This window comes from Rhodamnia argentea, chromosome 6 (genome assembly GCF_020921035.1).
Source record: "Rhodamnia argentea isolate NSW1041297 chromosome 6, ASM2092103v1, whole genome shotgun sequence".
Taxonomy (NCBI): Eukaryota; Viridiplantae; Streptophyta; class Magnoliopsida; order Myrtales; family Myrtaceae; genus Rhodamnia; species Rhodamnia argentea.
In genome coordinates, this window is record NC_063155.1 from 11,296,137 (window position 1) to 11,440,315 (window position 144,179).

The 144,179-nt window shown below is 39.2% G+C and overlaps 7 protein-coding genes and 1 long non-coding RNA gene across 10 annotated transcripts; 4 read left to right on the top strand and 4 right to left on the bottom strand.

Annotated features, from left to right (window-relative positions):
- Window positions 1-5,954: 5,954 nt before the first annotated feature.
- LOC115757447 (probable transcription factor At1g61730) lies at window positions 5,955-6,827 on the top strand. The gene has a single exon (XM_030697658.1). It carries the CDS (start codon window positions 5,955-5,957, stop codon window positions 6,825-6,827), a length of 873 nt encoding a protein of 290 aa, XP_030553518.1.
- Window positions 6,828-14,573: 7,746 nt separating this feature from the next.
- Window positions 14,574-15,243, top strand: LOC115757448 (probable transcription factor At4g00390). The gene has a single exon (XM_030697659.2). It carries the CDS (start codon window positions 14,638-14,640, stop codon window positions 15,241-15,243), a length of 606 nt encoding a protein of 201 aa, XP_030553519.1. The 5' UTR covers window positions 14,574-14,637.
- A 12,855-nt stretch (window positions 15,244-28,098) lies between these two features.
- Window positions 28,099-39,627, top strand: LOC125315663. The gene is made up of 3 exons (XR_007198938.1): window positions 28,099-28,275; window positions 35,123-35,130; window positions 39,617-39,627. It is a non-coding gene; the product is annotated as an uncharacterized LOC125315663 (long non-coding RNA).
- LOC115757456 lies at window positions 36,288-37,360 on the bottom strand. The gene has a single exon (XM_048281394.1). It carries the CDS (start codon window positions 37,256-37,258, stop codon window positions 36,650-36,652), a length of 609 nt encoding a protein of 202 aa, XP_048137351.1. The 5' UTR covers window positions 37,259-37,360; the 3' UTR covers window positions 36,288-36,649.
- A 15,786-nt stretch (window positions 39,628-55,413) lies between the features above and the next one.
- LOC115757454 (cell division cycle 5-like protein) lies at window positions 55,414-63,593 on the top strand. The gene is made up of 4 exons (XM_030697671.2): window positions 55,414-55,850; window positions 56,240-57,952; window positions 61,387-61,668; window positions 62,360-63,593. Exons 1-4 carry the CDS (start codon window positions 55,674-55,676, stop codon window positions 63,092-63,094), a joined length of 2,907 nt encoding a protein of 968 aa, XP_030553531.2. The 5' UTR covers window positions 55,414-55,673; the 3' UTR covers window positions 63,095-63,593.
- Window positions 63,594-63,642: 49 nt separating this feature from the next.
- Window positions 63,643-65,964, bottom strand: LOC115757449 (CRIB domain-containing protein RIC7-like). The gene is made up of 4 exons (XM_030697660.2): window positions 65,687-65,964; window positions 65,507-65,613; window positions 65,316-65,418; window positions 63,643-64,289 (listed from the first exon to the last, which is right to left on the bottom strand). Exons 1-4 carry the CDS (start codon window positions 65,742-65,744, stop codon window positions 63,808-63,810), a joined length of 750 nt encoding a protein of 249 aa, XP_030553520.2. The 5' UTR covers window positions 65,745-65,964; the 3' UTR covers window positions 63,643-63,807.
- A 4,858-nt stretch (window positions 65,965-70,822) lies between these two features.
- Window positions 70,823-78,284, bottom strand: LOC115757458 (TBC1 domain family member 15). 3 transcript variants are annotated; one of them, XM_030697677.2, is made up of 12 exons: window positions 78,060-78,284; window positions 77,782-77,937; window positions 77,563-77,658; window positions 76,756-76,859; window positions 75,409-75,644; window positions 74,552-74,674; window positions 74,384-74,472; window positions 73,682-73,787; window positions 71,984-72,081; window positions 71,578-71,829; window positions 71,385-71,468; window positions 70,823-71,297 (listed from the first exon to the last, which is right to left on the bottom strand). In XM_030697677.2, the coding sequence occupies exons 2-12, from the start codon at window positions 77,893-77,895 to the stop codon at window positions 71,283-71,285; spliced, it is 1,317 nt and encodes a 438-aa protein (XP_030553537.1). In that variant the 5' UTR covers window positions 77,896-77,937; window positions 78,060-78,284; the 3' UTR covers window positions 70,823-71,282. The 3 variants fall into 3 exon arrangements, with proteins under 3 accessions (XP_030553537.1, XP_048137073.1, XP_048137072.1); XM_048281116.1 differs by lacking the exons at window positions 77,782-77,937; window positions 78,060-78,284 and adding an exon at window positions 77,071-77,260; XM_048281115.1 differs by lacking the exons at window positions 76,756-76,859; window positions 77,782-77,937; window positions 78,060-78,284.
- A 9,844-nt stretch (window positions 78,285-88,128) lies between these two features.
- LOC115757461 (protein CUP-SHAPED COTYLEDON 3) lies at window positions 88,129-91,591 on the bottom strand. The gene is made up of 3 exons (XM_030697687.2): window positions 91,318-91,591; window positions 89,720-89,985; window positions 88,129-88,891 (listed from the first exon to the last, which is right to left on the bottom strand). The coding sequence occupies exons 1-3, from the start codon at window positions 91,484-91,486 to the stop codon at window positions 88,400-88,402; spliced, it is 927 nt and encodes a 308-aa protein (XP_030553547.1). The 5' UTR covers window positions 91,487-91,591; the 3' UTR covers window positions 88,129-88,399.
- Window positions 91,592-144,179: the final 52,588 nt, after the last annotated feature.

Consider the following 144,179-nt stretch of genomic DNA (forward strand, 5'->3'; position numbering starts at 1 on the left):
ATGTACATATAGATAGCAACATTTGGAGTGATCCTTGGTAAATTCATTCTTATATGGATATTACATGTCATTGGATAGATGATGATTGGAACATTCAAAAACGAGTTATTGCATTTTGAGTTTTTGATGATAAGCATACGGAAAATAATATTTATAGAATAATTAGGCAAGTTTTAGAAGAATAATTTTTGCTTAATGATTTTTTTTTCATTTGATTTTGATAATGCCGCAACAAATACCACTTTAATTCTCGAGTTAGAAAAGATTTGTAAACCCGGCTTTGGTGGACAATTTTTTCACATTAAATATGTTTGTCATGTTTTAAATTTATGTGTACAAGATGGTTTAAAAACCCTTGATGTTTTTCTCTTGCCAATAAAAATAGTAATTCAATTTTTGTGGAAACATCCTCAAATTATGAAATAATATGGTAGATTTTGTGAAGCAAATAGAAAAAGACCAAAAAGATTTTCATGATATGTTCCAATTCGTTGGAATTCTATATACGAGTTGCTTAATCAATCTTTTGCACATAAAGATTTATTATGTACATTTATTTCGAATAATGTTTCTCAAATTAATTTATTCCCACAAGAGTGAGATATTTGTAAAAAAAAAATAGATTTTTTAAAAGTTTTTAATGATGTGACTTATACTTTATTAAGTGTTTATTATTCTGCTACACATTTATTTTTAATAGAGTGTATTAATATTGCTGGTGTTTTTGAAGAAAATGAAAAAGATGATCAATTAGGTCAAACTATTATAGCAATGCGACCAAAATGGTGGCATTATCATACCGAAATTCCTCTTGTTTATTTGGTTACTTCTGTTTTCGATCCACGTATCAAATTAGATGGTTTGAGTGATTATTTGACTACGTATTATGAATGTTTATATTTGATTGAAATGGTAAATGTTAGAGCTATACAATTAGTGGTTAAAAAAGCAATAGTAGAATTATATAATGAATTTAGTAGTAAATATAATCTAGGTGATAGTGGATATTCCCAATCTAGTGAGATACAAAGCAAGAACGTAGGTAAAATTAGTAGAGAGTACAAACTTCTGATGAATAGGCAAAAAGACAAAGGAAGCAACAGGAAATATTTCTGAAATAGAGATTTATTTAATTATTTGTTTTGAGTTTGGTAAATCCGAAGAAGGCGGCATAGATTTCCCAATTCTAAAGTGGTGGAAAAGGTATTCAACCCAATTCCCAATTATCGCTCTCATCGCAAGACAAGTTTTAGCAACCCATTGTTCAACGATTACGGTTGAGCAAGCATTTAGTGCTGGGGGCAATATTTTGGACGACCGACGTTCAAGATTAGCTCCGGATTCGGTGAAGGCTCAAGCTTGTGTTGATGATTGGATAAAGGCTCAATATCAACAACAAGAGATAGATCGCAACAATGAAGCAGAATTTTTCGATGATAGAGATACCACCACCAGGGGTACCGGTACCGGAACGGATAGAGACGATTGACGATGAAGTAAATATGGGATTATCAAAGGTAAAAGAACTACGTGAATTTTGATTCTTCTATCCTCAAGAAGATATACATGCGTTTAATGATAATTCATTATGTTCAAGCCCCTTCTCCCTCCCTTTTTTTCCATCCAAATTTGATTACAATTTGTATTTGCTAATTTATTATTTCATAATTCATTATTTAAAAATTAAATTTAAAAATCATAACCATAACCAGAATCGGCGGTTCTATTTTCGATTTGGAATCGGAACCGGACTTTGAACCAGCCCGGAACCACTGGATCAAAATCGGAACCGACCGGTTCCGGCCCATGGCCATCACTATCTCTACCTTTTTCGGTGAGCTCAACGAGGCCCAGCAACTGCTTTAACTGGTCACTGTCGCTCCATAGTCCATATTCTTTGGAACATGGGCTTGATCGACTCCTCTTGATGTTTTTGCAGTGACCGATTCTCAGCAACCTCCTCCTTCTTCCGCTGCTTCGAGTCTCCCACATTGAACTTATGCTTGGCCGACGATGACTTTCCTCCTTCAATTCGACCTTATGCTTAGAGGAGGAGGAAGCCTTCGTGGGCTTCAAAGCTATGGGACGCATCTCGGATGCCGACTCCGACGGAAGAGAAACGTTTCGGAGCTACGAATGCGAGAGATAAGAGACGGACTTAGGGTTTGAAAGAGGTGATACGAGAAGAGCAAAAGAATGAAGAGCAGTGTTTTGGCTCTTACACAGGGTTCTGTTGGTTATTTCTTAAGATTGATAGCGTGGTTTAGAGCTAATCTTCTGTTTTGGTCCCTTATGATGAAATTAGAAAATACCGTTTGTTAGAGTTAGACTTCTTTCAAGGATGAATGTTTGCAGTAATATTGAGGTCGCTTCATTTTCTGAGCTGCCAAATCACTAACCTATATGTCGTCATCGTCACTGGTGTTCCGATGGGGCCCAGAGACACGACCACCAACATCATCAGACCCCACTGACTCCTCACTTGTGATGATCTCACGTCCCGTCAAAATCTTTACAGCATTGTCCTCTCTTTCGCTCAGTGACGGTAGAGGTGGTGCGATGTTCTGTCATGAAACTTTTAAATTTAGTTAAAGACCAGACGGTGGGGAAAAATCGAGGCGGGCTTCCATGGATGGACACAACATAGCTTTACACTCCATTCTGCAGGATCAATTAAGCTGATTTCTTTCAGCTGCTCCGATATGAAAAAGCTGAGCCTAGCAAATAGGGGACAGCTTCATTTATAGGAACCGAAGCCAGAATCTTCTCTCTCTCTCACTGTACTCTGCAGAAATCATGAATGACAGTTCCCACTATCCCTCTAATCCCAGACCACCAAGTTTTAGGATAATAGACACACAAGAAATCCTAAAAATATTACGGCGACGTGAAATAGAGATTGAAGATCGAACCCACTTACGCCTACCCTTGATTTTATGTATATTAAAAAATTTAAGGCTATAATGAAATCTTCATAACGTTAGTAAAGTTGCTTGTTTAGTAATAATTACATTCATTAGAAAAAATAAGTGGTTGTTTTGGTGAAAAGTGTGTGGGTTTTTTTTTGTGCAAGAAAAGAAGAGAAGCTGAACTTAATTGATGTTATTGTTTCAAAGAGATAAATAATTCGTTCATAAGGTTATTTGCAACCTAAGCAAACAAAACATGTTGATTTGGCCCATATTACTCATCAAGAGATAGCATTTGTGTTAGTTAATTAGATAGTTTTTTTAACTTCTGAAAAAAATTTCTACTTTTAAAGTGAATTTTCACTTTTGAAATTATTTCTCATCTAATTTAAGAAGGTAAAAAAAAATTACTTCTTGATTCAAGAAGTATTTCTCGCCTCACCATCTTTTCATTGTGCCTTTACCTTCTTTTCGACCACGCCCTCCTCCGCCCTTGCCATCGCCTATCACAGCTTGCGACCACCACTTCCCACCGTCAATCACCAACCATCGCATGTTACCGTTCATCGCCAACCTCGACTAGTCACCGCCCGCGACCACCATTGACCATCACCCCGCCACCAACCATCGAGACCTCCACCAACCATCGTCCACCACCGCTACTCACTAACCACCCCCTGTTGCCAATCACCGCCCACCGCCTCCCACGACAACTACCTACCGCAGCCCTTGCCACCAACCGTCAACCACTACGCCGACCGCCTCCACAATCTATCGCTAACCTCCATCGGAGTAAAAAATAAATAATTTTTTATTTTTAAAAAGTAAATAACTTTTTAATGATAAAAATTATTTTCTCAAAAAAATTAAATATTTTTAAAATGAAGTAGAATTTTTCTGACCGCCAATAATAATTTTTTTTATAGAATATTTTATGTTGATAATGTTTTGAAATTATGAATTTTTAACTATTACCAAATGAATTTTTCTTATTAAATATCAATTTCAAAAACAGAAGCAGAAAAATCAATTTATACTTTTAAGTATAAATAAAGAAGTCAACCTCCGATCAAAATTCAATTTATGAAATAGAAATGCTGACATGCGTGCCGTTAGCTTTCCACTCTGCATCTACATCGTCACCATCATCACTTCTGTTCTCTATCACCGTCGAACTTATGCGAGTACAACGCTTAAGGACACGACCACCAACACCCCACCATCAATAGAATACCCACGCAATCTCGTTTCCCAAGTTCCCCGTAAAAAAAATTATGCCCACGTGGGATTCATCAACAATAATTATGAACGAAACGCTAATGGTGACAGAATTAAGAAAAAAGTAAAAGTAAAAGTTTGAGATTTTTTATGAGATAAAAAAAAATATATAATTGGGACAAATGCTAAAGTTAATTTTTTTGAATATCAAGATAGCGGAATTAGAATAGATGCTAAAGTTGAATTTTTTTGTATTAAACCGGTAGAATTGAAACAAAAATAAAAGTTTGGGGTTTTTTATAAGATAATTTTTTAAAAAAATATAGTTGGAACAAAGGCTAAAGTCAAAGTTTTTTTGGGTATTGGGCTGTTTCTCATTGATTTTAGTTTCGGTTCATTTCTTTTTGCTTAGGGCGTGCTTGATAACCATTCCGATTCTAGAATCAATTTTTGGCTAGAAATATATTTTTTATTTCTAGTTTTTAGACGAGATTTTGAGCAAAAAAATGCGTTTTATAATGGCATAAAATTTATGTTCCTAAAATAGAAATTCATTCAATAACAATTGAAAATTTCTACTTCATTTTTTCATTTTTTTAAAATTATTTTTTATTATTAATAAATATTATTTAATATTTAAAAGTAAAAAGTTATTATTTATTTTTTACTTTGGTGGTGGCGGACGGAAGTCGGCGACGACGTGCAACAAAGGTCGACAGGGGCCGGCGGCGGCGGGCCGTGAAGGTTGGCGGGGGGGGGAGATAGCCAGCAGCCAATGGCGATTGGGTGGGCGGCGGCCGTTGACGGTGGTCGCGATGGTGGTGGGTGATGGTTGTAGCGGTGACCGGCGATGGTTGCTGCAGCGATCAACCTTCCTTTGTTTTGGAACTAGAAATTTTATGTCATTTGAAACGTGTTTTTCTGCTAAAAAATTCATCTAAGGAATAAAAATACAAAAATATATTTCTTGTGAGATCCTCTTGGTTATCATTCGCACCTTATACTTTTATAGAAAATTATGTTGGAAAATTTACCAAAAAATTTCATAAACTATTGTAATTATACCAAAATTCAGTTATATATATATTTGGATAATTGAGTCCTTAACTTTTTACATTTGTGTCAATTCAGTCCATTTGACTAATTAATGTTACGTGAATAAATTTCACATTATTTTAATATTTCTAAAAAATTTTAGGTATTTTTTTTTTGCAATCTTTTTTTCCCGGCCGTCGATCACTTGGCAGCATAATTTCTCTAAAAGAAAATCTCTTTTTTTTTTTTTTTGCCAAATGGTCCCAACTTTTTTTCCGTCAAATAGTCACCTTATGCCGCTTATCAAGTATTTAAACATAGAAACTGTTGCAATTTTTTCAATACACTTTACGCTATATGACAAATTTTGTAAGTCAAATAAATATCCTAATCAAAGCTTAGCCTTCATATAAAACGGAGTCGTGTCTGTATTTTTTAAAATTCATGACCAATTGCTTATTTTACCTAAAAATCCGTATTATCTCAAACAAACATAAATGGAAATTGAAAAATCACTCCGCTCTAAGGAACGTAATCACTATAGCAACAGGAGATTTTAGTGCACGTACCTTAATATAAAATATTCAGCAATCTGAAATTCAAAATTCGTTTAAAACCAACCATTGAAAAAAAAAAAAAAGTACGTTTTTATATGTACCCAGGAAGTCGAAAAGGCCAAGGAGTGCTGGAGGCTCTACTGCCACTGCCATTCTGAAAAATTTCTCTCTGACCTAACCGCAGATAGAAGAAGAAGCCCCAAAGCAAACTGCTTCAGAACTCAAAAGTACTCTCATGGAGCCGAAACGGGAATGTCCAAGTCTCACTTCCTCTGACGGAGAGCCGCCCACCACTTCCTCTGGTGACGATACGAACACCGTCTCTTCTGGAGAGCACGAGTCCGAGTCCGGGTCGAACGACGAACCAGCAAAGCCCTTGCAAAGGAAGAAGTCCTCTTCGGACTCGGACTCAGACTCGGACTCGGGTGATGAATCCAACCCCAAGGATGGGATCTGCGCTGTCAAGTCCCTTGATTCGACCAAGGAGGGTACACAGTTGAAGAAGCCGAGGTTTCAGCGCCTTTGGAGCGACAAAGATGAGATCAAGCTCCTCCAAGCTATGATCAAATTCCGCAAGAAGATGAACCTAAGCCCCTCTACCAACTCCCGTGCCTTCAACGATTTCCTCAACGACAAACCAGTGAAGTTTGAATTCCCTGCCGGCAAGTCGCAGATCCGCAACAAGATTAGAAAAATGAAAGCAAAGTTCACAAACCGGTGTAAGACAGGGCGTGTTTGGAAGAAGCCCCATAATCAGAAGGTGGCTCAGCTTTCCTACGTCCTCTGGGGTGGTGGTGTGAAGAAGACTAAGGCTCCGGACAGTGCCGACGAGAATGTTGTTGATCTACTAGAGTCGCCGGAGAAGTTCGAGGACGACGAATGGGCCAGTATATCTTCTCAACTGCAGCTGGCCAGCACGGGGCTTGAACAGAAAGTTTTGAGGATTGGCGTGGGAATGATCGGCCCGTCAGAGATGGAGAAATTAAAAGAAAAGTGGCGTCGATTGCGCTTGTCCGAATTACAGATCGCCCACGACAGGGCGAAGCTCGTGAATGAACAGGCGAAACTGATCATGGATGGTTATCGTCGAGCGATGGAACAGGTGTAGGAAGTGATTGTGATCTTTAAATTTTACAATTAGACTTTTTTTTGAGGATATGTTTGCCTTGCTAGCTGTTCAGGTCAGGTGCGTTCCCTTTTGCTGCATTTTGCTGGCTCTTTTGCATGAATGTCAAAAGTAGGACTTGATGAAAATTTTGGATGCAGAGGGTGAATTTGTTCATCCTCAAGACTTATATATGTTATCCAAGAGTTCATCTAGATGTCCTATTTTTTTGTGATACTTACGTAGCTAAGCGAAAATATTTCGAAAATCTTAGTGCTTTATTACAATTTTATCGTAATTGGTGATGGAGTAGTGATGAAAGGGGCCCGATCTGATGTTGTGAGATTTAAGAAACATATTTTTGCGAAGGTTTAAAAAAAAAAAAGGAGAGAGAGAGATCCTAAAGTTAGTAAATAATAGTATAATCGCAGAGATACGTTCTCATTTGATACAAATCATAACTAGGTACTTCTTTTTACCTCAAGAATATCTTATCCTAAACAAATCATAGTCAGGATTTCGAGTGTTAATGGCCATAAAAGTGAATCATCTCTTGTTTTTCGTCATTGTGTTTATCCCTCGAAATTGATTATCTGAAGTTATTTCTTAGTTACACATTGCGCTCGTGCGGTAAAAGTACTAAATATTGTGAAGTGGGGATAAATGTATTCCAAATTCTTTTATTTAATATTGATAGTTCTTTTCTTCTTTTGGTCTTCAAGTGTGCCTGCCCTTTAATGCCAAAGAAATGGGAATAAAATCATTCATTCAGCCACCAAGTATGAATATGCATATTCCATGACGTGAGAACTCACAAGTATTTATAGTTCAGAGTAAAATTCAGATGCTCTTGGGGAAAGTAAATACCAATTATTAGTTTCTATTAGTGACCAATTCAATGCATTTCCACAGATATGAAATTTCTTTGGACTCTATTTTTGTCCATCATAACACTTTCGAGGCTCTGCTTAATACCCATTATTATACCTATAACTTACATTAAAAAAAAAGGAAAAATGTTTACTTATAAGTGCCACAAATCATGGAAACTTAGAAGCCAAAAAAGCTGAAGTTACTCCAAATGTACTCCAAAGGAATCCAACCTTTTCTTATAGATATAATTCATAAAAGACCAATTCATTTTCCAAATACTTTCGGCACCAAATGTAGGTAACATTCCCCAAGGAATAATATGAGTCTTAATGAATATTCAACGTGAATTGTGAACTTCGAAGAAAATTTGAGGGGCATCATTTGGTTTGAGGAAAAAGTCATGAAAAAGAAGGAAACGAAAGCCAAGAACAAAAGAGCCTTTCACATCTTTTTCAATGAAGATATGGCTGATTGAGCAAACTTTCTTCGTGTCCATCGGGAAGGAAAGAGGTGTGACGAGATGTTTTTCTTGCCAGGTGAGTTTGCAGCAGCTACGCTCAGCCCCTATATAAAATAGATCCCATTTCATGCATGTGTGATGGGAACGTGGAGATGACACATATTCTAAATATATATTTTTTTGACAAAAAATATCGCGTTTATCTTAAATTTTTTCTTTAAAAAAAAGCAACGAAAATTTTAAACAATGCCTCTGGTGTATGCCATAAATATTTTTTTGTGATATAAAAAAAATCTCAAATTATCACTGACATTTATCCCGTAAAAAAATTTTAAATTTATACCTGTGATTTATTTGTTGTCGGTCAAGATTTTATCAGATGATTTTTCAACCAATGAGTTATTTTCATGTCATTTAAGTTACGTGAGTGTCCCGTAGAAATCATTTTCATTTCGTCGTTCACGTAGGGAGATTGTTAATGATACTCATTGGCCAAGTCTTGACAGTGACGAAAAATATAATTTTAGAATTTTCGGTGACATAGAAACGAGCCTAAAAAAAAAATTAAAGGAAACGATGCGGAAAAGCAGCCTTTATAGAAGAATTTTTGTGTTCAAATGAGAGACCATGCACAAAGAGTTGACGACGGATGCTTTTAATATCAATTTACGATAAATACCAGTTGCTCATTTTATACACTACCCCGCTAAATGTCCTCCATTCTCGGATGTTGTCGACGTAAACCCGAGTTTGACTTTCTTAATATGCACTTTGTAGAAATCGATATTCAAGATGCCCTTATATGGCACGAGTCTTCTTAATATTCTAAACGTTGATATGAAAGTGAATTTTTGCAGGAAAAATAATATAAAAACAAATCATAACAACGCAGCTATTAACACCAATCAAATTTTTCGCTAGTCTACAGTATTTATTCAAAATGGATTCTCATCAGGCAAGTTTATCCTCGATTGAAATAAAGTATTAAACATAGAATTGGTATATGATTAAGTACCAGAAAATTTCAAGCGTGTAGAATTACATTAAACAGATTATTTATCGGGATCTCTACTTTTGTGCCATCCGGTCTGGTAATGGTGTTGGCAAAGTTAATTCGTATGGAATTCTTTCCATGGTAAAAATGGTCTCTTTATTAGTTTTTTTTTTTTGTCAAAATCTCTTTTCCAGTTTTAATTCCATATATTTGGATGTACTTTTTTTTTTTTAACGAATTCCTTTTCTCTTTTAATGGTTTGACGTGCATATCAATTTGCATATTTTAATTAAAGAAAGTTGAGAATGACTTTGGTAGGTACGTACGCATCGCTTAACCCGAGAAAACTGGAGTACCATGAGAAGAGCAAAGCCTCAGAGGAGTCTGGGTTGCGTGGCACAGTGATCAAGCTCGGCTCAGCGCAAAGATCTCTGCGTAATCCTTTAGCAATTATGAATATTTTGTTATGATTACTGAGCTATATAGTGTGACCATTACGTACAGCAATAAATATTTTTTTAAAATTCTTTTTTGTTCAATATTAGTATTTTCTTTGAGGTTCGTTTTGGAAATCGTAAATTATGTGTCTGAACCCACCCACGTGTCCCCATCACACATGAAAGAAATGTGATCCGTGTTGTAACCTCCTCACAGCTTCTCTCCCTGCAATCCTCGTTTGGCGAGAAACGTTTCTTCTTCAATTTATTTTCAGGGAATTCCTCCATTTCTTTCCAATTGTAGCCATAATGATCGACAATAAATTTGACATAACACATCGAACAGGTTCTACTGGAAAATTTTTCATGGCAATGTATTTTTAAGTTCAGTAAACAATTATTTCGAGGTTTTTTTTATTTTTCAAGACAAAAAAAAAGTTTGCAAGATCTTTCGTGGGGTTGTTGGATACGGCAAGGACAGTACACGTGAAAGATGAACTGAGGTCCGGGGAAAGAAAATGGAGATAATGCAAATTAATGGAGATGAATGCACTTGATTTTTTCTTTTGGTCTGATAATGAATGCACTGCTTGATTGACAGACTAATGATGACAATGCTATGGGGAAAAATGACTGATGGGGAAATAGCCATCACTTTCTTAGCGAAAAGCCTTCATTGTCAAGCTGAACAAAATACCAAAGTATGGGTTTTATTTTGGAAAAAAAATCACCAAAAATTTTAAATTATACAAATTATGACACATTTACCTCAAAAAAAAGTTATGACATTAAAACCTTAAATTTAAACTTGTATGACATATTTATCTTCGAAATTTTTTTCATGATATCAAAAACTCTAAAGTTATATTAATACGACACATTTACTCTAAATTAATTTTTTATGACAATAAAAAGTTTGAAATAAATGTGTCATGTTAATATAAACTTAGGATAAATGTGTCAGATGGGCACAAGTCATTTTCAGATTTTAGTTGAATACCAAAAAATATTATTATTTTCTTGAAAATGACTTCCTAGAAAATATTTTTCAGAAACACTTCATTTTTCGCTAAACAGACAAAATCTAAACGTTCTTTTCTTATATATGTGTGTTTGGGAAATTTCTTTCAAGTGTTTGCATGAAAATATTAAGAAAATGATGTTGAGGACATTATAGACTAAACTAGAGCGACAACATGTTCTTGCTTTTGCTACAGAAAAGAAAGAAACATATGTTTAACTTTCCAATGGGAATCGGCGATTTCCAGAGGCCGGTTAGCTTGGGAATTGGCGAGGTGAGTATAATTGGAATAAGGTTAGCATCACGTACATTTTATTCTTGTATTCATTGTGACAAAAAAAAAATTGTATTGATTTCGATAAAAAATAGTACAATTGGATTTATATCGGTTCCTCCTATTCTTATTTTTCTCTTTATTAGAAAGAACGTTCAACAACGTTTAATCATTTACTGTATCCCTGTATTCCTCCAAGAGCATCTGAATTGGATATTGATTATAAATTCTTCTTAGTTGTAAGCGCATGAAATATGAATTTATATCCTCTGGCCGAATGATATCTTACCACTACTTTTTGTGTTAAACGAAATGCACCCTTAACGACCCCAAAAGAAAAAGGAAAAACAAATTGCACCCGGTCGCTAAAACATATTTAAATGTATTTCTTCTGCATTATTTTTTTCATAGATGTTGGTTTTTAGAAGAATTTCATACTCCTAAATTTTCTCAATCGCGGTGTTCGTGTAACTTCATAGAGGTCATGGTCCCAATGACTGTTGAGTGGACTTATAACGATTTCTCATTTTCTTAGTATTTTCCTTATTAAGTTTGTTCAGCATTCAATATTGGGTCTTCCGAAGCTCAATAGAAAATCATGTTCTGATCACGTTAGCCTCCGTGATTTGATCACGTTATATTTACAAAGGAAATTTGTTTATGGACTCCCTAATATAAAAGGAAATCAAATTTTATTAGTTTTCAGAGAAGACGCGATAGCAATATCTTTATTTATTTATTTATTTTGCTGCAGCCAAATTTAAAGGAAGATAATCTGGTGAAAAAAAAAGAAAGAAATGGCAATAAAAAACATCATGTGCATCGGCGCGGCTGTGACTGTACAACCTAGAATTATGGTCAAATATTTTCTTAATACTTACGATAAACATAAATTGAAATGAGACCTGCACAATTCACAATGATCAATTGTGGTTACCTCAGCAGTGCTCTTTAAGAAATAAGGTTTTAAGGGAAAAAACACTCTCAATCACCTTGCCAGCTCGCTTCCTTATTGATCTGATATTTTAAAGTGTTAATATCATGAAAATTTTAAAATTAATATATTTATAATAAATTTATATTAAATTATTTTTTATCATAAAAAATTCAAAATTAATATAATTGTGATAAATTTATCTTAAATTATCTTTTTAATAAAAAAAACCTTAAAATGATACACACGTGCATAATTTATCATAAACTAATTTCTTTTACCACGAAAAATTTCAAACTGGTATATCTGTGATAAATTTACCCTATGTTAAATTAGTTTAATACCATGAAATTTTTCAAACCGATATACCCGTGAAAAACAGAGAATAAAAACTCTAAACCGTAACAGTTTAGCGTTATTTATGATAAAATTTTTTTTTGAATAAATTTATTACAGATATACTAATTTGAAATTTTTTGTAATATTAATTCTATTTTAAATTAAGATGTTAGAACTGAATTTATATAATTAAAACATTTTAATAAGAAAAATCCAAAATATTTCGAAATCTTGAAATAATAACGAATTAATTGATGGTCAGACGTTTTCATTAGTCTGTTTCCCGAGACGTCCTCCTTTGCAGCAATATTCAATATATTCTTGCGACAGAAAATTAAGGCAGCCAGGGAACCGAGTGGCGTGGAGGCATGCGAAGCAGCTACGTGGCATGTGGTTTGTCAGCGTTTCCCAACGGAGATACGAAAATCCCCGTCTCCGTCTCTTTTCTGCTCACTCCTTTCCTTCCTTGAGCTTCACGCCAGACGACTGTTCTGTGACGCTGACTCTCTCCCCTTTGATCTCTACACTCTGCGCTTTGACGGGATAGCTGATCAATAGATAGCTAATCAAAATCTATTTGCAGTGGTGTCTAGAACTAGAAGCGCCATCACAATCATCGAGCAGGTCCCATTTCATCCATGTGTGATGCGAAGGGAACGTGGAGCTACAGAGTCGTTTGCAGAAAAACCTTTCCTGCTTCTTCTGAACGGAATAACGCAAATAAAAATTTCACACTATTATGTCCAAGATAATACATCCTAAATATTTCTCTTGACAAAAACATTTCTTTCTTAAAGGAAAAAAAAGCCAACAAAAATTTCACACTACATCCACGATAACACATAAATTCTAATTGTGTTTTCCTGACATAAAAAATCACAAACTATACAACTTTTATCCTAACTTTAATCTCGGGAAAAAAAAAGGCTAACGAAAACTTCAAACTATACCGGTTGAGATGCATACCGTAAAAATAGGCTTACAAACAACTTCAGAAATAAAAATGTAGTGTTGCGTAATTAATTTTTGCACCAAAAGCACTTCAAGAACAGGAATTTATTTTTAGAAGTGTTATCATACGCGCCCTAAGAGACCATAATATGTAGCGGGGTCCGGCCTTATTATCTTCCATTTTTCAGATGTTCCTTGCGGGGTTGTGTAACCGGATTGAGTTGACCTTGAATTCGGATCGAACCATCGGAAAAATAAATTTGGAAATCGGTTCCCATTTAAACCAGTCCTAGAACCGGTTCTAAATCTTGAGAATCGATTGGCACGGGGCCGATTTTCAATTTCAAGTACCTAGGAACCGGACTGGTTTTGGAACCGATTTTTTTTTTTTTTTTGGTAAGGCTGGAACCGACTTTTAGTTATTGTTAAAAAAAAACCTAGTCTTGCTCGTCTCACTTTTTCTATTTTTGATGGATAATAAGTTTTATTATTTAGCTTTTACTTTAAATCGTTTAATTGTTTCTCATTTTATTTTGCTGAAAAAAAGAAAAAAGAAAAATAGGTTATCGAGTAGGTCCTGGAATCGGATTAAAAAAAAAAAGGTAGGTTCCAAAACAGATTTCGAGACAAACATGATAGATTTCACATTCTAAAAATTTAGAATTGGCTATAACAAAATCAGTTTTAGGATCTAAGTCCGGAACATACCCAACCGGTTCATGCTTACCCCTAATTACTCTCGTCTATCCTATTTTGACTTTCATAATATGCACTTTATAGAAATTGATATTCAAGCCAAATTATATTTGTCTTAATATTCTAAACGTTGGTCAGAAGGTGAATTTTCCCAAGAACAATAATGCACAAACAAATTATAACAATGCAGTTGTTAAACACCAATCAAGTTTTCCAAGTTTCCCGCTAGAGTGTAATTATTCAAAGCGGATTCCCGTCGGTGCAAGTTTATCCTCGATTGAAATAAAATATTAAACTTAGAGCCCGTACATATTTAGGTACACAGATATTTTATTTTGCCACATGGTCCCAACTTTTTTTTCGTCAAGTAGTGATTTTATGCCGCCTATCAAGTATTTAAACATAGCAACTGTTGCAATTTTTTCAATACACTTTACGCTATATGACAAATTTTGTAAGTAAAAAAAATCCTACTCAAGCCTTCGTATAAAAACGTCGTCGGGTCTGCATTTTTGTAGAATTCATTACCAAAAAAAAAAAAAGTAAAATGCAGAAAGTCGAAAAGACGGAGGACCGCTGGAGGCTCTATCGGCGTTCTATAAATTTCTCTCTGCCCAAACTGTATATAGAAGAAGAAGCCACGAAGCAACTGCTTCAGAACTCAAAAGCAAGCCAATCACCTCATCTCCCTCGTTCCCTCTCTCTCTCAACTCTCTCATGGCGCCGAAACGCAAATGTGCAACTCTCGCTTCGGCTGACGAAGAGTCCGAGCCCGGATCGGACGACAAACCAGCAATAGCTGCAACCAAGGAGGGCACACAGTTGAAGAAGCCGATGTTTCAGCGCATTTGGAGCGACAAGGATGAGATCAAGCTCCTCCAAGGTATGGTCGAATTCCTCGAGGAGAAGAAGCTAAGGCCCATGGCCAACGTCGGCGCATTCAAAGATTTCCTCCATAAGAAATCAGTAAGGTTTGGCTTCCTTGCCAACGAATCTCAAATCTACAACAAAATGAGGAAAATGAAAGTCAAGTTCACGAACGGGTGCGAGACGGGGCGCATTTGGAGGAAGCCCCACGATCAGAAGGTGGCTGAGCTTTCCCACGTCCTCTGGGGTGGTGACGGGAAGACGAGTAAGACTCCGGATGGTGCGGGCAAGGTTGCTGCTGATCTACCAGAGTCGCCGGTGGAGTTCGAGGATGGCGATTGGGCCAGTGTATCTTCTCAGTTGCAGCTGAGCAGCACGGGGCTTGAGCAGAAAGTTTTGAGGATTGGTATGGGGATGATCGGCTCGTCAGAGATAGAGGAACTAAAAGAGAAGTGGCGGCAATTGCGTATGTCCGAACTGCAGGTCGACAATGATAGAGCGATGCTCGTGAATCACCAGGCGACGCTGATTATGGATGGCTATCGTCGAGCGGACAGGAGGTGTAGAAAGTGATTGTGATCCTTAAGGTCTTTTTTTGTCTCGGATCTTTTTGCCTTGCAAGCCGGTGCATTGGCTTTTGCTAGAACTTTATGGGTGCTCTTATGTGAATGTTAAAAATTGGAGCTGGAACTCAAACTAAATGTACTGAAAATTTTGGATCCTCAGGACTCGTATAGGACATCGACGAAGGCTTTGACTTCTAAACTACGTTTGGTCATCATGAAAACATAGACGAAACTCCTTAGGAGTGACATGTCACCTCTCGTCTGGCTTGGTTCCTTTCGTGAAAACAACCAAACGTAGTTAAAAAGAGGTATAAATGTTAGGTGAAGGATATCTTCCTAATCTATAGAAATCATGACCAGGAGCTTCGTTTCACCTCAAGATTATCATGTCCTAATCAAATGAAAATTGAATTCGACCGAAAAAAAAAACCAAAGTTGTTTCTTTATTGTACATTGCGCTCGTAAGATAAAAGCATTAAATATTGTGAAGTGGGCCCATTATGACCCATAAATGTATTCCGAATTCTTTTATCTAACATTTATGTCTCTTTGTTTTCTTTGGGTCTTCAAGTGTGCCTATCCTTTAATGCCAAAGAAATGGGAAGAAAATCATTAAAGTTTCGAATATAGGCGAGGATCAAACTTATCAGAGATTCATCTTATCTTCTGCAGTAAATTTTTTTTTTTTTGTTTTTTGCAAAGGACAAATTGCATCTTGTGATAACGGCAGGTACACTATAAATGAAATGAGTTGCGAGAAGTGAGCCCTCGGCCATCACTGATAGGACAATACTTAGCTAATTGCTCACACTGAGGCCTAACATCAGCGCCACGTCGTTATTTTTTTCTAGACACGTTTTTTTTATAAAAAAAAGTTTACTATTTTTTTAATAATCATAATAAAATTTAAACTGATAAATCTATAATAAATTTATTTTAAATTTATTTTTTGATCATGAAAAATTACATACTGATACACTTGCGATGAGCAAGAGAAAGAAAATCATAGTGCTCTAAATAAATTTTGATTTAGTGAATACTTAATCAATTTCCGATAAAAAAAATTCTTAATCAATTACAATTTTTTGGAATAAGTGTTGTGAATCGGTAAACCATAGAAAAAAAAAAAAAAAGAGAGGTGATCTATGGTGGAGTTGAGTTGCTTTTCGGTCACGTAGCAATGATTAGGCTTCATGTCATGTCACTTCTCTTATTGCACGCGCAGGCTAAGAGAGAAATTCAAGAATTGGGAAGTGCTCCGTGATTGCGGCTTCTGTTTTTTTCCTTGTGCTCAGTCAGCCTGTCCCGAGACGTCCTAATTTGCAGCAATTTTTAATATTCTTGCGGCAGATAAACTATGGCAGCCGTGGGAGTTGAGTGACGTGGAGGCGTGCGAAGCTGCTACGTGGCATGCAATCTCTGCTCGCTCGCTCCTTGCGCTTCACGCCAAACGCCTGTTCTCTCCCTTCTTTGTCTCTCGATTCTGCGCACCTTGGGGTTCAGCCGGAGAGAAGAGAAGAGAGCCAAAGTAGAGCGACCATAATTAATATCACCGCAAACAAACTCTATTCTTGACTATAATTGTTTGGTCTCACATGTATGTATGTAATGGAATTGGAATTTAATTTATTATTTTGTTTGTAACGCAGTTGCATAAATTATGAGCTTATTATAGCACATTATGGCTGTGTGCAAATCTTAAAATCACATACCAAAAAAACTTTCGCATTATGTTCTAAACTCTAAATCATTTGTGGTTGACGTTACTTGTAATATCAGAAACGTCATTAATTGTCTAAACAGTATTAAGAAAGTACAGTCGACTAGAAATCTTGAGGTTCAAAATCGTATGGTCATTCAATGATACTAATGATTCATCTCATTTGTTAGCTTTGGCCGTAGTTGTATGGTCATTCAAGAAAAAGGCATTAGCTTTTTATTCATGACAAAAAGCAATATCGCACGATAATAGTCATAAAAATGATTATTATCGTTAGTAAAACAAATAAATTGAAACATATCAAAATCCAACGTTGTATTTTGTAATCTGTAGACAGATAAAAACAAAATTTCATTATATATAAATCCAAAAAAAAAAATTAAGTGAAGAGAATAAATTGTCTGAGGAATATATTTATGCAAGAGATTATTAATTGTTTTAACTATGAAGACTGATTTGTTTATTCTGCAAAATTTAAAACATTAACACAAAAAAAAATTAAAAATCCATCGTTACTTCATAAAAACCCGAGTGGAACAGAGTGTAGGCAACTGCTCTTTTTTTTTTTTTTTTGGTCGAAACCACTCTCTGCCTTTTTTTATTTTTTGTTTTGTTCAGAAAATTACTCTCTGTTCATGTCGTTGCATTGTAGGAAGTTTTGGTGACTTGAGAGCTTAGGCTTGCAAGCGATGATTCGATTTGAATTCGAGATAATTATTGTAAACCTTTGACCATCAATTAAATTTTTATTATATCTAGAATTTGGGAAAGGATAAATTTTTTTTTTTGTTGGAATTTTCGTTGTAAAAATATTTAAACTAATAACTTTAGGAAAAAACCGGTCTAAGGTTTAAAGAAGCTTTGTGTAGAACGAAAGTTATTGAGGGAAATAATTATGTACCTTGTGATCACCCACAAATGGTACTTTTTTCGGAATAGAGTCAACTTTATCTTTTGCAGCAAAATCCTCTATTGCTAACACGAAGCTTTAGGGCGTACATGGCAACACTTCTATTTTAGAAATCAACCTCTGGCTAGAAGTTGATTTTTCTACTTCTGTTCTAGAAGTTGATTTCTGATAAGAGAAATTCGTTTAGTAAAAATTGAAAATTTTTACTTATGAAACATTATTAGCACAAAATCTTCTATGAAAAATTATTGTTGGTGGCTAAAAAAATTTCTACTTCATTTTTAATCTTTTTAAATTTCTTTAGAAAACAAATTTTATTATTAAAAAATATGATTTACTATTTAAAAATAAAAAATACTTATTTTTTATTCCGGCGACTCAATAGCCGTTAGTTGAGGCCGGCGGTAGATTGTGGTGGTGGGGCGGCGCGGTGGTCAACGGTCGGCGGGTGACGCCGTGGTCGATAATTGTCGGCGGTTTGCATTCGAGGGCAGCGGTGGGTGGTCAGCGGAGCTCGGCGGTGGGCGGTGGACAGTGGTAGGCAATAGCGGTTGTTAGCGATCGCCGGTGGAGGTCGGTGGTGGGAGCCGATGGGCGGTGGGCGACGCTTGGCAGTTGTCTTGTTCTTTGGGTGTGTTACTCTTGCATTATTTTGGGCTTCCAAATGCAACTTCACTTGGATGAACTGCTCATGGCAAGATTTCTTGATCCGGGCCATCCTTAGGTTCGGTGGTCGATCTTTCTCTCAACGCGTCGCGCGTTTCTCACTTGGAGCACTTTGTCATAGTATTTGGACGGAAAGGAACCACATCGTAATTAAACACAAGGCCTTACATGTACCGGGGATCATTAAGCATCTTCTCAAGGTTGTGAGGGACAAAGGTCTCACTTTTGGTCGCATTGAAGACAACCCCCGTAATAGACGTATAAAATCTAATTGGGGTATCTCTCCAGCCATTTTTCAGGACCGGTTGGCAATGGACTAATCCAGATTATCCGCGCGTTTTCAGACTAGTATTGCTGTTGGTTTGGCTAGTCTTCCTTTGTTTTGGCTGCTGTTTTCTTCGGCCTTCATTTCTTGGCCCTTCTTCGGTCTAGTTGGTGTTTGTATGGGCTGATGTACACTTACTTTTGTTCATCTTGCATGGCCCTACACCTTTGCACCCGTGGACACATTGTGGTGTATCAACGGGTGCGAGATTTTTGTGTTTGGCCCTAATCCTTGTACATCGCACTTTTGAAAAGTTAATACATACCTTACTTCACCAAAAAAAAAAAAAAAAACTATACATAATAGGAGGATCTTTACCCCAAAAAAAAAAAAAAAGACTATTCATAATAGGAGAAAAATAATACATTAAAAAAGTAAATTTTCGTTATTCAGTTGTTTAACAGAAATACTTTGGGATACTTTCGAAAATATCCTTCCAATATGTTGAGTTCACATTAGTAATTTTTCTTCTGCAATAAGCTGTTATACTTTAGGTTATGCAAGTTTAGTCACATCTTAAAGAAGACTTTTACTAATCCCTTTGAAATGCTTTTTCTTTGTACTTTATTAAAACTTACACCATCAGTTCCTTTTTTCCATTTTCTGTGACTTCTCAAACAGTGGCTTGAAAAATTACTTTCTAGAGGCTACGTAGCATCCATTTATAGTGGAAGCCTCGAAACACTTTGGATCTAGAAGAGAAGAAGAATTGGACGTCCTCTCTGACTGCTCAGTTGTTGTTGACGCCCTGTTGAAGACTGATGAAGTGCCGTGGGAGATAAAACCAATCATTCTGGAGGCCCAAGCTTTACTAGCCAATTTCAAGAAAATATCTGTGGCCCACTGCGGTACAACTGAGAACCGAGTTGCTGATTATCTGGCGATGGCCCAACGAAATACTTTTGAGATTTGCTTTGTTTTGATGCATCTTTTCAGGCATGTCCTGTATAAACTCGTGATATTTACAATGAAGGAATAATTCGACAAAAAAAAGTGCGTTTTACTGTTATTTTTACAAATCTTGCATTATTCTTAACATTGACGTCTAAGAAATTATTTTTACTAATCCTTTTGGATGGTGATTTTAAAATGAATTTCGAATTTACATGTTGCTGAATTTTTTAAATTATGAAATTATTACCAAAACTATCATTTTGAATGTTTTTATTATGAAAAATCCCAAAAAAGTTTTCTTTTTTTAAATTCTAGAGTAAAATATCTAATTGACGGTCAGACGTTTTCATTAATTGCTGTGGAAATTGGAAGAGCTCTAGCTTTGACTTCCTACAACCAAAGGAATGACAAGAGACGCAGTTAATGAGAACTATTAGATATACAACGCAGAGAGGGAGATTTAGTTTTGGTTCCTCTGTTTCTTTTTTTTTTTGTTAGATCATTACAAATACGATCGATATGATTCCACAAATTTTCAACTGAACTTACTCTACTTCCGTAGAAATTAATAGCGGAAATACATATTTAAGGGCAGCTGAACTATACAAATTTTTTTACAGAAAAAATTTCAATTAAGAGCCCCGAAGTACCATCGTTTTCTCTAATAATGACATGAAGTGGTTGTTGTTTCAAATAAAGGCCTAAAGTGACCATGGTTGTTCCAAATAAGGACTTGACTTTGTTGTCTGCCGATCAAGGGAATTCTTGTCAAAATATAATTTTAACATAATTTTTAGTTAAATTAAATTAAAAAAATGAAAAGTTTTAAAAAACAAAAAATAGAAGAGTGGTTTGTTGTCCCGCTCGTGGTCATCATCACCCCCCATAGCTTTTTTTAAAAAAAATTGATTAAAAAATAGAAAAAAGAAAAATACAGAAAACCAGTAATAAAAAATAAATGATCAAAATGCCTGTAACCAACATGAGTCAAGCCTTTTTTTAAACCGATATGGCCATTTCATGCCTTTTTTTTGAGACAATGATGATACTTCATGCTCTTATCTGAAACAAGGTTCACTTCAGGTCATTATTAAAGAAAATCAGCACATCCGGAGCCTTATTTGATTTTTTTTTATTTTGTTCCCAAATGTTTTTATTGATTATCTCGTTTTAATACATAAAAAAAGAGAGAACGATAGAACAATTTTAGTAGAATCTGATACCTATATACATTTACAATGAGGGATTGGGTAAATTTTCGTTCTTTATTTTTGGCCATCAAATGTGTCATTAGTTTAATGTTGGAGAAATGGAATGTAATTGTAAATGCATATTCACCTTAGAAGCATTTATAATCCACAATAAGTTCAGATGTTTTGATCATTTATATTCCAGTATGTAAATATAAATGGAATGATCGGTCACTTTTTTAGCTCAAAATCTAGATCATCTTAAACACATTAAACAGAAATTGGGAATTGAAATGCTTTACGGACCATAAGCTGTCAATAAAAAATCATAATACAAACATCATAATTTAGAAAATTTAGCGATATGAAGTTCGAAATTTTTCTAAAATCAACATGCACGAAAAAAAGAAGAGGAAGCAAAAATACGTTCGAAAAAAACAAGAGAGAAATTTGAAAGAGCTCGGGTGCGGACAACTGGACTGGGATTCTTGGAAGAAATGCTCAGTCTTTCCTTGATGGATATAAACGTGATTGGATGTTCTCTCTCCAACAATATGAAAGCTAGACTCTCTCTCTCGCTCTCTCTGTCTCTCTCCCCTCAAGGCTCAATCTCTTTTTGGTCTTTTTTCTTTTTGTCCATGTCCACCTCACGATCTGTGTTTGTGCCTTTTCCACGTAAAGAAATGGCCAATCGAATACGCGTTGAGCAGTGTGCTTGTTTTAATTACCGAGCATTTTTTTGAAGGAACATTGCATACCAGTCTAATCTCAATCACCCACTCTTTTTACCTTTTCCTTTTAATTTAAATGTAATTTTTTTTTCGAATTTTAAAAGTATTTAAAACAAAAAAAGTATTTCACTCTGTCTTTTTTTTTTTTTTCATGGATGTTGGTTTTAGAAACATTTCAAACTCCGCATTGCCGAATTTTCAAAATCAAGTTATCTGTGCTGTGATCTTTCCATCAATTTGTTTAAAATAAAAATAAAATAGATTTGAGGAAAAAAATGACCCGCCATCTCTTAATTATATTCGGGTTTAAGTATTTTGGTTATATGCATTTCTAAGTGCTAATCTTATATGGATTTTAAGGCCTTATAATTTTGGTTCACTTTTCTTTCGTTAAATCATTGTCACGTATGGTGGATTTGATTATTCAACTTATCGATTTTGGCGAACATAATATCGTAGTAGACAGTAGAATTATTTATTCAAGAGCAATTGGGCTTTACGTTTTCTTTATTTTAATTTTTGGCCCCTCTCAATTTTCATTGATTAAGCGGCTAGGCGCACCCGAAAGAACACGACCTCTGGCATTTTTGGTGCTTCCAGAATCGGCCTTGGGACTGTCCACGAGATGATGAGACCCTATCTTCTAGTGGGATCCTGGGGAAGAGGAAGAGTCTTTGGGACAGCCGAGATTAAAGACAGGTCACCAAGGACGAACGAAGAGAGACGAATGTGGACAGTCGTTGTTGTGTTATAAATAGGGTGATCCCCTCGCTTGTAAATCACCTTTGAATCAGAATACAATTCGTCTTCTTTCCCCTCTCTCTCGTGTGATCCTAGGCGAGATGGCAAGCGGATCCGATAAGGTTGTCGATGCGGTGCCCGTCCTTGGTGACAAGTCCGACGATGAACGGATTGGAAGGGCCCCCGAGCGGACCACCACCAGGGCGAAGAGGGACCACGGGAATTCGCGGGATATGGCGCGCAAGATGGAGTTCCGCCTGGCCAGGATGGAGCTGGCTTGTGCGGACTCTCAAGACACGGTTCAGGAGCTTCAAGGGAAGCTCAAGGAGCTTGTGACCGAGAAGGAAGAGCTTCTTGCGAGGGTGCTTGAGCTTGAGACCTCTGTGGGTGAGCTTCAAGGGGAAGTGCGGTGCGCTCTCAACAACTCCGACGAGCTCTACCAGCAGAATGAAAACTTGGAGGCCTTGATTGGGGCCTTGTGTGCTGATACGATCGATCTAAATGCCAAGGTGGCCGGCTCGAGGATGCGCGGGTGGACGGGACCAAATGATTTCACGATGCCTACTTTGCGAACTGAAGATGTCTCATGAAATCTAAGAAAAATGAAAAAAAAATAATAATGCCGTGATTGCTTTTGGTTCTTGAAGAAAGATTTGCATGTGTTAACCCTCTCTCCTGTTAGGCCCTGCATGAAGTGCAATTATTACTTATAACTTATTGCTTTTAGAGTGCTTTAGTTGCAGAAAGTATGATCTTTTCGTGAAGGCTGAACTACTTTTGAAGTGGGGGTTGACTTTATCCAAGAAGCTCCCTCAACATGAATCTTCTTGTAGCTTACTCCTTTCTAGTACTTAGGATTTTTTAAATCACCCAGGGCTTGAAACTGAAATCAAAGAATTGAAATCAATTAACGAAAGATGACCTGGCTTATAAGTATGAATATGTAAAAAGGAGTAGGACAAAATGAATTACAAATGGTGCAATTCATGGATGAAGAAAGCCGCTTGCTTGTGTTTTCGAAATTTCAAACGATACTGAAAGTAGAAAAAAGGAGAAAAGAATCTCTTTTTTTGATTGTTTCCTTAGCGTGCTTCATTTTCCAATTGATCCTCTCATTGGGAATCGTCTATGGCGACTTTCCTTGATTTAGTTAGATTAGATTTCCAAATAAAAGAAACAAAATCGCCATGCAAAAATGGTCGAAAATAATACACGAGGACACAAGGTTGTAGTAAATAATGTTCATTTGTACCCAGTGGAAAAAAACTCGTTGGCCTTGATGTCACCGTCTGAGGCATATTTGACTTATTGACCCGACCTGTTTATGGGGTCATATAATTCAAATAACAAAAATTGGGCAAAAAAAAAAAAACTAACAAAAATTGTAATTTAGGGGGTTAAATTTTCAGTTTCTGGTGAATAATGCCCAATTTGTAGAAAGGTCGATTCTTAAAAATTATTGAGGGAACAACAATAACGAAAAAATAGGTTCTTACGAGGGTAATCAAAGTTTGAATACAACGTCAATCTTTGATAACAAACAGATGCAAGGTCAATCTGAAAATTCTATCGACAAAACAAAACAGAATATTCAGAGCAGCATTAAACTATGGTCCTTAAAATATAGTATTTTTCATTTTCTGTTTAATTTGATAATGGTCCTTTTCCCATTTGTCTGACGTTAAACTAAATGGCACACTTGATGACCAAAAAATTAAAAAAAAAATTCAGCAATCTCCTTTGCATTTAATATTCAAATATCATATCATTCTTCCATTCTCTTATCTTTTATATTAAAACAAAAATAATCAATAGAAAAATTGGCCAATAAAAAATAGAATATAATTCAGTTGCTCTTGAACATGTGTAATTCCGCTATCAACTTCTATTAAAGAGTATTTTAAGAAATGGAACGAAATGGATCTAATCTAAAATCAATTTAATCAAGAAGTAGCAAAACCAAAACTAAGGGTTCGCATGATAACACTTTTGAAGCAAGATTTCCGGAGTAGAAATTTGTTTGCCTACTTAACTTCATTTTTCTACTTATAAAGTAATTTTTTCTTCGGATGTGCTTCTTTTTTAGGGTTTTCTTTATTATTAGGATTAATATCACCAAAAACTCAAACTAGGAAAAATTTCAAAAAAGGGCCCCAAGTGCCCTCATTTTCTCAAATAAGGGCATGAAATGGATTTTGTTTCAAATAAGGGTCCGAAGTACTCTTATTATCTCAAAGAAGGGCCTGAAGTGCACATTATTTCAAATAAGGGCATAAAATGATTACATTAATCTAAAAAAAGGGCATGAGTTGCTTTAGTTAGGATAATTTTGGTAATTTACCGTTTTATTTTATTTTTTATTTTTCTGTTTTTAAGAAATTTTGAAAAAAAAATTGAACAAAAAAACAAAGAACACAAGCGGGAGGTCTATTAACCTCCCTAGCTTGTGGCCGCCGCCCCAACATTGGTGGGCTGGCGGTATGGTCGTCGGGTCGCCGGCGGCCCCGCCGACAACAAGCTAGGGCCGCGGCCATTGGCCGAGATTGGACCGGGGTGGGTCACGCCGTCTACCCTAGTCCGGTCCTGGGCGATGGTCACGACCCTTGGTTGGACCTAGGGAGGGTCGTCGATCCTAGTCTAGATCCGGGAGAGGGTTGCGGCCCTCACTTGTAGGTCGACAAGGTCGCCGACCCTCGTCGAGGCACCGACGATTTCGATGGCCACGAGCGAGAGGTCGATCCTCCCGCCTGTTTTTTTTTTTTAAAATTAGGTTAAATTTATATTTTTACAAAAATGCTATTGATCGGTCGGAAAATTTGGCCGGCCGGTGAGGTGAAGTCCTTATTTGAAAGAAATCATAGCCACTTCGGACTCTTTTGCGAGACAATAATGGCACTTCGTACTCTTTTTTGAAATAAAATCCATTTCGGACCCTTATTTGAGAAAATGAGGGCACTTGATGCCTTTTTTTGGAATTTTCTCTCCAAACCGTGCTCACTGTGACACATTTATCATGGATTTTTTTTGTGACGTGAAAAGTTCTAAACTACGCCTATTGTGATACATTTATCCCAAACTTTTTCTTGTAACACTAAAAACCTTAATCTTGTATCCGTGTGACACATTTACCCTCCATTATGTTTCCGTCAGAAATCACTATTAAAAGTCATGCGTGGCCACTGACTTGGATGATGGATTGAACATGACGTTGACGTAGCGCGAGCGTGGATTAACGAACGGAAAACGACGATATTTTTTATTTGACATGGCTGAAATATCGGAGAACGTCGTTCTTGGGGCTCCGTCTGTCTTTCTCTCTTGCTCCATTCGAAGCTCTCCGTGCTTGAATTCTCTCTACCGAAGCTACAGTCTTTCTTTCACTTGGTCCATGTTCAAAGCTTCATTCTCCATCTCGAGGGCTCTATTTGAAGCTCCATTTGTCCAAACGAGCAATGTTATCTCGATTTGAGATTTTAAGGTTAGTATTCCGCTCGATTCTCTCTCTCTCTCTCAAGGAAGCTCGATTTATTCGAAGCTCGTTTCTGGATGATTGGGTGAAGGCAATTTGGGGCTCTAGGGTTTCGTACGTTGGTGGTTTCTTCTTGGATTTTAAGATTCCCTATAAAATCTAGATGCGACAAAATAGAATGCCAATTTGAGGCTGAACGAATTGCATTAATCATTTAGCTTTACAATTCCTATGCCTAGTCGGGTAGATGGGGTAAGATGTCAGGTAGCATTACAGGTTCCACAAAATGATATTCTCTGCTCTTCTTCAGAAACCATAAGCCTTCTATAAAATGTCTACAACTTTTGTTGATGATGCACTGATCAAATGTATGCTCAACGAATGGTCATGAATTACTAAAAATAGACATGTGCCCATACAAGGATTGTTATGTTACCCTTTGCTGGTCTAAGGAGGTCGATTTGTGACTGAAGCGTGAGTGCTCTCTATCTCTCCCTCGATTGCTCCTCAAGAACTCCACAAGAACTCGATCTGTAGCTGAACTCCATTCATGACTGAATTGTCACTTTTCACTCGACTCAGAAGTTCGATTTGGTTGTTCAAAGTCATCAATTCTTGGAGCCTCGATTCACCAACTGTCTTTGCTTGAATTTAAACTGATAACAATCTTGTAGATGGCAAGAATTATTTTTTAGGGTCTTTTCTATTCATAATTTTCATGTGCTTCTTAACAGAAATGAAAAATATGTTGCTATTGAGTCTGCACTAGCAGGACATTGAGAGATTTTCATCCTAAATACTTGTTTAGATCTCATGAGAGTTGGCTCTGCGTGCGTGATTTGTCATGTAAATCAATTAGCTAGATTGAAGGAATGATTTCAGCAGTCATTCCATTTATCTTTTATTTTTGTTGGTAAAGTTATCAATGGATTCAATTGACGGTAAACAAGTGTTTGACGCTTTTGTGTTCCATATTGCAGTCCTCTTACAATTGTACACTGTGTGGGAGTGGTACTCTTTATTAGATTTTCTTACGGCTAGTTGCCCGCTGGAAGAAATGATTCAGTGGCAATATTTTGATTTTGCCCGGAATATTTGGATCTAATCACGTTTATATCGTACCTCTACTGCACTTCGGAAGCTATCACCCGGGTTGGCGATGGCCAGTAACCCCCGCGTATGAGAGATAAATTAATTTAAAAATGCCACATTAGCATTTTCCGTTATACAAGTTGATGGTGTTAACGGAAGAATTCGATTGCACAAATTTGATAAGTTTTAGAACTCGATTGCACCTTTTACAAGTTTTAGGTCTCAATTATACTTTCGCAACAAGTTTTATGACTTCTATCGCACATATCTCGAAACTCTTCACTTCTTCCTCTATAACCACACATGTAGCTTCTTGTTAGTAAACAAAAAGGAAAAATGAATACATTGACATTTAATACCTTATTCTTATGGATAGTCACGATTATATGTCCTCCGAATTGAAGCTCACGGATCACGTCAGCTTATATTTTTCATTTTGCAATTTTTTTCTTAATTATATAACTAGAGACAATGCATAAAGCTAGATTCTCGTGTAGGGAAAAAATAAATCATAGATGCTAAAGGAAATTGATGAAGCCGATAGTTTTCATGTAAAATGAGATCGTTTCTGTCTTATGTAATTGTTTCAAGGAAGTTGATAAAATGGGTGGATAAAGTAAGTAGCTACGAAAACAATCAATAAAATTGCCTCATTCTTTATGCTATTCTTAACTTTAGATTTAGAAGATCATATTATATTACTGAACCATATGTTACGGAAAAAAAAAAGCCCATGCAAAATGGCATGAACCTTTCAAAGTATGCAAGCCAATGTGATCCCTTTCCTCCCATTTTTTGGTATTTTGGCATCCTCTGTATTAGTTGAATTCTGCCGTTGAAATGACATTTCGCATAATTAGAAAAGACATTTTCAGATGCAAAAGGGTCATTGTAATCGGATTCTCATAAATAAGTGTAATTACCCCATTTATTAAGCATATTTTATAAATAAAAGAATATTTTGATTTTCAAAATATCAACTATCCATAATAGGAGAAAAATAATACATTAAAAAAGTAAACTTTCGTTATTCAGTTGTTTAACGAAAAGACTTTGGGAAACTTTTGAAGGGCATTAGTACATCCAACACATAATCTAAATGTGAAAATTTGTCCTCGAAAAAAGGAAATATGGAATGAATTGATCGTAAATTATGAGATTTTGCTATTTCTTTCCTTTCTAAGGAAGATACTAATCGTAGGGAAAATGGAATTTCCACAATAACTGTAAATCCCTCTGAGAAAATTTGAGAATACAAATTCTTGTTGTGCCCGAAAAATGGATTCTGTTGATACATTCGAGTAATTAAACGTTTCACAATTATTGAACTAGATTTATTGTAATAACCTGCATTTTCGAAAAAAATCGATTTATTTAATAAACCATGATCATGAGCAAGTGCATAAATATACTCTCGAAAAAGAAGTGGGTATAGGAAGTCATGTTGTCGAGATCTATCTAGTTCGAAATATCCTTGAAATTCCTTCCAATATGTTGAGTTCACGTTAGTAATTTTTCTTCTGCAATAAGCCGTTATACTTTAGAATATGCAAGGTTAGTCACATCTTAAAGAAGACTTTTACTAATACTTTTGAAATGCTTTTTCTTTATGCGTTTTCAAAATTTACACCATCAGTTCCGTTTCTCCCTTTTCTCTGACTTCTCAAGCATGGGATTGAAATATTACTTTTTAGCGGCTACATAGCATCCTTTTTCTTTTTCCTTTTGTGAAGAAAAAGCATCCATCAAAAGTGCATTTTATCGTTATCTTTACAAATCTTACATCGTTCTTAACATTGACGTCTAAGAAATTATTTTTACTAATCCTTTTGGATGTTGATTTGAAATGGAATTTCGAATTTACATGTTGCTGAATTTGTTAAATTATGGAATTAGTACTAAAACTTATCAATTTGAATGTTTTTATTATGAAAAATGCTAAAAAAGTTTTTTTTTTTTTTCAAATTCTAGAGTAAAATATGTAATTGACGATCAGACGTTTTCATTAATTGCTGTGGGAAATGGAAGAGCTCTAGCTTTGACTTCCAACAAGCAAAGGAATGACGAAAGACTCAGTGACTGAAAACTAAAAGATATACACCGCAGAGAGGGAGTTTTAGTTTTGGTTCGCTTTTTTTTTTTTGTGTGCGCGCGTGATCATTTCAATAAGATAGATATGATTCCGCAATTTTTCAAATGAACTTAGTCTACTTTCGTAGAAATCAATAGCGAAAATACATATTTAAGGGCAGCCAAACTATACATTTTTTTTTTAAGGAAAAATTCCAAAAAAGGCACGAAGTGCCATGGTTTTTTCTAATAAGGACATGAATTGGTTATTGTTTCAAATAAGTGGCTGAGGTGACCATGACCGTTTCAAATGAGGATCTGACCTTGTCGGTCTACCAATCAAGGGCATTTTCTTCAAAATATAAGTTTACCCTAATTTTTAGTTAAATTAAATTAAAAAATAAAAACAAAAAGTTAAAAAAAAAGGCAAAACAGATAGGAGGTTTGTCATCCCACATGTGGCCGTCATCTCATCGATTTTTTTTGTTAAATTTACGAAAAAAATAGAAAAAAGGAAAAAATAAAGAAAAATAATAATAAAATCAAATGACCAAAATGCCCCTAACCAATGTGAGTTAGGCATTTTTTTAGACTATATGGCCACTTTAGGCCCTTTTTTAAGACAATAATGACACTTTATGCTCTTATCTGAGGCAAGGTCCACTTCAGGCCATTATTAGAGAAAATGAGGGCACTTGGGGCTTTATTTGGGAGTTTTTTTTTTGTAATTTTGTTCCCAAATGTTTTTATTGATTATCTTGTTTTAATACACAACAAAATAGAGAATGATAGAACAATTTTAGTAGAATCTGATACTTGAATACATTTACAATGAGGGATTGGGTAAATTTTTGTTCTTTATTTTTGGCCATCAAATGTGTCATTAGTTTAATGTTAGAGAAATGGAAAAAAGACAATTAGGCCTGGAATGTAATTATAAATGTATATTCACATTAGAAGCATTTATGATCCATAGTAAGTTCAAATATTTTGATCATTTATAATCCAGCATGTAAATATCGGTGGGATGACCGGTCACTTTTTTACCTTAAAATCTAGATCGTCTTAAACAAATTAAAAGGAAATTGGAAAATTGATATGCTTTAAGGACCATAAGTTGTCAATAAAAAATCATAATACAAACACCATAATTAGAAAATTTAGCAATATGAAGTTCGAAATTTTTCTAAAATCAACATTCATGAAAAAAGAAGGAAAATACGTTCGAAAATAAAAGAGAGAAGTTGAAAAGAGCTCGGGTGCGGACAGTTGGACTGGGATTCAATGCTTCTTGCAAGAAATGCGCAGTCTTTGATGGATATGAACGTGGCTGGATGATCTCTCTCCAAACTAGATGAAAGCTAGATTTTTTGTTCGAAAATCACTCATATATCAAGCGGCTCTCTCTCTCTCTTTGGTCTTTTTTCTTTTTGTTTACATTTTCTCTGCACATATTATACAAAATTCAAATTCAGCTGATCTATGCTACCCAAAAAAAAAAAAAAAAAATCCGTTGATCTAATATTATCTGTTTTTGTTTTGTGTTGAAAATTTGATTTAAAGGGTATAATTAATTTTTTTTTTCCTGCCAGTTGTTTCATTTGAAAATAAAAGGGATTTTAACAATTGGTTTGTCCATTCAACTTGTCTTTTCACGGAAAAAGTTTTTCCGTAAAAAATCTGATCTATTTTAATGATTTTTCCGTTTTAATATAGGAGAGGTTTTTCGTGGGAAGTTGGAGAGGGAAGCATCGGATTGATGATGATTATTATTCTTAATGATTACACCCCTGCCTGATCAATGTATAATAATATATAAACCGTTCATTTAGCTACGAGCATAGGGACTTGCGAAATCAATGCTTTCAAGATATTTGAAGTACCGTGCTAGTTTACACAAATTAAACATGTGATGAGCAGGAGGACTATTATATTACATGCTTTCGAGAAACTTAGATTCGTTAGTTCTTGGGTAGGTTTAAGCAAAAGGATAATAATTAGTATTATAATAAGGAATCCATAATAAAAAGTCATTGCTGATGTTATATAATAGGAAATGTTAAAGGAAATAAAGGTTTTGTAAAGTTGGAGAATTGCATGACAACAATATTGTCCCCGTCTCGTCCCACCTTCTCTTGTCCAAAAGAAAATAATCACGGGCTTTTATTTTGGCCATATTTATCAATACAAACATTACTGTTCAAAATAAAGTCCATGTCCACCTCACGAGTCACGATACTAAATACTTTCTTCGTAAAAGGACAAAAAATAAAAGATCAGCTATTGACGTTAAGAAATGACCAATCGGATACGCGTTGAGCAGTGCCCTTATTTAATTACTGAGCATTTTTCGGAGGAACATTGAATACCAGTCTAATCTCCATCACCCACTCTTTTGACCTTTTCGTTTTAATTTGCACGTATTTTTTTTCGAATTTAAAAGTATTCAATAAAAAACGTATTTCACCCTGCTTTCCTTTTCTTTTTATTCATGGATGTTGGTTTTAGAAACATTTCAAACTCCGCATCGCCGAAATTTTCAAAATCAAGTTATTTGTGCTGTGACCTACCATCTCTTAATTATACTCTGGTGTAAGTATTTTGAATTATATACGCTTCTAAGGGCAAATCTTATATGGATTTTTAAGGCCTTATAATTTTGGTTCACTTTTCTTTCCTCAAATCATTGTCACGTATGATGGATTTGATTCTTCAACTTATCGATTTTGGCGAAACATAATATCGTAGTAGACAGCAGAATTATTTATTTAAGAGCAATTGAGCTCTACGTTTTCTTTATTTTAGTTTTTGGCCCCTCTCAACTTTCATTAATTCAAGGGGCTGGGCGCACATGAAAGGACACGACCTTTGGCATTTTTGTGCTTCCAGAATCGGCCTTGGGGCTGTCCACGTAACCCTGTCTAGTGGGCTCCTGGGGAAGAGGAAGAGTCTCACATGGAACAGACCATGAGTCACTATTGTTGTATTATAAATAGGGTGACCCCTCGCATGTAAAGCACCTTAAATCAGTATGCAACTCGTCTTCTCTCCACTCTCTTTTGTGTGATCCTAGACGAGATGGCAAGTGGATCCGATAAGGTTGTCGATGCGGTGCCTGTCCTTGGTGACAAGTCCGACGATGAACTGATTGGAAGGGCCACTGAGCGGACTACCACCAAGGCGAAGAGTGACCGCTGGAATTCGCGGGATGTGGCGCGCAAGATGGAGTTCCGCCTCACCAGAATGGAGTTGGCCTGTGCAGACTCTCAAGACACGGTTCAGGAGCTGCACGGGGACTTCAAGGAGCTCGGGTCCGAGAAGGAAGAGCTTCTTGCCAGGGTGCTTGAGCTTGAGACCTGTGTTGGTGAGCTCCAAGGAGAAGTGCGGTGCGCTCTCAACAACTCCAACAAGCTCTACCAGCAGAATGAATTCTTGGAGGCCATGGTTGGGGCCTTGTGTGCTCAGATGATCGATCTAAAGGCCAAGGTGGCCAAGCTCGAGGATGCTCGGGCGGACGGGACCAAATGATTTCACAATGCCAACTTTGCGAACTGAAGCTGCCTCATGAAATCTAAGTAAAAAACAAAAAAATAAAGGCCGTGATTGCTTTTGGTACTTGAAGAAGAGATTTGCATGCGTTAACCCTCTCTCCTGTTAGGCCCTGCATGAAGTGTAATTGCTGCTAGAAGCATCTACTGTTTAGGTTTGCATTACTTGGCAATTATTGCAGAAAGCATGATCTTTTCGTGAAGGCTGAATTACTTTTGAAGTGGGGGTTGATTTATCCAAGAAGCTCCTTCAACATGAATCTTCTTGTAGCTTACTCCTTTTCTAGTACTTAGGATTTTTGAAATCACCCAGGGCTTGAAACTGAAATCAAAGAAATGGAGTCAATTAACTAAAGATGACCTGGCTTATAAGTATGGATATGTAAAAAGGAATGGGACAAAATGAATTACAAATGGTGCAGTTCATGGATGAAGAAAGCCGCTCGCTCATGTTTTCGAAATTTGAAACTATAGGGAAAGTAGAAAAACGAAGAAAAGAATCTCTTTTTTTGATTGCTACCTTGGTGTGCTTCGCTTCCAATTGATCCTCCCAATGGGAATCAAATAAAAGAAAACAAAATTGCCATGCAAAAATGGTGGAAAATAATACATGAGGACACAAGGTTGTAATAAATAATGTTCAGTTGTACCCGGTGGAAAAGAAATTGTTGGCCTTGGCATCACGGTCCGAGGCATATTTGACTGCCCTAATACGAGGTGAATCTTTAATATCAAATAGATGCAAGGTCAATCTGAAAATTCTTTCGACAAAAAAAAAAATGAATATTTTGAGCAGCGTTAAATTATAGTCCTTAAAATATAGAATTTTTCATTTTCCGTTGGTCCTTTTCTCATTTGTTTGACGTTAAACTCAATGGCACACTTGATGACCAAAAAGTTTCAAAAAAAAAAAAAAAAAAAAAGAGAAAGGAAATTCACCCAATCCCCATTGTATTTAATATTCAAATATCATATCGTTCTTCCGTTCTCTTATCTATTATATTAAAAAAAAAACAGTAGAAAAATTGGCCAATTAAAAATAGAATATAATTCGGTTGCTCTTGAACATGTGTAATTCTGCTATTAACTTCTGTTAAAGAGTATTTTAAGAGATTGTGGAATGAAATTGACCCTATCTGAAATCAATTTAGTCAAGAAGTAGCAAAACCAAAACTACAGGCACGCATGATAACACTTTTGAAGCGGTACTTCTAAAGTAGAAATTCGTTTGCCTACTTAACTTTATTTTTCTACTTATGAAGTAATTTTTTGCTTCGGTTGTGCTTCTTTTTTAGGGTTTTTCTTTATTATTATTAAAGTGTCTAGTGTGACCACAATATCAAAGTGGGAAGATGAGATAATAAATCCTTACGCATTATTTTCTTTGCATTTATGTGCGTTTGGGTATTAGAAACGTTTAAGTTTTGGGCATCGAGTCTCCAAACAAAGCATACTTGCATCGAGTGACACGGAGGGCTCGACTACAGATTTTATCTAAATCGGCCCAATAGACGGCCTGATCTGCGAGATGGGCTAGAATTCACAACTCCAAGATTGTGAGAATTAGCTTCACTCCGATCGGATTGGACATAAGTCCAAAATTGCGAGATTTAGTATGAACTCCAAGATAGCATGAAGTGATCTTGACTCCAGGATGGTGGGAGTTGGTCTAGATTCCAATATTCCGGGTCCGGGGCTTGGTCCTAACTTCAAGGGTGTTTGAGTTGGATATAATTTGGACTAGGTGGATGATGTTTTCAAGTATTATGAAAGGTTTAGGTGAAATTTTGACACTGCATGTGTCGTGCGATTGTGTGCATGTGCCGTGCATATGCCATGCACTTTCCAAAAGGGTTGCTGGATAAAGTTTAAGGAGAGTTCTAATCTAAATTTCCACTTTGGACTTCGATTAGGATGAGAATTTCTAGACTTATTTTTTTTAAGTAAACTTAATGATCTAGACAGGATGTTTAACGTGCAACGACAAGTGCGTATGGTCTATCGTTGGTTCGTGCTAAAAATTTATGGAGAATATTTGGTTAAAAAGTATTTAAAAAGTAAGTCCTCAAAAGCAAAAATCAAACTGATTGCACTACTCCATCCGAATATAAGAGCCCAACGTGTAGTCACTCGAAATGGCGAGTTCATATTTATTTTTGGTTGGAATGTTGTGAAGTTTTACTCTCATCTATTCGAACTCATCTATTCGAACTACCCTCTTTTCATTTGTTGAATCTCTCTTGTATCAGAAACCTCATTCTTAGTGCCCCAACCTCCGCGGCTATGGATAGAGACAATTTCATGCCATCCAAATTGAAGATCATCCGTCACACTACCTAATATTTTTCAATTGGCAATTATTTTATTTTCTTGATTCATAACTAGAAGCGATGCAAGCGACATGCACAGTTGAAACGAGATTGTTATGTACGAAAAAATATTATTTGCAATTACTAAAGGAAATGGATGGAATATGTGCTTACTTAATATAAAATGAGATCAATTTTCTTCCTTAATCGTTTCGAGGAAGTGGCTGAAGTCGGATAAAGTTGTTACTTACAAAAAATCCCATTCCTAACAGCAATTGAATCTCCACCTTAACCAATGTTCTCAGCATGGTAATTCAGTCACAATCATCATCCGTTCCATGGTTCCAGCGACCAGAGAGAGAATGCAGCAGGAAAAGAAAATCAGCAATCTGTTTAATTAGGACGAACTCGAGGCACCATTCCGACTTGCTACCGCATTACAAAGTGAACCGGACACGCCTTCGGTTAACAACGGCTATGGTCGATATTGTCATTACTTTGTTTTGAGTGGCGGAACCTCTGGGCCAACGGCGATCTTTCGAGTTGGTGAGCGTTCACTCTTGTTCTTACAACCAGAGTGCATCATGGTTTCCCTCAATTAGGAACCACCACGACGCAATACAAGTTCTATAAGTTCTACTGTCCTAGAGTTCATTGGACCAGCACAGACACTCGCACTTTTGATTCAACACAGAAAGAGTCTAGAATAACAGGAACATCCCAAATAGGAACCCCTATACTTGCTTGGGCCGAGCTTTGCAGGCAAGGCATCTAACAGAAAAAAAAACCACGTTCGTTGCATGCATGCCTAATGCTCGAGCGGTTCTCATCTAGTCAAGGCATGTGCTCATCCATGGCCAATGAAGATAACTCCAAAAGTGCTAGACACAATCACAATGCAAAGGCGTGGAAACTCTGAAAATTCCAGCATTTCGCCAATCACCAAGAAAAGACTTTTCTTGCTTGTTTTCCTATGACGTCTAAAGACTGGAGGCTGAATATTGAAAGGACTAGATGCAAAGGTTTTTCTCGAAAGAGCAAAGAAGAGCCATGGCACTGTACAAACAAGCTAACCAAGCATGGTACTGCACAAAAAAAGAAGCTAATCTAGCAACAAAACACAACACAAACAAGAATATGACATCGATTAGTCAACCCCAAAGCCTGTTGTCTTCCAAAGCAGGGCTTGGCGCAATAAGTGCATACACCGGCTCCACACCATCATCAAACAATCAATGTTTCCTCCATGGATATTTATAAGACAAAAAAAAAAAAAAAACTTCTCTTGATGATCCATCAGTACAATTATGTTATTTCCACCAAATTCAATTCTAGCCATCATACTCAAGCTTCCAGAAACATAGAAGTAAGCTAGGAACAATCTTGTCAACGCAAGAAGACCAAACATACGTATCAACAATCTTGCCTATCCCACTACAATATGGATTTTCCCAAATCACGAAATGCAGCCAAGAGTATCCGCTCAAATCAACAACAGTCGGAAAAGAATTTAACGTAGACTCGAAGCAGAAAGAATCGACACTTCAATTGCTGTCTAATTGGATGTACGAGATATAAGTTTAATTGCTGTCTACTATGCGCACTATTTACACAGGAATGGTGAAGAGAACACTAGACACCCAGCTACCCCGACAAGTGCATTTAAAACAATCAACTAGTCTTCCACCAATTAGCATGAGGAACATTGAATTGCCGAGGTAGTGAATACTACAATTACTATTACCAATTTAGCACATGGCCGTCAATCTCACCGGAGCCTTCTTTCGCTGTGCCTGCACGTCTTCGATCATCGTGTCCGCCACGATTCTCGCTACCCTATTGAACGCGAAGTGAATGCACTTTGAGAGTGCGATCCAATAAATCACCTCATAGATGAAATCGAAAGCAAAACCTGAAACACAGCGCGGCCGCCGCGACGAGTCGTCCCAGCTTTGACTCCCGAACCCGTCGAAATTCCACCCCCGACCACCACCTCCTCCCCCGCCACCGTTGAAACCAAACCCGCCGCCGAACGGGGCGTCGCCGTAAAGCGCACCGTCATCTCCCTCTCCGGGGCCGCCGGAGGACTGCTGCCTCCTCTTCGCGCGGCGGCTTCTGCGGAGGAGGATCCTGTAAGGATCGGACTTCACGGGCGGCGGCGCGACGACGTCGACGGGGTTCAACAAGGCGGAGACGTGGAGAGGCGACGCGGAGGACCTCGGGGATGGACCCGCGCAAGAGGGGTCGGAGAGGGAGATGAAGCTGGCGGATCGGCGGAGGAGGAGGAACTTGGCGAACCCTAGGGATTCGGCGTTGGCCGTGAACGTGAAGGCGTCGGCGACGACGGAGACGTCCATGGTGGAGGCGAATTGGCGATCGGAGTGGCGAAGAATTCGAATTTAGAGTTGAATGCAAACGAACCGAATTTGGGAAATTTTCTGGCGAGTATCATAGAGAGCAGAGTGACGTGTCGGTTTTGCTAATCCTTCGTCAACCCGGGTTTCGGAATTTGTTGACCGACACGTAGGCTGACAATTAGGAGTCCGGATCCACAGTGGCGGCGTTGTTATTTGGAAGTTTTTAGTTGGATTTTCTTTTGCTAAAATTAGAAAGGACCGCAGCAATTACGTATTGATGGACACGTGGCACCAGCCCCCATACACGGGGCTGCCGGAGGACAGCAGCAGCCTCCGCTTCGCGCGGCGACTTCTGCAGAGGATGATCCTGTAAGGATCGGACTACACGGGCGGAGGCGTGACGACGTCTACAGGGTTCATCAAGGCGGAGATGTGGAGGGGTGACGCGGAGGACCACGAGGGCATACGTCAACATTATAATGCCCATGCACGTTAGGATTCATTAGAATTTACAAGACCGAATGAAGGACGGGGAGAAGTGTCAAAAAAGTCTTAAACCTATTGCATTAATACCAATTCAGTCAAAAATCTTTTTTTTTTGTGTCAATTCAGTCATAAACCTTTTGCATTTGTGCCAATTAAGTCTTAAACCTTTTATTAGTGCTAATTTATTCATAAACCTTCTATATTGTTACCAATTTAGTTCTAAATCTTTTATATTTATACCAATTAAGTTAATCCGGTCAATTTTGATCGAAAATCGGCGACGTGGACATCAATTATCCTACATGGCACGGCTAGTGCTAACTTGGATATTTTTTTTATATTATTTTAATATTTTAATTAATTTTTTAAGCATTTTTTTGGTTTTTTCAAAATTATTTTTTAAAAATTATTTAAAATATCAAAAAATTATTAAAAAAAATATCCACATTAACGCCAACCGTGCCACGTAGGATAATTGACATCCATGCTAGTAATTTCCAATTAAAATTGGCCAAATTGACTCAATTGGCATAAATGCAAAATTTTTAGGACTAAATTAATACTATTATAAAAGGTTTATGATTGAATTGACACTAATAAAAGGTTTAGGACTTAAATGGCACTAATAGAAAAGGTTTAGGATTGAATTGATACGAAAAAAAAGGCTTAGGACTGAATTAGCACTAATGCAATATGTTTAGGACTTTTTTGATACTTTTCCCATGAAGGACGTGATACCGGTACTTCTCTGCGGACCATTGAATATGCTAATGAACATTTGGACAATCAACGCGGTTGACATGGTTGAGGAGGGACATTATTGTACCTTTTAGCGGATGTCTAGTCCACTAAGAGAGAATATAGATTACGTGAATCCGAGAAATCTGACTAGATCCGAAGCAAGAGCATCATATTTTTCGATGTGCGTCTGGAATCTAAAAATGGATTGGAAACTTTTTTTCGCCATCTAGTAAGAAAAATGTTTTTCGTTGTTTGATTTTTTACGTCATCGTTCGGTCGGAAATTGCTGACGTGGCACAATCATTTTACATAGCACGGCCGGCTATCGTGAATTTTTTTTTTAACTTTTTTTTCAAGAAATTTGATTTTTTTATAATTTTTATATTTGAATTTTGTTTCTCTTCTTTTTTTTCCTTTCATTTCTTCCATTGCTAGTCGCCGGTGAGCTCGAGCCTCGCCTCGCCTATGGTCGATTGCAACGACAGGCAAAAAAGAAAAGAAAAATAAAAAATAATTAAAAAGAAAGGAAATGCGAAATTATGTAGGGAGGAAAAGAGGGGAAAACGATTTTCTCTTTTCAATGAATCGAACTCTTGAAAATCTATAAGACATTTTTTTGAAAACTATTTTTCAACTCTATTGTGGTCGTGAAAATACCTCGGGCTCATATAACTACAAGTGGCCATGGGCCGGTTTGGACCCGGAACCGTCAATCATAATCAAGAAGTTCATGCAGATGGGAGTATCTACCTATCAATCACAATCAATAAAAAAAAGTGCACAAATCAAGGAATTAATAACGTGCGGATAAAGTGCATCAATACAAAACATGGCATCCCTAGTATAGCCATAATGGCTTAAAGAAAGGATATTCAGAGTTCGGGAGGAGTTTAACAATGATTTGAAGGCGACTCGCCCATGAGGGACAAAATCGTCATTTTGGGAAAAAGAGGGATAATTTACCCATAAGGGGAAAAATCATTATTTTTTAAGGGATTAGAAACCCGGGAGCGTTGGAAATAGGATTGGCCAATTGAATGTGCCTATTTTTTTATTTTTCGACATTTTCAGAATTTAAATGAATTTTTTAAAATGATTTTGCCCATGAGGAGTGAAACCGTCATTTCGAAGAAAATCAAAGGCAAAAATGACGATTTAGCCCCTTATGGGTAAATTGTCCCTCTTTTTTCCAAGCTGACAATTTTGCCCCTAATGGGAAAATTGCCTTCAAATCATTCTCGAACTCCTTCCAAACTCTGAATATACTTTCTCTAAGCCATTAGAACTATACTAGAGAAGCCATGTTTTGTATTGATATGTTTTATCCGCACGTTATTGGTTCCTTGATTTTCACATTTTCTTTATTGATTGTGATTGATAGGTAGATACTCCCATCTGCATGAACTTCTAGATTTTAGGACTCTCATCACCTCCAAATCGTCTGCATGAAATTTCAAATTAGAAGGATCATTCAACTTAGGCACCGAAAGGGCGTCAATAACGATATTGGCGTAACTAAATCCCCGTTCCCAAATCTCTAGTTCCGTATGAGTCGCTTGACTTCTCCCCCTGCTTGATGAGATTTCCAATCTACCTTCCCCAAAGATTGGTGGCGACTTCGAAGCATATACACTACGCACATGTCACTTGATCACGTATGTTAAGGTCGAAATCGATTCCTAAATCCCTTTGTTGCGCAAGGTGAGGACTTGGGAGTGTCCAAGTCAATTTTTCTCAAGGATCGCAACAGATCCATATAAGAGAAAATCGATGATCACCCTTAAATTCATCCTCTCGGTCCCAAGAAGGGTCGCGACACCTAGTAAATAAAACATTTAAATATTACAAATCATAATTTAAATGTTGCATGACACTAATTTATCCAAAGTCACGCATTTTTAGTAAGTTTATCAATTTTGATCCAAAAAATCTTTATATATTAACCCGACGTATAACATTAATTCAACAGACGGGCGGTTACAACAGAAATGAAATACACACAGATGAATATGTAATGCATTCGCAGATATGCGGATATGCATTTATATCAACTTTAATAATTTTTCCATCACATTTCACAGTATTTTTTGCCAAGAACACAATGTGTTACGCCCCAACATGCGAGCTCGCGACATCCCTACCAATTCGCCACGGGTCATAGAGGATAGCGTCCCGGGTAGACTATCAACCTTCGTACTTACGGTGCACGCAGAAACGTAAATTCTCCCGGACAATTAACAACGGGGATAGTAAAGTAGGAAATCAACTCAATCATTCGGGCAAAAAATAATTTCATTTCATTAATCAAAGGCAAATGAATTTTAACTCTACTGAGCTACACACAGTCATACACAACCCCATACTTCGAGACGGCTCTCTAGGACCTCAAAAAGACACATGGTCCGGTAAGGTTAAACTCTCATCTACTTCCAAAATCCTATAATGACCCTCTCCTTAAACTCCCACGGGCTTCATCACTTGGGACCCGAAAAAGGGTTAACAACGACGGGGTGAGATATAAAATCTCTGTGAGTCAACGCCTAATCCCAGCAAGGGCGTTGATTCGCTTAGACGTTCTAATAAACAACCACAACATCTTATAGCAGATATCTCAACCACATGCAAGCTTACCCTTCAAAAGCCACACATAATGCAATGCATACGACTTAACGATCAAATCAACCAATCCAATTCGTTGACAAGGCATCGCATCACTTGCATGCACGGGACACTACACGAAAGTACATTTATTAATCGGTGACCCATGGACTGGCGTTGTGACATTCTGAATTCCGACCCCATTTCGAAGTTATGAATGAAATGAGTATCGATGTATTCCAGTAACCTCACTCAGAATTGATCACTCTTGAGATAACCGACCAAAGGGGAATGGCTAAATAGGATAGTGCGCAGACCATAAAGGACTCGACCGCGGATCGGTATCCCGACCATAAGGGTCGCCGAGGGTACATTCTGGGTCATTGCGGGCCGATCCAGGGTTGACGTCAGAACTATTTGCTAGCGTCGTGCAATTGGTTCGCGGGTGATACCGCTACGCCATAGCATGATTTGCGAATAACCCCGAACCGATTCTCGACAATCGCGTCCGTCAAGATCGACCGTTTCCCTCACGATTACATGACAACCAGGGTCGCAGTGGTCCGAATTCTTAAAACGTGGTAACTAAAATCACGGGTCGATACGCGTAGCTCCCGAAAGCCGCCCGTCCGTTCGAGGTGCATCGAAAATGCGATCGGCCGATTTTGAGCGCGAGCGGACTTCGAAATTGGCGGCCGGGTATTCGAGAATTCCAATACAAATAAACTTGGATGTCGCCTTGCAAATGTTATTACGGATATTTGGAAGCCATATAAGTTGGAAAAATGAGGATCGGATTTGCGGAACAAAAAAAAAAATCCATTCCGGTCCCGAATTCGTTCAACCCTTAAGCGACCGCGAAGGAATTTCGGTTAACCCTTGTACCGCACCCATCAGCTCCTAAATCCCCATGTGGATAATGGAGGGACATGACACTTGAAGGGATCAAGTCCCCATGCAAGTCAAACCCCAAAAACCCCACCACCTACTCTACTATTCATGTCCTACACCAACCCCACTATCTCCCACCCATCAAGTCACTCACTCAATCACTCAAACTCACCCTCTCCCTCTCTTACTCTTGGCCGATCACTCACCCTCTCTCTCACTCCCTCATTTCTTCATTTTGAGCTCAACTCTCTCCCAAGAACTCTCTCTTTTCCTCTCTTGGCCGAGCACCCCTTCGGCCTCCTCACACCGCCGGTCCAAGGAGGAGCTCCACCACGCCACCGCCACTTCATCTTCCTTTCTTGGCTGTGAGTTGTTGCCGCTGCCGTGCCATCCGTTTTTCTCTCTCTCGGTGCCGAACAAACCCTAGGGTTTCACCGCCGGTTTTGCTCATCCAACTTCAAGGTCGAATCTGATCGTGCGCGAAGGAAATGCTTTCGCCGGGTTTTTTTTCTTCATCAAAAAGCAAGGGTAAGTGTTTCCTAACCCTTCCTAGAGCCCTAGGTTACTAAGAGACACTTGGGTTTGGCTAGATGGTGTGCTAAATGCTTGGGATAGTGAGAAATGCTAGAGAGGACCAATCTGGAAATTTCTGTGAAATTGGTATCAATGCTGGTCCTGGGATGTTTATGTGGTCATATGGGTGGAAATGAGTGACTTGATGTGTGGATAGCACGTGGTTTAAGAGTGGACCATGGTTGGGGGCGATCGGGACCTAAAATAACTCAATTGGAGCAATTGTGCACTAAAATGGTTGGTGGGTGCTAAATGTTGTAATTCTAATGTGGGGCACTTGAAAGGTGTTTTAGAATGACTTTTACATGCCTTGGCATGTGTGAAGCCTCTTGGGATTAAGTGTGTGGCTTTGTAAGAGAAAACGTGGAATTCGCTCGATTGGGACCGTTGGTATCAAAAGTAGTAATTCTGAATTGGGGGTGCTTTAAATGCATTTTATGTGATATTGTGATGTCCGGGCTAGTGTGAGACCTCTTGTAATTGCATGATTGGCCTTGTGAGGCGATATGTGGCAATTGGCCCGATTCGACCTCGTGATGGTATTGACATGCTACATAGCCCAAGTAATTGTGGAATTGCAATATTGTGATATTAGGGCATGAGGCCCTTTGTGTATGACCTATACATGAGATTATAAAGTCGTGTTCAATTGAGGCGTCCGAGGCCGTATAGTATGCCGTGTTCGCCCAATTGTCCGAGACTTAATCCGGTCGTGTTCCTAAGTATCCGAGACCGTTGAATAAATGGGGCGTATTCCTAAGTGTCTGAGACCCTAGTGTGCACACAAAAATATTCGTATTTATACGTACAATGCCGTGTTCTTAAGAGTCCGAGGCTTGTACTTGATATATGAGATTATGATACTAAATTATGGAGGTGGTATGAGAGCCCTATGGTACGAGGATCGACTTGTGTGATTTGGCATGTTCTGGGTGGTCCTGTACATGATTGCTTTATTTGTGCACCTTGAATTGACCACTGTCTGTTTGTTTGGATTGGATTGTTTGCATGCCGTGTTTTGTCCGGAGGTACTAGGACCTTAGGATAGGTTAGGCTTCGCTTCGAGATGTCGATCTCACCCCTGCCGTGGGACCAACATTTTCGGACCCTCGACCACGATCGCCGCGATGCCGCTACTTTTTGGACTACCGACTCGGTTTGAGCCCGTGATCACCGAGTATAGAGTGGGACCGGATCGGACGTATTATCGGAGGGTTAGCACCTTGTGGATCGACGACGCGAGAGGATACTTGACCCCTTATTCCTTCCTCTCTTGGACTTATAAGGATGTGGACTATTTATCCGGACCTTTGAGGGAGGAGGTGATTCCCAAGTACGTCTTGGATGCCGCCGGACCTAGACTCCCGATAGCTTCACCTTTGAGACTCCCCGTCCTTGGACCTGTAGTTGGACCGATCCCCGAGCCGAGGTCTCCCATACCTGGACTCCCCGCTCTGGATGGAGGGATCTTGGAACCCGATGAGCCCGCTGATGGACCCCCGATCTTCCCGAACCTGTCCCGAACGTAGTTCACGTCGTGGATCCAGCACATGACCAGGAGATGGAGGAACCCGAAGAGGAGTCCGAACTAGAAGAAGAGCTGATACCCGAGGAGGCGTCTGATCTAGAGGAGGACCTGGAAGAGGTGCCGGAGGAGGAGCCATGGGAGGAGCCCGAGCGGGCGTTTAGTGGAGCCATCGTGACGAGTTTCTCCCGAGTACGCTCCCCGCCGAGTTTACTTCTGATGATGACGCCCGACCCTTAGGTGTGTAGAGGTCCTTATCCCTGCTTTTGGACCCTCGTGTGTCGACGAGTGGTTATGATTAGGGAGTTTCCTTTTGTGTCCCCGTGCCGTATCCTTGAGTCGTAGTCGTTTTATTTACGGTGGTCCGTATGAACCTTGAACTTACCTGGCTATGTTATATGTATTTTGATGTTATGTTCTAAGGTCATTCTATATTCATTGTCGGGTTTGTTTTCATTGCTTCCGCTTGCATATGCATCTCGCGTGTTTTACGTCCGATTGCGATCTTGGTGAGTTGCGAGATTTCTTTGACAACGAGGGATGTTGGCGCGCTCGGAGGACACGGGGCGTGACGGGCGTGGTCGGCACACACGACCGGTGTGGCCCCAACACTATGACCGGTCGGCGCAGACGACTTAACGATCAAACAACCAATCCAATTCATTGATAAGGCATCACATCACTTGCATGCACAAGACACCACACGAAGTCCATTTATTAATCGGCGATCCACGTGATCGGCGTAGTCGGCGCACACGACGGGTGTGGCCCCAACACTACAACCGGCGGGATCGGGCATCGTCTCTTACTTCCGGCGACGGCGATAGAAAGCTATGTATCCGGTGCGACCGGCACGGCATAGCAGACATGCATTCCAAAAAGGAGCATCGGTTTATCACAAGCTGGGACCGGCATCCGACAACTCGCGTGATTCGTACGGCTGGCACAGGCGAAATTGACATGCTTCTAACAAGTCGTGTGATTCCGCACGCCCGACACGATACGAACTTGTCGGATTCCCATACGACTAGCACGGTTTAATCTCATCATATGACCACTCATGCACATCCGACAACCAACCAATTTTTATCTTTTACTTTTAGCCGGATGCTCATGCAGGCGTGCTCAAAAACTCGGCCCACGGCCATTTTCATGCTAAAATATGCAATTTAATTCCGTACGTGGTTATATGAATGCACAATATTATCCACAATGCTTTATATCTAAAACAGGGTGCTTGACGCCCAAAACTGCTCATGCAACAAGCAACAGTCAACATCAAGCCCTTAGTCAAACATGCAATCACCGCGGATTAATTAAACATAATTAATAATCCCAACAATAATTATTAATCCAATTTCAGCCAATTAATAGTCGCACGCTCGACTCTGACCTATCGCTCGCTCGTAATCAAACACCGGCAATCACTGCCCAAACAATCGATCAAGTCTACTCATCAATTAGCCACAGATGATCTAACCGGTTTGACTACCTTAAATAATTGTGGTCATTTATCCGAAACTCAATTTCTATCTAACTCGACCACAATTAGTTTACCTAAACACCCTAAATTGCTAACTACACTAATTAACTATTACCGAGCGCAATTAGCGCCCTAATCAAGGTTTAGGGATTTAACTCACAATAAAGTTAGCTCGGGCACTAAACTTTCGAATTGAGCGGAACACCGTTCACGGGTCGGGATATTGTTCACTGTCGGTCTTGTTCATCGATATCATTCACCGGGGACTGTTCATGATCACTATTCATCGAACGAAAATTTTGACGGCATACTCTAGGGACAACGGCGGGGCTGCTATTTCGGTGGCCGGAAACCCACATCTAGTGGGTCTCGGGCGACGAACAAAGGAGGCCGAGCTGAGGGGGCTCGGGCTAGCGTCGGGCTGAGGCGAAAGGGAGGAGGTCGCGGGTCGCGGGGGTTGCGGGGTGGTCTCGAGACGAGGCTCGGCCGCACGACGACGGATGATGGGCGGCTCGGCGGTCGGGCGAGCTAAGGCGATGGTAAGTAGTGACAAAGGCGAGGATCTCTTGGGCAAGAGGGACCGAGGTCGAGGGGTGATTTGCACGCGAGGCGGAGGTTGAGCCGCGGGTGGTCTGTGGTGGTTGCAGCGGCGGACGGAGCTCGAGCGATAGCTTAGCGAGCGACCGGGGAGGCCGAGGGTGGTGGTGTCGCGGCATCGGGTGAGGATGGAGGGAGGGTGAGCTGCAATAACCAAGAAATGAAGAAAAGGAAGAGTGAAGGAGAAGATAAGCAGTGTAAAGGGGGGTTCGCGCGGCGGACAAAGGAGGGGGGAAAGATGAGAGAGCACGTGGGGGGAGGGGAAGGAAGAGAGAGAGAAGAGAGAGATGATGTGAGGGGAGGGAGATGGATGTGATGGGTTGGTGGGAAAAAAAGAAAAAGTGAGAGTGACATGTGGGACCCACCACATTTTGAATATTTTGTCTTGTAGTGCATAAAGATGAGGGCAAAACAGTCTTTTGATAATTTAGGACTAGTTGGACATTTAGCTCAACCGATAGAGAATATTTGGTCTTTTCGCAGACTGGGCTCGATCGGGGTTAGGCTCGGGTGTGTGGATTTTGATCCTAATTTGCGATGACTAAGATTGTCGGAACCTAATCTAGTCTGATCGGCTTTTCGGGAAATGTCCAAAAATTGTCACTTACGTCCTTACGATCCCAAAATATTGCACGAACCGAAATTCAATATTCATCATTTTATTGAATTCAAGTACTTTACAGACGGCGAATTTCTAGGGGGTCACACAAGGACTCCTCCCCGACATCCGCTCATGACACTACCAAGCTTACCACGCTTGGGCATCTTCAACTCGGGAGGCTTCTCTGATCACATAGCGGGGGCAACCCGGATCGGACGGCGGGAGCTTCCCAAATACACGAGGCTCCATCCGAACTCAATCTGATGGGAATTTCTTTGCAACCATTTTACTCCATGATCAATGCATATATGTGCTTAAATGAAATGTTATATGATTACACCACATGCAATTCAATCAATTTACCACAAACGTCATTCATAGTGATCATATCTCATATAGCAACATTCCTTATTCTAAAGTTGAAATCGGGGCAGATTTAGGCCCCAATTGACCACGATGATTAATTTACTAAACGAATTCAAAAAATTCCCAAAATTCACAGGACAACAGTTCATCCAATGAAGATCAACTTTTATTTAAAGCCGTAAGATACTAGACCCACAGATTAAGTATTTTTTTTCCCAATTTTCGTGATCTGTACCTCTAGGGACAGTCTTACATACCGAATGAATTTAACATTTTAACCCAAGTAAATGAGTTTAAAAAATAATCAAATTTTAGTATATTGTAGTCAAGACCTAGATCTTCAACTTTTGTGACCAGTGTCCAAGTTATTTCTTTTTACATTTTTGAAGAAAATTCATGGAAGTGTCTCCAAATTTTCGGACCCAAAAACAGAACTCGATCGGTTAGAGTCATGGTCATAACCTCAACTTAGAGTGTCCCAAAAATTATTAATTTAATATATGTGTTAGCTTAAGATGTTAGCCCAATTTTTTTTTTTTTTTTATCTAGGAGTCATACAAGTCCACAAGAAGAGATACAAAAATAATTATTATCGGGGGCCAGACCGGACTCAAAAGAGGACATGTTGACCCAAGGGAAATTAAAATAAAAAGTCAGGCCTCATGTGTTCCAAAAATTCCCCATTTAATATATACCATATTTTAGGATGTTAAGAGTGAATTCATGTTTGGTATCAAGTCATTTGAATTTCACAAAGGATAGTACAAAAATAGTAAAATTGAGAAGTCGGGGTGGTCCTAGTTTCGGGTATAGGTTAGAATCATGGAAAGAGGAGAGCTTTTGGTCGACTATATGAACTCCAAAATCAAATTAATATATGTTATAGTTTAAGGTGTTGTCAACTTTTGCATTTGGTTTTGGACATTTGAAGCCCACAAAATTCATGCACAAATAGTAAAAACGGGGGATAAAAATAGTCTCTTTCTAGGGCAGCTTACTAGATTCACCATTTATTCATTTTCTTTCCACATGAGCATGAAATTTACTATTCATACATCCATGTACATAACATGCTTCACATAAACTAGGCCTAGCAATATTGAATCATAAGTTGTAATAAAAAGATGTTAGTCTTGCCTTGATCTTCAAGAACACCTCAAGAATAACCCTTTCTTCTTGCCACTTCTTGAGAGTGTTTTTGTGTGAGATTGTAAGTGAAATTTTTGAGAGAAAAGTGAGAGAGATAGAGTGATTTTCGTCTAGGGGGTGGGGGGAAGAGAAAAGGAATAATAGTTAAGTAAAAGCTTCAATTTTGTCATAAAATCTCATTGGTTCTTATGGGTGGCATGAATAGTATTATTACGTGAATAGTTTTATGAATAGTAAAAGTGAGGCACAATTTCCATGAAATTTTTTGGCCATAAGTGAGGTGAAATGTCCATTTTGCCCCCATAAACTTAATTATGGACATTATGTACATTAAACCTTAGTTTATACTATAGTTTTAATTTAGCAATTCAAGCAGCATAATATTAGTAACTTTATTATCATATAATTAGTCACATGACATATTCAAATTATTAGAATATTCAATTGATTATAATATCATATATGCTATTTTTAATTTTTCTTAAAGGTTAATGTATACCATAGTCCTTTTAATTGGTTTCTCAATATAATTGACTTAGTAAAAAATAAAAATTGAATTCATACCATAGCTGTACTCCAATGGCAAGTTGACATTTTTGGGGTGTCCCCTTCGTACGATAGCTACTCATAATTTTTCACTTGAGAAATTAAGCTCATATTGCCGATTATTGAAAATGACATGACATTAATCAATTCCAAGTCAAGTAATCTAATTCTAAATGTTTATCGCCTTTAATTAATTAGGCAATAAAATCGGGATGTCACATAAGTCCCTCACCCATCACAAACCTTCCGTTCGCATAGCAAGCCCAACCCATCTTACTTACTACATCTTAGTCCTCTGTCTCGGTCCCTCTCCCATCGCACACCTTCTACTTGCATACCCATGGCGAGCCTCGTCCACCTTCTGCTCTCATACCAAGCCCACCACCCATCTCACCCAACTCGTCTCAGTCCCTCACCCATCGCACACCTTACGCCCGCGTACCCACGACCGGGCGAGGTTGGCCTCGCCAAGGAATGGAGGCGACGTCAAGGGCTTTAGCCTCGCCCATAAATGTTCCGAGGGACTTCACCCTCCACGCTCTTTGTGGGTTTCATTCATTCAATCAGACCCGCTAGTCTCCGTCGATTTAGATTACTCAAATTAAAAGTGCAAAAATAGAATACCAAATCGCAAATCCCTTAATACATATGTCATTATTGATGGAAGGGAATCAAAATCTCAACTTGATTGGTATAGCCTTCCTTTTCTGAATAATATCTAGAGCAATCATGTGGCGAGAACCCTCTGGCGATAGAAGGGAAAAGAAGATGAACAGTAAAAAAGAAAAAGAAAGATAAATAAAAAATTATAAAATAATTTTTTTTGAAAATATATTAAAATATTATTAAAAATTGCTTCGTCAGCGCCGGCCGTGTCCATGTCGGTGCCAACCAACCAAAATTAACCGGATGGATTGAATTAGCATAATGCAAAAGGTTTAGGACTGAATTAACACAAAAAAAGGTTTATGACTGAATTGGCATAAATGTCAAATGTTTAGGACTGAATTAGCAAAATTAAAAGGTTTAGGATTGTATTGGCAACAATGCAATAGGTTCAAGACATTTTTGACAATTTTTCCATTTTAAATAAGTTACCCAAGTTAGGTCCAACTACAAGGCCTTGCTCTTTCTCTCTTTGTCGTAAGCCTGCAACATAAACACGGAGAAAATGACGACACAATCACCACAATCGTCTTCATTTATCGGAAGACTTAGAACAAACGCTCACTCTCTCCTTCTTGTACTTCGGGAACAGAATTGTCATCACTGCCACGAAGTACACCTGGATTCGCCTGATCCCCACCAGGAGGCTCGCTCGCAAGGGGGCGTCAAGCGCATCAGTAGCCTGATTTACGAGGAGACTTGTGGAGTCCTCAATATCTTTCTATAGAATGTGATCCGCGACGCTCTAAGCTGCATCGAGCATGACCGAAAGAAGATGGTGACGGCGATGGAAGTCGTGCACGCGCACAAGATGCAGGGTCGGACTCTGTATGGGTTTGGAGGCTGGGGTGAGATCTTATTGGGGTTCCGTGATGTATTCAAGGTCTGCATGTTAAAGACGAATTAATGTCTTAGCTGCGTTTTTCCTAGTGTTCTCTTCAATCATACGCAGTGTTGTAGGAATCACTGTTAATTTTGGTTGGTTCGATGATGGTGTTAATGTGATTTTAATGTTAGCGCCGTTAATATGCTTGTTCTTGCGATGTGATGATGACATAAATAGTTCTTAAACTTTAGACCAATGTGTAATTTGATTCTTGAACTTTTAATTTGTTCGATGTGGTCCCCGAACTTTAGCTCAATATATAATATGATCTCTGAACTTTTAATTTATTCGACATAATCCCTGGACTTTTAGTAGATGTTCATTATAATTCCTGAACTATTTGAAAGTGTTAATATTGTCCTTTTATGAATTTAAATTCATGGACTATATTAAACATTTTCATATAGTTTAGCATTAAATTGAGCATGTAACAAAAGTCCATGGATCATATTAAATGGATTAAAAGTTCAACAACGACATTACACATTGCGATTGTCAATTGCGGTAGGAAGTCCCATGATTATAAATTTATAATTATTAAATTTCTTGGTTATGTGCCATTGATCCTAATGGAGGAGGCCTGCTCAAAAAGCTCATCTAGGTGTTACAAGCGTGAAGCTTATCGAACCCAACACCCAAGCATTCGCACTTATTTTGGCCAAACTTTTTGTAATAATATGATCCGAATCAAATAGAGTCATTAACTTTGTATTGAGCATAACCGAGTCAGCTGCCACGACCTTGTAGGCCCGCGTATTTGAATCTTCTTCGGAAGGAGAGAGAGAAGGACCGGTTAGAGAGATGGGCTCGTGTTTCTTTGGGCTTAAGTGAAGGTAATTTGAGATCTTGAGTAATGGGCTTGAGGTCTGGGCAGAGACTGGAACCAATGGGCTTTCCTCTGATGGATTAGGTGTGGGCCGCGCTAATTGGATTGAGCTGAACCGGATTGGATCCTTGTTTCGAAAATAATAGAGTCAGGCTGTTTTTCTCTCCTTTTTTTGTGAGTATTTGTCGGTCATTTTTTTTTTTTAATTTTGTACTTGAGAATCACTAGGGATGTCAATAACGAACAATATATTTGAATTGAAACCCGAACCGACCCAAAAATTTTGGGTTTTTTTTCAATTTTGGGTCTTCTTCGGGTTGGGTAATCACTTAAAATCATGGGTATGTAAAGATTTCAAGTCGGGCTAGGTCGTGTTTCGATTTGGGTATAATTTGAAAAATTTAGCAAATTGATTCGGCAAATGAAAAGCTTAAAATACACTTATTTTTGTTATTAATAGAAAATTAATGTTAAGATTAAGCTTCCATTCCAATAATTTGGTGTGAGTTCATATTTTTTTTTTTTTTGATCGACTCTCCTTTGAATTAACGACCTTGTTTAAAGGGTCTCGTGAGGTGGTCAGAGCATGCATTTGTGTAATAGAAGACGACGGAATATCCCCGGAATCCATATTTTTCGATAGATTAGTTGTAAATATTACAAATGTATATTTCTCCTATAGATGTTTCCTGAAAAACAAGTAATATTCTTTAACACATATATTTGTGCGAAGAATACTAAGATACTATTCTCTTTTACTTTTTCTATGATGAATAATACTCTGAAAGAGAATATATCGAGTAAATTGTATTCCCTTCATATAAGTAGCCGACCTAGCTGAAACTAGTCTCATTGTGATTTCGTTCGTATAAGTGTAAGGCTTCTTTCTCCACCACGGAAAGCATTCCCTGTCCACCTTCTAAGAGGGACAAGAATATATGATAGCCCGAAAGGGGAGTAAAGACCGAATGAAAATAGGTGGAGAATCACACTATTCGATACAACTTGACAATTTCCGTAGATGATTTGAATATTATGACATGCTAATCATATGCAGCCTGACGAGATTGCAGTATTTTACATGTGATCGAACATGCCATGACGAAGCCCAGGATTGACACGTAGGAAAAAATGTAAGCGCAATTGGCATTATATATTGTTGACACCTAAATTTTGATTTTTCTTAAATCATTTATCTTGTATAAAAAAAAAAGAGGATTAGTTTTAGCTCTCACAAAAAAAAATAATTAAATCATTTTTATCATTAATTTTAGCATTCATGCATTACATTTGCATTTTATAGGACCGGTGACGGAAGCAATTAATTCATTAAAATTTGTAATATTGGTTTCGGTGGCAATTAATCTAGATATTATAATATTTCAAATCTTAAAGGACAAATGAGCCAATTGTTTCAATAATATCATAGAGATATCAGAATTTGTCCTTTGAATGAAAATATGAAAGAGATATGGGCAAGAAACCTTAATCTCACGCCTATATATACATATGTTATGGACGTTCACAAAGGGGGCGATTCCACCATTCAGAAAATTCAGAATAGTAGAAAAGTTCACGTAAGAAGGAAAAGGAAGAAGGAGAGCGCAAAAGTGAACGAAGGAACATTGGTTCCCTTTTCCTTGCGGATCCAGGAGCTTTTGCTGCGGTTTTCAGCACTCTGTGGCTGCAGTTTTACACTTATTACTGTGGTTTTCTCTTTATTACTACGGTTTTCTCCTATGTCCCTGTGGTTTTTGCAATCTGTCTTTGTAGTTTCTTCATCACGTTTTGCTCTTGCAAAGGGGGCGAGAAGCTGAGGAAAACCCTTGCTGATTGGTCCACGCTTGGCTGCTGTTCAAGTGCCATTTTTTGCTCCAAATTGGCCTAATTTTTTCACCGTTCAGGTCCAAAGCACAAGGTTTTGCTCGACAATACAAGGGACTGTTTTGCTGCTCTTTACGTAAAAAACAGCACTTTTTGGAGGTGATATACGCGCGAATTCACAGCTTTGAAGTGCATATTTTCGGGCTCAAATCAAGGTCTGAAAATTCTTATTTGCCTAGTTGAACTGCCCCTACGTTGCTGCTGTCCTCTGTTGATCACGAGCCATTTAACGTCAACATTGGTTTCTCTTGCCCAAACGTGTCCTCACTAAACCGATCCAAGGAGTGGAAGCTCGGAGTACAAAATTTGGTCTAGTCCAAATTAGGAAAGCATAAATTTGCAAGATAAGGTAAATATTTCCTATATTCAAATCGAATATTCACTCGCCTAATTCGAGCATATCTTGTCACATATTTGTATATCGCGAGTATATTACATCAAAGTGAATATTTTTTAAAATACAGGTTGATTAGGAAAATTTCTTTTCCTAATCCGCAACTTGTCATACGATCGAGAACGTCCATCTTTAGGATTATTGATGGAATACTCAATTAGGCAATGATTTAGATTTAATCGTTAATCGTAGGATTACGAATTAAAGATTGACTCAAATATTCGCGAAATATTTCAAAACTTGATTGATCACTTTCTTGATTGACATTGATTGGCATATTCACTTTCCTATTTTGATTTAAATTACTTGATTGTCATATCTTTTAGAATATATCCGTTGTATGATGTAATCTCGAAAATTCTAAAAGATTTGCATTCATTCACTTTCCATATTTGAAAATTACATATCTTTTCAAAAATAGCATCATGTAGATCATTGCATATCTAATCCTTTTTTTTTTGTAAATAATTAGGTTAGATTGCATACTAGAATAGAAATTGCATGTTTAGATAGAATCTCATGTTTAAAATAATTTATCTTTAATATATTAGGTCTTTAATAAATTAGGGTTTAGTTTAATGTAAACTCTAACATATGCAAGATAAAAATTATTTTCGCATAGTTCTATTTTAGGAAATAAATTCATCCGAAAGTAAAAAAAGTGCAGGCAAATTGGTCACAAATTGTGGGCAAAATGATAGGCTCTTAAAAGTTTAGAGGCATAAATTAGGTGTGAGCAAAAAAGACCGCTCGGATAGGATCGGGACCGATGGTTCAGTTCCCGATTTTAGGGGGATTCCCCTAAAATCGAGAACCGGTGATCGGGCGGTTCGGTTCCAATCGGAACCGATGACCAGGCGGTCCAGTTCCCTGTTCGGACCGCTTGGACCGGACCTTTAAAAAAAAAAAAACAAACCTAACATTTACTTTTTGTTTAGGTTTAAGTTATTTAGGGTTCGATCTAGAGTTGCCAATTGAAGAGGCCTTGACTCCGCCGAACTCATGGTATATAGACCCTTGTTTCTTTAACCTCGAGCTCGATCGAGTCTTCTATCAAAGTGTGTATCCACTTTTCGGAACCACGAACCGGAAACCCTTAGAACTGCTCGGGAACGGGACCGGACCGACGGTCCGGTCCCGTTTCCTGTTCCGAGGGTGGTCGGTTCGGTCCGCGATCCCGAAAAGTGGGAATTGGGACCACCGGTCCGGTTCTCGATTTTTTATGGGAGCTGGGACCACCGATCGGGTTCCCAATTTTTATGGGAACCGGACCGAACCAAGAACTGCTCACCCCTAGCATAAATGCACTTTCATTGTGAATAAATAACAGACAAAGCCGTTTTTTAGTAAAAAGGATAATAAAAAGGGTTAATACTACGAAAAATCTCAAAGCGATGCACTTGTGATAAATTTACCCCAAACTATTTTTTTAACTACAAAAAACTTCAAACTGGTACATCCGTGACAAATTTACCATAAACTATTTTTTCGACTACTAAAAATCTTAGACTAGTACATCCGTGACAAATTTACTCTAAACTAATTATTTTAACCATCAAAAGCCTCAAACCGATACACAAATAACAAATTTACCCTATGTTAGTTTTTGTTAAATTGGGTTAATAACATAAAAAATTTCAAATTGATACACTTGTGATAATTAGAGGGTAAAAACCCCAAACATATACATCCGACAATTGTCACGTGTCATCCAAATCGGCAATTTGATAATAAAATTTAACAAAAGCTAATGGATGGTAAATTTGTCATAAGTGTACTAGTTTGGGGTAAATTTGTCAAAGACGTATTAGTTTAGGGTTTTTGATTGTTAAAAAATAATTTGAGGTAAATTTGACACGAATGTATCGGTTTGGAGTTTTTTGTGATATTCTCTAATAAAAAAGGAGAGCATCGTTCAAAACGACGTCGAACAGCCGATTTTACCCCTCCGACGCATGCTTTGCCCCATCTGTCCATCCAAACGCAGCGCGTCGCCTCCATTTCTCTGCGCAGCTAAGCTCCGAGAGTGAAACCCTAATCTATCTCTCAACCTCTGCAAAATCCGCTTGCATCGAGCGATCGTGCTCGTCGCCTGTCGTGCGTTCTCAGCGACAGCTTGCGGCTTTGGTCCTGTAGGGAAAACCCTACGCGCGCTGATCTCGACTGGGAAGAGAGGGAAGGAGCGACAAGCAGAGGAGGCAAGATGAGGATTATGATAAAGGGCGGTGTTTGGAAGAACACCGAGGATGAGATTCTCAAGGCCGCTGTTATGAAGTATGGCAAGAATCAGTGGGCTCGCATCTCTTCCCTCCTCGTCCGTAAGTCCGCCAAGCAGTGCAAAGCCCGGTGGTACGAGTGGCTCGATCCCTCGATCAAGAAGGTACGTGTTCGGCACCGTGTTTGCTTCTGTCTGTGGGCTCCTTTGTGGTGTTCCGCTCGTGAACCGCACTGCTTCGGTTTCGTATGGTTTTCATGTAGGCACTTGTGGAATTATCAGGTCTAGTCGTTTGATTTTGCTCTGGGTGTCCATAGTGCACCTTTAAGATTGACATTTTTCGTGTTCTTGTCCATAAACAACTGTGAGGAAAGGGTTTCGAGTGCTCTAATTTTGATGGAACGGAATTATTGGCAGAATGGTCCTATTTCACCTTTGTACTGAATAAATGATTGCTCTCCTATCTTTGCACTAGGCTTTGAGAAGTATATGGGTCTACTTTATGGGCTGTCTGGTTGAGCATGCTGCATTTTTTCTCCTTTTAATTCTCATAGACGGAATGGACACGAGAGGAGGACGAGAAGTTGCTGCATCTTGCAAAGCTCATGCCTACTCAGTGGAGGACCATTGCTCCTATTGTTGGCCGTACACCCTCCCAGTGCCTTGAGCGGTATGAGAAACTACTTGATGCAGCCTGTGCTAAGGATGAAAACTACGAACCTGGAGACGACCCGAGGAAATTGCGGCCTGGGGAGATCGATCCAAACCCAGAGTCGAAGCCAGCACGCCCAGATCCTGTTGATATGGATGAGGACGAAAAGGAAATGCTTTCAGAAGCAAGAGCTCGGTTGGCCAACACTAGGGGCAAGAAGGCTAAGAGGAAAGCTAGGGAGAAGCAACTGGAAGAGGCCAGGAGGCTAGCTTCTTTACAGAAAAGAAGAGAACTGAAGGCTGCTGGTATCGATAATAGGCACAGGAAAAGGAAAAGAAAGGGGATAGACTACAATGCAGAGATTCCCTTTGAGAAAAGGCCTCCTCCCGGTTTTTTTGATGTTGCTGATGAAGATAGACCAGTTGAACAGCCCAAGTTTCCGACAACGATAGAGGAACTTGAAGGAAAAAGAAGGGTGGATTTGGAAGCGCAACTAAGGAAGCAAGACATGGCTAAGAATAAAATTGCGCAGCGGCAGGACGCACCTTCTGCTATACTTCAAGCCAACCGGCTAAATGACCCTGAAACTGTTAGGAAGAGGTCAAAATTGATGCTTCCAGCTCCCCAAATATCAGACCATGAACTTGAAGAGATCGCCAAGATGGGTTATGCTAGTGATCTGGTGGGTAATGAGGAACTGATGGAAGGGACCTCCGCAACTCATGCTCTTCTTGCGAATCATGGTCAAACACCACATCGGGGAATGACACCTTTACGGACGCCACAAAGGACTCCTGCTGGTACAGGTGATGCGATCATGATGGAAGCTCAAAATCTTGCGCGTTTGAGAGAGTCACAAACGCCATTATTTGGTGGCGAAAATCCTGATTTGCACCCTTCGGATTTTTCGGGGGTCACTCCTAGGAAGAAGGAAATACAAACGCCAAATCCTATGATGACACCCTCAATGACTCCGGGAGGGGGCTCAACTCCCAGACTTGGCATGACTCCGTCGAGGGAGAATTTTTCTTTTGGAATGACACCAAAAGGAACTCCCATCAGGGATGAGCTCCATATAAATGAAGAGATGGATATGAATGATGGTGCAAAGCAGGAGCTAAGACGACAGGCTGATCTGAGAAAGAATTTGCGCTCAGGTTTAAGCAGTCTTCCTCAACCAAAGAATGAGTATCAAATAGTGATGCAACCAATTCCAGAAGATAATGAGCAACCTGAGGAGAAGATTGAGGAAGACATGTCTGACAGGATAGCTAGAGAAAAAGCTGCGGAAGAGGCACGACAGCAGGCATTGCTTAGGAAGAGATCAAAAGTATTGCAAAGGGAGCTCCCTCGGCCTCCTGCTGCTTCTCTGCAATTGATAAAGGATTCCTTGTTGCGGACAGAGGGAGATAAGAGTTCTTTTGTCCCACCCACCCTGATTGAATTGGCTGATGAAATGATAAGGAAGGAGCTTCTCTCGTTATTGGAGCATGATAATGCAAAGTATCCTCTCCAGGATAATATGAGTAAGGGAAAAAGGAAAGCTGGTAAGAACTCTGCAAATGGTAGTACCGTTCCTGTGATTGACGATTTTGAGGAGGATGATATGAAAGAGGTATTTCTCACTTTTAAAGCCCTTCCCTCTGTGAATATTCAACATTTTTTTCCTTGCCATCCTCCTTTGTCTGTTTTCTCCTTGAGACTGTTAAGTAGACTTATGAGCATGTGCACGGGAGAAATGCCATGTTTTCAATGAAGGTGCACATAACAAATATTAAATCATATAACTCAGTTAAAACTGAATGGTTAAATTAGTCATCTTTTATATCGTCATAGTTATCACCTTTTTTCCTCATATATTAGCTTCTAAAGAGCATAGATTATCTTTCAAGATACTCAAAAGGCACTATAAGGCATTGTGGTTATCTTGTTTCCCTCTCTTTTACACGTGAGGTACTCTATTGTATTAATACGTGAGAGACTTAATAGCAATACTTATCTCTCAATTGTGTTACGAAAGATTAAGGACTTGTGCTATGCCTCGTTCTTTATTTATTAATGATTGGTTTTTCCATCCGATCAGTATTTGAGTTTTGAGTAATGAGAGCTTTGACAGTAATCATTGAAAAACCTTGAGGAGATAGGAAAGGAGGGTGACTGTCCCTTGACTATTCTTGTAGTAAATACAATAAAACTGAAAAAAGTTGGAACTAGGAGATGTGTCACCAAAAGAGAGGACCACACGTTGGCTGCTCATTGACTTCTCGTAAGCGCGTTTGTCTGAACCATCTGCACACTACAGCCGTGCTTTGGTAATGGTGTGTTTGGATAGAGACTTACAAGTAGTTTCCTGTCTAAATAAAGATAACCGTTTAATTTGCAAAACATTAGTGAAACATATGGGGTGACCTTAAATGCTGATATTCATGTCCTTCTAAAGATTCTGGGAGTTTAATGCAAAAAAGAAAAAGAAAGAAAGAGAGACTTGCATATCCAATGATAAAAGTAAGAGTCAAAAGTAAAACTTCAAAAGTAAAAATACCCAAAAACCCTTTGGACCTTCAGGATTTTGTCTTGCTATCTGTTTCAAATGTTTAATTTTGTTCTCGTTGATTCTAGGTCCCCGTGTAACTAGATTTGCATGCCGTCGAAAGTCATCTGTTTTTGGTGGCTTTGGTGTACTAGCTGATTAGTTTGTTCCAGAATTGTTGCAAATTCCTTCGTTTTATCGTTTGGGATTCCTTCTATATTCTTTTAACTCTTTCACTTTCTTTGGCCGCTCTTTATGCCAGTTTCTTTGCTCTTGGATTACAAGGTAGTTCTTTATTTTAAATTAATTTTAACTTGTTTTCTATTTTCATTTTTAGTACATATACTGTTAATATATTGGCACTGAAATTACCGACCTTTTCCAAATGTCGATCTAGTTTTGTTAGTGCACTCTCTCTGTTCTTTTCATTAAGTGATGGAGAACAATGGCAGCAACCTTTGAAAACTTACAAAAGGCATCCCAAATGAAGCTTTGCTGATTATTTTCTTTGATTGATCAAGAATCTTCTAACTGATTGTAGTCTATTAGGATTTTAATAAGTTTCCTTTTGCTAGTTGGAATTGGATTTAATGTTTCTTTTTCCTTGTTGGTAGTGGATATGTGTGTCCTAGTTTTATTCGGATATATTAGGTTTCCTATTTTGACATGGAGTGGTACTTTAGAGAGTCTATATATATGGCTGTAATCCTTTCTTTTGAATAAAGTTGATGATTAATTGAATTTGGCAATTCTTTGCTTTGGAATTGTGTGATATATTTCCTCTTAGGTGTGATGTTTAAGAAATCCTAGGTGCGATGCTTAAGAAACCCTAGGTGTGATGCTTAGGAAGCTGTGGAGCATAAAGATATTTATCTTTGGTTGTGATACTCGTTGTCCTACGTCATTGAATCTGGCGCAGCTTATGAAAACTATGATGTAATAATAAGACGGTCTACCCTGACCAACTTATATTTTATAAATTTGCGCACGAGAATCCAAATAATGGATGGCAGATATGGTCACGAAAGATTTGGGTATTTCAGCAATCCCATATATGCGCTAACATGTTTATGGGTCTTGCCTCCCTTAATAACTAGTTTGGAAATTTTAGAAGTCTCTGGAAGGCAAGAAGGGAAGTTTCAAAGTTATTCATGCATGGGTTTGTAAGTCCCAGGTAAAGGCCCAAGAGAAGTAACCCAGCAAGTTAAAAAAATAAGTGCAATTGGTATTTAACTGGGCAAAATCTTTGAAATGACTAAGATATCTCTAATTTCAGTAAAACTTGAAGTTCAGCATTGCATATGTTTCGACAATTTAAAATTCTTAGTCAAAAGAATTAAGGAAGTCCACAATGAATTCTCAAACAAGAATGCTATCCTAGGACTATTTGACCAGGAGATTCAAATGATTCTCTCATTTTGTCAGTTTTCAGCTTCTTTTTATTATCTTTCATTTTCCTTTTGATTTGCCAACGTGGTTTAACATTATCCTTGATCTTTTTTATGTTTGTCTACTATCTAAAAGTTAAATGAGAACTGAGGAAAAGATGAGCCGACACATCAACAATAGAATTCTATTTCTCTTGGAATGATAAACAATGCTTCTTATACAAAATGGTTCCAGAAGGGAAGCCTTTGTAATTTCATATATGACGTCAACCCCAAAAGACTTAAGAACCTTTATGGCAACGTAACGTTTGAAAGTGAACTTGCTATTATCAATTTACCAAAGTGAAGAGTGTAAACAATTATTTGAAGAGGATTTAACTCCCAGAAATGCCTTTTTATTTGTTTCTGACCACATGAGCTAAAAAGCAAGACATGGTTTGTCTCGTGTCTGCAGCTAGACATGGTTATCTTCACTTTGGTTGCGATGGCCAAAATATGAAAGGTATTTGGCTACAATAGGATTGACAGGGAACAAATGTTGTTTTCCTTGATTTAGTAAATTGAATATTTAGTAATTTGGTTGGGTCTTGAAAATGTAATAATGAGGGAATAGATAGAGGATATCCAATTTGGTCTATTGTCTCTATTTTTTCTCCTGCTGTGCTTGTGCAATGTGGAGGGAATTAAGTGTGCATTTTTGTTAAGCAAGAAAAAGGGGTGAACCTGTTCTGATGTTTTCTAGCTAAGTTTATCTGTATCGAGGTATTATACCTTTTATTTGAGTTGTTTCAGATGATCTTTCTGCTGAACATTTTATTGGTATTGTCAGTTGTGATTTTTTTAGGCTTTATGGGGTTAACTTCAACTATTGAAATGATGAACATTCATACAGCTTCATCAGAATGTGAAGTATCCATTTTGTCTTAGTTTAAGAGTAATCACAGTATTCCATGATTGTGTAGTGGCAATGCTGAATTAGGATTGCTGCTGTTTATCAAGTCCTGCATATGTTTTGTTGTCTTCTCATGATTTTTGATTGTTCGTCTTCTCATGATTTGATTTGTAATATTATCAGCGTATCTAGTATTGCTCATTTTGCAAATTGTTAACTTAAGCATGTCTTCCAAGCAGGCTGATTCCATGATAAAGGAAGAGGCAGAGAACCTTCGTGTAGCCATGGGACATGAAAGTGAAGCATTTGAAGAGTTTGTTGATGCACACAAAACTTGCTTAAATGATCTCATGTTCTTCCCTACTCGTAATGCTTATGGACTCTCAAGTGTTGCTGCAAATGCGGAAAAGCTTGCTGCCTTGCAGAATGAATATCATTTTGTTAAAGCAAGGATTGATGAAGATCATGAGAAAGCCCAGCGGCTGGAGAAGAAGGTCAAAACTCTCACATTCGGCTATCAGGTATGGCCTAAGATGTCTTTTAAACGTTGATTGCTTGTTCCTTTCTCTTCCTTGAATCAAACTGTCCCAGGAATTTAAATCAAACTTTGATTGCTCGTTGCTTTCTCTTCATTCATAATAATGCAAGTAACTATCATTGTTCTCTTCAATGTCATCGGATGTATCGTGAAGAATATTGTTTCTTAGTACATTTCCCCTTCCAGCTTCGTAACCAATCTAACTCACCTTTGTAGTATCAACTGGTCAACTCTGGTTCTTATTTCTTTTGATTGTGTGGAGTTCATAGTTCTTGTTCATATTTTCCATATTGTAGTATAATAGTAAACTCATAATTTATAAATTTATGTTAAGAATGTGTTAATCTGATTCTATTGGTTCATCTTGTTTTTTCTTTCAACCATAACCTGAATTGACTTGAAACCGTAAAATAAACCTGAAACGAGTTCATCTGAATTGCTATGCTAAAAGTTGTATGTTCATTGTGATTTTTGCAAACTGTTTATTTTGTTTCCCATCACATGATAGAGAAACTTGCTTTGTTAATACTTGAATGTTTTGTTGGCCATCTTGACTGATTGATAGTGTGATCGAATGCTGTGACATTGCCATGCATCTGTCCAAAAATTCTATGATATACTGCCATTCATGTGATGAGGTCTACTTATTGCCTAGCGAACTGTTTTTTTATCAGATGCGAGAGAAGACTCTTCGTGACCAAATTGAGTCAACCTTCAAGCAGCTGGACACTGCAGGGACAGAACTCGAGTGTTTCCGAGCACTGCAGAAGCAAGAGCAACTAGCAGCCTCACTCAGAATAAATAGTTTGTGGGAGGAAGTTCAGAAACAAAAGGAGCTTGAGCGAACTCTGCAGATGCGCTACGGTGCCCGTGTTGCCGAGCTGGAGCGGTCAAGGCATCTCTTTGATGGTTACAGAGCAGAGGCGCAAAAGCAAGAGGAAATTGCGGCAAATAATCGAGCTTTGGAAATAGCCAATGCTGCAACAAATCAAGCAGTTCCGTCAAATCAAACAGAAGAAATTGAGCATCCTACGGACTCTTGTCAATCGCTTGATGGAAATCTGGCCCAGGACAGTCATGCTGCAGAGAATGCTCATGCAGATGATAGAAATGTTTTGACTTCAGCTTCCTCTGAAGGGGCTGTTGATATGGAAGATGAAAAACCTCATGAAATATTGGTGGGAACAGAACTGATTGCTGAATCTACTGAGCAGGTGGTGGTTGATAGCACGATGAGCAAGGAGAAATTGGATGTTGAGGATCGAGATCCTGCTATGGAAATGAGTAACTCTGATGGGCCCTCAACCAAGCAGATTGAATATGGGAGCACAACCCCTCCCCATGGTAAGCTAGTGAACGAGAATTCGGTTCCGACTTGTAGCGAAGTGGAGAGGTCTGTGGAGGAATGAGTCAATGGAAGATGGGGAGAATCTACCCCCAGCAGAAGCAGAACATTCTTAGAAGTGACTTCAATCTGTATGCAAACAAAGTTGTGTATTAGTTTGTGGCCAAGCTTATATATATTTGGGGGACTGAGTGCACTTTCATCCCGGGATTTTGTCCCCCCTATACTCAAAAGGAGCTTGGAATTGTTACTGATGAGGGTCGCACTTACTCCGGATGATCCATCCTTGCATCCTTGAGGTGGTTTCCAATGTTTCTGAGATTTGTGCTAGTGGCCAACTGGCCATCAATCAGCGAGGCTGCAGATGATAATTGAAATTCAATTGAAAAAAGCGGTCATGTTTGTTTGCAAGGTTTGGAAGCTACTCCCGTCGCTTTTTGTTGTCCGTGGCGCCAAATGCGTTGCAGTCTTGTTCATGCAATGTATCGTGGAATGTTACCGAACTTTTGATAATGCTTTTTGGGCCGAATGAAATTGACAGAACTACCCTTTTCTTCGGTTCCCATCTATTCTTTTATTTTCCCCCCAATGCTGGGCTGTGTGTTGTGTATTCTACTGTTCCCATCTGTATTAGGTTGTTGCAAAATATAAGCGTTCGAAACTCCACTAGAAAAATGGCACTTTAGGTTGGTCTCGAGTCTTAAACTGATCAGTAGGTTCCCTAGTATAGCGAATACAACTGGTACTACAAATAAGGTGAAAAAAGCTAGGAAAGGATCAAGATACTAGACCATGTCCAATCCCATCCGCCTCATCAACTGCATTTGATCTCTGAGAACCTTCTCGTTTGTTTCTTCCTGTGGACAAGGACTCATTTTCACGGGCGGGAGAAGAGCACGAGTCCTTGACTTGTGGTTTTGATGACCTCGATGATGATCTTGTGGATGCACCAGAGTCCTTGGGCTTCTTCTTCCTCGATTTCTTGGGCAGATCGGAGAGTTGCGATGGGACGGCGTCGGCGGCAGAATCCATGGACTGTTGGGTGGGCTTGCTAGAGTCTGATACCTCCCGTTCATTGTGAGAGCCCTTAGAAGATCTTCTCGGTGGCCGGTGTTTGTCCGACTTGGCCTTGGTTGGCGATTCAGCGTCTCCTGATGATAATGAAGGGTTATGGCTTCTGGACGATTTCGGTATTTCTGGCAATTCGGGCGCTGGAGAGCTTTTGTAACTCTGTGTCCCCACAATTCCTCTGCTTGATTCTGAAGTTGGAGAATTAACACGCAGGAGTTTGGTCATTTATTAACATGGGAAAAATCAATTAACTTAAAACATTAACAGAATGTCAAGCGGTGTGCACCTAGATTGCGCTTCTTAATCATGGCATCTTAATATATTTGAATTCCATTATATTCAATTTCGTTGGTTCCGTAATTTTTCAATTTGTTCAATTTCATCTCCGCATACTTTTAAATCAATATGGTTCCAAGATTCTATGTATTTTGGTTAGTCCTTTCGAAAATGCAAAGAGAGATGCTGACTTGGATGGCTACATCAGCATTGAACGGATAAGCGTAAGGCTAGATGGGATTTTGTACCGACTAGGATAAGATATTAAGATTAAAAAGAAAAAGAAATCTCAAACCCCAAGAGAGAAAGAGAGAAGAATGGGCAAAAGATGGTGCCTGCTGCCTAGGCACCGGAGAGGGCCGGCAAGTGCTCCCCAGCCTCTGGCTGATCATGACGAGGTTACTGTAGCTGCTGATCGAAGCTCACATGTACAGATACAGAGAAGAGCCATCCTTCCTGTCAAAGAGACAAAGCTCTGGTGGTCCGATCAAGCTGACATTGGGGTCGCGCCACCTTGGTGTTGCCTCGTCCGGATCGCACGATCCCGGCAAGCTCTCGCCAGGCTTGCGCAACCTTGGTGAGGTCGTGTCACCGGTAGACAGTGGCAGCCGGCCCTTGAATTACATTTTTTTATTTATTCACGTCGTGCCTTTTAAATATATTGAGGGTCGGGTGTCTCTTCTTTCTTTCAATTACATTCATTTTTATTCACGTACTTTTTAAATATATTAAGTTTGTTTAATATATTTATAAAACAAATTATAAGCCACATAGATTGCGCCATTTAATCCCCACGTCATCATTTTCGCTCGTACTTTCATTCGAAGGATTAATTTGAAAACTCATAGTTTAAGGACCACATTAGCCCAAAATAAAATAAAATAACATAAAAGTCCGACATGAGTTAAATCAAGAGGAAAAGGAATATGTGATCATACCTTCGTAAACTCCATTAAAGGAAGAGCCATCCTTCTCGTCATTTCCGACGCCCAAAGGGGCGGACGAGGATTGTCTCGGTGACGACGGTTTGAAATCAGTCATCTGCATATTTTTGTTGTGCGCAGGCTTAGAGTTGATCCAATGTCGACCAAAAAATCGATGAGAGACGAGCAAGAATCGTTTGACATACCCAGCTTGGTGAATTTTTCTCGGAGGGACCATCCCAACCAATGTGAGCAACATGCTTCACATCGGTGGGATAACCGATGTTCATTTCCGGTTCCTTCTCATCATCATCTGAATCTAAACGCACAAGTATATGAGTGCATGTTGATATGCCGATATCACGTCAAAGAAACGTAGAACGTACCGAATATCTGCGAAATGTATCTGAGACCCTTGAGGAGGCCCTTCATCTTGGTCGTCATCCTTGTCCGTCACCCAAATTCTTGTACGTTCAAAACCGAACAAAATTGTTCCTACCCATGTCTTTGCCACCGCTGTCGCAAACAAGGCTGTGGACGCCCGAGAAGACGCTGCGAAAACCGGGCTATCGGCGCTTGAATTTCGAGATCGATAAGCACGGACGATCCTTGCAGGATTTGAACACAACTCTCATGAATTAGACGGGATGAAAAGAAGAAGAAGACGGGCATTTGACAAAGTTGAGAAATTGAGAAAAATTGCCTGTGGTAATTTGCAGTGAAAAAGAAAAGGAAGGATAAAAATTAGAAGGGCGTCGCAATTTTAGGAAGATGCTAATATTAGCAAACAACTCTCTTAACTAATTCTTCTCAACAACGGTCGGAGTTCAAATGGCTGACTTCCCTTTAGTTGTTATTGTCGCTAGACAGGATTTTCACAAGGGCAATCCACTGTTCAATAAATCTGGATTTTGACTCTTTTTTATTTTCATTTTAATGTTTCAAATTGGGGTGAACAATCAGACCGGATTTACCTGGAACGCAGATCGGACCACCCAAAAACAGGTCCGAGAACCCCTTCTAAATTTTGGGAACCAGTTGGACTCGAGTTGATTCTCGGTTCCATGTACTTAGAAATTGGACCGATTTTGAAACCGATTTTTAACAACTGTTAGAAAAAGAACCTGGTCTTGCTTGCCTCACCTCCTCTGTTTTTGGTAGATTGTAATTTTTATTGCTCATATTAAGGATTATTGCTTTTGGTGGATAGTGAATTTTATTATTTATCTTTTACTTTGAATCATTGTATTGCTACTTATATTATTTTATTGAAAAAACGAAATAAAAAAAATATTCTCGGGTGGACACTGAAATTGGACCAAAAAAACAGGTTAGGTACCACAAGACAAGTAGGGTAGGTTTCGGGTTTCAAAAATTGGAAACCGATTATTACATGGTCGATTTCAAGGTCTACATCCGGAACCTGAAAAGGGGGAGAAAAAAGACAATGATATGCGTAGTGTGGAGCCGGAATTGTAGTGAAGAGGGGGGGGCGAAAATGTATATGTACTCTCCATTTTTCGTGGACTATAAGAAATGTTGCGTAATAGATCCATATGAAAAGTGATATAATTGGTATATTTCTACTTTTTTTATTGAGATAAAAGTAATAATAATAAATTTGATCAAAGCTCGAGAATCCATTTTCATGTCAATCGGGTCGATTCCCCCCTAGAACCTCGAATCGCACCGAGCAAGGTTGATTCCCTGTTTGGGAAATAATTAGTCCGGTCCAATTCTAGGATTAGTCCCGGGACTGGTGGTTTCTTCTTCTTTTTCTTGTTGCTTCTATTTCCTACAAGTAGAAGTTTCCCAATATTAAATGAAAAAATAATTTACTTTAGAATGAAAAACAAAAAAGATGTAGAAATCTTGACTGGTTCGTGGATTCGGTTCCTTATGTGGAATTGAGAACTCGACCGGTTATTATTGGTTCCAATTTTCTCGAATCGAAAATCAGGCCGATCTCCCTGAAAATGACTTAGAACCGACTGGTTCGGTCCAGTCCTATCTGGTTGGATTTTCGGATTGAATCGAAATCAATGCACACCCGGAGTTATTATCACAATTGAAGCCTGATCAAGCCTAACAATATGAGCCACCATTCTCAATGATTTGGTCATACCTGTGGTATCATCGTCCACCATTTTAGCCCACCTAACACTGTACGGTGCGGCTCGCGGATTCCTAATAAGATGGGCCTTCGTGTATCTTTGTTACTATTCTTAATTGTTATGGTCGTGTCGTGTCATGACGTGTTGAAATACCCGTGTTTAGCTTTACATCTTTCGGATGCACTGTACTGTGGTCACGAACTATTAATATGTCCAGCAAAAATTGATGCCAGAATCCTGTAGTAATGAAAATGATTGAAAATGACCCGATAATGTTGATGATGATTGATGATGCACGGTGGGCGTTTTTATTATCATTTTATATTTTATTATTTTTCTTACTATTATTACTAAACTAACATAGTTTTGTCATTATTAAGTATTTCAAATTCCAGAAAAAAAAACTCTATAAATTTCCTTTCAGCGAGATATAATAATGATAGTAATACGCAGTAAAAAACATATATTGTGATAATTTTTGTTTATGTTTTTATTATTAAATTAACAAATTGATCTTATCATTTATTCTTTCAAAATTTCTAGACAAAAGCTGTCAATAAGAGAAAAGAAGCAGGGATTTTTGCATGGTGATTTTGTCCTGATAAAATAATATCTAAAAAGTTAAAATTACAGGGCTTCTAGGGCTGCAATTATGAGATATTTACCAAACAAACACGATAATTCTCAATTCCATATTAAGAGACTTTTGTGCTATTAAAACTTTCGCCGATCTGTTTTAAGATTTTGTTAAAAAGTGTCTCAGGGTATTTTTTTTGGGTAAAAAACTCAAGGGCACCTGTTTTTTTTTTTGGTCTGAAAAGGGTACCTGTTAAAAGACCAATTAATGCAATTGTCTACGTTAATTTCGAGCTTTGTATAATTAATGCTTTGAAAATCAACCTTTCCTATCAGATATGCTTTTAACACTTAGGTCCCTAAGTGCACAATTGTTAACAATTTCCTTTGTTTTATTGATGAAACTAGCTTAGCCTCTATGTAGGCGATATGCAAGTGTCAGAGGCTGATGACTTGGGATCGGAATAGTGCGGCGACTTAGGTTGTCTTGGATCGTTGGAGTGCCGAAGCTAAGCCATGTCCAAGTCCAAGGATCAATTGCTTGTTCATCCAATCGTAGAGAGAGAGTGTGTGTTTAGAAATAGAAGTTATGGAAGAGAACGCTATGTATTGTTCAAGTGTTGGATGGATACAAACGAGGGAGAGAACTTCTCCATTTATACAAGAGATCTCTCAATGATTACCGTTGGTCAACTCTAAATCTAATTGTCAAGATTTCATCTCCCCATCTATCAACTAGGGACATTAAAAATAAGAATGCTCTAGAACACGGTACATTTACCGTATTGCTAGTTCTCAAGAATATTCTAGAGAACTCAAGAAAATCTCATAGGTCAAGACACCTTAGGTCTTGTTGATTGGGCTATGTGGTCGATCGGTTGGATCACGAACCAAAGACAAGCACATGATGGATTTTGTGCTGCCTTGGGCAATGTTACTTCAATGCTTGGATTATTGTCATGAAATCGAAGAGATCCAAATCTCAAAAATCTATTGATTTTAAATCTTTTCAAATGTGCGTGGAAGGATTAATAAAAAGTTATAAAAATTTAAAAAATATTGAAATTTTTTAATTGTTATTAAAAATTATTCACGTTAACGCCATTCATGCCATGCGGGACGGCTAGCGTGCAAGTCAGCAATTCCTTGCTAAAAATTGACCGGATGGGCTCAATTGGCACAATTAAAAGGTTTAGGACTGAACTATCAAAAGTACAATAAATTTAGGATTTTTTTGAACAAATTTTTCCGGTATACTTTTAATTTTGCTATTGCAAATAGTTTAAAAATAAGACTAACTTTTAATTTTTAAAAATATGGTTTTTTTGGTCAAAATTTTGAAAATATAGTTAAAAGAAGTAAGATGCCTCGTTTTATTTTTATAATTTTCTGCAACATGCGTAAATAGGACTTTTTGCAAGAGGATGAAATAATCAATAAATGCAAAAAGGTTAAAAAAAAAAGGCACAAAAAGTACAACAACTCTTTTTTATAAGCCTCTGAGTTGTAGTCCTAACATGTATCATCATAATGTCTCTCTGTCACGTGCGCACTATGATTGAGCTACAAGGTATGGAACTTCTGATTTTTGCAATTTTTTAGCATCTTCCCTCTCTCCATTTTTTCAGCTATCGCCTTTCGACTTCCAGAGCCACGATCGATCCTGGGCATTATTATCCAACATCGCCATTCGACTAGGAACCCTACTTTATGTTTGCTATTGCTGGAACGAAACTTCTCCTTCCCACTTCAGGAGATCTACCACGTAAGATCGTGCCGCATTGAAGAAAATAATTAAAAAAAATCTTAAATCTATTATACTTGTGTCAATTCATTCTTAACACCTTTCAATTGTACCAATTGAGTTCTGAACCTTTTTGACGATTTGCCAATATAGGCCATCTGGCCAATTTTAATCGGAAACCGGTGACCTGAATTCCGATTGTTCAATGTGGTACGATTGACGCCGATGCGAACAAATTTTAACGTTCCTTTTTTTCTAAAATTTTTCATTATTTTTCTAAATTTTCACCGTGTGACCATTGCCGACCAAAGGCGAGGGCGTCGTGGCCCTTGTCGGCCAACGGGCGAGGGACGCGTCCCTCTCCCGAATTTGGGCGAGGGTCGACCGACAACCTCGCCAGCCCACAATTGAGAAAAAAGAAAGGAAAGAAAAAAAAAAATTTAAAATACTAAAAATGACTAAGTCATTGTCGATCGTGCCACGTACGACGATTGACGTCCATACTAGAGATTTCCGACCAAAATTAACTAGAATATTGGCAAATTGTCAAACTATTGACTACTCAAGACCAAAAGAAAGAAAAAATTGATACAATTAAAAGTTTGATGACTGAAAATGCAATAAGTTTACATTCTTTTTTCCTATTTTTCCCTGCCGAGTTTGGACTCGGCACAGGTGGGAGGCGGCAACGCCAGGCCAAAGCATGGCCTAGTTTTTTTTTTTTTTTTGGTCGAACAAGAGTTTCATGGGCTAGTTCGGTGTCGCCTGGGAGGCCAAGGTAGATGTGACGAATTATTCAAGTGAAGTACGAAAACTTTAATTTAATTAAAGTACCGAATTTTCATTTCAAAGGAAGTGGGGATTTCGATACGAAAGATCGCAGAAAATTAAAAGTAAATTACTAATGTTAGTCAAATGTGAATGGCCTGGCCTAGCCCAGTCAACATAGCAGTAATAAAAATAAACATAATGCACATCAATATTTTTCAAATTGAAGAATAATATGTTTCAAATAGTCACGTACTTCAAAGAGAAATGTTTAGGTTTACAAAGCACAATTAACGGCCCTTAACAAGTGCCTCAAGGGCAAAGCTACTATTTTCCCTTTGCTTCTCTGGTTTGCATTGTGATTACATTTTGGTGCATCTGTATTATCATTTGTCAATTCCCCTTCTTCTTTTTTTCTAGTGTTTTTGATAATAATTGAACTGGAACACCAATGTACAAGAACACATTTCACTTCTTTATCCCTCTTTCCATTAATGCGGCTACCATAGAGATGGACCAGCGATTCAAAAGAGAAAGCTTACAGAGCCAGAAACACAACCCGGAGCTCTTAGCTTGAACGTCACTCTCAGTTTCTGCAGACAAGAACATTGCCTGTCAAGCAGATGCATCTTGCAAGAGCAATAATCCTATTCCAATCTGATTCCAACTCCAAGTCCTCCACAGCGACCAGGATCAGAAAGGGCAAATGCATGTCGGGATCCACCTTTGGGTAACGCTGCATCATATTCGGGAAAATGACTCGAAAAGCTGATCCTTTGACTATGATTGCTTTGTCTGCAAGATAGAAGCAAAACTGTATGCTCAACAGCGCTCTATGCATTCAGTTACGAGAGAGAGAGAGAGAGAGAGAGATGTGACTACCTTATTCAGGTACTTCTTATGAACCTTCAATGCTGCTTTGCATGCCTTTTTGGCATCTAATTTTCCAGTTGTCTCACCCAAAATCTACACAAGATCATAACAGAATATGAACAACCCATTTATAGAGAGAGAGAGAGAGAGAGAGAGAGAGAGAGAGAGAGGGAGGGAGGGGCAGAGACAGAGAGAGAGAGACCTTGACAACATCGTCCAGTCCCTTGGCCTCCTTCAGAAGGGCCTTATTCTTGGTCTCTAGCACGCTTGCAACAAGAAAAACAGCAAGAGCACTCTCATTGTCTACATGTCCGGTCTTTACCTTTTCCTTCTCAAATTTACCACATTGCTTAATCAATAGCTTCTCGTTCACCTTGGGTGCTGTCTCTGCTACAGCTCCTTCCTCCTCGTACATTGAGAATATATTTGGGTTGTACTCCATGGCCCATATCAGCTGAAAATCGATCTCCATTCAAATTCTCAATGTGACGACAAAAGCATAGACACTATTACCATCTCATTAAAACCTAAACTTTCATAAACTGCTTTAATCAGGTGTAATCTATTTGAAAAGCTCGCAAAATACAAATTTCAAGTAGCCTCCTCACCTCCCAAAGGTATAAAGCATCAATAAATGAGAATTCCCTTCTAAAAAGGACCATTAGCATACGAAACGCAAATAAATACTCCCCACCATCCAGATCATCTGCACAAAAGAAAAAAAAAAAGGGAACATGTTAACCTCACACCTAAATCTGGAAACCAAACAAAGGGAGATCAACGAAGGTAGCCCATGTGTTGATAATTACACTTGTAGTTTTCAGATATTGTACCTTCTGAGACTATCCTGGTTGCTCTAAAAGCTTTCAAACTGTAAAAGCTCACAAAAGAAATCTGAAGGCAACATCTGCATCTGTGTATGATTCTTAAATAGGAGACCTTAATTCAAACATTATTGTTCCGGTTAATGCTTCAGCATATCAGTTTTCAGCCCTTAGAAGCTCTTTTAAGAGTTTCATATCATGTCTTCAATTGAGCCTGATCTTTAAAGTCATCTGTTCTTATTGCAGAGAGGAACTAGAGCTGCCAATTAGTGAATCTACTTGTTAACTAATGCTCCTTGTTTACGGCTCAAAGCTTGACTTGCTGACTGCTCAGCTAACTGGGCATAACAGAACTCATTTTGAGTTAAAGCATTTGAAATTGACTAGCTCAATGGTCTAATCTAGTTGAGCTTAAACTCAATACCGTTCTAGCAGATTGTGAGCCTTACTAAGTTGGTATACTTTGTTAATTACATGTATGGTAAGAAATTAATAACATTCAGTATTCAATTTCAGTTTGCTATAAAATAATTTTTCATTTCCATTTGTACCTAATAAAGTTGTCATTGTTGACAATTAAACTTCAGAATTTTTAGTTTTCAGCAGAGTCACGCTTAATATTTTTTGAGCAAATAAACGCTAGGAAACCCGTATATCTTCTTTACTAATAAATAGAAAGATTGTTATGATCCTAATTGCAAAGTATAGGACTTGGATCGTACATCGATGGTGTGGGACTTCGATATGTGGCTTATATGAACTTGGGCTCTCCCACCTCAATTACTAGCTTTTGGGGTGTGGTTCTCCTAAGCTCCACATCAAATTGGTATCAAGGATTCCGCCATCTCACAGAGTTGAAATCTAGCAGCATGGGTGGTGACCCTGATATTGCAGTGTTGCTCGGGACTAGCAGAAGGCTAGTGCAAAGCCAACCCAACATGCGTGTCGGGACTGCAAAGCGTGGTGGATTGTTATGATCCTAATATCAAGGTAGGGGACTTGGATCCCACAATGATAGTATCAGATCTTGATTTGTGGTTTCTATGGCCTTGGGCCTCTCCCACCTCAATAGCTAGCTTTTAGGATCCTAAGGTTCATATCAAAGCCATAGGCCCAGTCCTTCTTACGAACATACATGTACCTAGTACATTCAGACACATCCTATTTAGTATGCATATAGACAAGATGTACAAGTTTATATAGAAAGAGATGCATAAAAACAAGATGTACAAGTTTAGCATCACTGACTTATGGAATCTTGTGGCTACATTAGTACAAGCATTGAGATCAATGTACTTTAATCTATCATTCAGTCGCAGATGCAGGAGCCAGCTTTTCTTGGAGCATATTTGGTACATATATGGAAAAGCTCACATCCATTTTACTTTAATTATGTCTCATTTAGGATTCCATCTTCTAGTAAGGCCCAGAAACACAAATACAAAATGTCCACAAGAGGAAATAAATGAATGGATAATATACCAAGATGTTGATGCAGTTGAGGGTCTATAGTTTTGATAATTGTGGAGAGGGTACCAAGTTGAGATTGTACTCCTATCGAACTTGTAGTGCACCTAAAGTTTTCCCTCTTCCAAGGAGAAAGAGAAGGCATTAGATGTACTCAAATTCCATAGAAAAGATCCCACTTAGTACTGAAAGAAAACGAGGCATACCATCATTCACATATCCACTATCATTGAGACTCAATAGTATTTCAAGAAACTAAACAAGCTAGAAACCACAGATGTGTAAATAAATCTGCCGATGGTCTATGATTCTTTAAGAAAGTTATACCAACTCTACATTTCACCGCGTGCATTTGCAGGAAAAGAACTAGTAAACTAACAGTGAAATCTACATTTCATCATGTCTTCTCTTTCTCAATCTAGAAAGAGCCATCTCTGAATATATAATCAGTAGATTTAATAGCAAAAGTGACTCAGCATATTAGACGTTTTGCTCGGAAAAGTGTTTGTTGTACAGGCAGGCGGGCTATGTTCATCTTCATAACTTGACAAACGGTATAAGATGCGCAACATACTTAGGGACATCAAGATACCACATGGAGAATGTCAAACTCACAAAGATAGAAGCTAAAAGCCAAATTATCGATCTACAACAAAGTCAATCAGCTTAGAACGCATTAGTTACTTGACACAGAAATTCCAAGCTAAAGATACATACCAGTCTTCGCATCGCTCGCTCAAAGCACCAAAAAGCATCAGCTTCATGTTCCAAAAGTATTACCATTGGCGAACATATGTCATTCATTCCTGCTCAGAAATCATTAAGGTAAAATGACGAAGTAAACATAACTTCAAAGCATAAAAAGAAAGGAGCATCTTTACCCACCTTGAACATATCCAATATCACTGTCTACCCAAGCATAAACAGCAAGAACTTCCCAAAGTTTTGCCTGATTGATTTCACTTTCATAAAACGCAAGAGCTCGATCAGTTCGAACAACATCCAAACCTATCTCCATATTTAACAGCATATGTCAATAATAAACATTATGTACTCACAATACTCACTAGGAACAGCTTAGAAAAAGACAATTACGACCTATAAAAGTGTGTAAAAAACCATCATTTCAAGCTCTAACTAAAGCAATCTTTCTTCTGTGGTACAGACGCAAGGTTGAGCCCACGTAACTACCAACATGAGAATACTCTACGTGAACAATTCTGAAGCTACTGCATTGATGACCACAGGATCACAGCAATTGAGTACTCTTCCAGGAATTCTATGGGGCAGCAGATTCTGCTTTTAAAAAGTTGGAGTAGCTCCAATGAAATGTGAAAAGTTTTGAGATGAGGAAGAACTTGGAAGCAGAAATATTTAAAAGCTAATTTGGAAGCAGCAGGTCAGAGGTGCTTTTTAAGTTTGTTGTTCCAAATATTGAATTTAAAGTTCGTTTTAGTTCTAGTAAGTTTCAATATCTAAATTGTTTGTTCTATGTCTATTAATGACTACAGTACATTAGATTATCATTAACAAACACTTTCTCTATCCAAAGAGAGTTACGACATAACACGAGAAAATTAAAGCCAAAATTACAGCACCAAAAACTACAGAAACAACAGGAGGCAAGCAGAGCGATATACCAAGGATGGAGACCATAGCAGTAGAACAACCATAGCTCCCAAGGATCCTTAGTTTCTAGTCCACTAATTGATACTAATAGATGACATAATGGAAGCACGTACCAATTTGGTGCAACATGAGTTTCCAGTTTTTCACTTTCTTTTCGTCCGTATTATCTAAAAGCCCTTCATGACCGGTGGAGGGATGTAAAGATGATGTTGACACAGCTCCATTGCAACCCTTATCAGAATTCAGTTGTTGGTCATTATCATTATTGATAGGTGCCGTGAGGACCCTCCCGCTGCCAATTAGTGGAACCATCTTCTGACATTCTGCTTTCCATACCCCATACTGCTCCCTGCGATTGACATAAGGTGTATAACTAACGAAGCCAAATGATGTTAAATTATGAGTAAAGAAAGAACATAAGAACCAAGTCAAAGGGCAAATATTATCCTTGGTTGGGAAGAAGTCTAAAAGAATGCAGAAAGCAAATACTCCACTTCATATGTCCAAAAACAAAATAACAAAACTGTGTTAAATAACGGAAGAGATTTTACTAAAGCAGACTGAGATCGTGCTTTCCCATGTTATGTTACACTGAGCCTCTGATAGATAAGTGAGCAAGCATGCACTAGGTTATTATCCTTCACGTTAAAACTTAACAACATAAGTCTAGTAGTTAAATGCGCACGTTTTTTAAGCCAACTTAGGACCCCACTTTTGAGAGGTTTCCTTGCCAGATTATAATGCGAAATCAGTTTGAAGTAATTACATAAAAGTACTAATTGTAAATGAAAGAGTCAGAAAGTGCTCTTTTTTGCTCTTAATAAAAAAGACAACAGCTAATGGAAAATATCGACCCCAGAAATAAGAAAGTTCAAAATCAGAAGATATTTTGTAACAAAAAACCATAACTCACAACAATTTAAACATCACAACTTCCAAAAACATTAACCTACAACATGAATAACTTCGATCTCCCACAATATTATCGCTACCAATCCCAACTTCCTAAGTTTTATTGCTTTTACCTTCCTACATATGGAGCTCACAATGACAGACTCTTCTACCAAAAACTGACAATGAGAAGTGCCATGACATATGCTAAAGATGATTAGCTGCTAACCTTGAGAACCAATTAATATCCAGTAAACTAACTAATAATCACAAATATTATAATGATGAACATCGAATACTCTGATCACCATCTTGTCCATGGACATGATTCATCTAGAGCAACTTCTCTTATGAGGTTGACATGAACAAACTGAGGCATTGCTCTCTTTCTTGGAAACGGAATTTAGCTAATGCATGACTACTGCAGTCCTTTGTGCCAGTGATAGTGAAAGATATATCAAAATAAATGAGTCAGAAATTGTCAGTCGACCACCATAACTTTGAGACTACCCAAAGTATCAGTTTACACATCCGGTGAAGCCACAGTCAGGACTAGAGCAGAACAATACCTCCTTTGTTGCCTCAGCTGATTTCTCTCATCAAAGGTGCTGTTGGGATCAAAGCATCCCAATAGGAACTCCCACACCACTCCTCTAATTGATGGATGGACCCCCTAATAAGGTTACCATATAAAAGTAAAATCTTCACTTGATTAGGCACATGAACAAGAACCAACTCTAGGGCATGCACCTATACAGGCTTAAGTACCACCCTTACTAGCATTACAAAGACTTCGTTTAAAATAATGCCAGTCAAATTTAGAGAATTCCCTCTTAAAGGGATGGAAGAAAAGGATAACAAAAGACAAATACTAGGATATGCACTTATATACATATGCAAGACAGTTCAAGATGACAGGCACCTATTTGAATGATATTCCTTTTTTTCTCCCCTTTCTACCGTCTTCTTGCATAATATTGGATGACAAACCCAAAAAAATGGCTGAAATTTGACATTTCAGACTCTTGATTACCATCAAAACCATAACAGAGCCCATTTCCTTTGAAACTAAATCTGTGAGAAAGTAGGAAATACTTAAAGCTGCAATCTAAATATAATGATGGCACATTTTTAACTTCGCCCTGAACAGATCCAGCATCAAATAGATGTTAACAGGATAAGAAATGTCTAAGTCCTTCATTGAAAAATTCTGGTTCCATTCCTGATTGACCTTTTCATTTAGTTACTTCAGCATTGCTCGAATATAGATTCCAATTAATTGACTCAATACCAGACAAAGTGTGGCTTATCTCAAATTCCCTTTAGGTTATACAATAGTTGCAAAAGCCATAACGGAAAGGAAGCAGAAGAATTACCCCACGTTGGATGCGACGGAGCACTTTGGTGATGTCCAAGTGACCATTCTCAGAAAACGCAGCATGCCATTTCCTCGCGCTCAGCGTCTTCCCAGGCTGCCAAAAGCAAGAATTAGAATCCCGTACCGATCATTATCCTTCCTCAAAACAATGCACAATCATGGGGCTTCCATATGAAAACGCACAAACCATGAAGAACAAATGGATAGCGAAATCTACCTTGACCTTAAAACGGGTCTTGCGAGCATCGTCATTGCACTCCGGTCTGACTGGGTAGAATGCATTCAAATCAACCGCTTCGGATTTCCTCAGAATCATCCCACAACCAAACATTCGAATCCCTCAATCCAGCAACCAAATACTATCTCTCACCACCTGCAAATGCGCATCAATGAGAAGGGACAACAAAGAGAAAAAAAACAAGGGGGAAACCGCAGATTCAATCCCGACATTAATCTGAGTAAAATTTATCGACGCGTTCAACGAGCGAATCTGACCTGGGGAGTAAAGAATGGAATGATGCAAGATGCGTTCAGCAATTCACGAGCATTTGGAATTTTGTATGTTGCGAGTTGCAAGGAACTTAATGCAGACGAAGGAATGAAGAATTCCTTACGTGAATTCACGAGAGAGGGAGGCATTCATGTAGTTTTCGACGGCACGGAGGTCATTGTCTAAAATTAATTTATACGAGCGTTCTTCGACCTCTTTGGAGACGGGGAAAAAAGCCCCACAGGATAGAAATAGCATTGGATAAGATGTCACTTTTTTATTTGGCAATGTAACTGGACACAGAGGTAGATACGACTCTATTTGTCTAAGCTGAGTTGGGTCGCTTGGACAAGGATCCAATAGGATATAAATTTCTCAAGATATGCAGTTAGCCAACATTACGTTTGGTAAATCTAATATGCTTAGATAAAAATTTAATAAAATAGTTACATAAATTACTTTAGGAAAAAAAAAAACCCTAGATCTGCTATCAGAACAATGACCACTTCCATGATGGTCTTCTCTATGTTGGTGTTTCCATTATAATCAAAATCCACATAGACATAAGGGCTAAGATACACGAGGGGCTGGTTCAATGGCCACCACCAATGGCCATCGAGGGAGTGCGACCACTGCGGTGGTCACATGGTCTCAAATTCAATCAAGGAGAGAGAGAGAATAACATTGGATGAGATGTCACATTTCTTCGTGCAATATAACCGAAAATAGTTCTATCTAAGTTGGGTTGGGTCGCTTGGATATGAATGGAATAGGTTCTAAAATTCTTGAGATATGAAGTAGCTAATTTTTCATGGTAAAGCACCAAATATTACTATGATTATGAACGATTATGATCCTCTAAAGTGCTTGGTGAACTTAGAATATGATTAGATAAAAGATAATAAAAATTGGGCTATGCTAATTCAATCCATCCAATCAAATTTGGCCTTCCGGCAATGATATGGATATCGGTCGTCCGATAACATAATATTGTAATATTTTTTTTGAATTTTTTATTTTATTTTTATTTTTATTTTATATTTTTTTTCCTTCTTTGTTCTTCTTCTTATAGGCGGTGACCGGCCATAGGTGATGGTGTCAAGGCCTGTCCTCAATCCATGCTTTGATACAAATTTTATCGTGACCCCGACCTTAATCCATGTTCTAATCGCGTTATGTTTTAATTTTTTACTACATATAATGGGCTGCATACGGAAGACTGGATTAAAATACAAGTGTATGCAAAAGAAAAGGATAGGCACAATGCCTAAAAGGTATGGTCTTAATAAGGTTCCCTAACCCGTAGCAAGCCACAAACCTCAAGCAACGAATTGAGAAAGTATTGAGTTTTATGTACATATACATAAATATTGTTAATCGGTTCTTTACAAAAGTTCAAAGCATTGTTAAGAGACTACATGGTACTATTTGCTCTCGATCCGCTAACGCTATTCCCTTCCCTGCCTCCCCTTTTTCCATGGCCGCTTCGCCTCGCTAACTAGCTCATCCGCCTAAAAAAAGGGTTAGACAGTTCACCCGCCAATCACTAAATCATCAATTCACACATAACAACTGGAACAAGGCAATCAAAGCGAGGTTCATGACAACCAAGAAGAGAGTCAATTACTGAACCTCGACGGGCAATTACGAGGTAACCATACACTTCACGGCCATCCGGTCCTCCACCGTCGAACTCAGCCCGTCATCCGTTGCTTAAATCCGGAACTTGAATCCCAACATTTCGTCTATCATACATAGAACCATTCGACCATAGACTCGCACACACAAACCATTCAATGATCCTAGCGCAACACATGCACCTTGTCCGAACCTTGTACACGTGAATCAACCATCATCCCCCGCCTATCATTCACTTCATCCACAATTTCGATCCATACAGTATTCCCAGAAGTCCATTCAACCGTGAATTTAGCTAATCCTCTGTTCGAACAAGACAACCTACCCGAAACCTATCCAAGCACTTTTAGGGTCTTTCGAGCCCACAATCTAACCCATTTCTGAACCTTCGCACAATTCAATATCATCCGTCGCCCATTACGATGATCCATCCGCAAATTCGACAAACCCAGCAGTAAAGGATAGCTATACAACTCAGGAACATAACATGCAATAGAAATCAACAAACCAGGACTTGATGGATTAGAAATTCTACTCATCCAGTATCCTACGTAAATCATCATGACGCCAATCGCTTGAGCTTCATCCGACCTCTTTGGTTGTCCAGACCGAACCTGATCGCACCTGACATCCCATGCACGGAAACGATCCAGCCATCGTGCAGCCACAGCTCGAGCTCGCTTTGATCCCACGCCTGAAAGCCACCACAAGACCACCACTAAGCCGCCGCTTCGTGCTTCTCCTTCCTTCCACATGGCTCAGGCGAGAGTGGCGAGGGAGATTGAAGGAGATGAGAGCAATCGAGAGAGAAAATGACAGAGGGAGGGCGGACGGACTGCATGAGGAGGGACGGGGGCTGTCCACAAACGACGGGGAGAGAAAAATGACGGGGAGAGGGAGAAGAGAGGGATTTTTTAGTGGGTGAGGGGTCAAGGTCAGTATCAAGAGGCTTCGTGGTCTAATTTGCGAACCAATTTCGTGTCGGACTGATCACGTACAATTGTAGGGAACCAATTTCGTGTTGGACTGATCACATACAATTGTAGGGAGCGCACAGCAGAAGTCCGATACTTTCGCCCGGGAGATCACCAAGAGGGAGCCCAAGTCCGAGCCCGTCAACATCTAGTTGGACCCATCTTCACTCAAAAGCTTAAGCCAATGAGTTATTGGTTAACTAAGATATATTAACCGCTCCACACCCACATCAATTATCCGATGTGGGACTTCTCTAATACAACTCACACGTGTATCCTAACAATAGATTTTGCTCCCCCTTAATCCCCATCGGCTCTGATACCATTTGTAGGGAGCGCGCAGCAGAAGTCCGATATTTTCGCCCGGGAGATCACCAAGAGGGAGCGCAAGTCCGAGCCCGTCAACATATCTAGTTGGACCCATCTTCACTCAAAAGCTTAAGCCAATGAGTTATGGGTCAACTAAGATATATTAACCGCTCCACACCACATCAATTATCCGATATGAGACTTCTCTAATACAACTCACACGTGTATTCTAACAACAATATCATCTATCAAATAGTTCACAATCGGTCCAAATAAAGTTTCCACATCCAAAATAATTTCCCCCAATTCAAGTTCATTGTAAATTCGCGCCTAACAATTAGGCTGCGTTTGGTCGTCCGTATAAAACTCGGGATAGGATATGTTTTATCCTATCCCGTGTTTGGTAGGTGTCCCGGATAGTATAATGTCGGATATAGAGGGGATATAACCCGGATAAAAAAATCCTAGGGGAGGGGGTAGGATAAGGTCGGATAGGATTTCTCTTATCCGTCATATAAAAGCTAACTTTCTTGTCTCATTTGTTTCTATTTTCATTTTTTTTTTGCAAAGAGGTTTGAAAATCTAATAAAATATGTATATTTTCATGTTTTTTTTTTGTGTATGAGAATATTATTTTTATAGTAATAAGATCGGAATATTTCATGAGCATCACGTAGGGCATATATGTCATTTATATTGATATACAGTTTCTACCAAATGCAGGATATGAGAATATCCGACTTTAAATTCGTAATTCACTAAATGATGGATAGGATATGGCCAAATCCCTAGATTTCTTATCCTATTCTATCCTATCCTATCCCGACCAGAAATCCCGACGACCAAACGCAGCCTTACTGTTTAGCTTATTAATCCAATCGGATAGAAAGTTAGGCGATCACAGATGGCTGGCGAGGTCGACCCCCAAGGCTCGTGCCCGATGACCACTAGTGAGCCTCGCCATGCTCGTGGGAATCGTGGGTTCGCGTCTGTTTTTGAAGATGGGTACGAGGGATAGATTCTGTAGTCCAGTTGTTTAGGATCTCCACGCCGTCGCCCACCGTCGTCGTGCTCGTGGGAATCATGGGTTCGCGCCTGTTTTTGAAGATAGGTACGAGGGAAAGATTCTGTGGTCCAGTTGTCTAGGATCTTCTCGCCGTCACCCACCATCGTCGTGCTCGTGGGAATCATGGTTCGAGTCTGTTCCTGGAGATGGGTACGAGGGAGAGAGATTCTTTGGTCTAGTTGGTCAGGATCAGGGAGAGAGGTCTGGGCTGACCTCGCCAGATCTGGATTGAATGTTCATCGGGTGACTAAAAAACAGTCGGAATCCGCCCAGACTTGCTTGGGAACTCGCCATAATCCATCTGGGCTCGCTTGGAATTTCGATGGAATCCACCTCGAGAAGGTGGGGCGTGAAAAGCTCGCCATAGAGACAAGGCAATGAAACGAGTCATTCGAAGGAAAGGAACGACTTTTTTCTTCTTAAAGCTGAGAGAGGGAAGATTGCGCCAAATCTAAACCGTAATTCAAAATCTCTAATTCGATTTTGAGAAGAGGAGTGGCGTCCATAGCTCTCCCATCCTCTTGCTCGCTTGGGTTCGGTTGCTGGGCAGAGGAAGAAGAAGATCAGAGAAGAAGAAAAAGAAAGAAAAAAAATTAAAAAATTCAGAAAATTATTAAAATATTATATCGCCGGACGGCCAGTGTCGACCGGCCAAATTTGGCCGAATAGACTTAATTGGCGTAATTGCAAATAGTTTAGGACTGAATCGATAAAAAAAAAATCATAAGTATATGACTGAATTGGTATAATTGCGATAAGTTTAGGCCTTTTTGGTAATTTTCCCGTAGCTTGAATATAGATAGAATAAAATATAAAATCATTTATCTATGAAGTTAGCCAATATTTCGTTTGGTAAAGCACCAGATATTATGATGAATATGATCCAATCTAAACCTTTGAACTATTTCGCGAACTGATGATATGGTTAGATAAAAGATAATACAAAGTTATACAAATTACATTAAAAAAAAAACAAAGAAAAACCCTAGATCTACTATCAAAGCAATGGCCACTTCCTCGTTGGTCGCTCCTATGATGGTGAGTTCAATGCGATCCAAATCCACAAGGACAAAGGTGGTTTAGCTACGCGAGCGCTTGGTTCAATGGCTACCATGGCGTCGAAGGGAGTGCGACCACCGCTACGGTTACTCGGTCTAAATCAACAATATAGATTAGAGAGAGAGAGAGTGTGGTGGTCATGTAGCGATAAATTGCAAAATCCACAGCTTTCTACTATAAAAAAAATTTAAGAGTCGGAAATGTAATTTGCAATCTTTGCATTTATAAAGATTTACCAACCCAAGAGGTAACTTACGAATCAATAGGCATGTAAAGAATCCAAAGGTAGTTTACAAACTTCAATTTTCAATTTTATTATATTATAGAAAACGTTACCATGGTGATTTTTTTTTTAACACTTTACTAATAACTATCCTCCTTGCAAGCATTATGCGCGCGCACAATTTAGTAGACACTGTCGATATTTATTTAATTTAATGCTTAGTGTATTGTAACTAAAGAGAAAAATGTTGTCCATTCACCTCGAAAGCCATAAGATAAAAATAGCGCAAAGCAAAAACTAAAACAGTTAAACCGACAAATGGTTTTGTAGAGAACGAAAACTTTTAAATTATCGTACAATGGTTCCCTGCGGAAGATATAAAGTAATGTCAAACGAAACAATATTATGCAGTTAAAATGCCCTCTCTATCATCCGATACAATATGTTCGAAGTGTTGACCTTAAAACACAATAAATTCCAAGTAGTAGGAGACATCTTGTTTTATATCTCTCATTAGCATATGCCTAGGTTTTCTTTCGCCGGGAGGATAAAATACAAATTTGTAATTGTGATAATGTATACAAAATTAGTAATAAGTTATTGACTTTTATTATGCACTCTCTCTGTAATTATGTTTTCATTTGTACTTTAACAGCAGTTAATTACTCCTATAAGTAGATATCATTAAACCTTATTTAGGGTCAAGTCACCATAGACATTTTGTCATTATTTTCTCTTTGACTCTAATGATCAACATTGTATTGAAGTAGGAAAACACATCAATTTCTTCAAGATCTCTAACCAAATTCTTCTATTTCTATCTCGATAATGGATAAGAGACTTGTGGTATTGACGTGAGTGGGTGGGGATGGCTATGTTTCTAGGAGCAAACTCCAGGCGAAGGGACAATTATTGAAAAATTCCTAAAACTATTGTATTTCTAAATTTTTCAATTTTGTCAATTTTGTCAATTTAGTTGCAAACATTTTTGACGATTTTTCATTGTAGTCCATTTGGCCAATTTTGGCTGGAAACCGTTGACATGATGGCCTAGTTAGTGCTGATTGTCACACATGATACAATAGACGCTAAAGTGGATAATTTTTTTACAGTTTTTTTTTTAATTTTTTGAAATGTTCTTCTTCTTTTTCCCTTTCTTTCATTTTCTTGTTTCTCCATCGGTTACTATCCACACACCCTCGATAGATTCAGCGAAGCCATTTAGTAGAGACCGTGACATCCTTCCCAAGTGGTCCTTGCGTGTGGCGCGCGATTTGCAAAGAAACAAGAAATGACAGAAAAAAGAAAGAAAGGAAAATGAAACAAACAATTAAAATTTAAAGTAAATCGTAAAAATCATCCACATCAGCGACTTTTAGCTAAAGTTAACCGGATGAACTATATTGAAAGATCATCAAAATGTTTAAGGCTAAATTGGCAAAATTGAAAAGTCTACGAAGTAATTGATTGTCATGTGATAAGTTTAGGACTTTTTAAACAAATTTTCCTCCAGGTGAAGATGAAGTGCATATGGGTTCAAATTATGCCTTGGAATAAGATAATTTCGAATCAACTTTGTCTACGAATAAGAAAGTTATAAGTAAGGCAACTACAACGTTACCGACATGCTTAACACATGCAAGTCAAATAGGAAGTGGTGTTTCCAGTGGCAAACAGGTAAGTAATGTGTAAGAACTTGTCCTTGGGAGGGGAACGACAATCAACTGCTAATACCTAGTGGGATGAGGAGAACAAGGACGAATACAAAATAAAATAGGAAAACCTGTCTTATTATTTAGGGTTAATACCGTAAAAAACCTAAACTATTCTTATTCAATTATTTGAATATGATACATCAAGGAAATTACGTGAATAAAGAGATTCAATTAATCTATTATGCTAGAAATATGGATTAGCTTAAATTTTTGTATGTAGTTTTTATGAACGATTCCAAATTTTTGAGTTTAAGCTTGAAAAGAGTAGACAAAGAGAAAACATTAAATAATATAATTACTCTGGAAAAAAAAAACACCTTTATGAAAAAGTAAACAAAAGAAGAAAAAGCTAAAGATACATGAAATTCAACTTATGACTTATTTCATTCTAATGACTAGATTTAGTACTCACAAAGTATAGCAAATAAGGAAATTTATTTTCTTCAGAATTATGACAAAAATGGATAAAGACAAAGTTCGTGAGCTTTAATTTTTGTAGTACAAAATAAGTCTTATTTACCTACAATTTAACTATCTGACTTTATATATATATATATATATATATATATATATATATAAAACCTCTAAACGAATACAATATATTTTTTTTGAAAAAATCTAAGTTATGTTTTACGACAGGTACTAGTTCGTTAATACCACAAAAAGATCAAATTAATATAACTATCCTACAATTATCCCAAACTAATTTTTGTATGACAAAAAGTCCCAAACTGATATACATGTGTCACATTTAGATCAATGTACATTTCGTGTTGCAATAAAAAAGTCACGGATTAGTACATCCATGATAAATTTACCAGATTCTTAGAAAAATTAGGGATTTTAACTGATTATAGAAATGTGAGGGAGTTTTTAGGGAGAAATTTATTGATTTCACAATCTAGTTCATTTTCTTCATATATGTATTCTCCAAAACATTTTGGAGACCTATTTTTGTTAAATTTCCATGTCGAATCTACATCACCCACCCATCATCCATGTTGTTTGCCATGTATGTTTCCATGTCTTCAATTTAATGTGGATATTAGATATAAGTTGATGAAGGGTAGATTTATCATCGATACGTTAGTTTGAGATTTTTTTGTTGTACGGAAATTAATTTAGGGAAATGACGAACAAGTACACCGATTTGGGTTTTCTTACTCTAGCCCGGTTTATCAATGTGCTTGGAGAGCCCAAGAGGTCACCCATCCTAGAAGTGCTCCCACCTAAGAAGGCTTAATTATAGAGTTCCAAAACTAAGCATTGTCGTTACGTCAAAAGGAAGCTCCATGAGTTAATTTCATTTTTCACTTTTATATCTCAAAATCTCTTTCTCCCTATTCAATGCAAATTTCGATTCATTTGTGCTGCATCGCTATTCTAGAAGCCTGCCAGGAGCCGCTCCTTATCCAAGCACCCTTTTGACCCCGACAACAACTCTCCATCCTCGTCGAATTGGGTTGTTACAGGCCCACCAATTTGTGTGTGATATATCTCGGAATGGCTTTCCCCCTATTCAATCCACATTTCAATTCATTCCTGCCCCCATTGCTATCCTAGAAGCATGCCGGGAGCCATCCTTGTCCAAGTCTACTTTGGTCTAGACAACCGCTCCCCACCCTCATTGTATTGGGTCATTAAAGGCCCACCAGTTTTCTCGTGGTTTGTCCCCGAACCACCCACCTCACGGCGGGGGTCTCACTTTGATATCATATTGTGACATCTTTGGATTAACTCACCAAAGTATTATCTGCTTTTGCCTATTTTAAATTGAGCCTTATGATATTGTCCTTTCGTGTACGGGTTTGCACCTTTTCGGGAGGTCACCCATCCTAAAAGTGCTCTCATCCGAGCACGCTTAACTTTGGAGTTTCAAAGCTAAGCATTACAATTACGTCAAAACATGCCTTCGTAAGTTAATTATATTTTTCATATATGTATTTAATAAAGACAAGGGAGTAAATGTGGCACATGTGTACTAGTTTGAGAAAGTGGTGGTATTATCCCTAATTAGTTCGAAGTCATTTTATATTACGAAGCTAGTTTATGTCATTTAAATGAAATCCTGTTTTAAAAAATGGTTGCATCCATCATTTGAAAGTATACAATATGGGATTTAAAAAATAGCCTATTTCCTTACATCGTTTTCACTTAATTGAAAAAATTCACTAGAATTTCTAGAACAGATGATTTCTTTAAATTGAATAAAGTTCATTATTCAATTATATATCTTGGAATTGAAGTAGTCATATAAAAACTTAAAGATTTATATTTATCAAAGTAAAACACAAAAAACGTAAAACAATCATGTATAATTTGAAGTATAGCTTATACCATTAACTGAAGAAATTCCAATCTCAATAAATATGTTATTGATAAAAATATTGCTGATTATATTATAAACGATTTTTTTGGGTAATTTTTTTTAGTGCAGTAAAAAAAATTATATATAACAAATAAATTCATTAAGTTTGAATAGCATGTATATTTTTAATATATTATACTTAACTGATAACACAACTTCAAAAGTTTGTTACTTTTAATTCTGAGGAAGCTTTACAGAATAGATAACTCATGTTAAATACAGAAAAAATTATTTATCTCAAACTTGCAATAAAACCTTCAAACAAAAGTAGATTTAGTTGGAACATAGTGAAACATGGATAATCCATATTTTATTGAGGTTTACTTTCTACTTTTTGATTAGACTTATTCCCAACACAACTTCCAGCATCATACACTAACTTTTTCATTTATTAATGTTTTATGTTCTTAGAAAGCATAACATCATAACATCTTTTCTGTGACATATTAATGTTAGGCCTTCACGAAAGTTATGATACTCTTCAACACAATTATATAATACCACAACCAAAATATAAATCTAATCATTTCTTTTGCATCAGCTTTGATATTAACGGATTGCTAACAATTCAAAGATATGTGCATAGACGTGCGCTCAAAGCATCCGGCTAAATAATTAATAACTAATGACTGTTTGGCACACAAAAGTTTATAGGATGACCCTAATCGTTGCCAAGGTAAAGTTCAAAGACTCGCGTCAACATCCCGTGATTAACAAGAAAAGCACAGGGAAATTTTGTCCATCGCTCATAAAGAATTTGACTTTACATCAATTTTTTTGTACAATATTCCATAAGCTGTGTATTATACGCAAGGGAAAACAAACAAACCTACCAAACCTAGCACAAGCTCGCTCGCTCTCTCTCTCTCTCTCTCTCTCTCTCTCTCTCTCTCTCTCTCCTAATGTGTAACCAAACAAGCATGATTAAGACCATAGTATCACACGCGAGAAATGGGTGTACATTTTTTTTTTCTTTTCCTTTTGTCGCCCAAGTCATAGGAAAACCACGCTATCATCCATCTCAAATCTCACGTTCTCCCTGCCTAGGTTCGAGGAAACCACATCGCCGATGCTACTCTGCTCTAGATTGGCGTCCCAAAGGAAGCCGTACTTGTCATCATCGTTGTCGAAAACCTTGGAGTTGATGTCAGACATCATATTGGAGACCAGGGGCATGTTTCTTTCTTGATTGTTGTTTGAGTAGTGAAGAAGATGAAGGAGAGAATTCGAATTGTGGTTGTGGTGATGGTCATGGTAGTGGGTTGAGCTTGAGGATAGGGATGAGGTGAGTGTTGGGTGATAAGAGTGGTGCTGGTGATGATGGTAAGGCATGGCTGTGGTTGGGTCATTCGAAGGAGATTTGACAGAAGGTGCAGTACTGATGGTGGTGGTGGATGGTGGCTCAAACATATAGGGTGGGCTTGGTTTGTCACCGCTCTCTTCTGCCTTGCTTCTGTGAAACACTCTGCACAGTACCCAATCCTCCTGTTTGTCACATATATCAAAAGATATGTGAGCATTCTTACTTGAAACAGGGGGAGACAAATATTAACAAGAGTTATTGATTTATATCGCCATGTCATAGCCATGTACAGTCAATGATAACTTGATAAAGAAAGGGAAACTTATTTTTTTTCAATAACAAAAGGTGTTCGGTATTTTATTCAGCTCGACTAGTTCTGGATGCATGATGATCGCACTGTCCAAATGTTTTGAGAGAGCGAGATGGTGAGACTTACATATAAGTTGGTATCGGGAAGAAGAAGAGTGAGTATTTATCAACTAGGGTTATCCTCTAAGGTAGATCCAAGCGATAACTTCTCTAAGACATGATCATGTGACCAATTGGGAGACAAAAAAGATGGACAAGAGGGGCAGTTTCCTGCTACTTTCCTGGGAATAACTCTCTCTCTCTCTCTCTCTCTCTCTCTCTCGTGTGACAACGTAAGTGGAGAATCAATAAGAGAATGTCTAAGTTTAGTTTCCTACTTAGAGAACACGATGTTTTCATTTCTCGAATTGTCAACCTCAATCATATCCACGCCTACCCTCTCTCTCTCTCTCTCTCTCTCTCTCTCTCTCTCTCTCTCATATGCGTAACTTGAAAGCACCGGAACCACAAAGAGAAATTTCCAACGGATGACCATTAGAAATTTCCAACAAACACCCTTGATTTTAGGATTAAAGTTAGACAATTTGAAAAAGAAATCGAATCTTATGAGCGGTGCTTTAATACAACATTTTGTTTCACTCAAGTAGGCATAATAATAGAAGTCCAGTTATCCAAGAGTAAAAAAGGGAGAGCCTATGCACCTTAGGAGGCATGTGTGGAGTCTCCAAGCGGAACTCATGCATAATCCACCCTGTTTTGATCCCATTCGGAGCTCGGTTCCTGTAGAACACCAAAGTCTTCCTCATTCCCACGATTTCACGTGTTGCCGGGTCGTGCACCGTTCGATCCTTCCCTGTAGCTTTCCAGTATCCCGATGTCGTGGCACGATTGGTTCGGAACCCGGTCGCGTACTTGCGGTCGCGAAAGCTGAAGAAGTACCACTCGCTGGCATTGAGCTTGGCCACATCTGTTGGTCCACGTCACAAGTGCACGGTAACACATCATCCACAAATTGATAGTTGCTCTCAAAATGAACTCCGTAAATTTGTAAAAATAATGATCATAATAGCGAAAAAAGAAGTAAGTGCTTGTAATTGATGTTATCGAATGTCTCTCCTTTCCATCATATATAATCAAAGTTATTACCTTAAGTCATCATATAATATAATCGATATTAAGATTGGATTTGCGCAGACTCAATTATTAAGTGCAGTTTAATTTAAGACCATACTAAAGACGAAAATATGATCCCTATGTGAATGTGATAGACAATATACTCAAGAGACAAGCTCTTTCTATATAATTGAATTTGTAGAGCCCTATAATAAAGTGGCAACTGTTTTGACTGATATTAATTAACACTATGCAGGAGATGAATCTTGGGTTGCAAGCCCAAGTGACCTGTTGATGCTTTAGAAAGAATTACTTTTTCTCGACAACTTTTCTAAAAGTTGTTGACCTTTGTGGCTCCTTTATCTCTGTTTTGTAAACTACAAGCTTAGGCTGAATAAAGGAGATAAAAGAAAAGGAAAAGAAAACCAAGCAGGTCTACATGTAGTACGCTAACTATCGCGTCCTATGGTGATTTCAAAATAAATTAGAAAAATTCACGAACTTCTACATGTTGATATATCTAGATACTTTTTTGAAATTTTTAAGTATTTCGTGTCGAATAACATATTTTAGTTCATAAATATGGTAACAATATACAAGTATATTGATAGAGATGTATTGTGTATATGCATATCTCCCCCAGTAGCCCTCTAAAAGGTATTGCCCAAAGATGCCAAAGAAAGATGACAATAGAAAAAGCAATTTGCCATAGGAGTAAGATAGTAAGATGTATACCCTAGCAAAAAAAGAGAGAAATACTGATATATATACACTATATATATATATATATATATATGTACTGTCTAGCATACATGTTTCTTTTCTTATTTTCTGTTTGGGCATCCGAGATTAGCAAGTTACTATTAAACGAAGAAAAATAGGTGAATTGTTATAGCGACAGATAATATTCATGTGTGTAAATCCAAACCATCCTCAGAAACCAAACAATCTCTCTATCTGGCTGGGGTGAGGTTGTGTGTGTGTCAGCGCATTTCAAGTGCAAAAAACCAAGAAACAAGGCAGGCATCTTGGGCTTAAAATTTCAGAGGCCAGGAATCCAAGCACATGCATGCATGTCTCGAGCTTATCCCGTCGAAGGAAACAACAGAAAACGTTAACAGAAAGCAAAAAAATAAAAATAAAAATAAGGAACTAAATCGGAAAACAAGACAAGAAAGAGAAGAACCAGGGAGCTGCCATGGCTCACAAGTGTGCAGGTCAATCTCGACCAAAGTGCCCTTCAAGCTCTGCTCATTGGCGATCTTCTTGTACAGATAATAACACACCAACTCCTCATCACTCGGGTAAAACCTAAAACCAGGAGGCAGTGTTGCTCCAATGTCTCTCAACCCCATTACTCCAACTAAATCCTCAATTTTTTTTTCTTTTGTGGGTATGAATTTGGTGGTTGCAGATGATGACGAGGACGATGAAGATGATGATCATAAAAAAATAATCAGGGGGGGTGAGGGGTGGGGGGAAGGAGGAAGTTTATACTTCTTTTTTGGTTCTTGGGATTTGGAAATATTCTAAAGACCACAAGCGATGGCCTTTTTATACAGCAAGGCCGGCGGTGCATGCCTTTGCCTATAAGAAATTTTCCACATTATTCTATTGAGAGAGCATTTCTTTATTTATTTTTAATTAGGGCATGAAGTCACAAGAAAAACCAAAGTTACAAGAAATCTCTCTAGAGAGAGAGAGCGACAGAGACCGAGAAAGAGAGGGCACTGTTCAGTGGTGCAATTGATGCAACCTATGGACAAAAGCCAAGCCCAATTTTTGTTGAGATACCTTCCAAAATACTCCTTTTCATCTACGTAGTTAATTATCGGTTACACTACCCCAAAAAGATTACGATATAAATTTCTTTTCAAGTGCCTCAAAATACATGGATTTTCTGCGAACAATAATTCGCTGGCAGCATGCGAAATTCTGAAATATCTTGCATGATTTGGTTATTCTTCTCTTATCAGCAAACGAGTTTGTAGTAAATGTGATTAATTTTCTCTATACATACTTAGGTAAATTCAAATGTTGGCTCGGCTTCTTCTTTTCAACCCACTATTTTTTTTTTTTGCTATTAACTTATCTCCATGCAAGAAGATAAACATACAAATTAGGGCGGGCATGGTAACACTTCTGCTTCAGAAATCAACTTTTGGTCATAAGTTTATTTTTTTACTCCTCTTCAGAAGTAGAAGTTGATTTTTCTACTTATACTCCAAAAGTTATTTCTGATAAGAGAAATTCGTTTGGTAATGATTGAAAATTTTTACTTCTGAAACATTTTTAACACAAAATATTCTATAAAAAATTATTATTGACGGTCGAAAAATTTCGACTTCATTTTTGAACATTTTAAATTTCTTTAAAAATAATTTTTATTATTAAAATATTATTTTATTTAAAAATAAAAATTTATTATTTATTTTTTACTCCGACGACCGAAGACGGTGACTCGGTGGCAGCGGTTAGCGCTGTGGTTGATGGTCGGTGATAGGGGCGGCCGATGAAGATCAAGGTTGGCGACGATCGCTGCCGGTGAAGGTTGGCAATGGCGGTTGGCGGGCGATCGACGGAGGTTGGCAGTGGTCATCGGTGGTAGCGGTCGGTGGTCGCGAGCGACAATGGGCGGTGGCCGGTGGAGGTCGGCGGATGGTGGCCAACTGAGGTCTACGGTGGGCGGGGGCAGACAATGGTCGGCGGGTAGCGATGGTCGTGGGCTGCGGCCGGTGGAGGTCGGCGATGGGCGGCGGTCGGCGACGGTTCGCGGCAGCGGAGGTTTGCGGAGGTAGGTATAATCGAAAAAAGGGTGATGACGTAATAAAAAGTGGGTGAGGCAAGGAGTACTTCTTGAGTTGGAGAAACTATTTTTATTTAACTTCTCAAATTGGAGGAAAAACAACTTCATAAGTGGAAATTTCTTTCAGAAGTAAAAACTTTTACCAAATAGATTTACGCGGGAAGAACTTCTGGAGCAGAAATTTACTTCCAGAAGTGTTATCATGTGCACCGTTAAGGTGCACGCACATGAATGTTTGTTGCCATTTTTAAACACATCCAAAACTCCACCAAAAACATTGGAAGTGCTCTAATCAATGACACGCCTCTTCCTATCGTATTGTGTCAAAAAATCACATGCTTAAACAAGGAAAAATCCAGTAGCACCTCTTGGATCTCACATGTTAAAAATCTTTGTGGTCCACGGTGCTATTTTTATTTTCTATTTTTATTTTTATCAAGCAAGATTTAATCAATCTTTTGGATAGCGTCCCCAGCTACAAAACATAAAAACAAGAAAAATAATACAAAGAGGTGGCCAACACTTGAATCTTGTAAGGGAATGAAGTGGCTGCTTATTCTATTGGAGGAAAATCTGCTAACACATTTACATTGTTGTCGTACGTGTATGAAGTTTGGTGTCTTTATTAAGCCAAATCGGGATTAAAAAATTGATCACTAGTTTCTAAGTAAGTCCGTGATTAAACTTACATTACATACGTGGATTTGATCATCAATTTGTCTGGCCATTCTTGTGGTGGGGGTCCATCCTCTCTTCGACAATACGTTTGTCCAAAAGGAAGTGATCCTGAGGCACGTGAACCATTCGATCTGAGCTGTGACATGAACGACCATTAACGGAAACAAATCACCTTATAAACTGTAAAAATTAAAAGTGAATAATATGATGGAATTAGAATAACCACACGTCAGCTGGATTTATCAATCAAACAAGGATAATCGAATCAGTTTGACGTTAAGGTGCAACCATCCTCTTCGACCACCCATCTCCGGGTCCACCTCTCTCTCTCTCTCTCTCTCTCTCTCTCTCTCTCTCTCTCTCTCTCTCTCTCTCTCTAGGGTTCTCAGTTTCATTGGTAGTGAGTACTGTCTAGGAGGCAATAATAATGAAAGTATGGACAAAAGCATGGTTGTCACGCCCATGTATCATCTCATGCTAATAATTAGGACACATATACTAAAGACGATGACCCGACTGGGGTCTCTATAATCAGAACAATACATAGTTCGGGAAATAATTGGAGCCGAGGCCTCCGGCATGTATGAGCGTGACAGAAATAACCACATGGTCTAACTTTGCTCTAAATAATTAAGGAGTCGATTACATATTCTTTCTATTCCAAGGACAAACGACATGGAGCTATATAGATAGGTTGGTGGCCCCTGCCGCCATCGTATCCTTTTCATATCGTTTGTAGACAGATGTGCATTTTGGAATTTGGAAACATGTTGCTATCGTTCGCAGTGGACAGAATAGTATGTCTTCTTCATTTTTGATTCTGCCCTTTATTTCTGGGAATGTCATGGATATAAGGAAATGATATATGCTGTAGCTGATGATTAATTAGTATATTCTGCACGAATGAATGTTATGAATCTGATAGTGCTAAGGGGCATGTTATGAATCTGATAGTGCTAAGGGGCCCAAATATAAGTTGCTGTGGTTTTTTCCCCCCTCTTTCTGGGTCACGCCTATAAGCTAAATAATATCAACATATCAAGTTGAAAATAATTGCTTAATAACAGAAGCAGCACGCGATACGTGCATGTATGAGTCAAGATTCTTTCATTTTCTTTCGTTTGGCTAGGGTTTGAGTCTTGGACGGTTCTTGAGCAAATTGACAGTATACTACAGACAGATCAAGATTCAGAGAGAGAGAGAGAGAGAGAGAGAGATCGGGTGATGATTACGAGAGAGTGGAAATGACTGGGTTCTTACCATGGAAATTCGATGATTGCTGGGAACTAAATTTTTCTTCAAGGTAGCGATGGAAAAAGTACCATCATCCACGGGAGTTTAACGCGCCGGAAGACTTGCTAGGGCATAGGAAGGGGCAAGGCTACACGTAATCGGAAGGTGACGAATGTGATAATAATCTAGAAGAAATAATGAAATGAAATGATTACGTACAGCCCAATCCCATGAAAGCGATTTCTCTTCATAATGATTGATGGTTTTGAAGGATTAGGGTTGCATTTTTTTCCTTTTCTTTTATTTATTTGTTCAAAATTTTTTGTTTTTTTGCCGTTATTGGCTGCCGTGGATGATGTTAGAGAATGAGTCACGGCGTGATATTCTTATCTCTCTCTCTCTCTCTCTCTCTCTCTCTCTCTCTCTCTCTCCCTCCCTCTGGTGTCGTTTTTGTTATTTGATCAATTCCATAAGTTATGGGATCTGATTTATAGATGGCTCTCTCATGATTTTACTTTTTAGTGACTCGTTTTAATAATTATTGAGCTTTATCTTTCAAATTATACCTGCATCCAATTCTAGTTTAAGTGGAATAATAAAAAAACTCTATCAATGCATGAATGCCACTAGAGCAATTGTTAAGGAATCATAGAAAGACGCTTCAACAACTGATTCATTGATTCTCGTGTTGTAGATCATAACACTTCAAAATTTGAAAAGTCTTCGAGAGAAGGGGTGCCTCCTCATAAAGGGGGTCATAGTGACTAGGCACAAGTGACTGTTTACCAAAAACACGAGGTCTCGCAAAGTCGTAAGACCTTGTATGAGAGCTAATGCCTACTCATTTGATCCAATAGTCTTCCGTTAAATAGAAACAGATTTGATAAATACTGATAACTCTTGGATGGAGTATGAGAATGGAAAAATCAGAAAATTGTCTAAAAAGTCATAAATCAATTGGACTATGTCCAATTAAGTTCTAAACCTTTTGATTATGCTAGTTTAGTCCTAATCCTCTTGATGTTTTGCCAAGTTAGTCCTAAAGCTTTTAACGAATTGCTAATGTAGTCATTCCAGCTGATTTTAGCTGAAAATCGTTGACGTCGCTGTCTAATCCGCATCGGGCATCCTACGTAGCGTAACCGACAATGACGTGAACATTTTAATTATTTTCAATATTGTGAACGTTCTATGATTTTTTTTTTTTTGTTCCTCTTCTTTCCTTTTTTTTCCTTCTAGTTGGGCTGTTGGCTACTAGCTGAGAGCCGGCTTGCGAGCCCTTTTTGTGGTCAGCAAGGACGTCGCGAGCCTTCACCCAAGCCCTCGTGGTGGCTCGTGAGGGCCTAGGCGAGGGCTTTGTGATCCTCGCCCGGGGCCTAATGATGATTGTTAGCCCTTGGCCAATGACCAAAAGCCTATTGAAGAAAAAAAAAAAAAAACTATATATAAATTAATAAAAAAATTAGAAAACAGCTCAAATTAGTGTCGGATGCGCCACGTAGGACAATTATTGCCAATTAGATCGCCACATTAATGATTTTTTACTAAAATTAGTTGGAAGAACTACACTAGTAATTCGTTAAATGGTTTAGGACTAACTTGGCAAAACTACGAGAAGTTTAGGAATAAATTGACAAATTAAAAGGTTTAGGAATGAATTGGCCATAATACAATATGTTTTGGACTAAATTGGCACAATTGAAAGATTTAAGACTGAATTAACTATCGTACAATAAATTTAGTACTTTTTGGACAATCTTCCCTCGTTAACCTAGTCCTATTTTTTTGAACAAAAAAAAAAAAATTGTCCGATTTTGAAAATCCACTTCATATATGTTTGACAAGGTCCACCTCCTCAACTTGATTAAAAGTAGTGCCGCAACTACATATCCTCTACGGAGGATATCACCTTTGTTGAGGCACAAACTTAGTCGCTTTACCTATTTGACTATGGCAATGAGATTTACACAATCTCCATATTGTCAATGTGGATGGAATTTTCAGCGAGAAATTGGTTTTTCTACAATGAGAAACAAAATCACCTTAAGGAGGTGCATCGTAGAGAATGAAATCGAAACCCCGCTAACCTAATAGATCGGATAATATGTGAGCCAAAGTATGAGTGGGTGGCACAATTAATGTATTGCGTGCACTCAGCGTTGTGGGGAATAAAACCCGCATCATACATTAAATCGATTCGATACAAGTCCATTCCCCAACAATTAAAACATATGCAAAGAGGGTTATTCATATATAGGTGTTGTTACATGTAAGCACCATTTTATGCAGGCCAAAAGCATATTTCTTCTAATCAACGTAACATTACTCATTCGTGAGTAATTATGATTTTGTGACTGCACAATGAGCTGGCGTTTGTTATGTGATCGTACCTGCACATGATAAAACCCTAAATCATCTCATATTTTCAAGTACTTCTATTTATCCAGAGTGCGCCAATTGCATCCCCCCAAGTGAGCATGGACTGTGCAAATGGACCTACTTACGTGGAGTCCACCAAATCAAATGTTTTCCTAGGCCACTTGGTATTAAGAGCTTGAGTGTAGCATGCGATGCGATGACAACATACTTCATAATTGAGAGAGAGATATATATACAAAAAGATGGATCGTGTCGAGGATTACATCCTAAGATCTCACAGCAAGTCGACAAGAACGATTTTTTAAGTGTTTATGTTGTTCTTTGTTGTGCTTTCAGTTTATTAACAAAACTGGTGTAATTTATATCACTGCTACAAGATTTCCTCCTCCTCCCACTTTTTCTTGACGGGATATTGTTTAAAAAGTCCTAAACCTATTAACTCCTATCAATTAAGTCATAAACCTTTCAGTTGTGTTTAAACCTTTACATATTTTGCCAATCGAGTCAATCCAATAAATTTTAGCTAGAAATCGTTGTTGTGAGCGTTGACCATCCTACAAGGCACGGCCAGCCTTGGTGTGGACAAATTTTAATATATGTTTTCTTATTTCTTTTCTTTTCTTCTCTTTCCTTCTTGACTTTCCTTTTTTTCTTTTCTTTTCTTTTTTTTTTTTCCTTTTTCCCTCCGTCGAGCCTCGTCGATTGCCACCCTCACCAGCCTAGGCCTAGACATCCCTCACCCTAGGCTGGTGAGGGTTGCCCTTGTCCGCCAGCCATCGACGAGACCTGGAAATGGACGGCAGAGGAAAAAAAGGAAAAAGAAAAGAAAAAAAGGGAAGAAGGAATAAAAAAAAGTAAAAAATTCGAAGAAAATATTGAAATATTATTAAAAATTGTCCATGTCGACCGTGTCACACAAGATGGCCGGCATCCACGTCAATAATTTCCAACTAAAATTGAACAGATGAACTCAATTGATAAAACGTGAAAGTATTTAGGACACAATTGACATAATTAAATGATTGAGGACTGAATTGACAAATATATGATATGTTTAGGACGTTTTGGATAATTTTTCCCTTCTTCACAGACCCCAAACATAGTTACATCTGGAAACAAATCAATTTCAAAATATTAAGTAGATTCACGGTATGGGTAGTGTATTAAATAGAGTTACTCTGACCGTCTTCCGGATTCAAGGAGACAGTCTTTCAATTCCGTTCAATTACGATGGTGATTGATTTTGGATTTTTTTTTTTTTTGGGTTATATTCGTATGTGTTGGTTCTTGCGTTTAGCCTGAAACAGTATGTGGACACCTCTATTCTTTCCAAGAAAAGTGTGCCATTCACTTTTACATTCCTTTTGAAAAATCTGGCAATCCAAGCAGAGGCTATGTCTTCTTGCAGAGCGAATCTCACTTTTGAAGGAAATTTCTGTCTAATGCTTTGTGCAAGATAAGATAAAGGCGTGCATCATCAACGTAATCCATCTAATCAACCCATATGTTTTAACATAACTTTTATAAAGTAGGGGTTTCCTAGAAAGAGAACATTTTACATACCTATGAATCAATAAAAACAAAGGGATTCATTAAAAGTTTTGGGGCCAAATTCAAATACTAATTTCGAGACGACTACAGTAGAAGCCCTAAAATTTGCAGCTATGCACTTGATATTTGAAATTTTCGTATCGTGGATTGAAGTTTAAAACTTGCAATTTTAATATGTCCGACTTCTTTTATTAATTTTGTCCATTTTAAATTCAGGAGGACTCAAGCGCATCAAAAGTGCAAGTGTTTAAAGTAAATTTACAAAACAAGTTTTAAAATTCAAGTGCACGAAATTCACGAGTTTTAGGATTTACACCGTTATTGTGCTTTTAATTTTCAAGTGCCAAAAATTGATATGTTCTTTCCCCCTTTTCCCTTTTCTTTTACTAGTGGTGATTACGGTTTCAGAGTAAAATCGGGAAACAAAAACAGGATCGGCGCTTCCCTGTAAAATTGGGAAACAAAAATCGGGAGATAGGGTCTAGTTCCTGGTGCCAGCTTTGTTCCCTGTTCCCAAAGAGAACCGAACTGCAATTGGGAACCGCCAAAAAGAAACTCTAAAAGAAGCAATTTTCGAAGCACTTTTTCATGGATGATTACGAATCAAAGTTCTATGGTTTAGATTTTATGTCACATGTTTTGAAATTTGTATTGTTTGATTTATTTTATGTGTTCTTCTTTTATGAATTGTCGACTACAATTAGATTGCAATTATTGTCTTTGTTCACCATTTTTTCATGCTTGAACACTAGACACTATAAGCTAGTAAATGTATTATTTATATAAGGCTTATACCGTGCTAGACTTATTGATCTTGTATTATGGTCTTTTGTTGGGGTCACTATATATTGGGGATGATGTTTTTCTAAGTAATTCAGCGGTTGTTAAGATCTCAGGATTTTACAATCCGCTTTTATGGACTTCTTAATGATTGTTGTATTCGCTCTCGTTTCGCTTAACTAAAAAAACATTCGTAGTCTTGTGGGTACCTTGGAACCTGTGATGGCGTAAGTTTCAGGTTTCATGATATGATGGGTAGGTTTCGGGTTCCAAAAAATGAAAAACCTGCTCCGACGTGTAGATTTCAGATTTCAAGTTCCAATTGAAAGTTACCCGAAACCGCTTACCCCTATCTTTTACTATCTTTTCTTCTTCCCAACCATAACCTACTGAAGCTCACTACAGCCACCGCAAGCCCTCATTGGCACGCAGCCACCACCACAGCTCTCTCTCTCTCTCTCTCTCTCTCTCTCTCTCTCTATATATATATATGTGTGTGTGTGTGTGTGCGCGCGCGCGCGCGCAATGTGCAGGTCCCGACCTCTTGCCGGGAAGTCATCAGGATGGTTGTGATCTCCGTTTCACCAAGCTTAGGTTTCACACACCTAAGAGAGGAGGTGTTTGTAGTCTAATGAATCGGTGATAGTGACTTCGCCCAAGGTTTGCGGCGACGAGCAACGAAGGCCCCTCAACTTACGCACATTTCGTGATCGAAATCTTTGAACCTTTAACTCATCTAAACAAATCCTTAAATTGCATAATTTTTTAATCAGGTTGCTCCATCTCCGATTCCAGTTAATTCGCGCCTATGCAACGGTCGGACCATGTCGGATGATATCATGGGAAAAAGACTTTCGATGGTGTGTGGCTTGTCCACGCCGGCCAAAATTGCGGTTATTTTGCACGATCGTTTTTCTGGGGAGGGAACATGTTTGTGCACGTTATAATTTGACATGGTTCTTTAGCAAATTTATGCAAGTTCAAAATCTTAATTAGAAATATTGAAAGTTAAGAAACTGATAGAGGAAAGCAGAATTTTTCCTTCTTTTAATTGACTCATAATCAATGGCTTACCGTTTTTTAGGGTCACAGAGACCCAGCGAACAATAATTCTAGCTTTTATTTGTTTTTTATTTTGTTTTCTGTTTCTTAATAATTGAAGGCAAACATCCAAAGATCACTTTTCTGTTTCTTTCGCAACATTTTATATTAGATAATTTGATTTTTGATCGTTAGATCACACTAGTTTTCGTATGTCCCTCCCCATTTTTCTAGGAATAGAGCTGCAGGTAGTCGGCCATTCTTTTCGATTTTTTTTTTTATCTATGGAAAAGACAAAAGGAGTTCGTTTGGTTCAGAATCTGAATTATATTCATTACTTAAATTGGTTCTTTCAAGCATATGGAAAAGGGTTTTCGAATACGATCACTATAAATTGAGGCATTCAAAACCAAGAATTTTTTTTTCCTCTTTCCAATCGGAGCGATCTCTCGTTTTATTTCTGTATAGTCTCTAAATTCCTGGACTAATCAATGAATTACAAATAAAAATGGAGAATAGAACTTGGGTTAGCTCTTGAAATCTCTTCTAGAGTGAGGGACTATCGGTCTATCTTATTTAGTGAAGATTATTAGGTGCTCGATAAATTTCGGCTACCTAGTTTTGTAAAAGAAAAGTGAGACCTTATTTGTTGAGATAGATATAGCACGTGAGGAGAAGAGTGCAAAGGTTACCAATTTTGGAAAAACCCCTAAGAAAATAACGACAACAATGCATTATCCCCGGTTCCAAATGTAAGTGGCAGGAATGATGGTGAAGACACGGACACATGTTCTTGGAATGTCCATCTCAATTACGTGGTTCGCTTAATGTTATCCAGAAGACCCTTACCAACTCAGCGTGACTCGGAACGCATTGAAAGACTCGGAAGTCACCAATTTCACATTGTATATACACACGTTTCTTAAAGAACTTCATCGATTCGATATGATCATGTTTCCACTTTCGTCGACAAAGTTAATTCTCATAGTGGTCAAGGGCTCAAGAAAGAATGTAATGATGATGTAGCTACCCAGTAATTACCCACAAAAAGCGAGAAAGCTTGTTACTTTGCGTTCATATTACCCCTATAAAAAAATTTAGAAAAGTACGATAATTTGATCAAATATATTATATTTGAGCATGTCACGTAATACAAGCATTACAATTCATTGAGAGAAAGAACGCCACATATAGTGCAAAAGAATTTTAATGGATTACTTGAGTACCATAACTTTCACACAACATTTATTTGAGTATTATAACTTTTTAGTTAATTACTTCAGTGCCAAAAATTTTGAAAAATGTTTAACATATGTGTTGAAAATCGACGTGTCGTGACAATTGGGATGAACGTATATGAGAACTCGTGGCACTTAAGCTATTGATCAATTGGGATGAACGTATATGAACGTATTATAACATTCTAGTCAATCAATTTTAAAATTTAAACGATTGTTTAAAAAACTTGTAATACTTAAGCAAATGTCATACGAAAGTTATAATATTTCCGACATCCTTATCTTCTATGCACAGCATACCTTCGCAGTTAGAAGGAATATTTAGCATTCGTAAAGTCGAAGCAGATTCACATAAAAATAGCAATCGGAACGAATGAAATGACAAGTCAGAGGTGCCCACAAATGAAAAAATAATGGTTAACTTTATGTCCTTGTCAAAGTAATAAAATTTGGGAAAAAGGTCTCCTTATCAGAAGATTCGTTGAATAGCTTGTGAACAAGGAAATGGTTTTCTACAAGCACAAGCATCACTGGACACGGAAGCGTGGATGTTGATTGGGGAAACCATCATCGAATTAAAGCAAATCCCATCGGACGAACCCGAATTTTCCTTGTGGCGTTGGGTCAACAGTGAAAAAGCAGAGAATTTTCTCGGGAAAATGTCACCGCAAGATTTGCAGCTCTCTCTCTCTCTCTCTCTCTCTCCCTCCCTCCCTCTTCCTATTCAATAATGGAGGAAGAGAGAGAGGGAGGGGGGAAGTTACAGTTTTTTTTCCTGTTTTTTATATGTCGGCTGAAGCTGAAAGGCAACGACGGATGGTGATGGGGAAGAAAGGTTCGTGAATGATTAGTAGGATTAAAATTTATTCTGCCAAAAAAAACAAAGAGAGGAAATTTTGGAATGTGGGAAATGAATGGAATGGAGAGAGACAGTACAATAATTAAGGCAAGGGATGTGACACGTAGGCAATCATGTGTGACGTTGCAAGACTGGGATTGGGGGGGGCATCGAGAAAGTGATGGGACGTGAAGGTGACGAGCGGGAGGGAGAAGGGGAGAAAGGCAGAAGTAAGCGAGTATCGAAGGGGTGCGAAATTGGAGGTAATGTGTTACATGCCAAAGCCTACTCAATAGCGCCGCAATTGCCATTTGACCCCACCAGTACATAAGAAAGGGATTAGAGAGAGAAAGGTCGAAAATAAGGGGATGGTTGGTTTTCCTAAAATTCCAATCTAAGGAATAAAAATGAGGAAAAATTTTAAATAAATATCTGAAGTATTTTTATTTTTTCAACTAAGAGCGTAAATTTTTTATTTTATTTTAAATAAGGGTCCTAAGTGTCTTTTTTGTTTTAAAAAAAGTGCCTTATGGACATTTTTATCATTTCTTACTTTGATTTCTTTTTCCTTCTTTTTCTTTTTTCTTTGCATTTTTCCCATATCTTTCTTTTGTCCTTTGTTTCGTCTGGCAAGCTACGTGAGGCTAGCGAGCGGCGACCCTTGCCTAGGCCCTCGTTGGTTGGGAGAGCCGACCCTCGGCCGCCCATATCCGGCGATCCCTAAACATTGGAGCGATCTTGCGACGCTGCATCTCCTAATGGAACGAAAAAAAACTACCTCGACCCTATTCATACTAAGTAAGGCACTTAGGTAAGCTTTGCAGGACTCCATCGTGGGCATGAACTAGTACTCTTTCTTCCTGCGAAAAGTCTTGGTGGCATTCCGAAACTTCTTCAAATGCTCAAACGTCTTGAACGACAAGTCGAAAACCCGAGGCGAAGAATCACACGTCCAATAAGAGTAGAGTACCGCATCAAATAGCTGATGCGCAAGATCAACCGAGCCAGTCAACGCCACGAAAGCTCGGATGATCGCCTCCACGGATTTAAATCTCCAATTTTTCGTGAGAATGTGAAGCGCGGTGAAGTGGGTCTCGAGGGTGAGGGCACTTGGGCTTCGAAGCTTGACTTAATTGAAGAACTCGAGCGATAGGACAAGGTCCCTTTTGGATCTTGAGCAAGATGTGCTTTGTTCGGAAAGGTGTCAACCCAGCGCTCAGCAGATCGAACTTGCCCCAGGCGGAGTGCATGAGGTGGTTGTGAGCGACAATGATGAAATCGAGGTCTTGTCCTCTAGGTTTGGGGTTCATCTGGTGGGGCACTAAAATTAAGTACATGCGACCCTTGCCGCTGCTGGCGAGCTGCTACCCTCGCTGGATGAAGCAAAGGGGAAACAAAAGGGGAAAAAGGAAAAGAAACAAAGAAAAAACGGAAAAAAAGAAATTAAAAAGATAAAATGACAAAAGTGCCCTCGATAAGGCTTTTCCTTGAAATAAATAGGGTACTTCAGGCCCTTATTTAAAACAAAGTCTACATTAGGCCCTTACTTGAGAAAATAAGAGCACTTCAGGTCTTTATTTGAAATTTTTTCTATAAATGAAGGTAATGTATGAGGAATATCAAAATTGTTTAATTTTTCTTCTCTTGAGATTTTGCTAGGATTTACGCTGCCGTTTGGATTTATGGCTAGAATGGTGATCTTTTTTTTATTTAAATTATTCTCAATCTAAAATGGTTATTAAGCATTTTGAAATAACTCATTTCTCTGTCCTCTCTCATTGTTTGTATCTTGGTCATCGTTGTCACCACTCAATGTCATTGCACCACCAATGTCTCGCTCTACTCGACTATGTCTTGTAACCTCTCCTTCTCCCACCTCAACTCTTTTTCTCTCTCTCTCTTTCTCCTGACAAAGCTAGTTTAGGTCAATCTCAGTTGGTGAAATGTTGAGATCTGGGTTCACTATCCGCTTTCGAGTTACGTCTGGCTCTGCCCTAGGTGTAAGAGACGGATTTGACTTCGTTAGTGGAGTGGAGCCAGATCTGGCGTTCCGTGGCTTGAATCCAGGGTGTGTGTGTTATGGGCTTCGCTGATACACTGCCAATGCAAGTTTTATTCTTTGTGTTAGTGATGGTATCAGGCATTAAATATTTGGAGTTGCAACGAGCACTTAACATGCTTCTCTGACTCATTAGTAAATAGTTTAAACTTTTGATTGTGGTCAAAATACACTAAAATTCTTAAAACTTGTGTACGGGAATGTAATCAAATCTTAAATTGCTTTAATTAAAGGGTTGAGTTTAGAGGTGAGCAAACTGAATCGGACCGGCCCGGAACCGGATCCGACCAGGCGGGTTGGTCCTATTCTTGAGGGTATCAAGCTTTCATTTATTTTCAATGTTCATTTCTCGAGCTATTTCCATTGTTAGGATGTACATTCTTGAAACTCGGATAGCCCTTCAATGTTATGAATGCAGTATATCCTATTTATTATGGTTTTTTCAGTGCATTGTATGGTGAGTGTACGTTGGCATGTTCTTTCCAGAAAGAAATGATTCAATCGATTCATTTAATATAGTGGTAGCAATTTCTTACTGTTCATGCGTTTCAGTTGTTCATTTCATTGAGCAATCCTGTATTTTGTTTCTATACACTGCTTGGATGTGGAATCCGTTTAGTGAACAACATCGCTATTAGTATGTCTTCGCCAACTAAGTTTTTTCGATTCTGTTCTTTATATATCTCTATTATGTCAGTGGTTAGACCAATATTATTGTTAAACCTACCATTATATGAAGATATGCCTTCATTATGAAGGTGAGCAAACTGGACCATCGTGTTTTTTTAATTCAATCGGGGGTATAGATTATAAATTAACATGTAATCGAAGCATATTGTATTTCAAGGGTTAGATTTTAGCGGTCCCACTAGGTTGGGATTGGGATTGGATAGGATCGCCGGTCTCGGTCTCGGTTCGGTCCGGTCAAGTCCTGGTCCAGTCCTTGGTCTCGAAAATTTGGGGACCGATGTCGCGACCTTCCTCCTTCGATGTTCCCGGGGCGAGGTTGAGCGAAGGTTAACGAGCAGCGTTTCCGACCCGATTAGCGGTGGATCTTCGGCGCGCAGGTCTCTCCCAAGACCCATTACTCGAATCGCGATGTGAAGAAAATTTTATCGGGGTCGACCTTAGTGTAGTCGGGTGACATGTGCATAGTGTACATGTATATGGAGTCGCCACCGATCACTTTTTGGAGGGTATGATCGGGAACCCTATCGAGTGGTCGGGAGAAACCGTTCGATTCTACGAGAATTAGAGATTTGGGTCCGAGGACTTGGTTACGCCGACATTCGAATCGACGCTCTTTCGGTTACCGAAATCGAGTGACTTTCTAACCTAAGAATTCATACAGATGAAATTTGGGACGAGGTACGTTCTAACGATTTAAGGTAGCATGCATATGGAAATTTGCTAACCTATCGGTCACAATCGGGAAAATTAAATGCGCAATCATGGATAATCTCAATCAAATCATTCAATCAATCAAACATGACACATCTGATACGGCCCTATCGGCCCATAGAAAAAATCCGATCGGGTGTCGGGATGGTTCGGGAAAATTTTGGGACGAGAGGCCCGGAAGGGTAAAACGGTTATTTTTGGGGGGTTCGGGACCCAAAAATCACAAAATAGGGTCAGGCCAGTTGAATGTGGTCATTTCCCATTTTTTGTGATTTTTTAGAATTTCTTGGGATTTTTCTAATTTTTTTGGATTTTTTATTTATTTTCTAAAAGTCGGGAATTTTTCGGATCAGTATAGACCGACCCTCAAAACTTCAAAATTTCTCAATCCAGACTATAAGAGTCCTGAATCGACCTAAACATTTTTTAGAAATTTTTTGGGAAAATCCGGGAATTTTTATGGATTTTCTATGAATTTTTTAGATTTTTATTGGATTTTTAGAAAATTTTATGTATTTTTTGTTTATTTTTTAGACCAAGTCAACACGGTCAACAACCGGTCAACCTGGTCCAGACCGGCTCGGACTCGCCCAACATCAATACAACGCCGTATACCATTTATTTATATATTATTTTTGAATTTCTAAAACTAATTTCCTAATATCCTAATATTCGAATATATATAAAAAGAATGGACAGCTGAGATCAATCCTTAAATCGATCTTAGCCGTCAACCCTCTACTAAACAAAACGATGACGCATCAGCTCCGTCTCTCAAAACGATGCCGCATCATACGTTTGAACGAACGGCCACGATTGAAACTTAAATCTAATCTGGACCGTTGACTCACCTAAGCTAAAATGACGCCGCATCAATTAAGTGCACGAACGGCCACAATCTAACTTGGACTCGATCTGAGCCGTCCGTTCTATTTAATGCCAAAACGACGCCGCACCGCTTCTATGAAACGCCACCGTTTTGCATTATTCTATTTTCTAACTAATAAACGAAATTCCAGAAAATATAAAAAAGACGATCCAATGGGCGATAATCAAATCTATCTAATTATCTCGGCCGTTGGATCTGTGTCGAGTCGGCTCGCTCACGCTAATGGCCGAGCCGACCGGGCAACAACATGGACCAACCGGACGGCGACACGTCGGACTTTGACCCGCTGACCGTGCCAAGTCGGCGTCGTCTTCAACCTCGCGATGACACCGGACGAATGGCTGAGGCTCCTCCGACGAGATCTAGAGGTGAGATCTCGCCGGAATGACCTCAAACCAACGCGAATCGACTCGTGCGAACCTCCAGGTCAACATATCTAAAACTTATACAATTTCGTCTGCTGAATCACTACGAATCGAACTCGCAGAGTCTCAAAGTCGCAGAGTTCAATCACACCATATCAAGCACAATAGGCAAATTAAACCATTGGAAACACTCGAATGGAGTTTAGAAACCTTACCCGCTGGTCATATTGACTTGGTTTGGTATAGGATTTCCTAGACAAGCTTCGACGGAGATTGGCAATGGAGGTTGGATTTCACGGACTCGATTGGGAGATTTTATGCAAAATCGAAGCAAAACGGATATGCAGAAGTAGTCAGCATTGCTCAAGGACTAAAATGCACACAACAATTACAAGAATCGAGCCTATGACCGTGCGATGCCATGAACGTGCCGAGTTGAAATTGGAAGGTCGACTCACCTATTTTGGAGTTCGCAGGTTGATTGAGCTAGCACGATCGACTCCCGGAGGTGCGGGCGAGCTTCTGGAAGTGAAAGCAGACCTCGATTCCCCTTGGATTGCTCCGGCGAAGAACCTACAACTCGAGCTCAAATCCTCGATCACGCGGGCAAGAAGACGAGCTCTCTCTCGCTTTCTCTCTCTCTCTCTCTCTCTCTAGCTTTCTATTACTTCAGCGAATCAAATGAGCCTCCCTCTCTTTCGCGAATTTTCCTCAGGCTTTTATACTCACTTTCGAAAATTGGCGAGCACGGGAGCTTGAGTCGGTGACGACCCACACGTGCTAATCACGTGATTTTTGGTCGCCCGAGGTCGGACGGCGATGACTATCACGTTGAACTCCGTTTGGTTCTTCGTCAATCGCAAATTAAGCTTGAACTTGTGCATTCTGTGAAGGTTGACTTTTCGAATTGCCGAGGCTTTGACCGTCGATTCCGACCACCTCCGGCGGCCATTGGCCGCGCCGTTTCAATCAATGTGGGTTGTTCCAATGAACAAAACGCCTCCAACAATTGATTCGATTAAGCTCGAATTGGTCTTCAATTTGTCAATCAAAGTTCGCCTTCAAATCTGCAAAATGGCACGAGTCGTCCGAGGAAGATGACACTGTTTGGACCGGTTCGACCGGCGGTCAGACCGGTCCGAACCGGTTCAAACGTTGAATTTTCAAAATTAATTAAAATTGATGGGGAATTTTCACAATTAAACTTCAAAATTGGACTTAGGGGCTTGAATTCTATATAGAAATGTGTTTTTGCCCAAAAGTTCTTATCAATTTCTGCAAAAGCCCCAAATTTTTCTAAAATCCCAAATTGGGGAAAACTTCAATTGGACGCCTAATTGATCGAATTGTACCAAGACACCCCTACCAATCGATTTGGAATGTATGAAAACCTATGGGGACAGTCCAATTTTGCCACGAAAGTCCCTCAATTAAAAGTAATTTCAAAAATTTGAAATCCTAGGGACTAAATTGCAAAAGATTTTGGGAGTTCTTGCCCAATTTGTGCAATTCGTACAATTGGGGGTGCAATTGATCAAATTGAAGCTAGATATGATTGTAATTAAATGTCTAGACTCAAAATGTGCAAAAATTACAAATAAAAAGACTCAATTTGTATTTTTTGTACGAATTCAACTCTCGGCATTATGAAGAAACACTCAAAATTGAACTTGATTTTTGATTTTTCCTGAGGTCAATAAGAAGAGGGAATTAAAATAAAAATATTGGACATTTTTTTGTATTTTTGTGACCTCGAGAAGTATTTTTTTTTTTTTTATGAATTTTCTAGTATTTTTCTATTTTCCGAAAATATTAAAAAATGTGAAAAATATGAAAAAAAAATTTTTTGTTCAAAATTGGTTCCTTATGCTTGGCCAAGGCTACCAAACTTGATTTTTCAAATTTTTTGATTTTTTGTGAATTTTTGGTGAATTTTAAAAATAAAACTAAGGAAAACTTGATTAAAAATCGGGTGTCAACAATCGGGACTACTGGTCCGGTCTCCGGTTTCATACTGGGACCGGACCGGCCTGGACTATGTACACCCCAAGTTGAATTTTTTCCATTCTCTCTTTGGCTAACTATTCCTTGAAATAATATTTTGACTATAATATCTCTTATGGGTCATGCCTTTTAGCATATTATATACAATTAGTAAATTCAAAACGTGGGTCCCATTTTGAGTTTACTTTTTTTTTTTCTTTTTCTTCCCTATCTCTCTCTTCTCTCTCTTTGTGTGTTTGTCATCTTCTTCCTTGCCGCCTTCTACACTCATGTCCTCTTTTACACCTCCGATCCCGAAGGTTGCATTAGCCTCATTGTTCGCTTGCTTTTCTGCTGTGGCCTCAACTGGCTACCCATTGGATTGGTTGACTTCGAGCCAAGCTCGGCCTACTTGCTAAATATGGTTCAAAATCTTATCAAGCAGAGCAACGAGAATCAATTTGGTGGCAAAGTGTAGCTGCAACTATCGTATTTGTGTCAATGGCAACAATAATGAACTTTGATTATGAATTAGACATATTCGAAGGCTTCGTCGAACCAGTGACCGATATATAATCGGGCGACTTCGGATGCTCTCAAGGTGAAAATGCCTCATTTCTCAAGCTACGATTCCTCCATCTACAAATCTATATGGGGGTAAAACCTCCTTTTCCCGATTGGTACTCTCTCTCTCTCTCTCTCGCTCTCAAGTTCCTCAAGTTCTTCATCATCGATTGGATCTTCGTCCTCAAAATTCTTCGGGCACATGGTGGGATTGAAGGATGCCTCACCAATTTTGTGCTCCTTTCTGACGGAATAAAGGATAGTCGAGAAGGCCTCGATACCAGCGAGTCGAGGTCGCCAGGGGCGGAGACGTGGAGAAGCGAGTGAATGGAGTAGCCAATGAAGCCTTCGGGTCGGAGGCGTGGGTGAAAAAGGCGACCGGGAAGAGATGACGGACACCCAAAGAGAGAGATAGGGAATAAAAGAAAAAAATAAATAAAGTAAACACAAAAATGAGGCCCACAAGGGATATTATAGTCAAAATACTATTTGAAGAAGTGTGTTAGACAAAAAGCGAGCGGAAAAAGCATGACCTTAACTAAATCCTAAAAGTTTTCTCAAAAAGTATAATTAAGTCCTTTCGGAGAACACTATCTAAAACAACCAATGTATAATTTAAAAATTACCTACATGGCATTATTAAATTGTACACATCAACATAAACCTTATTAGTTAAATTTTTTTTTCAATGAGATTTTGGGACTTGATTGAACAATTTAAAAGATTTAATACTCAATTGCACCTTTAGTAGATGTTTATGCATTAATTGAATTAACTGAAAGGCTTTAGACTCAATTGCATTTCGTATACAATATTTTAAGACGTGGCCCGATTTTCCCTTTTGATTGATAGTATAGATCTCGGTAAAAGTCATTTGAGGTCTCTCTGTGATGAGATATAGAAATCATGCTATGCATCCTAACAAGAATGAAAAGATTTCAAGCTCCATTCTCCACATTTCAGGTACATTTGTTTGAGTGAAAGTGTTCTTCGAAAAATGATTTTCCCGACTTTCACTAGTTTGGTTTGCCCCAAATGATTTGGTCAATCGAAAATACTATCCATTCAATGAAAAATTCATGTATAAAATTAGAAAAGTGAATTCCTAAATCTAAAGAAGTGAAGGCACTTTCGGGAATTACTCATGTCGAACTTTTAATGTTTTATTCATGATTTATTTTATAATTTGTATCTTTTACATTTTATATTTTTAAATTTTATATTTACATTTTATATTTATATTTTTATTCTTCATTAGTCGGTTGCATGGCAGGCTTGAGCTTGTCGACTAAAGAAGAAGAAGGAGACAAAAATTAAAAGTGATGTGTCCGTGGCGTGGGTGATATGCATTTTGAGTGATAAAGAAAGGAATCTAGGATAGATCAGAATGTGTAGTGATGGATGTCGATGATTGAATGCAAATGCAGGATAGATTATGATCTACATCGAGGCATAAAGGACACGGTACCAGCTGATGATACAGATCGGGATTGACAATGTTCACCACCAAGGTTAAAAAAAAGAATCACTCGCCAAGGATATATGACTGCTGGACAGAAAAGCTTTCCACCAATGTCTAAAGGATTACCACTAGTCGAGGCTAAAGGGCTTTTTGGCTCATCATCGAGGAGTAATCTACTCTTCAAGGATAAAGAAGTAAGGATAAGAATTATCTATTCTTCAAAGATATTCACTCAAATGGAGGAAAATCGCATATTTTTTCATTCTTCAAAGTCTCTGCTTCACCTCTTTTTATAAATGAACTCATATATAGGAAATAGACTAAACATTAAACACATTGGAGCTACCCGACTAATAAAGACTTAGGAACTAGAAAACACATTAACGACCTAGGAACCATAAAATGCAGTAAAATACCTAGGAACTAGAAAATGCATTAAATGAAATGGAGACTTGCAACTTTGACTCTTCAGCCTTGCTGTTCTACTTCCAAAATTCATTTACCAGCCTAGACTAGAAAATAACCATATTGAAAAATCAACAACTATCCAAGGAAATTGGTTAGAATATCCTCCGATCAATATGTTATTGATTAGCTTTGAAATTAGCAACTATTATGGTCAATCGGTAGCTTAATACGTAATCAAGAAGAAAGAATCGGTAACTCCTTATTTGATAGCTTGGTAGTTGGTCTTCACTTCGGCATCTTTAGCTTGAACCCACAAAAGCAAGTTGTATCCAGAATCAATTTTGACTTGAATGGACATAAATTGTGTTGGATTAGTGCAAAATAGCCTTTGATACAAGGTGGTCGATCAGTAGACTTAAAATTGATAATAAACTTATATATCGATATCTCGGGAATCTGTCGATAACTTGTCCATCAAATCGACAACTCTTTGGCATGAATTGACATCTTCAAATTGGACCCGACGATTCATATTATAGCCAAAATTACCCTTGAGCTTTCAAAAGTACGAATTGAGCTAGATTAATTAATGAGGTCTGAGTTGAGCTTGAGAGTGGACCGTTGGAGCTTGATGCTCCCACATAAAAAAGAAACAACTACCAAAAAATAAATAATATAATATAATATGAAAAAATTTATTTAAAAATTTGAATTTTTTGTTTGGACCACGTGACTAAAATCATTTTCTAGGTGAAATCCAAACACCAAAAAACGTTTTTGGCCGTATATCACCAAATAATGAAAAACAAACCATTTTTTTGTGAAAAATGATTTTCCTTTTTCATGAAATTTTCTCCCAAACATGCGCCCCCTTCATTGCATTTATTCATGAATGGATCAGGTACCACTTATATTTCACTATACCAAGCTCTAGTGAACAAGAAACTTTTGCTGACTCTTAGAGGTGTACATGGAATGGATCAATCACTATAATTAGTAGCAGTGGATGGTGAAAAGAGTTAATTCGCTGGACATATGTGAGGTAATACTTTAATACAAGGTAATAGGTTAATGTAATGAATCTCAGTATACGTAATAATCCTAGTATTCCTATTTTGTCACTAATTAGCATTCTTAATTTGGATAATCATCCAAAAGTCTCAAACATATTGTATGGTGGCCAATCTAATCATAAAATTTCATTTTGGTCAATTTAGTCCTAAACCTTTTGACAATTTGCCAATATAGTCTTTCTAGTCAAAATTAGTCGGGCATCATGACGTGGCCACTAACCATATTACGGGGCATAGCCAGGGCCGACCTGGATGAGTTTTTCAATTTTTTTTAAATTTTTTTGTATTTTTGATTTTTTATATTTATTTCATTTCTTTTTCCATTATTTATCTTGCCCAAAAATCGACAAGGGTAGCTGAGACCTTGAGAATGGTTGGAGACCCTTCTTGGCAGAGCTGGCCGGGCCAAAGAGGACTTTGCTGCCCTCACTTACGGTCGGTAAGGGAGTGTAGGCCTCGCCTGTGGCCGGTGATTGTCGAGACCACGATGAACCACGCCGGCCCTTCGAGGAAGATGAACAATGAAAACAAAAGAAATAAAAAATCATATATACACAAAATTTAAATAAAACTTTTAAAAACCGTTAATGTCAACGTCATTGTTGCCACATAGGATTGCTGGAAGTCACGTCAGCGATTTTCGGCCAATTTTAGCGTGAATGATTATATTAGCAAGTCGTTAAAAGATTTATGACTAAATTAAGTAACGTAAAAAATTTAGGACTAAATTGACCGTCTTACGGATAGGTTTGAGATTCTTTGAATAATTTCCCTTGTCAATTCACCCGCTACTTCAATATGAAATAGATTTTATATCACTTTCATGCATTTCCTTTTATCATTCTAAGAAGTACGAGTATAATATATATTCTCAAGACTTTCAAAATAAATCTAGCCACATATTGAGATATTTAATGTAGTAATTAAGAATTTTGATAAAGTCGTTTTCGTCCGTTTGCCGGGCAGTGCCCCGCATTGCAACAAACCGAGATTACCCTGCCCAACATGGAAGGAAGGCAATGGCGGCAAACAAAGATCATGGAGCTGGGGCGAGGAATGTGGTTTGCAGCCTTGTCCTTGCCCATGCCCATCCCCTTTACTACATGAATAGCTATTCATTGCCTAAAGGATCACGTAAAAGCTGTTTAGGTAAAATTGAACTTTCATCACGTTAGGTTACTCAATCGCGACAGAAAACGACAAATTGTTAAGTTTGCCGCCTAAGGTAGGCTTGTCTCGTCGGAGAAAAAAAAAAAAAAAGAGGTAGGCTTGTCACCTGAGATCATACCCCAAGGCAGGCGACAAAGTCAGAGTTTCTCCCTTGAAGTCAAACTTATACGATAAAAATTTGTACTTTATCGCCATAGATAATCAAAGGTTGAACAATTTTCGAACCTACCGTAACAAAGGTGAATTTTTTGCGACCTCTAGGGATTTTGTGTTGAAGCTCATCAAGTAACATATCCTTGAACAACTGAATGGCCTTCCTTCAAAGGAAAATCGGAATGTTTTACTCACAAGATAGTTCGAAGCTTCCCATAGCATTTCGGTAGAAAGCTAAAAGCTTGGACATTGGACAACATTGTAGCGAACATCATGACTAGTAGCTCCACTACGTTCACTAATGAAAAAAATTCTCCTAGAAGAACAAGGCTTGGTCTCTCGATCGTCCACATTCCGGTAAAACGGAAGGAGGATATAGCCTTGCAATCTTGCTTTTCCTCAAGGTTTTGTTGCCTTAGATTGGAACTAAAACTTACGCTACATTTTCCGTTGAGGAGGGAAAATGTCAAACCTACGGCACAAAAATAAAATTTGGTCGCCTTACAGTATATTTAAAATCAACAAAATCATTTTTTTTTTCATTGCCTTTGGATACTACGGCCACGAACTAGGGATTGGCCGAACCCCTGGGAGCAAACCTAGTGTTTGTCGCCTTTGTTCGATCCTAGCGATAAACCGAAGAGTTTGCTGCCTTTGGTTAATCCTTAGGCGACAAGAAGAAATCGTGACCTCTGAGTATGTCTAAGGGGACAATCCTCGCCATCGACTGCAATTTAAGCGGCGAAATTGATTTTTTTGGCCTTAGGTAATTTGATAAAAAATTACCGAAAAGTCATAATTTTTTTTGGTCAATTCAATCCTGAATCTTTTGTATTTGTGCTAATTCGGTCCTAAATTATTTTTATTTTTTTTCCTTTTCTCTCAATCATTTTTTTTTTGCTTTCCTCTTGTGGTCGGCAATGGTCGTCGAAGCTCGCCAGCCACTAGCTAAGGGCCGCAACGCCCTCCTCGACGGCCGCCAAGGGCTTCGTGGTCCTCGGTCAACCTCACCCGGGCAACCTCGCCGACAGCGGGCGAAGGCAGCCATGGCCTCGCTTGTTGCAAGGGAGGCTGCCCTCCCTTAGACCTAGGCGAGGGAGGCTTGTCCGCAGCCATGAAGCCCTCGCCGGTCGCCGATGAGCTCTGACGACCCTCGTCAACCACATGGGACAAAAAAAAAAAAGGCAGAGAAAGAAAAGAAAAAAGAAAAAGAAATAAAAATTAAAAATATTATTAAAAATTGTCTAAGTCAACACCGACGATGCTATGTTAGAGTTGGCTAGCAAAATGAACTGAATTGGAGCAAATCAAAAGGTTTGTGGCTCAATTTTTTTTAAAAAATTTTAGGACTGAATTGACACAATTGTAATAGATTTAAAACTTTTTTGGTAATTTTTCCATCATCTGGTGATGGAAATTTTGTTTGAATAGGACATAAAATAGCATCACATTTTAAATATGCAGATTATGTAAGCGGTATGAATTGTGCTTGTCATCAGAGAAAAACATCTGATGCTAAAACATAGGTTGTAAGAAGGAATTCAGTAATTTTTTTGTACTTTGTCAACTAATATGATACTATTCTAACAAAAAAAAAAAAAAAAACTAATATGACACTTTGACCAAAAAAATAATAATAATATGGCACGTGCAGTTTTATTACTGAAATGTAGATATTTTGTAGAATGATCGAATATATTACAAGTGTAAATGTTAGTTACGATTTAACCAATTACAAAGATATATGAGTAAAGCTGGAATAACTATTAATTTGTTTAATAAGAAATACTAGTACATTTTTAACGATGAGAAGTCAGACCAACAAGTTTTAAGGTTTAAAAACCAACACAATCAATTGTATAAACTGCAATTAATAATTTGATAAAATTCCCTTCTCTAGATTTGCAAGTCAATTATCAACTTCAAACATTTCTTTATGTCAGGCTAAAGGCGTGTTAATTATTTGGTGATATTTCAAAATGGATACTTGCTGGTCTAGGCTTATGCACAAATTTGGAAGAGTTAAAGATCGAGTTTTAATGTCTTTAACGCATTTCTAATTCCTAGGTTTTTAATGCATGTTCTAGTTACTGGGACTTTAATAACTTAACGGTTCGCATGTTACTTAAATGTCATGTAGTCCCCAATTTTTTTATGTTTGTAACACGGTCCGGGAGAATTGAATCACCCTAAAGGGTTTCTAGCACGACGGACTGTGGTCATTGAAGGAAGAACACTCTAGAGAATTTTAGAAGATCCAAGGGTGGGCGATATGGGAATTTCTCGTCACTATATGTATCGTGGGTAGATGGTAGTTGGGGAGATGTAATCTCCACCATTAGATCTAAGAGGGATCTTGTCACGCCCCACACCCATCAAGTAAATCAACATCCCTTCTCAATCGTTAAGTTGTGACATCCCGGGACGCGTCACCGACCCATTTTTTTATTCATCTTTCTATAACCCTCAGAAGTACCGGATCGGGGTTAAGGGTTAACACTGTTTCTAGCTACTCCAAAAGAGATCCATGTCCTTCTCAAAGCTAGAACTGCTTTTCAGAGCTAAGGGCCTAAAAATTGGTTAGCAACAACTGGTAAGATATAAAATCTCAACAAATTAATGGCCTAAGCCTCGATTAGGAGGTCAACTCAGCTCGGATGTATTTAGAACCTGCAATACACTATAGTATATATATACGAGTATGCTACCACATGATCATAGGCAACTTTTCTTACCTTGGCATGTGCCTTGCACGTTACAACTCATTGTAAGCAACATATTGCAATAAATAAATACATGATCAGAACATATATCACTTTCTCGTGCACAACGCGCTCAAGCATACTATCATCATTACGGCCACTCATGGCACATCCGTTCTCACATAGAGGTCTTTCGGTTATGTCAACACAGCTGTTCATTCGATCAATTACGGTCGATCGAGGGCACGCCCATTTTTACGGTGGTCTTCTGCGGGAATTTATCCAGTCGATCAATTACGGCCGATCAAGGGCACGCCCGTCTTTCTATGGGGGTTTTCTGACTCATTCGGTTATTTATCCATTCGATCAATTACCGCTATTCGAGGGCACGCCTGTCTTCCTACGGGGGTCTTCCGGCTTTTTCGGGAATATATCCTTTCGATCAATTACGGCCGATCGAGGGCACGCCTGTCTTCATACGGAGGTCTTCCGACTCATTTGGGTATTCTCATACTAACTCAACTTCCATATCATGTATGCAATAATTAAATTGCACGTGACCAAATACTTAGTAAATAAATTATACATGACCGCATACTTTGTAAATAAATTGCACGTTACCAAATACTTAGTAAATAAATTGTACGTGACTAAATACACGCAATTCAATCACCATCCTTGTACATTGCCAATCAATTTATTAGAAAAACCAATTTATAAGGCTATTTTCATTAGCAACTTCATAGCATAATATTAAATATTATACTAGAGCATATTAATAAATAGAATATCTAATTGCTAAAAATTAATTTATTTAATTAGATAGTAACAAGTAATTATCAAAATACCGATAGCTTATCATAAAATTTGATAGTCTATCATAAAAATATGCGATAGTTTATCATAAAATAGGCGATAGCTTATCACAAAATAGGCAATAGCTTATCATTAAAATAGGTGATAGCTTATCATATTTTCAATAACTTTATCAAATCCACTTATCACTTATCACGATAACTTATCGATCATGGTTAACTAAACCAACCATGGTTAATAAAGGTAGCTACAGTTAATTAACCTAATCAATGTTAACTAACTCAACCATGGTCAACTAACCCAACTATGATTAACTAACCCAATCATGAGTAATTAGATTAGTACTAAGCAAATTTAGACTAATCTAAACACAACCTAATCAAGTTTAATATACTAATCAAGAGATTAGGGCGATAACTCACACGATCACAAATCCGAAGATATCGGCGCGTCGGCGGCGGCGAGGGCTACGCGCAACTTGGTCCAAAACTACATGAGACGACCGAGGATGGTTGGACAGTAGCAACACAATCCCGATTTCGCTGGTTTTGCTTGACCAAGCTCAAATCGGCGGCGAAAAAGGCTCGAGCGAAGCTCACACTACAACTAGAGGTCACGGCGGGGCTTGGGGGCGGTCTTGGCTGGCCAAACAACAACAAAATGGGCTGATATGATGCTGGTAGTGGTTGGCCGAAAATGAAATGGGGAGAGGGGAGATTCGGCCAAAACAAAACAAAAAGAACAAAAGGGAGAGAGAGAGAGAGAGAGAGAGAGAGAGAGAGAGAGAGAGAGAGAGAGAGAGAGAGAGAGATGCAAGAGACAACTGAAGTCTCATCTCCAAAAGGCTTCTTGAGCAAGCTTCCTCAAGATAAAACCCCCTCATAAATGACATGCCACAAAAATCTTTTCCCATTAATGCTTCTTGACTTTTGCTAATAATGCAAGAAGGGCAATTTGATCATTTTATAAGGTAAGGGCATTTTGGTAATTTCAGAAAGTTTAGTATGAAGTACTACTCGAGTATAGGAGCTAGTATTTTTTACGGATTTGTATAAATTAAAATTGGGCTCACAAGACAAGGTTTAGGCCTTAGAATGGATTAATGAGCTTTAGAAAGGCTTATTGGGCTTTAGTAGGCTTTACTAGGCCCACTTGGCTTGCTCTTGGGCCTAGATGGCCAAACCTTACTTGGGTTTGAGGACTAAGGGGTCCTCATCCGGCCCGCTCCTTTGTAGGCTCCAAATCTCGATTCGTCAATCCTTAAACCGAGATTCTTGAGAAAATCGATAAATACGTAGCTCAATGAGGCGACCTCCAATAGTTTAGTCATAAGATTCTCAAAGATTCGATACCCATATTCGAATTCTAATCCATGGTCAAGATCGATCGATCGCGATTATAGTGCATCTTGAGCTAACAAGCGGCTTCTAGGAGTTACGAGCACTCGACCCGTAGTTGATTCGATATCAATCTACGTTTAAACTTTCTCAAGCCATGAACGATCTTGATTGTCATGTAACCGTGAGAGGTCAATCACTAGTTCCAATTTACTCGATCATTAGGAATCGGTTTAGAATCGTTCGCAATCCATGCAATGGTCGGGAGGAACCGCCCCGATTCGATTGTATACTATTGTCGAAACATTCTATAGCCATTCCTTGATCGGTCCTTAATAGCACAAAACTATCCCTCGTCAATCTTTATGGTCGAACTATCGGTTTATGGTTGAGTTCTCAAGTCGAGCGTATTAAAATCCTTAATAGCCTTGCCCTTTTGATTAACCTCTCATGAGTGATCAATTCAGAGCAAGATTTACTAATAGTGCATCGATTAAAATCGTCACTTCATTATATCCTGAATAGGGTCGAATTTGAGGATGTCATAGATCTACGGATGATATTTCACGAGAACTTGTATATAAGGGGACCTCCACCCCCTTATTGTATCATGTAATTCTCACGAGTAATAGAATATACAGAGCTTCTCTCTCTAAGAGTTTCTCTCTCTAGAGCCTTGTGAGTTGAGCGAGTAAGGCCGACTAAGGGAGCAGAGTTCCTAAGGCCGCACGGGTTGAGCGAGGATCTAGTTTTGAATCGATTGGCCCATGAAAAGTAGTATCAGAGCCAACATCCGGTCTCGCGTAGCCAACATTCATCCAAGAGGCATGACGGATGTTTCTGGTGTTACCCGTGTCCAAAACGAGCGGGTCATGGATGAGCAGAGGGGAAAGGCTACCGAGGTGGTGGATAAACCGAAGAAAGGTCATCCCAGTTCTAAGGAGGTGATGGGAAAGTTGAAGGCCGGTCTAGTGCGGATGGAACTCACGTTGGTAGAAGTCCAAGGCGTGGTCAAGGATATGGCCAATGACATCGACGGAGACGAGTTGGACAAGGGAGTGCTCGAGGCGAAGGTCTAAGAGCTCAAGTCCAACATGGGAGAGCTCGAGGGGGAGGTGTTAGGCACCCCGAAATGTACCGCTGATGAACTGCGGCAACGTAACAATGACTTCAAGGGCTTGGTGGAGGCTATGTGATGCAAGCTAGATGCGGTCAAGATGAGACTTGATCGGGTTGAAGTGGCACGCGTGAACGAGGTGATCACAGTGCAACCAACTCCATGAGTGGATGCCCCGAAGCCCAAGGAGTTCAAGGGCTCAAGGGTGGCCAAGGATGTGGATAACTTCCTATGGTATATGAACTAGTATTTCCGAGCGACGGAGATCAACGATGTAGTATTAAAGGTGATTATTGCTGCTTTATACTTCTCCGAGAATGCCTTGATTTGGCGGCGTCATAGATGTAATGATTGGAGCGGCGAGCCGATCACGACCTAGGAGGCGTTTGCGGTGGAATTTCGATGCCGGTTCTATCTGGCTTATGTAGAGAAAGAAGCTCGGGATGAGATTCGTGGTTTAGAACAAAAAGGTGGAGTCCAAGAGTACGTGAATAAGTTCTCGAAGTTGTTGCTATAGATCCCCTCAATGAATGATAGAGAGGCTTACCATCAATTCGTCGGTGGACTAAAACCATGGGTGAAGAATGAGATCAAGCGTTGACACGCAGAGGGCCTTGCATCGGCAATGATTGTGGCCGAATCGATGGTGGAATTCAAGACAGCTCCAATGAATAAGGCGGACTCCCACCCGAAGGGTAAGTGCATAGGTGGAGGAGATCGTGGTAAATCCTACTACCCTAGTACGAGTAAATCATCCTCGGCTCCCTCCGAAGGCGAAGGGCGAGTCAAGTGGAAAGGATCGCGGGAAGAAGCGATTCCAAGTTAAGTGCTTTATCTGCGACGGCCCGTATTTTACCCCCGATTGTATGTCGAAGGGGCAGATCACAAGTATAGTCAAAGAACATGAGAAGCAAAGAAGAGGGAGGAATTGGAGAAAGAGGAGATGTGACTCGGGGCGTTGCGAATCCTCAACACCATCAAGTCTAGGAAGATTGACAATTCTAAGGGCTTGATGTTCGCATAAGTGAAGATTGGCAACACCACGATAAAGGCATTGGTAGACATGGGAGCGTCCGATCTTTTCATTACGGAAGAAGCTGCAAGGAAGCTAAATCTCAAGATCGAGGTGCTTGATAGTGGACTGTTGATTTTGGATTTGACTCCGTGATTGGTAAAGCGTTGCAATGATCGTACGCTATTAGTTTACTATCGTTATTGTATTGCATGCTTATGATGCCTTGAGCGAATCATTATCCTACTCGGACTTAAGCGTTGACTCACCGAGATTTTTTTATCTCACCCCGTTGTTGTTAACAATTTTTCGGGTCCTTAGCCATGGAAGCCGGAAGTGTTCGCAGATTCGTTTTGAGTAGTATGAAGTAGTGTTAACCCATAATCCCGATTCGATATTTTTTAGGGTTATACGAAGTAGGGCTTGTATATACATATTCTTCCTAGGATTAACAGTAAATAAATAAAAAGAATTATTTGGAGTGATTTCCTGCTTTTCTATCCTCGTTAATTTTATAACTGTTCGGCGGTTTCACGTTTCGCATGCGTTTAATAAAAAGATAAAAATAATGGGTCGATGACGTGCCCGAGACGTCGTCCTTTCATGACCTGAGGCGTTTTGGTAAGGTTGTTGCGGGCCCGGGAATCAGGGCGTGACGGATCTACTGACGATGTCTCACGAGAACTTGTATATAAGAGGACCTCCACCCCCCTCATTGTATCATCTCATTCTCATGAATAATAGAGTATACGGAGCTTCTCTCTCTAGAGTCTTGTGAGTTGCGTGGGTAAGGCTGATTTAGGGAGCAGAGTTCCTAAGGCTACACGGGTTGAGCAAGGATCGAGTCTTGAATTGATTAGCCCGTGACATTTGTCTATTTCCTATGTCTGAGTTTCTCTATAGATAAAGGAAGATTTCTCCATAATAAGGCAGAGTGTTGATTGAATGAGAATTCCTCTTCATGAGTTAAATTATCTAACATCAATTTCTTTAGCCATGGAAAGTGGACTCTTCCTCAACAATGAGCCAAAAGCCCTTTAACCTTGGTTTGTGGTTTAACCTTTAGACCTTGGTGGTGAACTTCTATCCGAATCTCGATATTTATCATGGGCTGGTAGTGTATCCTTTATGCATATATGGTGATTGTATTTTATCGGTCATTTTCTATTTTTTACACTCATCCAAACACTTAACCCCGAAAATCCCCTTACACCATCCTTGTACATCCATACACTTAATTCTATCTTCACCGATCACAAACAGATAATCTGTAAAAAATCTCATTGACGGAATCACTCGCCCACACTATCATCAATTTGGTATTGGAGCTCTAAGTTGAACTCGTTTTGAGTGATACTTTCTATTTATTGGGGCTAACCTTATCACCTAGAAGAGGTGAATATGTGATTTTAATGAACTTTAAAAATTAATGTAGAATTTAAACGGACAAACTCGGAGTTTAAGTTGAGATGATAATCGCTAACAAGATCTGATGTGTCCTTAGATGCAGCGATGTGCACAATTCAACTATCACAATATAATAAGAAAGAGTTTAAGGAATAGAGAATTTGCACAAAAAGTTTATAATGGTTCGATTTTGTTCAAGCCTAAGTCCACTACTTCACGCTGGCAGCTAATCAGCTAATTCCACTAGTGAATATCTTAGATATTACAGCATGGTGATGATTTTCGAGTTAATAGACTTCCCATCCGACACTATCTCACTTGGATGACAACCTTTAAGTACTATAGTGTTTAGATCAAGAATATATGAAGGATGTAAAGCTCTCTTATTTGGAATTTAAGATCCTACTCTCTTGTGTTACATTTATCAACCTTGAGGACTCCTTTTATACTCCTTCACTTTCAACTTCCCGTTGCAAGGTCTCTAGGGGATCACTATCTAAAACTTCCCGTTTGGACGAGATTGTATACAAAGGATCTTGTAGCCATTGAGGCTAACCAAATAAAGGATCTCCCGTTATTTCAAATCTTCCATACAATTATGATTTTGGGTTTTCATGGATAGATTTCTTCATTAGGTGAGTCATCCCCGTCTTCCTTAATCAACATCCTTGATTGATCTTAATAATTGATAATCTTCAAGAACAAATTCAGCTTGATTTGCTAGCCGTTGTGATGATATGTAATCTCAATTAAATCATCTCAAATATATCTCAAGATGTTCTAGTCGTTGCATATGAAATACTTTCTCGGAGCTTGAGCTACGCAATAACGTTTGAGCTCCTCACACAACGTCTAAGCTTTTTCAACAGCATTTGAGACCTTTAGATGCAATATCCAGAACTTCACTTGAGCTTCCATTTTATGATTCCTCCAACCGTATTGGAAATCATGGTTCTACCTCACTGTTTATGTGATGTCTTGAAAATTTGGTGTATGTAAGAAAAATTATGAATTCCAACGTGGAAAATAAAATTTGGATTTTGAAGATTTATGAGACGATGATTGGTTGTTCTGGGACAGCTGTTAGAGAAAGCCAAGTTTGAATTGTCAAACGTTGACTCGTAGTGTCGAAACCCTTCGCGCGCAAATTTAGACTTGTCCGAACCTCGAATGCCAAAATATCAATTTTGCCCTCAGCCGATTGAGTCAAATGACTATTGGTACCCATTTTGCCAAATTACCAATCTGCCCTCGGATTTTTAGTAGTATAAGACAAAAAAATTAATCTGAAGAGACCATGGGCCCCACCCATTTTCTTTTGTTTACCGAAAACCCCCCCTCCCCAATTGCTTCTTCAGCCCCCCACGTGATTTTTCCCCCTCCCCAAGTTTTACTTTTGACTTTTCTTCTCTCTCTCTCTCTCTCTCTCTTTTCTCTCATTCTTCATGCCACCAGAACCCCCCTCCACGTGAACCCATCCCCATCACCTCATTTCCATCCATCTTCTCTCTCCAATTAATTCCCTCTCTCTCTCTCTCTCTCTCTCTCTCTCTCTCTCTCTCCTCCTCTTGATTGCGACAAACTCCCCCACTGTGCTTCTTCTTCTTCTTCCTTTATCTTCTTCACTTCTCTTCTTTCTTTTTATTTTCTGCAACCCACCCGATGCCACCATCACCACCACCCAACCACCTCCGTCCGCCAGCCCGCCGCCGCAGCTCATCACCCGCCACCGGTTGCTCGAGCTCAGCCACGACCCCGACCCAACCCTGTTCCGACCTCCGCCCAACCCGGATCGGCTAGCTCACGGCCCCGACACCGGAGACTCGTGGTCGTCCGAACTCGTCCCGTCCGCCGCGTTCATTCCCGTCCCCGCCGCCTTACCCGAACCCGGATCTAAACCACCCAAGACCTTCCCTCCACTGCTTGTACCCTCACCCGAGACCCACGGCCACGACCCACCTCCGTTCCGGTCGCGCCGTGCCCAGGCCCGACGCCGTGTCCAGCCCACCCCATCCCCGACCACCGGCCCCCGACGCCGGCTCCTCCACCCCTGCCACCCGAGCCCCCGCAGTGAACAGTACCCGGAGCTGAACCCGACCCGAACCGAACAGTAACCCGAGACTCGATTCAACCCGTGTTGCCGTTTTCGTCGCCTCGCGCCCGACTCTACATCGAACATCGAAGTAGTGAGTCGACTCCTAAACTTTGATTAGGGTGTTAATCGTGTTCAAGAATTAGAATAATTGATGTGGACTGCGAGTAGAATAATTAGCGGGTGTTCGATGTATTTATTTAAATTATAAATTGCATTATTTGCCTGAAATCGGGTCGGTTTATTATTAATGTGACAATTAATCGAAGTCTGGATTAATTGATCGATATGGATTAATTAACGAAAGTCGGGTTAATTAATTAAGATAGATTTAATTATTTATATTCGAGATTTATTAATTGCTAGTTTAATCGTAATTAAATCAATTAATTAGAACGGTGATAATTATTTAATTATTAATTATTGGATTATTATTATTGGGTGATTGTTTGATGACTTTGAGTGTCATGACCGATTACTCTATTTTTTTTTAGATGCAAAGTCCGGTGGACAATATGTGTATTTATGTGATCACGTGTGGACTAACATTTTAAGCATGAAAATAGCCTCGAGCCAAGTTTTGAGCATGATTGCTTGTGAGTGTGCATTGGGTTAAATGCAAAGATATAAATTGGCTGGTTGCCTATCGTGCGTGTATGGTTACATAATGAATACCGCCTTCTCGGGTACGTGAGGATGAAGCCGACCCCCGGGTACGAGGGTTCAAGCCTAGTAAGTTCGTGCCGAGGGTACTTGGAACCACACGACTTATTAGATACCGGTCGCGGCTTGTGACGGACCAACGCTCCCTATAGGAATGCCCGATTGTTAATCCATGCCAAGGGTACTTGGAATCACATGGTTTGTCGCTTGCTGTTGCCGAAGGAACGGAATGGTGCCCGGTTCTCGCGGAAGAGCATGGTTTTGCTAAGACCAAGAATGGTCGTTAATAACTGGAACACGTGTGGTGCATTGTGCATGCAATTCATGATGAGTGTTACGGTTATGTGCCTTGGTTGTATGCAGTTGATTGCATGTTAAATATGAAATGTTTAATGTGTGGCCCAAGGCGAGGTAAGCTTGCATGTGCTTGATGGTGGACTACCGATTTTGGCTCTGATTTTGTGATATGTAAAGCATTGCGAGGATCGCACGCTATTGGTTTACCATCGTTATTGTGTTACATGCTTAGGATGTCTTGAGTGAGTCAATGTCCTACTCGGACTTAGGCGTTGACTCACCGAGATTTTATATTTCACCCCGTTGTTGTTAAAAAATTTTCGGGTCCTTAGCTATGGAAGCCGGAAGTGTTCACAAATTTGTTTGAGTAGCACGGAGTAATGTTAACCCATAATCCCGATCTGGTATTTTTGATGGTCGTAGGAAGTGGCTCTGAGGTAGGGTTTGTATATACACAATCTTCCTAGGGTAAACGGTAAATAAATAAAAAGAATTGTCTGGTGCGATTTCCTGCTTTTCTATCCTTGTATATGTCGCGACCCTCCGTCCGTCCGGCCGAAGAGGTTAACGAGCCGATCCCCCTCTTTATATTTTTCATGTATTCAGAAATGTATGGGATCGCGGGTCCCTCCCAAGACCCATTACTCGAATTGCGATGTCGGGTAAAATTTATAAAATATCGAAATTGACCTTGTGTGGTCGGGTGGCATGTGCGAGGTGTACATACAATTTGGAGTCGCCACCGATCGATTTATTGGAAGGTACGATCGGAAAACCTTACCGAGCGGTCGGGAGAAACCGTTCGATTCCGCGAAAACCAGAGATTTTGGGTCCGGGGACTTGGTTACGCCAAATTTTATATTTGACGCCCTTTCGGTTACCGATGTTGATTGTTTTTCTAACCTAAGAATTCATACGGATGTAATATCGGGTAAGGTAGGCCCTAACAATTCTAAGTTTTCATGCAGATGAGAATTTTCTATCCTAATCAATCACAATCGGAAAAATTAATGCGCAATCAAAATCATTACAAGCAATCAAATCAATCAATCACAGTTTGATATGTCTAAAATGGCCCTATCGGCCCACACAAAAATCAAATTCGGGTGTCGGGATGATTTGGTAAAAATTTGGGGCGAAAGGCCCGGAAGGGTAGAATGGTCATTTTTGGAAGTTCGGGACCCGAAAATCACAAAATTTCGATTTGGCCAGTTGAATGTGGCCATTTCTCATTTTTTGTGATTTTATGGAATTTTTCTAATTTTTTCTATTTTTTTTGGAAATTTCTTTTATTTTTCAAAAATATTGGAAATTTTCCGGATCGAAATTAATCGACCCTCGAAGTCTCAAAATTTTCGATCCAGACTTTATGAGTCCCGAATCGATCTATGAAATTTTTAGAAATTTTTTCTGAAAATCTGGGAATTTTTATGAATTTTCTAAGTATTTTTACAATTTTTTTGGATTTTTGGAAATTTCTTTTTATTATTTTATTATTTTTTATTAATGAACTAGGACCAGGTCAACCCGGTCAACGACCGGTCAACCCGGTCCGACCGCTCATGAACTACCCTTGACACAAAAACGGTGTCGTATCCTATTTTCTACAAATTTTTCTCAATTTTCTAATATTAATCCCTATATCCGAATATATACAAAAATGATGGACGGCTGAGATCAATTCCTGGATCAATCTCGGCCGTCGATCCACGCCTAAATGAAACGACGGCGCTTCGGCCTATTACCCTAAAACGACGTCGCATCTAACAATAGATGAACGGCCACGATTACACACTCAGACACGATCCCAGCCGTCGACTCGCTTAGGCTAAAACGACACCGTATCATTTAAATGTATCAACGGCCACGATTGAAACTAAACTCGATCCGGGCCGTCCATTCTATCTAAAGCCAAAAACGACGACGCATTCACCTATACCCTAAACGGCACCGTTTCGATTTTTTCTTATTTTCTATCTAATATATCTAATATCTAAAATACAAAAAAAAATAGATCCGACGGCCCCAAATCAAACTCATCTAATAATCCTGGCCGTCGGATCAAGGCTGACTCAAGCCTATTCGCGCGCTCGACCATGCCGAGTCGGCAACAGCATGGACCAACCACAGCGCGACACGTCGGACTTTGACCTATTGACTGCGCCACGTCACCTTCGTCTCTTACCTCTCGACGACGCCTAAACGGACGGCCAGAAATGATCCGGCGAGATCCAACGGTGAGATCTCGCCGGATCAGCGCAAAACCAACGCCGATCGACTCAGGCTAACCTCTATATTAACATATCTCAGAATCAAAGAATTTCATCCACTAAATCGCGAGATATGAGCTATGCAATGAACCTCAACTCGGAGTTCAAATATCAAGATTCAAAGCATAATAGGCTAATTAAACGATAGGAAGCACTCAAATCAGGTTAAGAAACCTTACCTGCAGGTCAGATTGACCTGGTTTGGTCTAGGATTACCTAGACGAGCCTCGACATGAGACGGCCATGGAGATTGGGTTTCGTAGACTCGGTTGGTAAGTTTCATGCAAAATCGCAGTAAAACATATATGCAGAAGTGATCGGCGTAGTTCAAAGGCCAAAACGCACACAAAAATTGCAAGGATCGAGCTCGTGAATGCGCGAAGCCATGAACGTGCAGAGTTGAAGTTCGAAGATCGACTCACCAGTTCCGGAGGTAATATACCGATTGAGTTATGCAGACTGCTTCTCCTCCACTCGGGTGAGCTTCCTACGGTGGTTTGATGCTCGATTTGGTCCGGATCCACCGGCGAGCTTCTCACGGTCGAGCTGCGGCGAAGTGGCGATGAGGCTCGCGAGAGCTTCTCTCTCTTTCTCTCTCTATTCTGTTGTATGCGAACACCGAATGAGCCTCCTTTTGATCGAGAACCTTCCTCCCTTTTATACTCGTTTTTTGAAATTTGGCGCGTACGGGGAGGGGTCTCGCCGAGCTGTCACGTGCCAATCACGCGGAATTGGGCTCGCCGGACGGTGACGGAATCATTACGATTCCGTCCAAGTTCGTTAGAAGTCCGTCGAGCCCCAAGTGAGTTCAAATTGCATCCTGGGTTGGGAGTGTTGACTTTTTACGTCGCCGAGCTTTGAGTGTCGATTCCGCCGTGTTCCGGCGATGGCTGGCCGTGGAGTTGGTGGCGATCGACGCCTATTGATCCGCACAATAAAACCCCCACCATAATTGAATCAATTGGTATCGAATTGGCCCTCAATTTTGCCATTGAAATTCATCGTTCAAAACTGCAAATCGCGCGAGTCGTCCGAGGAAGACGACACTATTTGGACCGGTTCGACCGGTCCGACCGGCGGTAAGACCGGTCCGAACCGGTTCGAACAGTGAAATTCATGCAATTTTCAAAATTAAACAAAATTGGCTAGGAATTTTTGCAATTAAACCTCAAAATTGCACTTAGGGGCCTGGATATTATCTAGAAATGCAATTTTGCCCAAAGTTTCCCATCAATTTATATGAAATCCCCAAATTTTTCTAAATCGGCAAATTGGGGAAAAACTCAATTGACGTCTAATTGATAAAATTGGACTATGAGACCTATGCCAATCGATTCAAAATGTGTCAAAACCTTAGGGGTAGCCCAATTGTGTATAGAAAGTTCCTCAATTGAAAGTAATTTCAAAAATTGCAAATTGAGGGACTAAATCGCAAATATTTTGGGGATTTTGTGCAATCTGTGCAATTCGCGCAATTTAGGGTGTAATTGATCAAATTGAAGTTCAAAGGGACCACAATTGAATGTCTAGACTCCAAATGTGCAAAAATTGCAAATAAAAAGACTCAATTGGTATTTTTTATGCAAATTCAACCTTAGGTATTATGAAGAAACACCTAAAATTGGATTCAATTTTCAATTTTTCTTGAGGTCAATATGAAAAGGGAATTAAAAGAAAAATATTGAACATTTTTGTGTATTTTTGTGACCTCGAAAAGTATTTTTATAATTTTTTAAAGATTTTTCTATTTTTCGAAAATATTAAAAAAAGGTGAAAAAAATGAAAAATTATTTTTTGTTCCAAATTGGTTCCTTATGCGTGGCCAAGGCTTCCAATGTTGATTTTTGATTTTTTTAATTTTTTGTGAATTTTTAGTGAATTTTGGAAAATAAAACTAAAAGAAAATTGATTAAAAATCGGGTGTCAACATTTGCCCCTCTTTGAAAGTAATCTCGGTTAGAGGTTGCTTTCAAAGACAAGGTGACACCTGGATCCTTAATCGACTCTGCTGGGGAAAAATCTAAAGAAAACTAATCTTGACATCCAATTGCCTTACCTTTCTTGTTAAAGCTCTGACTCCGTGGGGAATTATTTCAATTCATGCTCGTCTTATGTGAAATAGAGATGAGAAGAGAGAGAGACTTACCTGTAGCTCACCTGTCTAATGGTTTGAGATTTGTTGATCCGAGGTTGAAAAATTGAATGTACGGAATTACCTGTGGACGGTTTGGCGCGATTTTGCAATGGTCGGCGTCCGTGCGGTGTCAAGTGGTGGTTTGAAGATTTGGAAGGAAGGTTTACCATTGTAACAAAGGGGTTTCACCTATTTAAAATGGGTTTGACTATCCACTAGGGATTCATCATTTAAAAAAGGGAGCAGATCGGCTTTCATCTATGCAACTACTCACCGTCCGGAAGGGAGGTTCACCCTTGTAACAAAGGGGTTTCACCTATTTAAAAGAGATTGGCTATCCTCCATGCGGGGACTCACCATCTAAAAAGCGGATCGGCTTTCGTCTCTCCAGCTACTCACCGTTTGAGGGGGAGGTTCACCCTTGTAACAAAGGGGTTTCACCTATTTAAAAGAGATTGGCTATCCTCCATGCGGGGACTCACCATCTAAAAAAGCGAGATCGGTTTTCGTCTCTCCAAACTACTAACCGTCGAGGGGGAGGTTCACCCTTGTAACAAAGGGGTTTCACCTATTTAAAAGAGATTGGCTATCCTCCATGCGGGGACTCACCATCTAAAAAGCAGATTGGTTTTCGTCTCTCCAGCTACTAACCGTCCGAGAGGGTGCCATCTGAGGACCTAGGTTGACTAGTGTACCTACGGAGCTCAAACCCTATTTCAAATTTTCTAAAAAAGCAGATCGGTTTTCGTCTCTCCAGCTACTAACCGTCCGAGAGGGTGCCATCCGAGGACCTAGGTTGACTAGTGTACCTACAGAGCTCAAACCCTATTTCAAATTTTCTAAAAAAGCAGATCGGTTTTCGTCTCTCCAGCTACTAACCGTCCGAGAGGGTGCCATCTGAGGACCTAGGTTGACTAGTGTACCTACAGAGCTCAAACCCTATTTCAAATTTTCAAATAAGCAGATCCGAGGACCTGGGGACGCCGGAAGACCATGAGAAAATCCAAGTTAATCAAAATTTTAAAATGCAACTTTTCCGAGGATTTGGGGTCACCGGGGAACCTGCAGAAAGTTCAATCAAACATCATTAGAATGACAATTCTAAGTCCCGAGGAGAGACTTAAGAATTCTTAGACAAATTTTCAAAATTATTTGTGAAGGAAATGTGTCCAATCACAAGTTCAAATTTTCACCGGAGATGGACTTTGAGTGACACATCCCGAGTGTTCTACAAAAAGATTGTTTTAAAAGTTTTTCAAAAGTGTTTTCCTTCATCCAAGAGGGCTTCTCACCATTTAGGAAGGCTTTTCTTAAAATTCAAATCTGCTCACAGGAAACCTAACCTTGAGGTTTCGGGATCATTCGAGATGCATACAATCTGACTAATCAGAGAAGGCATTTTAAAAGGGACCGTAATTCGGGCCAGGTCAAAGGCTCATCAAAAGATATTCAATTTAAGGTTTAGAAATGAATTTTGATCCGAAATAGCTTCTTCGGGTCTACAAGTCAAGAACCCCGAAGTCATGATAAGACAGGATTGTACTTACCTCTTTAAGCGGTAGCTTCTGTATGATTTCTTGCATTAACCTGAAACACCTCTTAGATCGGAAAAGTTTTGGTGACGGGTTGTATCTTGGTTTAAGGTGGGCTCTTTAAGAATGGCCATATTTTCAAAAGATGGGTGAACTTTGGTGATCACCTTGATATTTTTCCAGCATTCATTTGCTTTTGGAATAGATTCATGATCATTTTCGTTCAATTGACTTTGAGGATTTTCTTCTTTTCATCTTGATGGTTTTTCTTCAGAATTTGCCCTTTTTCGGGGAGCTCTTTTCATGGGGCTTTGGCCTTGCTTTTACTAGGCATTTTGCTTTTTCTAGCCCTTTCATTTCTCATCATTTTTTTGCATTGATCGGCTCTTTTGGAGATCAGCGTCAAAATTCTTCCGATCATGCTTTTTGACTCATTGCTGGTAATTCCTTTGTTTGCCCCAGTGTGGGGAGGTGATCACCAACAAGGGTTTAGAGATGAATATTCAAAGGCTCAAATTGGCTTTTCAAAGGGTAAGTGTTTGGGATATAGAAATGAAATGCCTTTCTTCACTTTGAGGTGTTCCAAATCTCTGCCGTAAATCACCTGAAGCTATCACAAAAAGATTGATGCGAGTCAGTACAATAAAACCTTGTCTGACCTTTTCTCCAAGGAATCATCCAATGAACCTCCAAATATGCCCCAGTGTGGGGTGGTTCTTGATAGGGTTATATTCAGAAAATTCTCCCTTTTGGTTCGGATTGGTTGTCAAGGGACATAAATGTGTGTGGATAATTTTGAAATGGAAATGCCTTCCATCATTTCAATCCATGTAATCATTGCGAATGACCCCTACGTCCCGAGGTTAAGTTCTTTCGCTCTGTCACTCTCACTCATCACTCAAGTATATCAAGGACGTGTTTGAGGATAATGTTTGCCTCTTTTCATTCGAAGGATCATTCTTTTGAAAAACCTTCAAAACATGCCCTTTTTATAGAAACTCAGGGCGTTTTCATCAAAATTCATCATTCGCAAAATGTTCTCATCAAAGATAATATTCAAAAGATGTTTCTGTAATTTGTAAGGAATATTTCTTTGAAAGGGCTTTATAGCTTCACAAATTCAAAATTTTTAAATTTTTAAGCATGACAGTATATGAAAATACTTTGTAAAGAAGAGAACCTCAAACCTGTCTTCTTCAAATATTGACTTCTGTCCCCTGTAAAAACAAAAGGAAACAATCGATTCGGGACATTTAAAATTTTAAGTTTCGAAGCGATTTCTTCTTGTCTCCTTCGGACGTTGACTCCCGTTTCCTGTAAAAACAAAAGGAAACAATCGGTTCAAAGATATTCAAAATTTCAAATCCCGAAGCAACTTCTTTCTCATCTCCTTTGGATGTTGACTCCCGTTTCCTGTAAAAACAAAAGGAAACAATCAGTTCAAAGATATTCAAAATTTCAAATCCCGAAGCGACTTCTTTCTACCTCCTTCGGATGTTGACTCCCGTTTCCTATAAAAACAAAAGGAATCAATCGGTTCAAAGATATTCAAAATTTCAAATCCCGAAGTGACTTCTTTCTACCTCTTTCGGATGTTGACTCCCGTTTCCTGTAAAAACAAAAGGAAACAATCGGTTCAAAGATGTTCAAAATTTGTAATCCAAAATAAAAGATAACCTCCCTGTTTTGATCAATTGCTCTGCAAAGCTCTTCATGATTCCCAATTCACTCTCAAAAATACAAACATATGCAAATGCATGTATGCAAATGTCATGCGAATGCAAAATTCTATGTGACTCAGATCCGCTCATCAATCGCTCCGAAGCTCAATTTATTTCAAGGATAATATCTCTTCACGGCGTCTGCATTTCTTGGACTTCCTAACTCTTCTCCATCCATGTTTACAAGTATAAGAGTTCCCCCGGATAAGACCTTCCGAATCACGTAGGGGCCTTCATAATTTGGCGTAAATTTGCCTCATGGGTGTTGTGCATTTGGGAGCATTTTCTTCACAACTAGCATCCCCTGTTTCAAAATTTACGGGCTTGACCTTCCTGTTAAAAGCTCGGCCACTTTCTTCAGTAGCTCGACCATGACAGATAGCCCTTAATCGTCTTTCATCAATCAAATTTAGCTGTTCATGTCTCTCGCGGTTCCACTCCTCTTACGTGAGCTCTACTTGAGACAGAATCCTTAAAGAGGGGATTTCCACCTCTCTTGGTAGGATCGCTTCCATACCGTATACTAAAGAGTAGGGAGTTGCCCCAGTTGAAGTACGAATTGAAGTTCGGTAGGCCATGAGAGCATATGGCAATCTTTCGTGCCAATCTCGATATTTCTCAGCGGTTTTGGCCAATATTTTCTTAATGTTTTTGTTTGCCGCTTCCATGACTCCATTCATTTGCGGGCGGTAAGGTGAAGAATTAAGGTGTCGTACCTTAAATTGTTCCAATAGTTGATCGACAACCTTGTTGTTCAAATTTGAGCCATTGTCTGTAATGATGGCTCTTGGCACTCCATATCTTGAGATGATATCTCGCTTGATAAACTTAGCCACACTATTCGCAGTGACATTGGCATATGAGCTGGCTTCAATCCATTTGGTGAAGTAATCAATAGCCACCAGAATAAAGCGATGTCCGTTTGAGGCCTTTGGGTTGATAGGGCCAATCATATCGATTCCCCACATGCGAGAATGGCCACGGTTCGACATTTGATGTAGCTCGGTTGGCGGCGCATTTATCCTGTCGCCGTATACCTGGCATTGATGACGGGATCTAACATGCTGGTTGCAATCCGACTCGATAGTCATCCAATAATACCCGAGTCTCATGATCTTCTTAGCGAGGAGGTGGCCATTCATATGCGGTCCGCATTCCCCTTCATGAATCTCTTTCATAATGAGATTTGCTTCTTTGGAATTCACGCACCTCGGCGGGACCGAGTCAAAGGATCTCTTGTATAGGATCTGTCCAGTGAGGAAAAATTTAGATGCCATCTTGCTTATGTACTTTTTATCTTCCGGTTGATTTGTCTTGTGGGAATTCACCCTTTAGCAGATAATTCTTAATGTCATGATACCATGGTTCTTCATCGGGCTCTTCTTCAATGACCATGCGGTATGCGGGTTGCTCCAAGATGTCAATTCTCAACGGTTCTATCTCAAGGCCATCTTGCACTTGTAACATTGCTGATAATGTGGCCGGAGCATCGGCAAAGTGATTCCGGGTTCTTGGAAGATATTCGAAAGTGATCTCTTCAAAGTGTTGGATCAGCTCCTCGAGGTACTTATGATAGGGAATAAGCTTGGGATCTTTTGTCTTCCATTCTCCTTGAGTTTGTAAAATGATTAGCATGGAATCTCCATATACCAGTAGCTTCTTCACCTTTAATGAGATGGCTAATTGTAATCCTAGTATGCAGGCTTCATATTCGGAAATGTTGTTGGTGCAGGGGAATACCAACTTGGCTGAAACTGGATAATGTTGATCTTCGGGGGATATCAGAACTGCGCTTGTGCACGATCCGGTGAGGTTCACTGCACCATCAAAGTACATTGTCCATTTGTCTTCGGATATATTCAGGATTTGACCTCCCTTGTTTTGCTCTGAAACGTCCTTAGGAGGGTTCTCGGCTAGCATATCAGCAATTGCTCTTCCTTTGACAGACTTTTGGGGAGAGGTTTTGATATCAAACTCTGAAAGCAATATTTGCCATTTAGCCATCTTTCCTAGCAATGTTGGCTTTTCCAAAAGGTATTTGATAGGATCATTCTCGGTGACCAATTCTATATAATAATGCAGCGTATCTTGCCTCAATCTGTGGAGGACCCAAACCAATGCTACGCAAGTCCTTTCCACCGCTGAGTACTTGGCTTCAGATGTTGTAAACTTTTTGCTCAAATAATATATGGCTCGCTCTTTACGATCCTTGGGGTTAGTTTGGGTAAGTAAAGCTCCCAAGGACTCATCATTAACCGTCGGATATAGAGTTAAAGGAATATTAGGGATAGGAGGTACCGATCTTGGAGGCTGTACCAAATATTCCTTGATCTTCTCAAATGCTTGTTGACATTCTGCATCCCATTTCACTTTTGCACCTTTCTTTAGCAGCTTGAAGAAGGGTTTTGCCGTTTCTGACGGTTGGGATATGAATCTGGATATATAATTCAACCTTCCAAGTAGGCCCCTTATTTCCTTGACAGTGGAAGGAGTTCCTATTTCCCATATGGCTTTAATCTTGGAAGGGTCAATTTCAATACCACGGCTGCTCACTACGAATCCTAGCAGCTTTCCGGATCTTGCGCCAAACACGCATTTCGCAGGATTCAACTTGAGCTTATACTTTCTCAATCGATCAAATAATTTCTTCAGCACTTTAACATGGTCTTCTCCAGGCTTGGACTTGGCAATCATATCGTCCACATAGACCTCAATTTCCTTATGTATCATGTCATGAAAAAGGGTTACCATAGCCCTTTGATATGTTGCCCCTGCATTTTTCAATCCAAAGGGCATTACCTTGTAGCAGAAAGTTCCCCATTGTGTAGTGAATGAGGTCTTGATCTTATCTTCTTCCTTCAGCATAATCTGATTATATCCCGAGAATCCATCCATAAAGGAGAATAATTCAAAGCCCGCAGATCTGTCGACGAGCACATCAATGTGTGGTAAGGGAAAATCATCCTTCGGACTAGCTTTGTTTAAGTCCCGATAATCCACGCATATTCTAATTCTTCCGTCCTTCTTCTTAATCGGTACGATGTTGGTGACCCAATCAGCATATGGGACAGCCTCGATAAATCCAACTTTAAGGAGCTTCATCACCTCTTCCTTGATTTTATCTCGCGGTTCGGGATTCATTCTTACGGGCGATTGATTTACTTGGTGTGCAAGAAGGATTTGTGGGCAAAGCATGCTCCACAATCTCACGATCTAGACCCGGCATGTCAGCATACGACCGGGCGAAGATATCTTGATATTCCTTGAGTAACACCGTCATTCTTAAAATATACATTGCGGGCATGGTGTCCTCCTATTTTCACTTCCTTGACACGGTCGAGAATCCCCCAAATTAATAGTGATAGGTTCTTCGGAAATAGGAGGCTTAGATTCTTCAAAACAATCCCATTCTCTCTTGATATCGCTCACATCAACCTCGTCTATATCAACTTCGCATGCATAGTCATCGAGCTGATCCGAGTCACATATTAACTTTGTTATGTATGGGTGGGATGACATGCCTGAAATGCACCATGAAAGGTTAGTATTCAAAGATGATAAAATTGAAGGATGCATGATTTCTATCATGAAAACATTTTTCAAATTTCAATTTTTTTAGACAAAGAAAGGAGAACTAGTCCACGATCTTCCGGACATCCTGGTTCTCAAAAGCTATTTAAAACTCTAGATCATATGGCGGATCGGGCCTCAAGTTTCATGGTAGAATCAATTGTCATCATCGGACCAATCCGTTGCTCCATATGTCCGTAATCAAATTTGAAATGTTTTTCATTAATAGATGCAACTAAGAGTAATACGATCTTGCACTTCTTGGATCGCAGCATGCGACCCAAAGGGTGCTAAAAAGCGAAAAGTTTCAAAAACAAATGCAGTAATCAAAATGCATTAAAAGATAAAGTTCGAAAAGAGCCTTTTACTCGGGGGTGGGGAAATCATCATCCAGCCACTCAATTATCACATTCACCCGATTATCCAGGAACGGGTTGAATAAGTTCGGCTCTGCATCTTCAGCGATATCTTCATCTTCCAGCCATTTGCCTCCCTTAGAGAATACCTCGAATAAAGGGTTTAGGAGCATTTTTCCTCTAGCTTTCCATACATCGGTACCTATGAAACGGCCACCTTGGCGTCCACGGCGTCCACGGTCTCCATAACGATTGTTTCGACCTTGGCCTCGACCTATGTTATTTTTCGCTATTCCATTATAACCCGGACCAACCTTGTGGTCATTTGAGCCCAAATTCAAAGGGTTACGGATTCCCCGACCATATTTCCCTAATCCAAAGACCCGGAATAAATCCATTCGAGAGTAGCACTTTTCCCGCCATAGTTGCGGGTCTCGAAAGCTCTAGTATAGCCACCTTTGCATCCGGTGACACATGCATGGCGGATACAATGTCAAAGGTGTGATAACTCAGCTCCTCCTCTTTTGAGGGTTCAATGTATGGGACCATCCCTTTTAAAGTCGCTCGATGTCCCGTCTCGCCATGGACGGTGATCAACCGACCCTTGACCACAAATTTTAACTTTTGATGCGAGAGAGGAAGGTACCGCTCCCGGACACATGAATCCACGGTCTTCCCGGGAGCGGGGGTGAAGGCGCTTGGAATATCCAACACTTGGAACGGTATAGAGAAAGTTACCGGTCCAATGTCAATGTCTAGCTCAATCTCTCCTACAACATTCTTGGAGACTCCATCAAATGATCGGATGGTGGCCTTGGATGTCTTCACAAAATCTTCATTGATCCCCAAGCTTCTCAAAGTGCTTAGTGGACATAGGTTAAAAAGCGAACCGTTATCAATCGGGACGCGAGGAACCTCCTTCCCGTGACACCTCACAGCTATGTAAAGGGCTTTGTTGTGGACCCGCCCTTCTTTCGGGAAGTCTTCGTCCGAGAAGGATATCTGGTCCTTCGGAAGAATAGCACCCACAAAGTTTCCTAGTTGCACTTCGTTAATTGTTTCCGGAACATGCACCTCATCCAGCACTTTCAAAAGGGCATCCTTGTGCTTTTCAGAATTTTTGAAAAGATCCAGTAAGGAAATCTGTGCGGGCATTTTCCTTAGTTGGTCAACGACCTCGTATTCACCGGTCCTCACGACCGATTGCAACTTCTCAACCTCTTCCGCAGTTGGGACTCTCTTTTGAGAATCCGCTTCTCTCGGGGATAACATCTTCCGGATCTCATTATGGCGTCAATCTCGCCCGTTCCATAATCCCGAGTGAAGCGCCCTTGAGTTGTACTCTTCCACGGGCGGTAATTTAATCCTCACTTGGTATGATCTTTTCTGGTAGTGATTCGGATGTTGATGGTTTTTCCGAACTAGAAGCTTCCAACTCCCAGCTATCTACTTTGTTCAAATCAATCACGAAACGAATTGAGGTATCTACCATCCCGATCATTTCATCATCATGAACATCCTCGGGGTTATGTTCTGGACCTGGCCTTATCGGTGTGGCATTTTCTTCATCTAGATCCCTCTGCCTTTCCCTTCTGACTCTTAGGATGATCCCCTCAATTCTCATACCAATCTCCACCGGATGTTGGAACGATGAGTACGTGTATGCATACATGCGATTAAAGTATTCCGCCGGAAGTGACTTCGATACGAACTCCAGCATTTCTCTCTCCGACAGCGGCGGTTGCACCATCACAGCGTGCTTCTTCCATCTCCTAGCGAAAAGTTCAAAACTCTCGTCTTCACCTTTTCGGATGTTCAACGAATTAGCCTTAGTGAAATAACCTCCGATCCCAACTTCAAAGTGTCGTATGAAGTGTTCTGATAAATCCTCCCGACTCGGGACCCGGTCTAGGTCAATTAACTGAAACCATGCTAGTGCGGGGCCCGTTAAACTATGTCCGAAATTCCGGATCAATGTTTCATCATCTTCATGGTGGCCAACCATTTGGCGGAGATAATATGAGATATGCGCCGGAGGATACCCAGCGCCATTATACTTCGTGCGGAAGGTCACTCTCGGGTTCGCACCTTGAGGCGGGACATTTCTCGCTTGGGTGAGTGGCGTAATCAACTCCTTCAACTCATCCATTTTCCTCGACACGTCATCTCCTTGTTCTTGCAGTAGAGCGATCTTTCGATTCTGTGTCTCCATGATCCGCCGTATCTCCAGAATCTGTATGCTTTCTTCTATTCTTGTGGCTTTGTTCCTGGCCATCAATTGCGATAATTCTGCTACCATAGTCGTCAAATGACGTATATGCGTCTCCAGATTGGAAAGTCGCATATCAACCTCTTGGTTCTTCTGTTCATCCCGAGAAGCCGCTTGGTCCTTGACTTCATCGACCGTTCCCACAAATTCTTCACTTTCGGGGTCATCCATTCCTCCCCAATCATCGGGGACTACATCTCCAGCATCAACAAAGAAACTCGGAGGCGCCGAATATAGCACTTTAAAGTTGTAGCCACCACTATCTTCTCCGAGATTATCCACTATCTCGCCCCTCTCTAGGGCCCTTTGCAAAAATCTTCTATCGCCTCGGCGGGCCTTATCCAGACGGACTTCATATTCGTCTATCTCTTCAATTTCTTGACCATCTTTGATGCTCATCAAATATCCCGAGGGTATTTTCAAAACAGCTCCCCTCGTAGGTTTCATCGCGAACTCCTCGGACAGCATGTCCACCGCCACGTAGGTCCCCTTGAAAGCGACATTTTCCATTCTTCCTATGACGCCCAAGCTAATCAATTTTTCCAAGCAAGCCTCTTTTTGCTCCCGGGAAATACCCTCTCCTTCCGGGTATTGCGAGGCCAATGTCAAGACATCCCGCATTTTACCCATATCCACTATGAATTCCAAAACCTCATCCTCTTCACCTCCAAAAATCGCGTTCACCTCGCGATGCTCAGGTAGCGGGTTCCGCTGCACATTCGGTTCGGCTTTATCAAACTCCAGAACTTTTCCGTCGATCAATGCTTGCACCTTGAACTTCGGAGCGAGACAGGTTGTCCGCGTTATGCCCCCTTTCTCCCATATGGTATACGCACGTCCGGGTCTCATCATACCCAGGAAATCTTGGCGGGTGAGCTCTAGGTGGCTCTTTTGCAACTAAGCGATTCTCCAACAGCATGGGTAACAATTTGGATAAGGGTCGGGGTAGTGGAGTGAAAACAACTCGGGTTCTTTTTCTGAATTCCGGTGGTTTGGAAGCGGTCCAGGAGGACGTTCCTTGGGTAGGAATTGAAGGCGAGAAATTTCTGGGCTTTGGCGGGTTAGGGACAAAAGCTACTTCTCCGGTTTGCTCCCTAATATCCCTTCTCAAAGGGTATTGGCATTTGAAGGGCGCCTCGGGTATCTTCTTTTCTCTTAATGCCCATTCGTGGCGTTACGCCACCTTGATCGGGTGTGCAAATGTCTGACACCCAGAGGTGTTCAGCTTGTCGAAAAATTCAAATGGAAGGGCCTTGAGAAAAAGGTCTATTAGTTCTTCTTCCGGGACGGGCGGCTTTACCCGCACGGCCGGTGCTCTCCATCTCTGGGCGTAGGCGCGAACGGCCTCGCTCTTTCCCTTTCTTGTTCTCAGAAGGTCCTCTCCGGTGAGGGCGGTCAAAGCGTTAAACTTGTATTGCCGAAGGAACTCGTGCTCGCGGTTTATCCCAATCGGCGAGCCTCTCGGCTCTAATTCAATGAACCACGCCTGTGGCTGCCCTGGATAGGCTCTCCCGGGAAGGTGTTAACCAAAGAGTGGGATGTTATCGGAGAACCGAGACATTCGGCGCAAGTAATACTTCAAGTGCGCCTTGGGACACCCGGTCCCGTTATATCTCCTTACAAAGTCTGGTTCCTTGTAATCAGCGGGAACCTCTATCTTTTCAAACGGTGCAACCTTGTCGAACCTCGAGAGTTCATAACCCCGACTCGCCAAACACTCTTCGATCTTGGCGAGCCTCTTAATTTCCTCTTCCATTTTGAGGACTTGCTTCTCCTTTTTCTCCAGGTCAATCACAATGGGAGGATCCTTAAGCGGTCTCTCCGGATTCAAAGTGGGATTAGCGGCGGGCGCCGGATTAGCGTTCGCTCTATCGGATGACCCCGCAGGGGCTCGGGGATTAGGATCAGCGGGGTATCTCCCCTGGCTTGCAATCATCATTGCCTTCATCTCCGCCACCATTGTGGCGATCACATTCATTTGGTTTTCCAGATTACCCACACGAGGTGCGAGCTCTTCTTGTTCCATCCTTAACTTGCGCGTTTTGCTACGAGTCCTCGTATTTATCACTCACCTGTTTTCGGAACATCAAATTAGTATGAGAAATATTAAAGGATTGGAGACATTGATCCGTGGTAATTGACTTTTCTACATGTATGCATGAAATGCTCATAAAAGAAATAACATGTGTTTATTACAAATCAAATTGTTCAAAAGCATCCAAAAGATAACAAATACGTAAAATCTAATTGGGGGAATGGATCTATCCAAGTCGGGAACGCTTCCACTCTTCTTGCTCTTCTGATTCATCGGAATCCCACAAGTATGGGTCTTCTCCTTCCGCCGACATCCACCGCTCTGGATCTTCGGGAATGTACGGTTCTACTCCCGGTACATATGGTACTATGTACTCTGGCTCATATGACTCTACTTCTTCAATCCGAGGAGATACGCACTCGGGTACATATGGCTCGACCGTTGATTGGCGATACTCCTTGTACTTCTGGATATACTCCTTGGAGGCTCTGTGAATGTTCATCTCGTCGTCCAAATAGTCCGGCCATTCAACTTGTTGCAGTGGGGAATTCTTCAAGGCGTGAAGAATAAGCTTGATCCGGGCCCGATACAACTCCTTTGTTTCCTTAGTGAGCTTTCCTCGTGTCATATCAAATGAGAAGATCCCGGGACAAACATCCGGTGGTATCTCTTGTAGAACTCCAAATTGCCTCACCACTCGAATGGGGTAATACGCCACAGTGCCGGTACATCCCAATAAGGGGATAGGACTATCTTCAACCCCCCTAATGCGAGCCTCCACGATCTTGGGCCAAGTCAGACGCCACCTAATATGCTCGGGTTTCAAATTGTCCAATAGCTCAACCCACTTTTTGAATGAGTATTTGGGTACAAGGGATTGACACTTAAGGAAGGATCTAAGAGGGTGAACGTGCTCATTGATCTCATAGCACCCCACTCGGAGTTGGAAAGTTTTTATATGAGAGGTGAACCATAAGTGAAGTAATCCGCTAGACGCTTGGAAAACAGCCTTTTTTGAAGATTTGGAACGATTCGGGGAGAGAAAGGTCTCAGCTAAGATCATGTACGAATAATCCCAGCGACAACACGCTTATCCGGCTATATGGGTTATGGAGGGGTCAAAAGTAGTTCTAGAAGTCGGGAATAGAACGAATGCAAAGAAAGCCAAGATGAACACATTTCCCGATTTATGACCGGTTTCGGTGGGTAGAGAGGAATAATTATCGAAAAGGAACGAGAAGGTGAATTTGTTGGAATTGGATTTGTAAACTTTTTCAATCTCGGAAGTTTTAAGGCGAAGGAAACTCGATAACGAACGAGTGGAGTCCATGTCCAAAGGGGGTTGAGCTATACGTTCTTCAAATTCGGCCATGATAATAGCGGTATACTCCTCAAGCGTAGGGGTCAATTCCAATCCTCGAAAGTTGAATGTCATTATTCGCGCGTCCCATGCCTTGGCTAGTGCTTGAATGAGCGCCGGTTGGTATTCCACTTTGATCAAATCTACAAGTCGTCCCAAACGTCCTTCCACATAGGCTTTATTGACGATGTCGAGGCGATCCCACCATATAGCGAGTTCCTTGTGCGGTATTGGGATGACTTTGACGTCTCCATTCCCCATGATCTAAAAATGTAAAAATGATTATCCTAAAGTCAATTACCACGGTTTAATATGCATATGCATGTAATGTGATGCAAATGTGCTAACCAAATTCCATGTCATCTTTTGGTAACATGAGGGTCAACTACTCCCACTTGACCCAAATAAGCCAAATAGGGTAATTATGGACCAAATCTCACCCAAAGATGGCATGTAATTTGATTAGGATCGTTTAAGCGTAATCGGGGTAAAAAGTCGCTCACAAATTGACAACTCATGAAATTTACAAGTCTAATATAATAAAGTCGAAAGAGATAGAACACGATAATATCTAGAGATGTTCGGACAATAAATGTCGATGAAAGTACATAATAGACTCAAAATACAATAAAATCTAGAAAATGCCCCAAAGTCGTACTAATCTAGACAATCGGAACGGTATCCTCATCGGATGAAATCTCCACTATCTCGGGAAGCTTGACATCTTCGTCATCGAAGAATATGGTGATAACTTCCTTCTTCTTGATCGAGGAGTGTTTTGGGGCCGTCTTGGTCGCACGAGACTTTCTCGCCAATTTCATATGCAGCTCCCAAATTCTTTCTTTCTCGCGCTCGAGTTCCAAATATCGTCCACATCGGGTATAATCGCAACTCTCGCTACGGATGCGGTTCCGTCCGTTGAGCTCTCGTCCGTGAACAAATCCGAAAACTCGGAAAGTAGCGGGTACTCGGTCCTCGCGTCGAATGGTCCTCCGCTCCCATGTGAATACATCGGGTACGTCAACACGACCTCGGGGCGCCATCTATCCTAAAAAAGAAAATTGACCCTCAACCCCGATCACTTAAACGATCTTACAAATTGTGATGATATGTAATGAAAATGCATGATATGCAAAATTTAAATTTACAAGTTCAAAATAAAAAGGGTAGAAAGCCTTACCAACCGATATTACTCTTTTTTTTGGTTTTTGGTATACCAACCGTCCATTTCACATGCGCATGAGACAAGTGAGGTTCAACTCTAAAGAAAATCAAAAAGGCTCGGGT

What these genes read in the sequence shown, in the direction of transcription:
- LOC115757447 (XM_030697658.1), top strand. Translation starts at nt 5,955, where the DNA reads ATGGAGCCGAAACGGGAATGTCCAAGTCTCACTTCCTCTGACGGAGAG.
- LOC115757448 (XM_030697659.2), top strand. Translation starts at nt 14,638, where the DNA reads ATGTTTCAGCGCATTTGGAGCGACAAGGATGAGATCAAGCTCCTCCAA.
- LOC115757456 (XM_048281394.1), bottom strand. Translation starts at nt 37,258, where the DNA reads ATGGACGTCTCCGTCGTCGCCGACGCCTTCACGTTCACGGCCAACGCC.
- LOC115757454 (XM_030697671.2), top strand. Translation starts at nt 55,674, where the DNA reads ATGAGGATTATGATAAAGGGCGGTGTTTGGAAGAACACCGAGGATGAG. An exon ending in TCGATCCCTCGATCAAGAAG is followed by an intron (nt 55,851 to 56,239) that starts GTACGTGTTCGG and finishes TAATTCTCATAG; the next exon opens with ACGGAATGGACACGAGAGGA. An exon ending in AGGAGGATGATATGAAAGAG is followed by an intron (nt 57,953 to 61,386) that starts GTATTTCTCACT and finishes TCTTCCAAGCAG; the next exon opens with GCTGATTCCATGATAAAGGA.
- LOC115757449 (XM_030697660.2), bottom strand. Translation starts at nt 65,744, where the DNA reads ATGACGACCAAGATGAAGGGCCTCCTCAAGGGTCTCAGATACATTTCG. An exon ending in AGAAAAATTCACCAAGCTGG is followed by an intron (nt 65,419 to 65,506) that starts GTATGTCAAACG and finishes AAAAATATGCAG; the next exon opens with ATGACTGATTTCAAACCGTC. An exon ending in CTTTAATGGAGTTTACGAAG is followed by an intron (nt 64,290 to 65,315) that starts GTATGATCACAT and finishes CTCCAACTTCAG; the next exon opens with AATCAAGCAGAGGAATTGTG.
- LOC115757458 (XM_030697677.2), bottom strand. Translation starts at nt 77,895, where the DNA reads ATGTTTGGTTGTGGGATGATTCTGAGGAAATCCGAAGCGGTTGATTTG. An exon ending in ATGCTTTATACCTTTGGGAG is followed by an intron (nt 71,830 to 71,983) that starts GTGAGGAGGCTA and finishes ATCGATTTTCAG; the next exon opens with CTGATATGGGCCATGGAGTA. An exon ending in GACTGGACGATGTTGTCAAG is followed by an intron (nt 71,469 to 71,577) that starts GTCTCTCTCTCT and finishes GATCTTGTGTAG; the next exon opens with ATTTTGGGTGAGACAACTGG.
- LOC115757461 (XM_030697687.2), bottom strand. Translation starts at nt 91,486, where the DNA reads ATGGGGTTGAGAGACATTGGAGCAACACTGCCTCCTGGTTTTAGGTTT. An exon ending in TGAGCCATGGCAGCTCCCTG is followed by an intron (nt 89,986 to 91,317) that starts GTTCTTCTCTTT and finishes GTGGACCAACAG; the next exon opens with ATGTGGCCAAGCTCAATGCC. An exon ending in CTCCACACATGCCTCCTAAG is followed by an intron (nt 88,892 to 89,719) that starts GTGCATAGGCTC and finishes TGTGACAAACAG; the next exon opens with GAGGATTGGGTACTGTGCAG.